At 39.0% G+C, this 124,759-nt stretch overlaps 1 protein-coding gene across 4 annotated transcripts; it reads right to left on the reverse strand.

Annotated features, from left to right (window-relative positions):
- Positions 1–354: 354 nt before the first annotated feature.
- On the reverse strand, positions 355–65,045 carry PIP5K1B (phosphatidylinositol-4-phosphate 5-kinase type 1 beta). 4 transcript variants are annotated; one of them, XM_062624077.1, is made up of 17 exons: positions 64,387–65,045; positions 63,682–63,762; positions 63,348–63,491; positions 62,991–63,059; positions 49,290–49,420; positions 39,490–39,607; positions 35,486–35,638; positions 33,418–33,717; positions 25,085–25,296; positions 22,739–22,822; positions 22,590–22,638; positions 21,955–22,039; positions 20,732–20,896; positions 17,327–17,482; positions 16,454–16,598; positions 7,552–7,672; positions 355–1,069 (listed from the first exon to the last, which is right to left on the reverse strand). In XM_062624077.1, the coding sequence occupies exons 3-17, from the start codon at positions 63,375–63,377 to the stop codon at positions 1,067–1,069; spliced, it is 1,821 nt and encodes a 606-aa protein (XP_062480061.1). In that variant the 5' UTR covers positions 63,378–63,491; positions 63,682–63,762; positions 64,387–65,045; the 3' UTR covers positions 355–1,066. The 4 variants fall into 4 exon arrangements, with proteins under 4 accessions (XP_062480061.1, XP_062480062.1, XP_062480063.1 ...); XM_062624078.1 differs by lacking the exons at positions 63,348–63,491; positions 64,387–65,045; XM_062624079.1 differs by lacking the exons at positions 20,732–20,896; positions 64,387–65,045.
- Between the last annotated feature and the right edge of the window lie 59,714 nt (positions 65,046–124,759).

Here is a 124,759-nt window from a genome sequence, read left to right on the forward strand (position 1 = left end):
CCTTTGATTGATGGTCACTGGTGTGTGGGGTCATACCTCTGCTGCTAGGGAAATAAAGGAACCAGAACAGTTTCTCAAGTTACCTTAAAATGACTGCCCATACTGAAAAACCTGAAAAACCTGAAATGCTTTTATGAAGCAATGCCTGTTGATTCTGTTCTGCTGCTTTTTCTGCTCTAATTCCAAGATTCCCCTCTTCATTATAGAGCTGGTAGCAGACAAAGATAAAAAGAGATGCCATTTTATAGGGTGGTTCTCGTACCTCTTGAGATACCTCTCAAGACTGTCTCATAAAGTTAGAGAAATACCAAACAGTAAGTCCTGTACAGATCAAGAACAGGTTGACAACTGTGATAGTTTTGAGAACAAAATATTTTATTCATCAGTAAAACTATAGTTTACAGTAGTATTTGCTAAATAAATTATATAATTTCTCTTTTACAAGAAATAAACTAAAATCAAAAATACTTCAAAGACAATATATACACAACATAAGGCCTTTTTATAAATAACTTTTTTTTCCCTCCTTTTCACCAGCAGTGAAAGTATCTTTAGAGACTCATTTCATATAGTATGTGTGGAGATTTACCCTAACCCTTGTATGACATCAATTCCAATTTCCATTAATGTGGACCTAGGTGATTAGAACTGAAGGATCAAAACTAATTAAATTAATTTTATTAATCACTGTGCTTATTCTTAAATAGGTAAAGCAGACAATAGATTTTGCTTGTGCATAGTTACAGAATGCATGCAAATAAAACCACTAGAGAGCTGATAAGAAAAATATCACTTCCAAGTCCATAAAAGGTGATTGGCAATATAGTAGAAAGCAGCCTGAATACAGAGTTCTTCACAGTTCAGCAAGCAACAGCAGATGATAGCAGAGTGGAATGTTTCAAGTCATTTTTGCCAAGTCAATCAATCCTTTCAGAGATCCTGACACTTAGAATAAATCCAGTTGACTATTACTCTTCATCTGTTAGGCTCAGAAAATTCCTCCTTCTTAAATTAGGAGTGCAGAAAGTGCTCTTCATTAACCTTGGTACTCTCTGTGTATTCTTTGTTACTGGAAATACAGAAATTACAAGCAAAGTCAAGAGTTGTGTTTGTTTTCTTACAGAATTATGAACAGATAACGTGATTCTTCCCCTGATCAGACTGCAGCACAGTTTGGCAGTGATTCTTTTCTTACCTTGCCCTCTAATCAAAGGCATTGGGTGTCTCTTCTTGTACAACAGGTTACTCCCATGGCTTTACAGACATTGCAGTACACTTACATTACATGAAATTGAACTAACTACTTGCTGCTGCAAAGTGCTGAACACACTGGACATCAGAGAAGACAGTTCAAACTGAGAGCACCCAGCAGTTCACAACCGCTTTTATTACCTTGTAGAATTGACTGGGGCCTTTGTAACTTCAAAGCATTAGGGGAAAACAGCAGTCTTTCTAGATCATGTATGGAAGTCCTGTTAGCTTCCGCATGATGCCCTTCCCTAATTGAATATCATACCTATCTAAAACCTTTCAGGCACAACCAATGTTCTAGTCAAGGTCATTCTATTTCACAAAGAAATCACATAATAATGTTAATGAATCAGAGTTTTCCACACTATCTCCTACAGAGGCAGTTGTTATGCAGTACAAATAGTTGATCACTTCTTGGCAGTGATAGGATGAGGGGGAATGGCTTTAAACTGAAAGAGGGTAGATTTAAATTAGATACTAGGAGAAAAATTCTTCACTGTGAGGGTGGTGAGGCACTGGCACAGGTTGCCCAGAGAAGCTGTGGCTGCCACATCCCTGGCAGTGTTCAAGCCCAGGTTGGACAGGGCTTGGAGCAACCCCGTCTGGTGGAAGGTGTCTCTGCCCGTGGCAGGGGTTTTGGGACAAGATGAGCTTTAAGGTCCCTTCCAACCCAAATTATTCCAAGATGCTATGATTCTTAGCATCTCTATGGAGTCAGAGATGAAATAAAGAGAAACTGTTCTTCGCTGAACACCTTATTACTACAACTCAAATTAAGGGTAAACTGACAGCTGAACAAAATACTGCAGTAAACTGAATGCATCTCGGCTAATATATCCAACATGGAGCATCAAATCAAAGACATCTGCAATGAACTTTTTTACTACAAAACCTTATGAAAAATACAATGAAGATGTAAGTTCCCATTTATTAAACAGACTTTTAAGGTCACCTTTAAATTGTGCTTTTTGATACAAGCATTTAACTAACCTTTAAATAGTTCAACAGCAATCTAATCTTGACTATGAACAGCAAAAGAATCTGCAAAGGCATTTTTAAAACTTATCTCAGAGAAAGGTTACTAGTAGATTTAAATCAATATTTTAGTTAACGACTTCTAGCAGTAGACCTTCAACCTTGAAGAACAATATTTCAGTATCATTCTGTGGCAACCTTTAAACCTATTACTGTATCGTGCACCAGTGTTAGGGTGTTCATAATCACTGATGGTAGTGAGCACAGTGCTGATTTCTTAAAGGACGTTCTCTCTCTAGGTAGCTGTGGTCTGGCAGTGAAAGTCTATCTACTACTATGTTAGCACCTGAACATGCTAACAGAGTAAAGTAGTATATACTTGCAGGACAGAGAACAATTTAATATACAAAGTGAAACTGATGAATGAGTAAAATTGAAGTAATATTTTAGAAAGAATATGACATAAGGCTAAGAAAGATTAAAAAAATTAATTAGTCAGTTTGCCAAAAAAAAAAAAAAAGGAAAAAAGAAAAATGCTAGTACCAATAAACAAAATAATGTTTTATGAAGTCAAGATATATGAGTCAAAATTTACACTAGCACCATCTAGTTTCTGCCTGAAAACTCAGATCAGAATAGCTGCAGTTCAGTTTTTCACAGACTTAATGGTCATTCAGCGCAACTTCAGATCCTCTGCCTTCATTACTACTTTTTACTCTCAAAGGAGACCAGCAGTATTGCTGATGCTAGCTTGGTACTATTCCACAAATTACATAATGCAATTATGAGCAGTTTATTCTTGATGTCTTTCTTCTGATCCTTCCAGAGCATTTCAGAGGGATCAGTGATGGAAAAAGTATCATCAAAATTTGCTGATGTTAGAGAAAACAGACCTGACAGAAACTTGTAGCAGCTGCTGTGTGTCACAGAAACATAGTTCATGGTACTGATGCCATTTTAAGGAGGTTGGATTTTCAGATGTTCAACTTCGTGTCAGGTACGGTCCAGTTCTGTGCATATGATTCTGGAAAAAGCCCACCTATTTCAAGGTGCAGGACATGGTCCTCTAAGCGACTCTGTAACTACTGCACATCTTTGGGATTATTTTCGTTGCAGATATAAGAAACATTATTTTGTGCTAAAGACTGAGTTTGGCTGTATAATTTGGTCCAAAATGATAAATAATGGACAAACGACACTACAGGATGCATTTCTGTAATCACTGTCTGTCTCACACTGGGTATGTAACACATTTACAGTGTTTAAGCCTACTGGAGGCTTGTTGTATCAGAGCATTCTTGTGCTCCATTTCTCTTTTCATGGGTATATTTTTGATGTGATCGATTTCCTCATATGCTACATTAAAAGCCTTGGGCATTAGAACATGTAGTTATGGTGGAAGTGCAATCCCCTAGCCAAAGTTATATCTGATGTTGAATACGAACTAGGAAATGCTCAAAGAGACAGGCTTTAATAAAGAACTACAGGAGTGAGAACAGAAGAAAAGATGAAGAGCACTGAAAAATAAGTTTTTTTCAGATAGTTTGACAGTTTCTGAACAGTATTTTATAGACCAGTATTTGTAAATCTGCTTATCTGTTTTAGGACTTCAGAATCCATAATAAAATTTGTATTTGGACATAAACCACAACACTAAGTAATTTTAAATGTAATAATATCATCTATGCAATTCATATGACACAAATCATAGCTACACTAACCAGACTCCAAATATGCTGGGATTGCACATCGCTATGGTTATTCCATTCTTTTATTTCACTGAAGTCCTTATCTATCATTTGCAGCCATATTTTCAGTAGTATTGACTTCTGAATTATATACAAATTTTGTGAGCCCTTTGTTCAGTAACAGGAGGCAATGCTGTACTTCTATATAACAATTTCTGTATGAAATCAGAATCTTCCCTTACAGTTAAATATACAGAAGTATTCGTCAAGCAAAATAGTAGTTTTTTAAAGAAATCCTACAGGCAAGGCATATATTTATTTATTTTAATCCTATGTTTATCACCAGATGACTTGAGGTGTGCAGCATCACAATGTTTATCATTATGCTATTTATATGCATATTCTTGTTCCACTGTAATTGTAAAGGAAATTAAGCCTATTTGCTTAACAAAGTAATTCTTAAGCCTTACTACGCTGATTTTACTGGTATTGTAATTTGCCAGAATAATATGTCAGTTACCTTTATAAGTAATTTGATGGACAGGCTAAGCAAACACAGTGGAGTAGTTCATAATTGCACATGTTGCTCTTTCAGGGACAGAAAGCTCAGTAAAAGAATTTGGGGCTTCACTGCAGAACAGAAGGAACAAGGTGACTTTAAGTTATTCCTTACTTCCCAAGTGAAATTACCACTTCTAAGTTCTTCCATTTTGGGTATCAGTCCTTAATAACAGTGGACTTAAGTCTTCAGGATCAGCTGCACTTGCTGATGTCTGTTAAAAAACTTTTGCAGGACTGGATTTATATTTCCTACTAATCAAGTTCCATAGAACACAGTAGACTTTTGTGTTCAACAGTGGTTGCTGATATTTCATGCTTTTCTGCTTATATATCAGCCGATGATGCTAATAAACTTTGTTTCCAGAGGAAGAAGGAAATTTTAGTTTACTCTGTCTTTTTTTGTGATGTTTTGGTTTTCAGGGTTTTGGGTTGGTTTTTTTTTGGTTGTTTTTTTTTTTTTTTGGGGGGGTGGCTTTTTGTTTTTTTGGTTTTTTTTTTGTATGTGTTTGTTGCAGGGGATTGTATGTTTGGTTTTTTTTTTGTGGATTTCTACATGAAAATGCTAAATACTAATCAGAAGAACATTACCTTCTCTATTGCTGGCTTACATACAGGACACTTTACCTCAGATTACATCTTTTACTCTAAGTACCTCATCTATCATTGTATTACACAGTCATAAACGAAGAACCCTTTAATGTTTTCATTCTCTGCAGAGCAACACTGCAAATTTCCAACTACTTTACGTATCTGCTTCTATCTTGCTGCATTTTTTAATTAAAAATGAAAAGTATTTTTATGGAATATTCAATTTTTGTTTCTCATTGTATGGTGCTAGAATATTTGGGAATAATTTAGATTGGCTTATACTTAGTGCTCAGTGCAGATCATGGTTAGTCATATTTTATTGATAAAAGCTAGATTTCTTAAGTTATTATTTGGGTTAAAAGATTGATGAGAAAATAAACCAATGGAATCTTAAAGTAAACTTGGATTTGAGGATGTTCCTAACAGTGCTACTTAGAGTGGCAGGTTCACAAAATGCTGGTTTGCCGAACCTGGTCTTTGTTCAGAACTGAGAAACTCTGGGCCCAGACCACCCCTGCAGTTGCAAACTCAAGATGTCTCTGGACCGGTGTCCTGGAACAAAAATTACTGCTATTACCAGGTAAAATCTCAAATTTGACATTAGCTGCACAGTGTGACTTTGCACAGTGTTCCCTTGTTGCGGTTTAAGCCCAGCCAGTAAATCAGAACCACGCAGCTGCTAGCTCACTTCCCCCCTCTTCCTCCCCCAGCTCCTGGAGGGATGGGGAGGAGAATCAAAAGAACGTAAGTCCCATGGGTTGAGATAAGAACAGTCCAGTAACTAAGGTATAACACAAACCACTACTGCTGCCACCAATAATGATAATGATAAGGGAAGTAACAAGGGAAGAGAATACAACCGCTCACCACCTGCCGACCAATATCCAGCCCGACCGAGCAGCGATCTAGCCCTTCCAGGTAACTGCCCCCAGTTTGTATACTGGGCATGACGTGCTGTGGTGTGGAATACCTCTTTAGTTAGTTTGGGTCAGGTGTCCTGTCCCTGCTTCCTTCCGTCTTCCCCTCCTCCCTGACAGAGCATGAGACTCAGAAGGTCCTTGGTCAGAGTAAACATTACTGAGCAACAACTAAAAATATTGGTGTTATCAGCATTGTTCCCAGGCTGAAAGTCAAAACCACAGCACTGCACCAGCTACAAAGAAGGAGAAAAATGACTGCTGCTGCTGAACCCAGGACATCCCTTAATGTAACACCCCGAACCCAATGCTCTTTCTTACCTGTTAGAACTACTTTTTACAGTCTCTGCTCCACCCTACCTTACTTGATTGTCTGAATTTCAACCCAGCACTCTTCAAAAAAAAAAAAAAAAAAAATCCATTTTTCTTCTTTTTTTTTTTTTTTCTTAATAGTAAGTTAACTTACTTACTTAACACTGCTATTTTACTACATGGTTTGGGATTTTTTTCATTCATTCATGGGATCAAAAATTCATAGCTCTTAATTTACTAGAGGACTAAAATTTGTCCAACAAGCAGGAGGCAAGGACATCAAAGGATTAGTGAAGTGATTGAAAATACGCAAGTTACTTTTCATTATATAACCAGGCCTGCACAAAACATTTATCATTAACCTAATGAACAGACTTTCCTTTTTGACCCTTCCTCTCTAGTACAGTTCTTGCCACAAAAGTCACAGACATCTATTTATGAAAATAGAGGGAAAATATTACTAGGATTATATCAGAATGTTCAATTTGTGCTTTAGGAAACCAAACCTTCATGAAAACACCTTAACATCTCTCCCTCCCATATTTATTGAGATTTTCAAAATGGCCTAAAAAGGTCAGATGCACAAAACTTCCCTCAACTGGAACGCAAGTTGGGTGCCTACATCCTTAGTACCTGTGGAATGTGAACTGTAGATACTAAGGGAATTTATAAAACATGGGTGATATAAAGACAAACAAAGATGTAGACTTATCTTTCAGCAGTCACATAAACTGCTCACTAGAAACCAAACCATAAAATATACATTTTTAATCATATTCCAGCTACCACAACTGGACAACCCTTCACAGCAGAAAGGGGAGCCATTAATGTACTTCATACTGAGCTCTACTTCACTGGCTTTAAAATCAGGGATATAAACACAGAACTTCACTCTCTGAAAAAAATTAATTTCTACATTGTGGAATATTGGAATATTCAACATGGAAAGATTTTTCTTTTCTTTGTTTCCTTTTTATTTTTTTTCCCTGTCCTATGTAAAACAAGTAACAGGAAAAAAAATCCTACCACTAAAGAAAAACTGAAGGGCATTTTGGCATACTTCATTATTAACACAATTAATAGGCACATAGATTCTTTAGGATTTGCTTTGGCAAGGTACTCAGGCATATGTCCCATTTAATAAATACCTCAATGAAACCTTGCATCTTGAAGTGAAGCATGTACTGTAGTCACCTGCTGAGCTACAGTCAAAGGAATTACAGGGAAAAAAGCTCATTAGAAACAGTTTGACAACTTACTAAGTAGACATCCAGAACTGAAGCATTATCATTTTCCGTTTCCAGTGTGCTCTGTTCTGAAGTCAAACAGATGGCACTGTCTTCTAAAGTGAACGTTGAACTCGAAGGCAAAGAGCCCTTACTGCAAAGAAAAGGGAGACTATAGTGAACCAAAATACAAGTTACAGAGAGCTCAGTCATAGCTGAAAATTTTAAATTAAGTTTCTCTCAAAAGTAAAAGCTTTGAATACTTGAAAAGAAAGAATGTAAATGGACAAGTATGGATATGTTGACAATGGCTAGATAATTGGCAGCTCATATTTGATTAACATACACAAGCCACAGTTTCTATCTTTTCATTAACTAAAGTTTTACCAGGAAGCAATGCTGTTCCTGAACTCTGATACTTATTTAAAGAACGAAATCATGTCACAGTAAATGTGGGATAATTTCATTAATTCCAAAATAAGTTACTTCTGCATTACACATTATCTAAATTCTGGCAACATTTCTTAATACAAAATAGGGGGAAAAACTCAGTAATTAGCAGAGTAGCATTGGACTTTCTCATGCAGATATGGTATCATTAGCATACAACAGTTCTAAAGGGAAAGTGGGAGAAGAATGGGAGTGTACTGTAATTACTACAGCTCTGCAAGGAAGTAGTGTTTACAGAGCAGGTGCGCTGTATTATTTCATTCATAGATTTGATTGTTATCTGCTATCCAGAAAGAATGTGAAAGGGCACAGGAATCTTGCTTTATTTTGTAAACACACCTGGAATCACAAAGCTGTGTTTTAATAGATTGAGGTGCCTGTTACCCCTTGTCCTCACTAGCTGCCAGAAACTAACAGACTCCAGGCTGCCTTGAAAACTCAGCTGTAATTTTTGCAGATAGATTTTCTTACCTATTTACACACAAGGTGAAAAGCAAACAATTCTGCAGTATAACTGGGTACGAAAACATAGTTACAGCCATCAGTCCAGAAATGACTGATTTCCCCCTCCCTTTGCAATGCTTTGTAGTTTATGTTTTAGCTGGGGTATAATTTCAGAAAGGGCAAAGCTAGTATTCAAAGTAGAAAAATTCAAATACTCAACAAAATAATGAATCATCAGTCACCCTCATGTCATATTACCTTTGCCACATTACAGTGTTCTTTTTAATATATAGTGTGTTAGGCATCTTTTCAGTTGTAAGACTATTGCTTTTGTCCCGAGGGTGACTCAGGTATCATTAACTTGGTCTTATTTTTCTCACATTCATTACTAATATCCTATTAAGTAACTTTTCAGTCACATCAGTTTTTTTGCCAATGCTTTGTTTTACTGAAGGGGAGAGGACAGACAGGAAGGGAATAAATGCGCTGTTGCTATAGTGAGACTATGTTTTATCACAAAATAAGCTCTGTCACCAAAGATACTACTCCTGGCAAAAGGGGAGGGTGAGGGGAGGAGAGTCACTTCTGCTTGCGGAATTTTGATCTTTGCTGTTGCACAGTTCAGGCCTCTGAATGTGCAAAGGCCTGTATATGAAAACAACATGACACAAATGTGCAGTGAGCAGACACTACTGCTATAAAAACATGCAAACCAGTGATTAGCCCTTCCTTGTGGAAAACAGTGCTCTGCACTACTAACTGTAAAGCAAGTTGAGCAGGCTGTGATGTATACCTGGCTTTCGTTTCTGTATCAAGTTTAGTTTAGAAGCAAAAAATATTGAAATAGTTATTCCTTTCAGATACATATCCAGCCACATCACTGTCACCTTTACTGCTGTTATAGATAACTTCTTTCACATCCAGAAAACCTCTGGAACCTGTACTCAAGACGAGGTGAGGATCCTTCAGTTAACACTAGTGGCATTTTAAGTTTTATATCCTGCTCGTATCCGAAGAGTAAGACCTAGTCCTTCTATTATTATTTACTTTTCTTTCTCTCTTCTCTACTTTTCCATTAGAAGGCACTGTGCTTCTTTTTGCTCTTAGTTTGTTAAATTATAATCTGTGTTGTTTCACAGCCTGTTGTGGATAGCAAACAATAGCAATGTGAACTCAGCACTTGGTTTTGGGATTCTTAAACTACTGGTTTTTAGTTATAACATAGGATAAAGAAAGTTATCATCTCCCCTTTGCAATATGACGCTTTTTTCTCCCCTCAACTGTTACAGAAATACAATATACAGTCAGGCAGAAAATGAGGGTTGAAACAAATCCACCATGTTAATAGAAGTCAAAGAGAAGCTCCTATAAATATCACAATTTGGCTATTTACTAATAAACTTCCTAACGAAGAGATTAATAAATAGAAACAAATAATATATAAAAAATGTATATTAACATACAGAAATAAATGGGAGAAAGGGGACAAAAGAAAGTACAAAGGTATATTAATCTTACATATAGAAAACCAGCAGTGGCTAAAGTGCCTTGAACAACAGTAGGGAGGAAAGAAAAGAATGAAACAAAACAGGTATCAATCCACCTTTTTTCTTACAGTCAAAGATCCACAACTTATTTGCAGATAGCAATCTCCTTGCTGCTGTGACTTTCACACTGAATAATTAGGGATGAATTCTGCAAGTAAGGAAGACTCATCTGCATGAAGAATTATTAAAAGGAAAACTGTAAGAAAACTGTTGCAAGACAGAGCTTTCTTACATACTGAACCTTAAGCTCAGTAACAGCATAGTTTTTCTCTATTTAAAAGAAAACTGTCCACTTTGGGAAGTGTTTTCTCCATGGAAAAACAAATATGCCTCATCCTAATGTGTCTACTTGCGAGGCAGCCTGCAGGACAGGTAGAACACTTCAGTCTCCTTTCCAAGTCATTGCACAGCCTTTGAAGAACGGCAGAAACAGTGCCAAGTAGTAACAACTGACCGATGCAGAAGTTTGATGTGTGTTTTGGATTTAGTTGTTCATTGTGGGCTGTTTTGTGGGCTTGGTTTGGTTTGTTTTTTTGTTTTTTTTCTTCCCCTCCTGCAGTGTGAAGAACAGCTCTTGCAGAATATAATTATCAGCTGTTTTTTCAGAGAGTGCCAAAATACAACAGCCATGAATTAGAATAAGCCACTGTGTCTCCCTGGTTGTGAAGAGTTGCAATAAAAACAGGCTTTGATGTCTAACTTTCGATGTCAAATATGCTCTCCTACAGCATATCCCGTAGAATATTTATCCCCTAAAGAGCAGCACATTTGCAAAGTCCAGTGTCTTTGAAAACTCTTATATAAACTTTTGAAAGAAATTATCAGCTCATTGCATCATGAGTTTTGATCTTTGAAATCTCTCCATATAGAAGTCAGAAAAATGTCTTTCAGGACAAATGAGCAGTAAAACTATTGTTCTAAGGTACAATTCAATATCAACTGTTGCAGAAAATTTGTTCTGCATACATGAAAATGTGAACAGGGAGAACAGGTATTAATGGACCTTTTGAACTAAATGCATTAGTCCATTGTTTACAATGTTGAAGTATTATGACTTCTAAAGCATTTCATAAGTTATATATGTCTAAAAGAAAAAAAAAATAGGTCAAACATAGTAAAACTCCCTTGTAATATTTCACTAACACTGTTGAGAAACATTAAAACCACAGGCCTGAGAGAACAGATACGTCTCATCTTCTAAATGCTGCTTCAATTGAAGGAGTCTGACAGTGAATCTGTGCTACTACATTCCCTGTAATGGAAAACCATGACACGTGAATCAGTAAGGATCACAGTAAGCACGTCAATTTTACCATGACCAACAGTCATGACTCAGTGGGCTGAGTTCTCATCCTTAATTTTTAGACTGAAAAAGAAAAAAAAGCTAAGAAAAAAAAAGATCACCCACAATGAATATGCTCAACTGTGCTGTTGCCCTCCTCTTGCTGAAGCAGTCTATTTTATCTTACCTTGGTCCTTAATTAAAAAAGTAGAAAGGATGCAAAAGTAATTCCATCATAGAAGAACTGTGAAAGCCTTGTTTTTCTTTAAGCCACAACTACAGGTTACTTCAATCACAGTAAAATCTTCTTTCCCCATGGGGACTTCCCCAGTGCCTCAGTGTATCTGCTAGCATGAGAGCATTCAAGTCCTCTCCCTAGCTGTTTATTTTCATGAAGCTTGCATGAATTTAATCCAATTTTATCCATATTTTAATCCACTTTGAATCATGTTCAGACAAATTTGTCTAAGTTTCATAAGCTAAGGGTGGTGGTGGTAGATAGGCAGAGACGTTTAAGCTTGACACAAAAAATTTTGTGGAAAACCAGACTGGCAAGAGGTGTGATTAAGTATTCCTTACAACAGAAAAACTAATACCTACAAATCCCTTCTACTGAGAAAAAGAGCACAAATTTTTATGTGTATTTTCTAAGCTGTCTTTGAAAAGTTTGTTTGATAGAACGCAAGTCACGGGACATTTCAGTTCAAAGTCTGGGCATTTCAGGAAGTTTTGTCTGTGTAAGAGAAAAAAAAAAAACAACTCAAAGCCTTCCAAAGTTGCAAGTGATATCCGCTGAAAAACAGCAGTGCAAAGGAGTGTGGGGGGAAAAAGGCGGGGGAGTGAACGAGCGGCTGCGTGGCTCTGGGTTGCCTGCTGGGCTTAAACGACGACAGTATGGCAACAAATAATTAAAAAATATACAGAAAAGCAGAAAGAATAGGAAAGAGAAAGCAGAAGTCTGTAACGTCTTACAGAATGGAGATAAACAGTACATAAACAAGAATCAGATTTCATAAATATTATTTTCCTAGGCTTAAATGTATCAGAAGAACTCATCAGTCCCCTTTCTATAACCCGCACTGGTTACTCTAAAGATAGAGAAGTGAACTACCCCTTTATGCATCATGGGATTTTGTTTGGATTTGTGACTGGAAGCCATGAGACCTGCTGAAAGATATATTGGAGAGAGACTTCTGTTGAATCTTGAAACTCTAGTTTAAAACATTTCCAGATGCACCTGTAAAGCATTCACCTCCTTCAGCTCTTTGCAATTGTAAAAGCAATGTCAGCTGAGACAACAGGCATACTGCTCAGGACATTCAGATCTGTCATCTTTAATTCATGAGTACTTACTAGAAAAACTTTACCCCGAGAGGGTAAAAATCTGTTATCACTGCTGCTATAAAAATAATCCCTGATGTATCAACCCTCCCTGCGTGATACAGCCTCAGGAACTGTCTCTGACTCAGCAACACCTCTGTCTGCTTAACCATGTTGGTAGCAGTTCCTTGCTTCATACCACAAGCGCAGAGCACTCTCAAGGAGAGATGGTGCTGAGCTCTTTTCTCTCATAAAATGCCATTTCCCCCTCCTTGAAGCATGGTTACCTTCATGGTTGGTAGAAACAGAGGGTAATTGCAAAAAAAAAACCCAAAGTTAAACATAATGCATCTGCTTAAAAGTACCCAAAAGTATTATTGTTCTCTTTTTAACAAGTCCTCTCACTGGCATATGCACACACAGCTCATTAACATTAATAGGAATCAAGGAGCTGTGCAGATACTGTATTATTACTTTGCATGCAGGATTATCTTCCTTTAGTACCCTAAGCCAGAGGTTTCTGACTGGTTACAAGAAATTTGTATACTCTCTACCTTATGCCAGGAGACTTTGAAAGAGAAGAAAAAGCCCAATGAAGATTATGCCAAACTAATTCTATTAAATAACTTGAAGCAGAATGTCATAGTTAATTACGTATTTAAAGACTGAAAGCGGGCTCACATTTGTGAACAAATAATTTATTCATGCTTTGTTTCAAAGACTCCTCCCGGCTTTCTGTTCATCAGAGACAAATGGCAAAGTGATGAGTCCTGCATCGCAGTATTTGTAATACTCAAAAGCAAAATTCCAGTAAGAAAAATCTAAGATGGTTCAGAGGTTTTTTAGCATTTTTATTTCCCTACCAACTTTTCTCATGGGAGGACTGAAGTTTCTCCAATGTACCATAAAAACATAAATAAAACTTCAGCTGGATATATTATTTAGTGTCATGAAGAGGGAAGAACCATGTTGTACTGATGCAGAAGCAGAGGTGGGTACAAAACTGCAAACATCCAGAATAATCTTTGGGAAATTATTTAAATACTGAGCATGCTTAGCAGCTTTCTCAAATCCTAAATGAAAGCCATTAACTATGACAGGGAAGGTAATCTTCATGACTCGTACATACCGATATTGTGACACAAACCAGTACTTGGTAAGAAGAAAAGCTGAAGAGGATACACCTAGACAAGCAAGGATGTTAGTTGGTCAACCCCCGTGGCAGAATTCCTGATTACTAAAGGTCTTTTTTTTTCACACAAGACACAGAAAGAGCCACCTGTATGGTGGACATATGCATTAAAGGAGCGTGACCAGCAGATTGAAGGAGGTAATTTTCTCCCTCTGCTCTTGTGAGACCTCCACATGCAGTACTGCATTCAGCTCCAGGGCGCCCAACACAAGGACGATAAGGACCTGCTCCAGTGAGTCCAGAAGAGAGTCATGAAGATGATCAGGAGGCTGGAGCACCTGTCCTATGAAGACAGGCTGAGAGAATTGGGTTTGTTCAGCCTGGAGAACAGAAGGCTCCAGGGAGACCTTAGAGCAGCTTCCAGTACTTAAAAGAGGGCCTAAAAGAAAGCTGGAGAGGGACTTTTTACAAGGGCATGTAGTGACAGGATGAGGGGGAATGGTTTTAAACTGAAAGAGGGGAGGACGTGGATTAGATACCGGGAAAAAAAATCTTCACTGTGACAGTGGTGAGATACTGGCACAGGTTGCCCAGAGAAGTTGTGGATGACATTTAAGGTCCATTCTAAAGCTAAGCTATGACTCCACGATCTATGAATGCTGGTGCAAGGTCTGCTGTGTTAGAGCACGTGTCCTGTTTTACTGATTAATTTCCAGTATGCAAACCTGGACTGCAGACAATACAGGTACAATCTGATTTTTGTAAGATAAGGATGTGCAGGGTTAATTGCGTAACTGAAAATGCATACTACATTTTAGGTTATTTCATTGACTGAACCACAGCTGGAAAGTGAGTCTAAACATACAACCAAAATACAGATCTACAAAAAAACCTTATTAATTTTAGAATTATTTTTTAATAATTTTACAGGAAAATATAATAGAGTACTTGAAATGTTTTATTTGCAGTAAATCTGAACTCTACCCAGACAACTCCACAGTTCTCCTTTGCTGACAGTGCTAATACAAAGTAGTTCTGTAATTCTGTTTGGTGCTCAAAGCAAATAAAAAAACCCAGTACTCTATAACTACTTCTAGTGAAGCTAAAAGTTGGTAAAAGACCATAGAATACTGAAGTCCTGCAGCTAACTTTGCCACAAACTGGACAAGACTGACAGAAGCTGAATTGAAGGAGCTGTATTTCTACTTATGTATATTCATTAGTAATTTTATTACCTAAAGCCTATATAGATGCGTTTTGGAACAACTTGTGATGGTTGTGTAATTAAAACTTCATTACACCCCAAACCATACCTCATTCCAAATTTTTATAGCAAAACATCAGACCTATGGAAGATGCCACATAAGTGAGACTCATTTCAACTTAATGAAACTGGAAGCTGCAAATATTACTTTGATCAAGCAACTCTACAAGTCAATTTACCTCTTATAAAAATGCAGATGGTCAAATTTAAACATAAGGTAAAATACTACTGCCTCAAGACTGCTTTTAAAGCAACTTGATGATTTTGGACAACATGCAGTTTACAGTAAAGAACTCAGCACATGGGTAAGTCCATCAAATTTATATACACACTGTGTAGTTTAGGATTCCAGATTATTTAAAACAAAATTCAAGGTACTTGAGTTCACAATGGTTTCCTTCTTGACAAAAACACACAAAGAAATGGCTGTCCAGCAGCCATGGTCTCTTTACCAACATGGTAAAGAGATCTGCAAGCAGGCAAGATGACACGACACAGCACATTTCAGGTGTGCACGGTAAAGTACAGGCATACACCCAGACAATCTCCCAGCGAGACTTACTGGTATAAGCATGGTTTTGGACTGTCATGGCTAAAGTATATTCAAACACAAGTCAAATTGTAGTCGTCTAGTTCATAAGCATCTGCACAACTTGTGTTGAGATTTTCTTGGGTTTAATCTTCCCAGATCAAAATCAGACAGGCGCTAATCACACCGATGAGTGAAGTTTCATAGAATGGTTTGGGTTGGAAGAGACCTTAAAGCTCATCTAGTTCCAACTCCCTGCCATGGGCAGGGACGTCTTCCACTAGACCATGCTGCCCAAGGCCCTGTCCACCACTGTCAGGACTAGAGCACACACAAGTTCCCTGGGCAATCTGTTCCAGTGCCTCACCAACCTTATTGCAAAGAATTTTTTTCCTAATATCTAATCTCCCCTCTGTCAGTGTAAAGCCATTCCTCCTTGTCCTGTCACTACATGGCCATGTTTCATAGAAATTCATTTTAGAAAATGGTCATTTTGAAATAACTTAAAGCAGAGCATTCAGCACTATACATTCAGAATAAAGATCAACTTGAAAGTAGGTCTCTTTCCCTAGCACATCATAGCTTTCTGAAGCTGTTTTCAGCTACAGACAAGTTACAGTAAGTATTTCCTACTCTGATCTTAATGTCTCGTTTGGTTTGTGGCACAGACTAAGCAAGTTTTTAGTACCCAGATTAGCTTTGGAACATGACAAAAAATATGAAGCATACTATTAACATTTTCTGTTGTGCTTATGTTTTCAAATCTGTGACCTCAGTCATAACGCATAACAAATACATAACAAATCCCATGGGCTTATACAACCCTTCCTTCACTGGAGAGGTTCAAGAATGAGCTACAGAGGCACTTGACCCTTCTGCTTTTTCTTTCACAGAGCCTCTACCATTACACACATGGTCAGACTTAGCAAAATAGTGGTGAATCAACTACCACATATACAGCCTTTACCTGCTACAATGGAGCATAGGTTGATCATGTTGACAATGCTCATCTACGTTCAAGGAAGAAGAAGAAATTGTGGTTGCCAGGGAAGTCGCTTCAAACAGAGATTGAGCGCTTGGCACCAGATCTGGCCGGCGGTGCGAACCTAGTACTGCACACACAAAAATAAAGAACAGCATTAAAAACTTCATTTCAAATTGAATCCAAGAATCTTTATGCAAGTGTGTGGCATCTCGTAGTCTCAAGCTGTCTCAACAGCTTTCTGGAGCGTCTTATAATGTTTAAACTGATGCGATTGTAATATTCATATGGCCACACCCACAGTCTTTTAGCCAGTACATTCAGCAGGATACAGAGCAACCCCAAGGTCAAATATTAAAAGTATTAAAGTAGTGTGAATATCTGATGAAATCTAGGTTCTGTGATTGGTTTCACACTACCAGGGCCCAGTTCTCAGATGGGGTTATGCAGCTGGCTCTCCTTTGAGCCTGGCTGCAGATGAGCTCTGAAAGTTCAAAGACTGTATCTCCTCAAAAAGACTCTAGGAACAATGACCTCAGCTTCAAAACATTTCACATGATGTGCTTGTTTAAAAGCTAATGAGAAGAATAGCACTGGCTCTGGCCTTAATCTGCTAACCTAGGGTGGATAAATTCTTTTAGGATCCCCCAAAAGATTAACATCATGCTATAACCTTGATTCTGACCTCTTCTTGCTCCTGAAGGTCCACTCTGCCATATGACTTAACAACTGTCTTCATGAGAATAACCTGACTGAAGTTTTGAAAGATGAGCTGGATTGGAAGCTTACAGGGCTTCTACAGTTTATACAAAATTCCTTTAAAAACATTGGTTAGGCCGTTGATTTGAAACACATTACCTTCTTCATCAAGGCTGGCATAGCTTTGTCCTTCAGCAAGAATGCCATGCTTTTCATCCTTCCACTCCTGGCTAACTGCACACACTATTTCTTGTGATGTTGCCTTCAGAGCCATGATGGAATTGCACCGCTTCTTTGAAGGTGAAGACTTTAAAGCTACATTACCAAATGAACATCTTTAACACCTTATAGAAAAGCAAGCCATCTATAAAGCTAGACTTTTTGAATACACACGAAGAACACATCCTGATAGAAACCAAATTATTCAACATTATATTAAAACAAGAGCCAAAGGCATTATGTCATCTGTGAGTGAAGTATTTTTGTCTTTCTGGGGTTCCTTACTGCTAACAGAAAAAAAAAAAGAAAAAAAAAAAAGGAGAAAAAAAAAATCATGTCAGTTAACTGCCTTTGCTAATCACCGAGTTACAAAGCTGTGAAGTATCAACCCAGAGACAGAATGATACATAAAAAAAACCTGAAAAGACATTTGGAGTATTCTGAGACGTTATAATCATTTTCTTAAGCTGCAAACAACTGCTATTATAATGATGTATGTGTTACTGCAGAATTTCTACTTCAGTGACATGGCAAACATCTTTGGGTACAATAAACACTTCTAAAATGTTGATGGCTTGTACACTCATGTATGGGCATCCCCTTTATAATTCTTATCAATGCCTACCTACTTACAATGGCATTTTGGGTGAAACTTTAGGATCTGACCATTTCTACTACTAATGAACCATGACCCCCATTTGTAGTAGTTCTTACAGATGCCAGCCAGTTCATTTAGTGTTTTCCAGTTGCCAGCTGCTGACCTCCATGCATTGGCTGCAAAGTTACTTCAAATGCACTGCAGTAGTACATACTGTGCTCTATTACAGAATTCAAACTAAAAGCATCAAAGCTACTTGGCTAAAGACTGAAGAAGAGAATCAGATGCATAGCTCCAGGATAATGTTAAAAAATAACATAGTAGATAGCGGCTGACCTAGCCTCTGCCCAAGGCTGAATCTGATTATTATGTTTTTATTGTTATTTATGGAGGCTTGTTCTGTGCACAGGGGGAAGAAGCACAGATTCAGAACAGGGCTTAAGAGTTTAAACTGAAATATCTAATTGAAATTTAGAACCAGGAAGACTTCCAATTCTTTATTTCACAAAAAAAATTATAATGCATTTGAACCTTTAATATAGCTATATTGAAGTAGATTAACAGCCTTGTATGCAGAGCAGATCAGTAAGAGTGAGGTATTATGGCAGATTAATATCCTGGAAAAATGAGACAGACAAATTAAGATTAGAGAGAAAATGAGGCATGATGTTCTTAATTGCACATTGTGCTTTCAAATATAAGATAAATTGTGTCTTGTGACATAAATCTAGCAGTCAAAATTAGAAAGAATTGAAAAAAGACTCAAATGTTTAGCAAGGATATATGGCTGCATGAGACATTTATTTTGTCCAACAGATGGAAGTATCAGGTTGTCTGCTCCTTGCTCTCTATCTGTGCAGAGGACTTTCTTTGAATATTGTCTCAGACAGCACAGCTCCCGCTAAATTTGTTCAAGGGTTCAAAGACACCTGAGTCTCAAGAGGTGCCTTCCTCCTTTTAGCTGAATTTTGCTTCATATTACATCAGACGCTGACTTCCAGTGGTCGAAATTTTAATGAAAATAAAACCTGATCCGAACTTTTGATGGAAGAAGCCTGTAAGAAGATGGGTCTCTAATCTTCTGATTTTTATTTTCTTTTGATTTTGTAATAAGAATATACTTATCACACCTGGAGGAACTATAATTCAAAGTAGATATGAACATGAGCTTATTTCAAGATGTGAATTCCTGAATGATAGCTTATTTCCCCTGTTCATTTTCAAAGTCAGGCTAAATGCAGCAAGTCCAAAAATAAATCTGTTCCTTAATACTTGCAAATTCTGTTGTTTTGCTTCACAGCTGTACCCATATTATGAAAATATCTATACTGCTTACTCCATTGGACTAAGGCAACATTAATTTGTTCTTTTCAGTTTGGAATCAAGAAACAAAATGCGATTGCTATTTCTCAAATGTTTTTGCTGAAATCTGACTTCTTACGCAACTTCATACATGGTTGTTATGCTGTGTTTGGACACTTTGGAATGTACACAGCACTCGCTTTGGCTGGGATAAAGCTGATTTTCTTCATAGTAGCTCTATGGTGCTGTGTTTTAGATTCGTGACCAAAACAGCATTGGTAGCACAGAAAAGTTTAGTTATTGCTGCCCAGTGCTTAGACAGCACCAAGGCCTTCTCACAGTAAGCTGCCAGTGAGGAGGGCTAGGGATGCAGGAGGAGTTGGGAGGGGATACAGCTGGGACAGCTGACCCCAACTGACCAGAGGGATATCTCCCACACCGTATGGCATCATGCAGTGCAATAAAAGATGGGATGAACAGGAGCAAAGAGGAAACATTCATGGTTATGGCATTTGTCTTTGTGGGCAACCATTACATGTGAGAGAGCCCTGCTTTCTTGGATATGGCTGAACAGCTGTCAGCTGATGGGTAGTGGATGAATTCCTTACTTTGCTTTGCTTGCAACACGCAACTTTTGCTTTCCCTATTAAACTCTCTTTATCTCAATCCAAGAGACTGAGATAATCACATTTACCCTCCTCATTCTCTTCACCATCCAATTGGGGTGGGAGTGAGTGATTGTCTGTGTAGGGCTTAGTTGCTCACTGGTGTTAAACCACAACATACAAGAAAAACTCACCTATGTAGGATCAATTCACCCTCTGTCCCCGATGTCTTAAGATGATCTACATTTTTCAGTTACAGAAATAAATTCATTTTATTTGAGAGAAACAACAATCAATAGTTAAATTATTGCTGCAAGACTTGAACTTAATCCTTTCGTAGAGATATCCCTCTGTAGTGAGGGTGGGTTTCTCTTGGCTTTTTTTCCTTCCCCTGTGTTGGGAAAGGGTTTGTGTGGCAAGGTTTTGGTAGCAGGGTAGCTCCAGGTGTGGCTTCTGTGAGAAGCTGCTAGAAGCCTCCCCCATGTCCAACAGAGCCAATGTCAGACAGTTTCAGGGTGGACTCACTGCTGACCAAGGCTGAGTTCATCAGCTCAGACTCACCAGCACCTCGGGAGTAACAGATCTGAGAAGGGGAAAGTGCTGCACAACAGCAGCCAGAAGAGAGGAGTGAGAATATGTGAGAGAAGCAGCCCTGTAGACACCAAGATCCATGAAGGAGGAGGGGGAAGAGGAAAGCACCAGAGCAGAGATCCCCCTGCAGCACGTGGTGCCGACCATGGTGAGGCAGGCTGTGCCCCCGCAGCCCATGGAAGTCCACGGTGAAGCAGATATCCACCTACAGCCCACAAAAGGACCCCATCGCAGAGCAATTGGATGTACCCTGAAGAAGGCTGTGACCCTGTGGATAGTCCATTCTGGAGCAAGCTCCTGGCACAACCTGTGGCTCTGTGGAGAGAGGAGCCAACGCTGTAGCAGGTTTGCTGCAGGACTTGTGTTCGCATGGGAGACCCACACTGGAGCAGTCTATTCCTGAAGGACTGCACCCTGTGGAAAGGACACATGCTGGAGAAGTTAATGAAGAAGAGGGAAGGATCTGTACTGGAGAAGCTCATGGAGGACTGTCTCCCATGGGTGGGACACCATGTTGGAGCACAGAAAGAGAGTGAGGAGGAAGGAGCTGCAGAGACAATGTGTGACGAACTGACTGCAACCCCCATTCCCTGTACCCCTGCACTGCCCAGGGGGTGGAGGTAGAGAATTCATGAGTGAAGTTGAGTCCAGGACAAAGAGAGAAGTAGGGGGAAAATGTTTGAAGACATGGTTTCCTTTCTTATTTCCCTACTCTCATTTGATTGGTAATAAACTAATTTTCCTGAGTTAAGTCTCTTTTCCCTATGACGGTAATTGGTGAGCAATCACCTTGTCCTTATCAAAACCCATGAGCTTTTTGTTGTATTTTTCTCCCACCATCCAGTTGAGGAGGGGGTGTGATAGAGTGGCTTTGGTGAGCACCTGCCATCCAGACAAGGGCAAGTCACCATACCGTGTAAGTAGCTAACAGCGATATGTAGCTTACCCTTGAAAATTAATTAGAAATTAAGAACGGAGAAAAGGAGGGGAAGGCTAGAAACACGCGAGTGTGAAAAAGACAAAGGACTTTATATTAATATCCAACTTCTGATATTTTCCTTGACAAAGCACATAAGAAATCCATATCAAAGGGAAGAATACCTATCTTCTCAAACATGCTTTTCAAACATTGTATGTAATAATCTTCTGCAAATTAAAGATACTAAAATCAATTTCCCATGAATAAGATGCAAGACTGGACATAGCATTAGATCATTAAATTTATCTTTATATCAATGCTAATATACAGGAACCTGTTTTACCTTCAGATGCCTGTAATGTGATAAAAAATAAATAGCAAATAATTCTCTGTAATTTTACTATTGAGTACAATCCCATTAGCTCCACTGAAGAAACTCACCTTCTGGCAATGTGACTGCTAGATGACATTGAAGAAAGGATTCTTCTATTGCCAGGACAGGAGCATTATAAAGTAATGATTATATAAATATATAAACAAGTAAAAGTCTTACCTTGAACTTTCTTAAAAACTCTTGTACTCATAAACTTTAAAAATCTGTCTGCATAAAAGCTTGGTCTGTGAACTGAAACAGTATCCTGTAAGATTGAAAAAGGTCTCAGTCACATTTTCCATAAGTACATGACACATGAATTGTCAGGAAAGAAGTTGGACATCTCAGATAAACTGTATCATACATTTCATGCATACTCAAAAGAAGTGAAACTCAACACATTTTTTCCTTTTTAAAGGTTAATTGTTCAAGAACTTTAGATATTTCATTTATGAAATTGTGAGTTATGAATTGCAGAGCGATAGTCTGCAAAATCGTCCTAGCATCTGAAATGCTTTTTTCACATTATATATACATTTTTCCATTACAGATTCATCAATGCCCTGCTAAGTGGCCATTGTCTTTATAAGTTAGAAGGACAAAACGATCATTTGGTTGCTTTTTTAAAGATCAACAGATAAAATCAGAGCATGCATTGAGAAACGGACTTAAAAGATTTCAGCAACAGGCCAAACCATGCAGTGACGGTAGACTACAAATACACAGAAGCTAGCTCTTTCCTGGTCAATGTAAGTCAAAGTTCCATTAGCTAAAATATCAGCAATTAAAAAAAAAAAAAAAGAAAACCTACTTACCCCATCATAAACAAGAGCTTTCCATGAATGTTCCAGCTTCTTCATTAATCTAATCATATAAACACAAAATCAGAATTGCTTTGTAAGATTTCCCCATTGGTATGTAATTTCAGAATAGCTTATACACTAAAACCTGAAATTCATCTTACCTGTAAGACTGGAGAATATCTATAATGCCCATAAATAGAAGCAGCTTTTCTTCTTTATGGCTTTTAGCTGGAATACCTCCCATTCTGAGAGAAACAACAGAAACATAGGTTATCTTTTAAGGTATCTCTGGATCATCATTTAGTACGTGAACTGTACCCAGGTGAAAACCTAAAAAAAACAGGCACAACATTAAACCTAGATGCTACAGTATGAAGTCAGACAGATGTAGGTCATTTAGTATACAACTGATTTTAAACATCAAACCAAAAGTATCTCAGATCCAATGGTAAATGTCTATTGTAAACTCTTCCTGCTCCATCATCTAGAAAAAAGGGACCATTGTTTTAGGAACAAAAAATTAAATCCAATTTTTGGTTTGGCAGCTTTTGTTGACATTGATGGATCCACTACGAAACTAGAATGGAGACAGAAGACACAACACATGCAATACCTCCAAATCTTTTTTAACAGTTTGAGAAACAAATAATACACACCTGAAACAGCTACCAAAGAGGTGAGAGCTCCCCACTCTGCCATTAACACACAGCAGTCCCTTCCCCTGACAAAACAGGCCTACCATCTTTTCAATCTTTTGGGGGGGGGGGGGGGGGGGGGAAAAACATATAAAGGGGGTAAATGGTTTTCATTATTCTAAGCACAAAGGAAATCATGTAAATGCAAAGGGAGTTTAAATTACTGTAAAATCTCACTACCATGAACTCCAGCTCAGTTAACTGGTCAGACATTCAGAAGTGTTAAGTGGTTTACGAAACTATATTCTGTCAGCCTTTCCTGGAAGCTATGACTATAAATTCAATCCAATACAAGCAGCAGTTATTGCTGCTGAGTATCCATTCTCATCCTCATACTTGTATGGCCCAGTGTCTGGTTTAGGCCCAGCTGGCAACTGAGTAACAGACAGCTCCTCTCCCTGGGCAGGATGGGGAGGAGAATCAGAAGAAAGTAAAATGCATGGGTTGAGATAAGGACAATTTAAGTGAAATATAATAATAACAGCAGCAATCAGCACGTGCTGGCCAAGTCCCCCCAGTTTACATACTGGGCATGACATGCTGTGGTATGGAATACCCCTTCGGCTAGTTCAGGTCAGGTGTCCTGTCTCTGCTTGCCCCTGGCTCCTTGTGCCCCTCCTCACTGGCAGAGCATGAGAGACTGAAAACTCCTTGGTAAGGGTAAGCACTACTGAGCGCTACTGAGCAACAATTAAAACATCGGTGTGTTATCAGCATTGTTCTCAGACTAAAGCCAAAACACAGCACTGTCCCAGCTACTAGGAAGGAGAAAAATTACTATCCCAGCTGAAACCAGGACACAATGACCTATATAATCAGGTTTGGCTTTCCGTTAAAAAACCGGACCAAAACCAAAACCCAACACCCACAAAACTGCCTGTGCAACACCTCTGCCACCATACAAGAGCATTCTTCTGTGTGAAAGTGAGTGATGCTGAAAAAAACGAGTGAAATTCAGCTCGAGTTTATATTCTAGGGCTCTTAACATCTGGAAACTCTCTACAAATGCTAAATATCAAAATTCTCCTATTTGTTAGCTGTAGATTTAAGCACGTGTTTCTATATCATTAGTTGTATTTACCTAGACAGCTCACTTGAGAACCAGAAGAGGAAATCCTTAATTTGAAATTAAACCCGTATTACAACAAATGACTGAATACATAGAATGAGAATGGTGAACATAACGCTCTAACACTGAATGTATTCCAGAGGAAACAATACAAAACCTACTGTTCTATATACTTAAATTCCTACTGCAACTTTTGATAGGTAGAAAAACAAGAGGAAAGCAGCAGTTCTTAGGAAGTATCCACTGTACATGGATATGACCGCACTTCAGTGATGGATGACAGAATTCTACTTATCATGTATAATAATTTGAGATGAAAACAACCACTGTAGGAATTTCCATTTCAATATTGATAAATAGTATGGCTCATCAGACTGTTTCCAGTTAAAATCAGATTATACCTGAGATTCTTGTAATAGCTGTCTCATAATACCTCTTTCATAAGCAAATGCCCTTGTTCATACATAAGTCACTCTGAATTAACCAAATTTGTCATTGTGTATTTAAAGCTGAACAAGCTACTAATCAACACTTTAATTTCCTCTGCAGCAGATCATGAGGGTCCAGCTTTTTTTCTTGAGGGTAGGGGGTGTGGAAGGAATGGGGAGGGAGGCTTACTCTTTCAATTTCTGAAATGCAGTGTACTCTTGAATGTTTTGCCTTTTAATACCAAGTGTCACAGACTGAAGAAACAGAACATGCAAGTTTTAATAGTAACCTTAAGCGCACATTCTGGCACTTACGTGTTTGTTGTCCCTGTGGTGAAAGAGTCTCCCGTCTTTCCAGGGCCCTGTATAGACTCCATGGCTGTGGAATAGAGAACTTTCTGCCCCCCGGGCCGCTTTGCATCCGATGCACTCTGGGAACTCTCTCCCTCTTTTTCCTTCATGTTACTGTTCAGTATGTGGATTCCCAGTAGCAGACTGTAATCCATGATCTTAAAACTTTCTAGAACCTATCAACAAAGAAGAAACGGCTGTACTAAAACAAGTGAAGACCACATACAGTACGAATTACACAGCATTATTTTGAAAACTTCAGTAGCAGTCCTTCAAAGCACAAATTTATCTTGTTAGCAAAATGTTTTAAAATTATAATTAAAACTATATTAATATATATTATCATACATTAATATAAACAAAACCTCCACATAAGTCAAAGTGCTAGTTACCAAATTAGCTCAATGCTCTTGTTACAAGTGGGCATGAAGGATGCACAGCTGAAAGGTAACCCAGTGTTACTTTGTAGTCAAGGAATGTATGTCCAGTGAGCACTTTTTTTATTTCTAGCAAATAATCAATTAATAGTTCCACCATATAATTATGAACTACAAACATCTTTAAAGTCACTGCTAATGCATGTTCCAGACTTTACACAGCATTTTTTCCTACACTACTCTCTACCTCTCCTCCACCTCCTATTTATAACTGAGAAAGTATACGTTGAGAATTTTCAAGTGTCAAAAAAAGCATTTGCTACCACCATCTCATTAACAGCGGATGGAATTTTGGTGCAAAAATCACACATCTTTATTAGGCAGTTTTATTTCTGAAGCATGACTTAACCAAACAGCTTTCTCTTCTAGCTCTACCAACCACTTTGCCTCTGTGAGTAGGCAAGTTCCCTTTCTTCTTGCATGCATGTGTACTATCATAAGTTTCTAGTCAGTTACATCATTATGAAGTCTGACATACTCCCATTAAAAGGAAATACAGTTCAAGTCATTATGCAAAGGTGAACTATAACAGTCTGCAATCACATCCAGCAATATAACGAAACTGTGTTCAATATTTTACATAACAGCAATGCTAAGTGAAGGAGAAAAAACGGTAGCAACCAGGAAGGACATGCTGTGCCACTTACCTCTCCTTCACCTCATGCAACTCAACAACAAACAATTCATATAATTCTTGATCAGAATCAAGAGGCAATAGTACATCTTTTTACATGAACAAGAACAAAATCTGATTTTGCAGAGAAGACAAATAAAGAGCAGTAACTGCAAGTATGTAACTTTGATGAAGACTATCAAAGTATAAATATTTTTTACATGAAACACCAAGACGGCTTGTGACCTCTGAAACACATTTTGCAAATCCAAAATGAGATTTTTTTTTTTTTTTGGCAATCACCAGGAAAAGTCTAGTGGTCTGTGAAACTGTATGAGGAAGAAAAGGGGATCTACTACTTAATACATTCCTAGAGATAATTTTAGCTCCAATGCTAAAAGTATATCAGCAGAGGTAGGAAAGCTCTGTTCCACTCCATCAATACTTCTTATGTACTCATTATGTTAAGTAGAAGCCAAATGTACAATACAGCTGAGTTCTTTTAAATCTCTGGCATTTCTCTTCCATGAAGAACATGGCATCTTAATTTTAGCATTGTTTTAAGCATCCAAAATGAAGAAACAAAACATAACACACTGTAATCTAATTATAGAAAGGCACAGCCTCATCTGGATTTCTAGACACAAGTGAGGATTTTATAAAACATCTTTAATGGAATAATCCTGCACAGAGGAGGGGTAGCTCAAATCGAGTAAGAAGGAGGCTGCTAACCTATGACCCTCAGTACTTCAGAGCATCCTCTGATAACAGAGCTGACACAGGATTTCAGGACAGGACGAAAAAGCGTATTTCTAAATCACCATACACCATGACGATGAAATGTAATCTAATTTCAATCTAATTAATGAAATGAAATATTATTTAGCATTGTGTGGGATAACACCCACTAGAATAACTTCTAGGTTTACAACTATGAATTGCAAAAATAGTGCAACTGATAGGTACAAAGGCACAGACACTGGGTGCCAAATAAGTTCTAGACTTCATTGATTGCTTATTACTATCTTTTACTCAGACTTTCTCAAAAAGAAATTACTATATAATGTGTTCATTAGAAGTGTGTAATCAGTGGATGTCAGCCACCAAATACTGAGAGTAGATTCTAGGTAGACTGAAAAAAAAAAAAAAGCTAAAAAACAAAAAACCCCACACCAATTCATCATCTGCAAAAATACCTACCTTAATGGTGCCATATAGGATGCCATAATAGTATCTACCCCTCTGTCTGCCTACTGGTTTGATATACGGTTCTGATTATCTCCCCTTAGAAATTTGATAAACAAATCAACCAGTCCTTATGCAAATACACACCTTTTGACCAAATCTAAGCATGTTTTACTCCACTATTTGTTTCTAAGAAAAAATCTCACACAAAATAATTAACCTGAATAACAAGGAAGAATATCAGACATCAGCATTCAACAAAAACATACTTCATGTCAAACTCTTTAGTCTGTATTAAGACAAATTTTATTTCAGACAGTGGAATTTCTAGCTGAATATATCTGAAAGGTCCTCACATATGTATAGAATCATAGAACAGTTTGGGTTGGAAAGGACCTTCATCAAAGATCATCAACATTAATATTTAAGACTGGAAACCATGATTATTTTTAAATGTGTAAGTAACACATTTTGCACACACACAGTTGTAGAAATTGATCTGGTTTGCTAAAAAAAAAGTTACAGATGCAGCACATCAAGCTATTTCTTAACATGCAGCATTCTATGATAACACAAAAAGTCGTAAGCCTTTTCCTGGGTCAAGGGTTGCTTGCAAGTAGCTTTGATGATTTTAGATGGGACTGCTTTTGAGAAGCAGCAGCAAGTTTTTGCTAGGAAGGTAACAAAATGATATCCTAATCTAATGAAAAACAAACAAATCACAGTATTAAAGGGCTATAAATTCATGGCAAACTGAGAAAGTCCTGCAGAACATCTGATGTTAAAGCCCTTTCCAACCCTAACTATTCTATGATTCTATGATTCTGTCATCCATGTGAGATCACATGAGGAATGGGTTCGAGACCAGTTGAGCAATCTGGACATCCATAAATCCATGGGTCCAGATGGGATGCACCCGCGGGTGCTGAGGGAACTGGCGGAAGTCATTGCTAGACCACTCTCCATCATCTTTACCAAGTCTTGGGAAACAGGAGGGGTGCCTGAGGACTGGAGGAAAGCAAATGTCACTCCAGTCTTCAAAAAGGGCAAGAAGGAGGACCCGGGTAACTATAGACCGGTCAGCCTCACCTCCATCCCTGGGAAAGTGATGGAACACCTCATCCTTCGTCCTATCTTAAGGCATATCAAGGATAAGAGGGTTATGAGGGGCAGTCAACATGGCTTCACCAAGGGGAAGTCATGCTTGACCAATCTCATAGCCTTTTATGAGGAAATAACACGGTGGATGGATGATGGCAGAGCGGTGGATGTGGTCTACCTTGACTTCAGCAAAGCATCTGACACAGTCTCCCACAGCATCCTCACAGCTAAATTGAGGAAGTGTGGTCTGGATGATCAGGTAGTGAGGTGGACTGTGAACTGGCTGAAGGAGAGAAGCCAGAGTGTTATAGTCTATGGGGGGGAGTCTAGTTGGAGGCCTGTAACTAGTGGAGTGCCTCAAGGGTCAGTACTGGGACCCGTATTGTTTAATATATTCATCAATGATTTAGATGAGGGAATTGAGTGTACTATCAGCAAGTTTGATGATGACACTAAGCTGGGAGGAATGGCTGACACGCCAGAAGGCTGTGCTGCCATCCAGCGAGACCTGCACAGGCTGGAGAGTTGAGCAGGGAATAACTTGATGAAATACAACAAGGGAAAGTGTAGAGTCCTGCATTTGGGCAGGAACAACCCCAGGTTCCAGTATAGGTTGGGGAACGACCTGTTAGAGAGCAGTGTAGGGGAGAGGGACCTGGGGGTCCTAGTGGACGACAGGATGACCATGAGCCAACACTGTGCCCTTGTGGCCAAGAAGGCCAATGGCATCCTGGGGTGTATTAGAAGGGGGGTGGTTAGTAGGTCGAGAGAGGTCCTCCTTCCCCTCTACTCTGCCCTGGTGAGACCGCATCTGGAATATTGTGTCCAGTTCTGGGCCCCTCAGGTCAAGAAGGACAGGGACCTGCTGGAGAGAGTCCAACGCAGGGCAACTAAGATGATTAAGGGAGTGGAGCATCTCCCTTATGAGGAAGGCCTGAGGGAGCTGGGTCTCTATAGTTTGGAGAAGAGGAGACTGAGGGGTGACCTTATAAGTGTCTATAAATATATAAAGGGGGAGTGTCACGAGGATGGAGCCAGGCTCTACTCAGTGGCAAACAATGATAGGACAAGGGGTAATGGGTACAAACTGGAACACAAGAGGTTCCATTTAAACTTGAGAAGAAACTTCTTCTCAGTGAGGGTGACGGAACACTGGAACAGGCTGCCCAGGGAGGTTGTGGAGTCTCCTTCCCTGGAGACATTCAAAACCCGCCTGGACACATTCCTGTGTAACATTATCCCCCCTGCGGCAGGGGGATTGGACTAGATGATCTTTTGAGGTCCCTTCCAATCTCTAGCATACTGTGATACTGTGATACTGTGATCACTAGAAATTCATGTTAGGTCCCAGAAATACACTCCTTGTATAGTAAAAGTGAGAGAAATCCAATCTTCACCCATATAACTGCTCTGAAATGCACCTTGCTAGCAAAAAGGCATTGGAAGATTCCAGCAAGAATATTCTTATTTTTTAGCATGATTAAGTGTTTTATTCAATAATGACAACTAAACATTCAATTAATAACAATAAATTGTTCATCTAATCTGTATTTCTGTATTTCACTAGCTACACAGATTCTGGCAGCACAATGTTTCCACTTGGTCACCAAGTACTGCTTACAAGGCTAGCTTTGGCTGCTTTGACAACTTTCAGACGGCAAGTGTCACTTTCCCCTTCTAGCCTTAAGCACTATTTTGCTTTTGTACCACATAAAACCCACAGTGAAATGGAATCACAAAATACATTGTTTCAAAATATGGAAAAATAATTCCCTGAATCAGTTTTTCAATGTGAGCTAATCAGATATTAAAGCATTCTGTGAATCATCTTTGATGGGGCTACATTCAGCTATCTCAGCCACTAATAGAGCAGAGCATGTATTTCTGCCATGGAATTTTTATTTCAGATGCAGCCAGCCTAAGCTGTGTATGTCTGTTAGAGAAATCTACATTCACGTTGCAAAACATGCAAACATCCTCAAGTCAGCAGGTCATTTTCTTAACATAATTAAGGAAAATGCTACTAAAAAAAATATCATTTCAGAAGCTTATGAAATACAAAAAACCCTAACAGGTTAACCATGCATGCGAGTATTTCTTCTTCTACAAGCATTTTGGAAATGGAACACAGAAACTGACATAAAGAAGATTGATTCTACACTGAATCAATAATTACTCTCCAACATAAGGAAATATATTAAAAAATCCCACAAAATAAAGCACTATTTGCATAATAAGCTTTTTTTTCTGGAACAATTGTGCAAATGTCAAACGCCTAGCAACGGGTCTGGTTTAGAAACAATCTATCCTGTGAAAATGAATCACCAACCCCTCCAAAGCATGTGGAGTCACTTCTCATTTCTACAGAATTCTTAAAACATGTTGTTAACTATACTGTTAACTCCTAAAAACTACAATCTTGTTTCTGATTTCCAAAGTAGAAATGAAGAGAAATTTGAATTTAAATTGATACTACAGGAGCGATAATACCTAAAGATACAAGAGATCGGCAGTATCACTACATATCCACTTTCCTCAAACTACCATTTTTGACAAAGAGGGCCTTCATCTAAGAGTAGCACATTCTTTACTTCCATGACATGCCATTTATTATTTCTGCTCTGTAGTGAAAATTCAATACTCCTTCAAGTTGCGCCAACACTACTGTTTGTAGTACTGGTAAGCTCATTTCCTTTCTTTAATGAATTTTTAATTCCGGTGTCTACACTAACTTTCTTACTTTGGAATAAAATGAGAGATGGCAAGTTTTGAAGGTCTAAAAAATCTAGGTGAGTTATCACTTATGCTAAGTAGCCATCCCTATACCATAAAGGTGGAAAGATTTAGCTGGACCTTTAAGAACTCCAGACTAATTTGCGAGCTCTTAATCTACGATTAACACACTGCGAAACATGATGGTTAGTTCAGCACTCAAGTAATATGTAGCAAGAACTTACTGGTACTTTCAAAGAATCAGTAAGAGTACGCTGTCTGTGTAACAATGAAACAATTGATTCTTGTTTTCACTTTTTAGCCCAGTTCCCTCTTTTAGATTCCATGTATTATTTTCTATATAATAGACCCCCCTGGCTTTGATTGGGTAACCTTTGACAAGTGGGAGGATGCACAAAAGGGCATACAGACCCCCAGATGTGACATACTGATGCATTTTGCATTATCACACATGGCAGGAGCTCAGGGAACACCCACTGCAACAGGCTACAGAAAGAACAATGCGTGGTGTTGGATAAATGCTTCACCCTGCACATGCAGCTGAACATGAGATCACCCAGCTTTACAAACCAAGCACAAGACATTGCAGACTTCTGTGATAATTAAACAAGAAGTACTATTCATGTGCAAAAACAACGCTTTCCATCTTGCACCACAGGTGGCAGCAAACAACAAACTGATGTTCAGGATGCCTCTTCTATGTGATGAGTTGTTTTATTATGCAACACTCAGGATTCCTCTCAGACAAAGCCTATCTTCTCTTTCCACAACTGTGAACCTTATGAAACTCTGAGACCTGGATAACTCCCCTCTTACCTACTTCATATTTTCTTACCTTTGAACAGAAAAAAAAAATCCATTTTACAGCAATTTCCCCTGTCCACAATAGTCACTGAGTCCATTCACTAAGGTCCTCTCAAAGGACAATGGCAAGTAAGTATCCTTCTCTTGCCTTGAAAATGTTATGTAGACACTAAGCACTACCTTTCACTGAGGAAGAAATTACTTTGCTCCAGAAATAAGACCTCTGCCACTAGACACACACACACACACCCTTCAGTTTCCTAGTTCTTGTTAATTTACAGACTTACTGAAGCAGTACTGAGCTTGCAGTTCTACAAGCTTGCTATCATGTGTTAAAAACTCTCTTATCATATGTTACAAGATCTGTTATCATATGTTACAAGCTCTGTTATCATATGTAACAACAGTACCACAGGGCTAATTGTGCCTCAGAAAAAAATAATTAAAATCTCCAAATCAGTGGAAAACAAGAACTAGAATATAGAAAGCCTCTACTGGACTACTTCCCTACAGTAATTTGATCCACAGACGGATCAGTGAAATCCTGGATGTACAGACAAATAGGGAGACAGCCTACAGAAAGGGATTGTGAGGTTTTGCTGGATGATAAAAGTCAGTGAGTTGGCAATGTGCCCTGGCATGCAAAATGGCCAACCTTAACATGGGGTGCATTAAGCACAGCATAGCCAACTGGCTGAAAGATTGTTCGAGAACAGTCAGCATTGGTGCTGCCTCACCTCAAGTATTGTATGCAGTTTTGGGCTTCACAGAATAAAAGCAATATAAGAACATTAGCATTTGTCCGAAGGAGGGCAACAAAGCTGGCGAAAGCACTAGAGGACTTAACTTGTGAGGAACCGATGAGGAGATTAGATTTGTTCAGCTTAGAGAACATGAGACTGAGGGGTGACCTCATTGCTGTTTACCACTTCCTCACAAGGGGAGCAGAAAGGCTGGTGCTGATCTCTGGTGCCTGGTGACAGGATGTGAGGGAATGGCTTAAAGCTGCTCAGGGAACTTCAGATTGGATACTAGAAAAAAGTTCTCCAGTGAGAGGGAGGTCAAGCACTAGAACTAGTTCCCCAGGGAAGTGATCACGGCCCCAAGCCTGTTGGTGTTTAAGAAGTACTTGCACAACAGTATTAGATATACTGTTTAATTTTCAGGTTGTCCTGCGGGCATCAGGAGTTGGACTTGATGACTGTTGTGGATCCCTTCCAACTCCTGTCCAATTCCATGACCTCAGATCCCAGCTGCTTAACTAAAATACAAGCTTCATCAGTGCTTTGACATTCACAGGTTTTCCTAAAACTCCATAGAAAGGAATGGAGGTTAAACTTACAAAGCCACATCCCACTCTGTTTTGCTGAGGTAAATATAGAACAGATAAAAACACAGAAGTTGAAACAGTATTTTTTACTTACTCGACAATCCCGCTGTAGTGTTTTCATTAGTGCACTGTGTGTTTCAGAGTCAAAATACAACCCTTCATGCATATCTTGCAAGAAATCCAAGTCTTTGAATGTAGGGTTGGACTTCTCCCTCTCTTTTCTTGATGCTCTCCGTTTGTATGTGGAGCCTTTCAAGTCATACGTGAAATGCATTTTCAAGGCTCGTGGCAAAACGTTGTTCATTACAACGATTCTAATATTAATGCCTCCAGACTGAACACAGTACAGCCCATAAAACTTGGGTAGAAGAGTCCTTGGATTCTGGTTCAGATTCTAAAACAAAAGAGATTGTTAAATGTATCTATTTTCAATACCAAAGGACATTAACAGACATCAAAAAAACTACATTTTCTTATCCAATACTGTTTCTTTGACCAATTAATTTTCTTTGTGAGACTGTATTTGAGACAGCTAGCATAAACACTCCTTTTTGCCAGGAACATAGATAGGCCAAGAGCTAAGCAGTAACTGCATGTATGCCAGATTTGTCTTTCTCACATTCCATGAAAGAGCAGACTAGAAGACAAAAAGAACAGACTAAAGCATCCCTGTGCTTGTTTCGGCTGAGGTAGAGTTAATTTGCTTTCTAGTAGATGGTACAGTTTAAACCACAACACTCCCAAAGATTTAGTTTATTTATTCTGACTTGAACAACCTTGCATTCTACCTGATGGAAGGAGTTTTGGTCAAATGTAGTTCTCATTACCTTGACTTGGATTCTGAAAAACAGAACCCCTGTGTCCACAAGGCTTTCCACATTGTTAGTGCCAAATGACTAAGCTGTCTCCACAGGTGTGTAAGGTCGTAACAGAACCACAACTGATCATCAGAAAAGTGTGACATAATCCAAATTCCACAACAGGCAAAAAACCCCACAAACAACTAGGAGAGGATAAAAGAGATGCGAGCAAAAATCCTCCTTCTGAAACTACTCTCAGTTTTTGGCATGAAAAGTAAGATGGGAAAACCAACTTCACATCTTACAAGCTTAATAAGTCACAACATACAACTATGGGAAGAAAGTGCTTTCAAAGGAAATAATCACAGTGATCAAAGTTTTATCCTTTAGAAACTGTTGCATATGGTAGCAGTGAGAATAAAGTTCTCAGGAACAAAGCAAAGTGGCCTTACATTCACTTGCACTAACTCAAACTTACACTAAGCTGATTATCAAGATTAGAAACAACAACAGAAAAAGTACCAGCCACCGTTGCTCTTTTTGATGCTGACAGTGCATTTTTTTTTTTAACAAACAGTGAATCCATGTATTTCAGTGTAATAATGATAATATTCCTCATTTTAGTACAAGTGAGAGAGTAACTCTGCTAATGTCTGCTTAAGAAACCAAAGGAAGAGGAGTAAGGAAGAATCTTTGTTCGTATGTATAGAACCATAGAATAGCTTGGGTTTGAAGGGACCTTCAAAGGTCATATGGTCATATATGAGTGGCTTTTGTTTAAAAAGAAAAGGAGAATTAAGTTATATTTACTTTGGTTCAATGGTTTCCCTTTCTGATGATGGACACACATAAAACAATACAACTTAGAATCTGCCCTCAAAAAGCTCAGTTTAAAAATAAAGTTTTGAACAGATTATATGTATAAATATATTTTTACATTACTGTTTTAACACACAAGAAATGGAAATTATAACTAATCCAGAAACAAAAGTGAAACTGACCAGTCTAGTTTCTTTGTCCACTGAGTGAAATGCGAAGGATCAGCAAACACAAAATGGAGAAAAAAAGTAAAATTAGAAACTTAGAAACCTTTTTTTGTCACTAACTTACTATAAGCAAAGTTTGGTATCAAATGAGAAGATGACATTCAGCTTCATTTTGAATGCTAAAATAGCAGCTATTATTATCTTCAGTATATTCTTGATTTATATTTATTCATTCCCTTAGGGGTAAAAAATGACAAAAATATTAAGAAACATGGATAAAGCCAATGAAGGATTAAAAACCAAATGAAACTAAATCTTCAGAAGTGTGACATGAAACAGGAATGCCACAGGTAAAATACAGACTTAAATTACTTACCATATAATAACCTGGCAAGAGCTTCTGAAGAAACTCAGCCTCTTTGTGTTGAACTGTTTTGATGATGAACTCGTCATCGCTAGTTACAAAAAATAAGGACCCACTGGCACCTGGGTTGGATAATTCAATTAAAGGCTCACTGCAGAGGGAGTACTGAAAGAAACAAAAATTGGTTTTCACTGCCAATGCATGCTTTATTCAAACACATTTTTAAAACAAAGAACTGCAGGTTCAGATAGGCACAAGAGAATCATGGAGCTTATTCTTCAGTCTTCAACCACAGAAATCCTAAATTTACAGCAGTATAAATTTACAGTGAAAATTCCAGGCCAATATTTTAAGGCTTCATCTTTAAAAGAAAGAAAATTACACAGGATGTGAATTGTGAGTAGCATAGGCACCAGGGAATTATTCTTAGCAGTACAGTATGTCTTCTAGTTTTCTCAGAGCAAAAGGATTTAATGGTTTTAGTAACAAATATCTGGTTTATTGTGTATTGCTGAAGATGAGTTGAGCAACTCCACAAGAAAAACCAGTTTTGTTTCTTGAAAACAGCTTTCATTAAATTCAACTGGAGTCTTGCCACTGATTTCAGAAACTGGTGATAGCAAAGAAAAGTGATACAATCTAATAAGTATGTTCTTTTGTGAAAACCTGAACTAAAGAAGCATGCTTCCTATGGACTCTAAGCACTACTTTAATGCATTTTCTTACCCTGGCTCTAATTGAGGCTTTTCCCATGATCACAGTTTTTAAGAGAGTTTTGCAAGCTATAAAAATGTTTTCTTTTTCTACCTCATTCTCCAAGTTCACTCAGTTCCAGTTAATACAGAGTCCTTTCTTATTAATCCTGCAGTTGCCCTTGTCTACTGATAGAACAATACTGGTGTGTAATAACAGACATTCTGCACAAATCAGTAGTTGTATTGCAACCCCTGTGTTTTTCTTGCCAAAATACATAAAGCTTCATGAGTAATTCTTATTGTTGTAAGCATTTGAAACCAATTATCTTAAACATTAAAGCTCAATAAAACAGTATAGCGTAAGCACAAGTTATTAACCTAAACTGTGTCATTTTTCAGTTGAATTCATTCCTGTAAAATATGTCTACCCAGCAACTGCTGCTATATAAAGAGCCCAGCTAGTTTTGACTGAATGCTTGTGAAAGCCAAATCAAAACTAAGAAGTAAGAAAATCCTCAAGTCCCTGGCAATTAAGTACTTTATGACCAAGAAGTTTCCCTGCAAACTACCAGTACCCCGTGAGGTGACAATTAATTCTACCAGCTGCTCAAATATGTTCACCCTTGTTATCGAGCCTGACTCCTACAGCACATTACTGCTTAACCTCCTTGGAAAAGGTGAAACTATAAATCTTTGGGCTTTTTTCATTACAAAACAACAGTGACAACTCACATATGCTTGCTGTAATTTTCTCCTCTTTTTATTTTACTTTTCCCTTCAACCACAATTGGACCAACACTTGGCATATTGTTATAATAGCGTATTTTACATACTGAATTGGAACTTCACTCACAACATGACAGATCCACATTTCATGGAAACAAGGGAGTCTGTTCAGCCAGAATTCTGACACGTACTATTGTGAATAAACTCTTAAACAGATGTTTTTGTTCATGACCAATTTGGAAAAGCGGCCCAAACTAAAACTAGTTTTGTTTTATAATCATAGTACCCCCTCTGATCACATCTGCCTCTGGACCTCAAGGGACTGCAGCTTCCTCTGATTGTGAAGTGTTGCCCATTTAGAATCAGAAACAACAGAAATAGATCCCGACCTGCTAACCCTAACAGATGCATACATCAGTTACCACAACACACACTAAAATTCTGACTGTATTTCAGAAAAATATCTGTTTGTTGAAGGCAATCTGTTTTGGCATTTTCCAGAAAAGAAGGTGCACTTATTCTTGAAGCTAGCTTCTCTACTTGCCCCCTTTTCTTGGAAACATACCACTAGAGTCTTTTGCTGTGCCAAGAAGAAAAAGAATCTGCAATAAGCTGACTTTACTAGAAATTTCCCTCAGACATTTTGTAGTTGAACAGTGTCACAAATATCATAACAGCAGCAAGCAGTCATTCTATAATCTTTAATTGATGCTACTGCAAATGCTTCCTTGGAATATAAGTTGCAGGTAACAATAGCTTTACTCTATGAAGTGCAGTCTTTTTAGCAGCTAACAACACTGCCCGCATACTTCATTTTTTTGCCAAATCCATAAGCAACTTATTACATAATGACACATCTGTCCCTCACAACATCCTCGTCTCCTAACTGGAGAGGCATGGATTTTATGGACGGACCACTCAGTGAATAATGACTTGGCTGGAAGTTTGCACTTAAAGACTTGCAGTCAATGGCTCAATGTTCAAGCGGGGACCAGTGATGAGTGGTGTTCCTCAGGAGTTGGTATTAGGACTGGTGCTGTTCAATATCTTTGTTGTTGGCATGGACAATGAGATTGATGTGCCCTCAGCAAGTTTGCTGGTGACACCAAGCTGTGTGGTGCATTTGACACACTGCAGGGAAGAGATGTCATGCAGAGGGACCTTGACAAGCTCAAGAAAGTGGAGTCTCCTTCCCTGGAGACATCCAAAACTCGCCTGGACACATTCCTGTGTAACATTATCTAGGTGTTCCTGCTCCAGCAGGGGGATTGGACTAGATGATCTTTTAAGGTCCCTTCCAATCTCTAGCATACTGTGATACTGTGAAGAAGTGGGCCCATGGGAAGGAACCTCATGAGGTTCAACAAAGCCAAGTGCAAGGTCCTCCATGTGGTTCAGGGCAATCCCCAGTATCAATACAGGCTGGGGGATGAAAGGATTGAGAGTACCCCTGAGGAGAAAGACTTGGTGGTGTTAGCTGACGTAAAGCTCAACATGAACCGGCAGTGTGTGCTCGTAGCCCAGAAAGCCAACCATATGCTGGGCTGCATCAAAAGAAGCATAACCAGCAGGTTGAGTGAGGTGATTCTCCCCCTCTGCTCTCATGATACTCCATCTGCAGTACTGCGCTCAGCTCTGGGGGCAACTATACAAGAGGGACCTTGGACTGCTTGAGTCCCGAAGAGGGCCACAAAGATTATCAGAGGGCTGGAGCAACTCTCCTATGAAGACAAGTTGGGAGAGTTGGGTTTGTTCAGCCTGGAGAAGAGAAGGCTCTGGGAAGACCTTACAGCAGCCTTCAACTAACTAAAGGGGGCCTACAAGAAACCTGGAGAGGAGCTTCTTACAAGGACATGCAGGGATAGGACAAGGAAGAATAGCTTTAAAATGGAAAAGAATGAGTTAACATAAAACTCTGACATATAAAAGCGCTAATTTGCACTGGGACTCTGATTTGTTGGGTGGACTGCCATGAGACAAACTGGCCACGAGGCAAACACCTAGAAAATTTAGCTCCGTAACACTACCCTTCCAAAAGCAGAACTACTGGTTAAATAAAATAGTGGATCCTTGTTCCCGGCAGCACACAAAGTGGTTTTACCAAGTAAAGGCTGCTTTTATGATAGCAGCAAATACAACTTTCTCACTTAAACAGCTCAATACTGAGGAGGAGTAAGTCTTCAAACTATAAAAGAAAGAGAACAAAGCACTTCTTTTCTGGCCTGTCACCCACTTTTCTCAGGGCTACATGGGAAGATCTGCAGACAAACACTTATTTAATGAAGTGAATGTAAATAATACAAGAGCACTTTATTAGAACTGAATTGGTAGAAGTCACACAGCTACTGATTATAGCTTCTCTAGAACCAAAACCTGAATGACTCAAGTCCATTAATACTAGTCAATTAGCAAGGCAGGTTTAAGATGCAGAATTAATTTTTTTGTAAAACACTAAAAGTATTCACTAGTTATGAACTACTTCATGAATAAAATTTACTACCCATTTGGGCACCATTAAAGCATCCTTTTCTTTCACTATGAAACTAGTACATATTATAATAATTTGTAACTCAAAAGAAAACTGCAGTATCTTACCAAGTAATCACCAGGCTTGATACCAAAAAGTTCTCTGAAATAGCGGAAGGCAAGAGGTGCATACGTCTTAAATCTGAAGTCAGGGTAATGATGAGCAGGGGTGAGATTGCTCCCTTCACTGAAAACAAAAACAAAAATAAACCAAACCCAATTATTTTTGAGCATTTTTTAGCAACTTCCTTCTTGCAGCTAGTTTTACTGTAAAGTTGCTTAACTCAACCATTGGCCTTCCGAGACAAAAGTCACAAATGCAGATAAACCTCCCTATCACCATTAGTCAGTGTAATAGAAATGTCTGAGAGACATATAATACAATACAGACAGCAAATTCCTTTTTCGCTCCTTAAAGGGAATGACTGTTTTCACCACCCATATCCCTTTACATAAATATCGGGTTTTAACTAATGCTACAATTTCTCATAGCCCTCCAAAGTAAGCCAGCCTAATAGTTTACTGACACAGGAAGGCTCACCGCCACCTCATGAATGTTCTTGCAAAAATTCTGGAAGTCAGTGCAGCAAAACAACTTCATACTTGCTTGGTGACCTGAACTGGTTTGCAGGGAACTCAGATGGATACTAAGGACAGCACAGCACTGAGGGCAGAATCATGCAGCCAGAGCAATGGGGAGGATGCAGGACTACATACATATTTTAATGGCAGCAAACATTGATTGGCTCTGCCTTATTTATGAAACAGCATTCTCAGCATTAGTCTCTGATTTCAAAGTGGTTTTCTATTTGTCTTCCTGTCAAGTCATATATTTTACCTCACTTCAGTCTAAACCAGCACTAGCTTACATGCTCAGTTGGTTAAATAGGAACACAAGGTACAGACCCTTAGGGGAATTCTGCAGAACGGTATGCAGTTATGTGCAAGCTACAGATTCAAACTAGAAGAGGCACAAAGACTACTAGGGTGACCAGCCTACAAGTCAGCTGAAGGAAGAGGTCAGCAGCAAATTCTGCCAGAAGAAAACAAACAAACCAAAAGCACCACCACCACCCTCACCCTACTTGCTTGTGGTTTCATTTATGATGGAACCAAAAGAAGGCTTTTAAGTAGAAGTGTTCTATGCTATGATTTCAACACAAACAAGAGCAGTTTTAAGACAAAGTTTGGTCAGTCTCTGAATGGTTTGATAAATGAGCACAAAATCCATGGCTTGACACAGTGGATGAAATCAGCTCTTCCAGTACTTGTTTAGTCATTTACCCTAACTAAATTATTCAGAAATGCAGCATGTACCTCTATGACTGGCAAGAAGAATATCCAAAGTAAGTAATATCCAAAAAGAAAAAGAAAAAAAGCTATGAATTCACACAGCTATGAAAAGGAATAAACTCTAAGCAACATTCCTGCAAAGGCTAAATTAAGCATCATGAAAATATTTAAGAGCTTTGATCTTGTACAATTAATGCTTGTCGTAAGAATTTGTCACCTTCCATCAATAACCATTTGATGACAATTCTACACAACCCACCTTAGCTGCCCCTGCATACGTACCACCAAAATCCAACAGAACTGAACTGCTAATTAAGCAGTGTGAACAAGCTTTCTCAGGCTCTAGACTGATAATGCATATACTCTAACTCTTAAATAGGAGACAAAAGGAGGGGGGGAAAAAAGCCCTGATTTTTATTTGGGAATTACATTTGGGATGTGGAAAACCAAGAACGAATACAAAAACATTAGAAAACTACTACTTCTTGGAGTTCTAAACCATACAGTTAACAGTTAGTAAAGGCTATCTAGTCCTAATGAACTCATCTGATCACTTTATAATCTACTGTATCACAATTTCAAGGCATTAAAATAAAATCCACATGCATTTTGTTGTTCCACTATATAGTAAATAATGAAAACCAGTAGAATGCTAGGCTGAAGTTGGTAGTTTTTCTTTTCAGTTAAGACTGGTGAATGCTTTTTCTTATAAGGTCTTTCAGCTGATCAGAACACTGACAGTTTCATCTGAATTAAGTTTCATATACCTAGATGCATTTCACTGAATATTTGTGCAATATGAGGATGCCACAGGGGTAACATAGCTACACTGGGGACCTGGAGGCATACTTGTAAATACATGTAACTGTTGTAAGAAGCCGAGAGTTAAGATGCAGAACAGATGAACCACCACATCACTGTCAGGTAAGATTAATCCTCTAAACTTTATGCAAAAGTCCTGTCTTTCAGTACATAACTACCTTTATAAATCTGCTTCCTGCAATCGTAACTTAAAAGCTTTTTTTTGTGAAAGTGTGGCAATAAATAGATTCCCTGTCTTTACTATACCAGAATATGTACCATGTTTGGAACTTCACCAGGCTGAATTTAAGATAGGTTTGCTATGAAAATACCATGAGTCTAAACCTTTTAGTAACTTTATATGGTGTAAAATGATCAATTCTGGGTCTACAGATGGACAGCAATGCATAGTAACTGGAGATTTATTCCAGACTAATTGCAAACAGCAGTTATTTTGGAACAGCATTGACAGAGAGGCAATTTATGTATTTAGAGCATGTGAGCTTGATTTACAAGTGTGTAACAGTCAATTTCACTACGCAGACAAGTTTCTTTGTAAAATAATATTTAAAAATCCCTTTTAGTAAAGGTCTTCTGTTAAACATACTAATTCATTTCAGCTTCACTGCCTAATAGAATAGTTTACAGGATCCCAACAGTAAGCTCTTGTGTGATGCAAGAATCAAGCCTGACACAAATGTATGATTTACTGGTAACTCCTCTGGAAGAAAGTTTGTAAGATTTTTTTGTTGCTACTTGTAACAGAAAAAGTAGCCTTGTCTCCAGTAATTTCTTACAGCAATGGAAAACTTCAAATTCCTTGTGGCTGAGTATGTCCTTATTCTTGCCTGAAAAGGACAGTTTCTACTGTACAGAATGCTTGAAGTAAATACACCTCTACCTTATTTAGACATGAAATTACTCACCTTCTACTTTATTAGCTCTTGAGAATTGTGGTTTTTTCCCCACATTTTCTTGGCACATTTTACAGGGTGTTTCATTCTTGCTGGATAAAGTATATGCACAAAGCACCACATATAACAATTTTTAATCAGGTTAGGGAGTTTCATGGGGACAATTATGTCTTTGAAGTTGAAGAAGAAAAATACCTGTGATCTGATGACAAAAAAATCTACCTGCAAAACAGAGCTCTGGATATAACAGAAATGTACTCTATCATAAAAAAAGAGGTAATCATTTATTTTTTCCTGTCAGATAGTTTAGGAAAGGAAAAATAAAGGCTTTTAATACCAGCTTTGGTTCTGGCAATCTTGAGGAATTCAAGTCTCTGTGTACAAGCTACCACAAGCAATACAGCTGGAAAGATTAGGAAGCAATTGTAACTTATGAGGTATTTTAATAACCTTGGCTGTAAGACCACACAAAAGAAAAGCTTGGCAGGTAGAACAATAAAAAGACATATGAAACTTACTGTGAGAGTTCTATTTAATACTTCAATTTTAGATTTTTTTTTTAAATCAAGCACACCTAGAAATGACAGTATGTTCATTTTGACCTGTTTTTTACTAAATGTTTATAGTTGATTTAAAGCATAGACTGTGCAATATCAAACTAAAAATGAACTATATTTGTAATGGACAGGCTTGAGAGAAATTTGCTAACCAAGAGACCCAGATACGTTTGTTGGCAGCTTTTTTTACTGTGGCCTCACCCTAGTAGGACATACTTAGGAGACAGCACACCTATGTGAAGTGGCAGAGAAGGCCAACTGCATCTCTTGGTAGCAAACTTGCATTGCAGAGCAATGTTAATAGGCTCTGATGTAGCTGTTAACAAAAGAAATAATCACACTGTAGTTGTGGGCCCATGTACACCCTTCTTGTATGTACTGTAAAAAGAGCGAGGAGGAGGAACACCTCAGTTCTCTTTTTAAAAAGCAGCTCTTTTTAAAATCTTAAAATCAAAATAAAACACCTAAAGTTAAAGGTTCCCAATATTAAAAACTAAAAGTATGCAATCTTAGTTTCCCTGTTCTTGGATAAAGGTGCTCTTTCACAATCAAAATGTGTTTAAGTTTTACAAACTGTACCCAATAAATACCTACTGACAGACTGGGTAGTGCTTTGGCGTATTTATTTTCTATATATCATTTCAGGAAAGCAATTATTTCCTACATGATGCAAATGAATATTATGGTTACCTGTACAAATGGGTGTGTGTTGGTTTTCTTCATACTGTGGGATAAAGTCCAGTAGTAACATCCTTGTTTCCCACCATATATTCTCCTATACTTTTGGTTACTATGCTATCCTAAGCAGCTGCCCTCAAGGCAGCTTTGAAATATACCTGTGAATAGTAAATATCTTCAAAACAAGCAAAGTCAATATTTATGTAACAGCTGAATACATAGACATTTTCTTACAATGATAATGTCTATTTCACAACCAACTAGAAATGCCCTTTAAGCAAAGGGTATCAGAGTACTGTAGAAATAGTTTGTCTACATAATCACACAAGTACTCAGGTTATCACAGGTTTACCTAGAATTTGACAGCATAATAGAATCATAGGACTTTCCAACCTAGCTGACTTTTTAAGATCATGAAATCCAACTTTTACCACAGGACTGCCACGTCCACCACTAAACCATGTCACTAAGGGCCTCATCTACATGTTTTCTGAACTCTTCCAGGTATGCTGACTCAACCACTTCTACGGAAAAAGAAGTAGCTAAGACCAGTAATTTTTAATAAATGTCTTTTTGTTTTTGTTGCCACACTAACCCCATTTCACATACTATTTGTTTTGCAAACAGAAATTACTCTCTCCTCTCTGTGTATCTCTCTACTGACAAACTATAAGAAGTGTGTCGGAACTTGCGTCATCCTGTGTATCTCTGCAACTGAAGCACCAAAGAAGAGCAGCAGTGCTTTATCAAAGGCTTCAGGCCACTTTCTTATCTGTCTTGTGAAGCCGCCCAACTGGAAACATAGGCAGCTAAGCATCAGTGTGAACATTTGAGTATCATTCACATTGAGCCTGCAGAGCACTCTATACTTCTTTAATTACAAAGACACTACTTAGCCCATTAGGAAACCTAATGTATAGGTTTGGTACAAATATACTTCCAAGGCCAAGTGTCAGTTTTCCTCATTTTTCTAAATCAGTCCACAAAAACATACAAGAAAACAGTACACTTCAGTTTTAGACATAGGGTAAAACCCAGAGTGGTCCTTTTTTCTTCTGACTACTTCTGTGTTCTGTCATCCAAATGCTTTCGTAATACAATACTGAGCTTTTGACATTAAATAGCAGAAAGCACTGAATAATATTTCATTAGCATCACAAGAAAGCAATATGCAATTGAGCCATTTTGCTATACAGATGACTGTAGCTGTAGAGTGCTTACAGGTCAACAGCATCTAACAGACCTACTAGTTAAATTAGAAACCATAGCAAGTATCTCAATATGAAGGGTGTAGACCCTAAAAATAAAGCATATTAGCAAGGGAAGTGCATAATACTGATGACCACCTTGCTGCAAAAAAGGTCAGACTCACAGGTGTGCTTAGCAGCAGCCTCCACCTAAGAAAACAAGGAGATGGAGTTTGAAACATACCGGTCTGTTCCAAATACTCTGCATTTCTGAAGCTGCATATGACTCATTAGCCAAAGTTAGCTGACAGAATGGAGCAGCTTCTGTTTGGCTTGTCAAGCACTGCTTTTGGAAAACCAGCCTATTTAGCTAGTATGTGTCTGCTGGAAGAGCTTAGGAAGCTGCCCACACTGCCGACTGACAGGCAGCTTCATGGCCCCATACCCCAATGACCAGCTTGAGCAATCACTGTCTTATACAAATAACCTTATTAGCTCAGCAATGAGTCTTTCTGATGGTGGCCACCTTACTTTAAGCCAGCTCTACACTTGAACCAAACAGCTCTGAAAACACTGCTGTGACCACACTGCAGAAATGACTAGTTTGGAGACAAAATGTGCCACCAAGAAATGAACTGGCTCCAACCAAGGAAGTCAGGGGTATAGAGCATAATGCAGGAAGGGGAGAATATGCCCCACACAGCTGGGTGACAGGACAGGGCACAGAGAGCACAGGCAGGACGCACAACCTTCCCACTGAACCCTCCAGCCACTGCTGCAGCACAGATTTCCACAGCAGTGTTTAAAAGCCAAAAGAAAAGCTACCTGGGAGTAGTTCCTCCTGTGTTCTCACCCTATTCAGGGAGGTGGGGGAGACTTCAGACACTGCCTCCAGAATCAACTAGGTCACTGTAGGCTGCCTTTTCTTCTCAGTCCAAATGGCACATTTACACAGTACCATTTAAACTGGATGGTAGTTCTCAATTAATCTTTTATAGCAGCCCCTAGTAATACCTACCTTAGTTCCCAAAAGCCGCATGTTATCAACTCCTGGGCAGCCCAAAGAGAAAGGGACAAAGGAGGCGCCACAATGTGAAGCAGAAAACAACAGAGGCACTTTTCCACCCCCTCCAACACTACAATGTACAAATGAAAGCAAGCACCTCTGCAATTCCAATCCACCCACTGTACAGAACTACCTGTACTTCCCAAAAAGTCACTTCCAGAAACAAACACTTAAATGAATCTGGACTAAACTCTGACCAATTTAACCCAGTTACAAAGTAACTCAGGACCCGGCATATCTTGTAGCCTATGGAGTTACTTCTGAATTATTTCAGTGGCTTCCACAATAAGCAGAGCAGTTACATTCAGGTCTGAATGACTACTTTTTAGCCCTAGCATTTTTCTCTCTCCTTCATGACTCCTGAACACCACTGGAACTGTTTTGCTGTGGTTACTAAAGCTGAGGTACGGGCAATGCTGAGGTTTACTGCAGGGGCTGAGAAAGACTCAGAGCCTTTTTATCTTCTGCAACTGGTAAAATTTATAAACAGCTGTTGACTAACAGTAAAAGGGCACAGAGAACAGTGTTTTGCTCACTGGAGCACAGGCTGCTGTTTCATTGCATTTCTACTACCCCAGGTCTATTTTGTCACTGCGACCATAATAGCCTCCTGTTGTCAGTGCAGCAGGTGTGCCTGTGACTCTGCAAAACAGCTGTTCTCTCAGGTCATTGCCACACCCGAGTGAAACAAGGGGGACACAAGGGAAAACATGGGAGGAAGGCGGAGTAGCACAGCTGTTGTTATGAGCTGGCCACAGTGAAGGGCAAGCTCATCTAATAGCCTGCCTGGAGCTGCAGCTGAATTATGAGTACACAAAGCAAGTGGAAAAATCTGTTCCTTGCTTGGTAAGCACCTGCTTTCAGCACCACCCTTGCTGTACTGTCAGGTTCTCCTCCAGCTGTGGACATTGGCAAAAAGTTTACTTAACCTCAGCTTGCTCCAGGGGTGCTTCCAGGTAAAAGTAAGCCCACTAGACCAGCAGGTGTAACTCATTGCTTTCAACCCAGACCAATCCAAAGGGGGAGGCAAAACAAAAACTCTAAAGCAATGACTTTTAATAATACTCCTTCACATATAGGTACCATCCTAGGAAAAAGTGAAGAGCACCTGACATGGGAGTATTTGCTAAAAATGTGCAACCCTCTGTCTAGGGGTAACAAAGCTACCTGTAAATGTGTCTTGGGTGATCAACATCATACCACCATGAAAGACTCAACATTCCAATGCCCTTAACCAGCAAGAAAGCAAGCCTGTATTGTATGTAATCCTAAATTATTGCAATTTATGAAAACTATGAAAACTAGTATCACTTTGTACTGAAACCATTTTAGATGAATGTTCATGTTACATTGAGACACAGGAAGGACTTGAAACTTAACATTTCTGTGCATTAGCATAAGAAATCACGTGTCATGGTTTTAAGAGATCGCTGTGGATAGCCAATTTTTATTTATAGAGAATGTTACCAGCAAGTGCTCCTTATAAGAGAAGCTCTTAGTTACAGTCAGGATGACTCACTATGTTATATACTCCTGCTTACTAGAGAGCTATGAAAAACAAAACAAGAACAACTATGCTGCTCTGGCTATTACTTTCATTTGTCTAAGTTTCCTCATATGAGTTATTTGTTTATTTATAGGAAACTGTTCAGAAAGATGCTACTAAAACTTTCATAATACATTTTATGTTAGAGCGAACAGGCTATTCCTGATGCCTTTGTTTTCTTTTTAACCCAGAAGGGATCTTTCCCACCTTTCCCTTAAAAACAACACAAAACATGGAAATATGATTTCTGAGTGTACATGTATGGAAGTTTCACAGAAAACATATACAACGCTATGGATTACAAACCATTTTAGTTTACTTGTTGCTTTAGAATAATGTTAAAAAAGATATAATTATTTTTTTCCAAAATTGTTCCATGTAATTAAACAATTTTAGCATGTATACTTCAATTAATTTCCATGAACAAAGCTGTTACTGCAGCCAAACCAAGTACAAAAGCCTGCATCATTGTCAGTCACACATTTCACAAGTATGATGGCTCACTTCCTCTCACTCCATTTTTCAAACCAATAAAAACTGGTATGATACACACATCTCTCAACTGTAATTTGGATTTTTTTTAAACAAACTATTGTGACTATGATGTATGAAAACACATGCATATAGTTAACTTCTCTATATTTACCCAATATAGAAGAGAAAGACTACAAAACTGCACAAACCTTAGAGTTAACACCAGAACAAGTATACGAATACTATTACTAGAAACTAAGGAATGTAATGTAAAAGCTTTATTTCATGTAAGAAATAAATTTTCTTCTCCTTAAATGACACTTCAGCTCAGAGGAAAGCAGGAGTTGTATCAAGCAAATTCATGTGAGGAGAGAACAACTTTCATGAGCCAGCAATTATTTTGTACATTGTCAGTTTTTTGTTTTAGCAACATTGGTAATTTTTTATGATTGTAAATTATTAGAAAACATTTACAAAATAGCAATCAAACTGCACATGAACAAAACTTATAAAAATTCCTAGAAAGCCTTCAAAAATTCAAGGAATACTGCACACATCACATGTCCTTACAGAAATGTTGAGCATTATTGGAACTCAGCACTTTCAAGGACCCAGATAATACTGAACAAAGCAAGTCAGACTGGTTTTATTTTTCCTAATTTTTGTTATCCATTCATAAAATATGTAACTTGAAAAAGTTACACAGCCCTATACTTCAGCTTCTGAATCCTCCAGATGAGTACAGATGTCTTTTTCCCTCATCAGCAGTACTGATTATAGCATCAACTTGGCAGTGATACAAACTGGGGTGGACAAATGCAAAGCAGTAATTGTGCACAACCTGTAGACAGCTAGTAACAGCTGAATCACAAGCTGAAGTCCTGGCTATAATGTTATAATGTAGTGTAAATTCTTATATTACTCTTAACACTGCAGGACTTGAATTTTCATAAATTTTGACAACACCTCAGCAAAATAGTATTATTCTCAGTTTTTAGAAACTAAATGGAAATTAAACAAACATGTGACTGCTGGACATAATACTTAATTGCGTATAGATCCACAAATCACTTCCAATTGTAATTAACAGCTCCTTAATTGAAAGTGTCACAATTGCTTTCCTTCTCCAGAAGTGACAAGTCTCAAATCTTCAGTTGAAGTGTCATATTCCCAGTTTTCTACCTGCCTTCATTTTCAATGATGACATGAATAGGATAATGTTCAATTTATAATACATGGATTTTACTCTAACCCCATTTCATTAGAACTGGAAAATAACACTTGTTTGAAATATTTGGTTAGAGTTTCCTTATGAAATTCTATTGAAAATAAATTTAATAGGCTTGTTCTTACCTTGGTAGAAAGACACTTTCTACTACATAGAAGTCTTGCATAAGAACATCTCTGTCTGGTTTTGATGTAAGGTTTCCCACTGTGTATCCTATTCCCAGCTGGATAGCACCTTTAATAGCTGAGGATGCAGTCTGTACAAAAAGTAAGAATTCAGGGATGAGTTTGCTAAAAATAGATTTATTAGTAACATTGTAACTCTTAATAATTTTTGTAATAATAATGGAGTGTCATCTTTACCTCTTAGACCTCAGAGGGATGACTGCTCTTCAATTAAAAATATACAGGAAGCACTATGTTTTAGCAGAAGCTTCAAAAATCAATTATTTGGTTGTACAGACTCTGACTTTTCAAACTGCCCAAAAAATGTAGACAGTGGGTTGTAACATCAGAGAATCACAAAATACCAGGTTAGAAGGAACCTCAAGGATCATCTCATGCAACATTTCTTGGCAAAGCTACAGGCCAGCAAAGTATCTCAGCAGCCTGTCCAGATGAGTCTTCAAAGTATACAATTTTGGGGAACCCACCAGTTCCCTGGAGAGACCTTCCCAATGGCTGACTGTTCTTACAGTGAAAATTTCTCCCCTTGTGTCCCAGTGGAATCTTCCCAGGAATAACTTGTACCCATGACTCCTCATCTTTTCCATGTGACTCCATGTAAAAAGGCAGCCTTCATCTTCTTTGTAGCCACGTTTTAAATACTGAAACATGGTGATCAAGTCTCACCTGAGCCGCCTTTTTCTCAAAGCTAAACAAATCCAGCTCTCTCAGCCCTTCCTCACATGACAGGTTTCCCAGTCCTTTGACCACCTTTGTGGCCCTTCTCCGGATAACCTAGAGCTTGCCCACATCTTTTCTATATAGTGGAAACCAAAACTGAACAAAGTATTACAGGTGTGGAATAATTCCTGACAAGCATGGAATAAAGACTCCTTTATCTCTGATGGTGATGCCCTTGCATCAACCTGGATTTTTGATCCCAAGGCCTGAGACTCAACAGTACTGGTAAAGACAGAGGTGAAGTGTTGAGAACATCTGCCTTTTCAGTGTTCATTACTGATTTACCTCTCCTGTTTAACACTGGGACAATATTTTCATCTGTTTCTACTTGTTTTAACCCTTTCTTGTAGGTCAGGTTTTGTAGGCCATTCTCTAGCCAATTTCAGTTCAAGCTTTTGCTTTTCTAACTGCATCCCTGCACAACCTGGCAATGCCCTTCTAGTTCTTCATGCTTATTTGTTCACTTTTCCATCGTCAGTATGCTTCCATAAGAGTGACTTGACATGATCTGACGCTTACATCAGAGTGAAGTGACTTAAATTCAACAAATAAGGCTTGAAAGGGAGAAAAGGGTTCAAAAGTACAGCACAAAACTCGGATAAATGTATGTACATAAATTGAGACTATCTCTGAAACTTTCTCACACTGACTACACAGTCCTACTTGATGGATTAAAAATTATGGCAGAACTGAGTAAAAATAAGAAATTGGTAAAGAAAGGAATCCTTTTGAAAAAATTGAAGGAGTGAATATAGAAAACCATTGGGAAGGGAAAGAAGGCTATCAGTATCTTCCCTTGGTATGGTGTATTTTCACCAGTCTGAAGATGCTATTTTGGTGTCCTTTTTCAGGTTTTAACTCCCACTCACCAAACAAGGAAGAGACTGTAACAGAGGAAGCAGACAACACCAGAAGTTTCATGATCAGAACTACTTCAGCACTCCAACAAAAACATTTCAGGAGTGAGAATTACATAAGAAAGGGTTCAAGAATACGAAACTACCCTTGTTATAGTTCTTGGAACAGCATATACTAGAGTGAGTGCTTCACTTTAGAAAATAGAAGACAGAGATGTGTAGCTCCTAAATAATTAAGACTGCACACCAAGCAGAACTTGCACTTGCGTAACAGTTTAGAACAGGCAATTTGGTGGGAACAAACACCACCACCATTCTGAGACTACTACTTTGACTACTAAAAAGATTTGGGTTTGTGTCATAATAAGATTCACATTTTTCTTTCCTTGAAAGGCCTCTATTCATGAATGATTAATGCCCAACAAAAGCAGTACTTATGTAACTTCGATCAAACCAATACTCATACAAATAGTTTCTGCTTCATAGCTGGATGCCCATCTTGTTCAGTGCCACAGCAAGGGACTATGTCTGAAATAGCACAGTACTGCATTTTATTAATGAGAGAGGATAAGCTATGCCAAAAAAAAAAAAAAAAAAAAAAAGCCACCCCCCCCCGAAACCAAAAAACCCCAAACCAAACCAAAACACACACACTCCCTCCTCAAACCAAGGCAAATAGCCTGGCAATGTGATTTCAAGGGGAGAATTCTGGATCACGTTTCAAGTTCATGAACAATTTCTGTAGAATTTCTGAAAATTCAAAAGAAGACCTACAGTCCTTTGAGGGGCAGACTGTCTACCAGTATGGTGTAGACCTTACCCACAAGGATATCTTCTTGTTAATTTCCACTCCTATTGAAAAGTGCCATTAGTAGTCACCCATCATTTCTGGAGCAGTGACAGCAACAGCTTTAACAGAAAAGCAATGTTATGAAATCATTCAGGATACTTTAACAACTGTTTTGAAACAAACTGATAGCAATTACAGGATGCTGAAGGCAAGTGCTGGCCCAAAGTCCAGTCTTTGTGAATCACTGTTACAAATTAACCCTAACAAAAACTGGTCATCCAATATCCCCTTATCAAATGCCAAGTTTCTGTTTTCAGAAGCCTTTAAATGAAAACAAAACAAACCTTGAAATTTGTCTCAATGCAAACACTTGTCTTGGTTTATTATTATTTTGTGATTAAGAAAGGAATCCAAGGATAAGAAAAAACTGCCTTTCAAGCCTTAGAGGAAATGTTCTTGATTAATGAATTTTACTACTATGAAAATGTATTTACTGGAATCTACAAATGCAAATGGAAAAATGTACTCTCTCACTCATTTTTCCTTACTCAGGCATCTCTTTTAATGCTCCTGAAAGCAGCAAAATGTGGTTTTAAACCTAAGCACCTTACTTCTTTGATTTTTTTTTTATTACTCTCCTGCTTTAGAACGAGAAATAACATTCAGCAACTTTCTGTAACAGTTCTCTCATTTAGAGACTGAAATAATTTTTCCTTCCTATGAGCCTTATGAAGAGGTTTAGAAAGTGGCCTTCAGTCTATATATCAGCTGTAACTGTATGTGACAGGGGACACTAATTGTACAGTGACTTTTTTACTTAACAGCTTCTGAAGCTCTAAGAAACAAAAGGATGAGAATAAGCAGCAGGATAAACAACTTCAGTTGATGAAGTTTAGACTATGAGACTAAATGGATTTGTAGCAAATGGTGCACACTGTGACAACTGTCTTTGCTATCTAAAGAGGCACAACAAAGGAAAGATTTTACTACCCTCCTCCTTTTGCTGACTAGAGTACTACTGTCTACTGCACAGGTACTTTGGTGCTTTTTGTACCAACAATGAAAAGAGAAACCCATAAAAATGTTGGCAGTTTCACATTAAACTACCTTTTACTGGCTTTGATACTGTGGATCCTAACATGCTAGGCCAGAATCTGTCCTTGGCAACATATAACAGCATAAACTTGAATGGGCACACAACCTCAGACCAACCAAGGTCTTACTGACTTATATTAATCTTCACTTGTGGTGCTGTGAAAAGGACAGACCTGTTCTTTACTTTGCAGCCCCCCAAACCTATGCATCGGTACTCTTCCCGCTGTGCCAGCAAGTTTCTCTGTGTCCAGCCACACTGGTTACAAAAGAGCTGACAGAGGTTTTCAGTGGTACCAGTTTCCCAATTCATGTAAGCACCAATATCAGCCACCCAGCTGAATAAAAAAAAAATACACCACCTCACATCCTCACAGAATAAACCAAACTGGATAGGGCTTATGTTTGTCTTTCTACTGGCTGCAGGAGGACAATTTGGAACCAGCAAAAAGCCTACTTCCTCAAAATTAATGTGTCATCACCTCCTGAACATATCTCAAGGGACACTGAATTGATACTATCTCTGTTTTGTGCCATATAGCCAGCCAGCACATGCTTATCTTGATAGTGGGACCTCTATGTTTCTCATCAATCCATAATCAGAATCAGGTACAGCTTCTCTCAACTCTAGGTTTTCAACAAAAGTTAGTTCAGGAGAGAAAACAGAGTTTCACACAAATTCATGTTAAACTGTGCCTTACATAGATACTGAGAAGTAAAGCATGAAATTATACAATTAAGTACAATGTAAATTACAATTCCTGCAGCCATGCAAACTGAGAAATTGCCCATTCCCTGCCTGTACTCTTGCCCCAGAGTGCCAGTATTTCAAAGCAGGTAGTGACGCTTCTCTCCCACCTAACACCAGTTGCCTATTAAATGGAAGCAGTTCGGCAAAGGGAAAAGAGCTGGATTTCAGGAATAGATGTACTGGGGTTAAAGTGCATCAGGAGAATTTCTAAACTGTTGAGACAAAAAGTGCTTCCACAGTTTTATCTCTACATAAAAGCTTAAGTTCTTTTAATTCTGACGAAGCCTACCTTTGCCCCTTTTTTCAAAAGTAACTATATACTTTCCTGTATTTGCCACATGGCATTGGTAGAAGGCCTGTAGAGATGGAAAACTGTATGCGCAGTCATAAATCATAACAACTTACAGGATGAAAACAGAATATAACACAGAACATGGACAGGTATATGGAATATTTGCATCACTGATAAAAAATCTAGCACTAAATATGCTATCTCATGAATTACTGTTCTCTGCAGATGCGTCTTTCACTCACTGTACACCACTTCAATCTGAAATCCTTTTTCAGAATAACAAAATAAATGAGAACTTAAATCCTTTCAAAATCAGGTATTGAGTGTGCATAATCCCACAGATGTACTAAGCAGGATTTTAACATTGCTTTTCCTACAGATAATTGCTTTCAGGATAGTTCTGTAAAATTTACATTTGTTATTTTCATAAGAGAAAGGTGTTAATCAGACACACAAATGTATGTAAAGGCAATTAACCTTCAGATAACAGAAAAAAATAAATTAATGAAGTTATTTAACAACTGTGCAAGTTAGGGCAAGTCTATTGAAAAGACTGAAAAAAATCTCTCCTTTAGGAAAAGAAAAAATAAAAATCCAGGGATGACAAAAATATATGTATAATAGTTCCAGAAAATACACATTACTCAATAAATATTTCCATGTGAGTGTGCAGGTTGTAAATGGCTGGCAAACCTAGCCAACCACTGATACAATGTAAAGGATTGGTACCAAGTACATGATACACAAAGACTTCAGATATGGCAAATAATTTTCCTTTAAACCAGCTTTCTTCTCTTCTCTCCATATTAGTATGGGACTATTACTGACAGAAAACAAACCATTTAACAAACCATGAGCAGAGAGGAACTAAGTAGAATACAGGCTTCATTTAATTTAACAGAAGTTCCCCTCTACTCTCACTCACAAAATTATTCTCGCATTCTTCTTTCAACTATAAATTGTTCTTGCTAGGTCTTTATGCATTCCCCACAAGCAGCTCATGAAAAACGTAACTAACATTCTGGCCTTCTTTGGAAGCAGAATCCTAGTGACATCATTTAGGACTGCGTGGATGTAAACTTTGTCCTTGTTTATCTGTTCTCCCTGCTTATAACTCATTTTATCACAGCTGAAGTTTCAGTTTTAACACAAGTGAAGTTTGGCCTATGAACTTTCTGGAGCAAAGATGGTGATTCTTTCAGACCACATCTGGCCTTATTGCAGGTGCTATAAAGCAACGAGAAAAAAAAAAAAACAAAAACAAAAACCAAACAACTCTGTCCCCAGCAACTCCACCTCCTTATCACCCTGGAAGGCAAGATCATGATTCCTTTCTTTCACCCTTAGTACTACTGTCATTCACACATGTTTAAAATCTGACTAATGAAACAGTAGAGATACCCAGTTACTGAAGTTCTCTGTAACAGATGGGAAGAAAAAGGCATCTGCACAGGAGCCACCTCCGATCAGCACTGTTCTGCAGCCATGCTTCCCGCAGTGTAGCTTCCATTAGTTCGCTTCTGTCTACTATCTGTGAGGAAGCCTGCTCTCATGTCCCACACTAGCCCACTCTGCTGCTTGGTGGGGTTTAATGAACTGGACTAATGTAGAACAGCTGCCTTGTTTTAGGCAACATTCTCTAGTGAAGTTCAAAAAACCAAAAAAAAACATTAAATTAAATCAACAGGATCTCACTTGGTCAAAGTGCTTTAAACCAAATGGGTTAGGCCAGATACGAATTTTCTGCTACAAGTAATCATTTGTTCTTCAGTTATACTAGCTGCCGTAAGAAAGAGGAACCCATGCACATATTCACTCCCATGCAAACACAGTTTATCTTTCTCAGACTCCTGAAAAGATACTAAGCTTCCACAAATTGTGTAAATCCTTCAGCCAAAGCACCTGAGGAGAATGCCTATTGAAAACCAGCACATCTTCTTCAAGCAAGATTTAAAATAAGCTCTCTCTGAACATTATGAAGTTGCAATTAGTTTCAAGATGTATGTGTGGTTATTGTCTAGCCCGTTCCTTCTGCACTAGAGCTCTTTTGGCTTTGAGCACCTGCTGTGCTTACAGTCCCACAGAACAGCACCTCCTGCAGCTGTTTCTGCTGAAGCTGCTGGACACAGCTACCCCATCTCAGCATGCTCCCTTCAGCTGCTACATTTGAGCTAAATCTCCTTACACATGATAACACAAACAGGGAAATTAAAATAGTTATTAGGAAATGCCACTGACTGTACTAGTTTTACTGTTTCTAACTGGAACCACAGGTCACTACAGCCATGGTACTCGTTCACTCTTCCTTCAGTTCCATGCTGTTTTTATCAAGTATTTGCCCAGCTGCTACAGGTCACACTTCATGAACCTGGGCTACTATCCACCATCCTCACCTCTGGGTCTTGCTCTGGGGTGGGGAGGTTTGGGGGGGTTGTGAATGGCTAGTATTAAGTTGCTCTTTCTTCCTACAGAACAAAATTACTTCAGTACTGCTAGCCTGCTTTGCAAGAAACAGCTGTGACCTCCAAAGGAAAACTCCAGTCAATATTTTTCTTTATAATAAGGCAATCTTTAATTCAAAACAACCAGGAAGATAAGACAGGTATTTACTTGTACAATGCAGATGTAATTACAAATGGTCACATACACCCAGAAAAGTAAAGGCCTGCAGCAGAGCTGAAATATCCAGGGTGTACCTATTTCACAATGCTGAAATTACACTAGTCTATGCTATCTTCTTTTGTCATTCTTTCTCTTTGCATCCTTGAGAGATGCCTCAGCACAAACTAATCCGCATTACATGCTGCACAATACAGTGTTGACTGTGCTTTCTAAATTATACATATCAATAGATGTGTTATTAAAATATAAACAGTAGACCATACCTTTTTCTGGCATACTATGCTGAATGCCATCATAAATGCTAGCTGACTAAACAAGTGCATCTGCTAATACTGTATCTTTTTTTAACCTCTTTATAGAAGGTTATGATGTTCAAAGTTGTTGAAAATGGTTTTCTTGTAGTTCTACCAATAATTTTAACAACTTTGTCAGGATGCTCTCCCAGGAAATTGTTAAGACATCTACACATTAAATTTTTCCAGGTCAACTGCTATCAGAATGATTTTCTGACCCAACCTGTACCTGATCTCCCTTCATTTTCCAAAATAGAATTCACTGACTCCATGTCTTTCAATTAACTTTTCCTCTATTTCAAAACATAAATGCTGAAATTTCAGACAGCCATGAATCCAAGTACTTTGGATCTTCTCTCTGCCTCTCTGAGGAAAAAAAATTTGAGACCTGCAAGTTTGGTAGTAGCCGTTGATCCAGGTAAAGCCACCAAATACAGTCATTTTTTTATCTTTCGCAGATGCACAAAGTGCTCAAACATCTGCCACTGAAAACACAGGTCCCAGTGTATCAAAAACTCCAGTAGCAAAGTTTCAGTGTGCAAGAATAAGTTCCCTATATGCAGACATTAGACACAGGGCATAAGCCAGTACCAAACGTGATGCAGCAATGCTGCTTGTACATGTCTGCCAGCTCTAACAATAGGTAGCTGGTTTCCTTTATTGAGGCAAATTGCCTTTGCTCCTGGCAAAGTGACTCACACTTCTGACACAAATTTTCAAATAGGTTACCTAAAGTGCTTGTAATATGCTAAGCAGAAGAGCTTCAAGCTACGTAGTAACTAGAAACAAAGCATAACTGTATTTATGTGTGGCAGCCTTCAGATTTGATAGACGGCTGTGCCACATTCTTGCCACACCCCTGCTATTAAGCATCAGGATGCTACTGAAATCTGTTTTGTCAGGAAGCAGATTTTGGGACTACTGTGTGATTGATGACATTACAGTGCAAAAGCTGCATGTGTGTCAGCAGCTTCTCACAACAGTCTGCAGAATATTGAGAGGAAATGGGGAAAAAAAAAAGAAATGGCTATTCCATGCTCCAGATTTCAGCGATGGATAGACTGAAAAGGATAGACTGTGATGGATACCTAGAAGAAGCTAGTCTGATGACTGCATTTTGTTACCAGGCTCCCTTGCTACTTTCCGTCTTCCAGCATGATACAGAACAAATAATCAGAGCCCACTCCTACTCCTCTTTCCTTCCGCTTCTCCCCCATTTATCTCTTTCTGAAAAAACACCTCAGAACACCTCTGAAAACCTCCACCCTCAAACAGCTGGCCACAGTTTGCATAATTTAAGATTTCTTTGATCTCAAAGTTACTAGAATCCTCCATTCTAAAAGCTACATGGAATATGTATCTGTGAAATTTCTCTTTCATTAACCAAGTTCTCTGATTAGAGTGACTGAAACTTTTTAGGTGATATTCATACTGTAAACTTAGCAACTTCTTGAAGTTTACAGATACAGAGAAAACCCAGGAGGAGTTACAGAGATTATAATGCTTATAGCAAATGACTGCAGCTGAACAGCCCAGAGACCCACCTTAAATAACTCTGCTTTAAAGAGAGAATATGCAAGGGAAGGTTGTGGTTTTCAGAATAAAAGAAAACAAACAAACAAAACCAAACCAAACCCAAAACCAGAAAATTACATTCCATCATCTCTCAAGGACTTTGACTAAGTCATATTAGATAATTAAAAGCCCTAAGAGCATTAATGTCAGATTGCATTGTCAGAAAACACAAAAGTTAGAACACACACACAAAAAAAAAAACACACCAACAAAACCCCCAAAAAACCCAGCTGAATGAAGAAGCCTGATCCATACTAGAAACTGTGCCACTATCTTGGTCTAGTTATGCATTTCAGAGTCTGAAAGGATGTTGCAGCAATGCTCATGCAAAACCTCACACAAGGATTTAGTAAAGACATTTACTTAGAGCTCCAAGTTGTTCATATTCATGCAGCTGGCAAGTCGAATTTAGTTCTGCCAGGGAAATGGGCCAAAACTTGAGTATTGTTTGAATACATGAAATTGAAGAAATGAAGACTTAATTCATTCAGGAGCATATTGCTATTGCATAGCAAAGATACCAGAGGTCAGAAATAAAATTTTCTGTTAGTAACAAGATTCCTTTTTCACCAAGGATGAACAAGCAAGTAATCCCTTTTGGAACTCTCCCACAGCCAAACTGTGCTAAAGTTACAGCAGGCCAAAACACACTCATGCACAAAGGACAAGCATGCTTTGAGGATTGCCCATATTCATCAGTGAATGATTCAGATGCTTTTTCTATGCACTGAGCTACAAACTAATTTATTACAGCTAACTAGTCCTCAGAGTTGAGGTGCACTAGAGAAGAACATCCTCTCAACAATGCACACACTCTGACAGTATGAAAAGTGTGCAAAAGGCAGAACTACAGAATGAAGAGGGAACAACATTAGAGGGAGCAGATTTAGGAGTCTTTAGTTCCCGCACATTCTCCATCTGCTGCAGCAACTGAGTCCCACATCACTAGATGCAACTGCAGTGGTATGTCCTTTCCACATTAGTCAGTACAGTCCAGCTGCTACTAAAAGCATAAACTACATCATCTACTCTGGAGTCTTCAGAAGTAAAGGGGAGTGAACCACAAGGAAAAGAATGTGAAGGTTTTCTACGTGCCCCAGCAACAATTTGTTTTTCTTCAAACAGCCATTAGAAACAATTTGTTTTCTGGTGGAAATGGGTTTTAGTAAGCCATCATTCATCTCTTTATGAATGGGAGAGATGGTATTGGCTAAGGTAACCAGTTTCATTTGCACTAGTAAATTTACACTGAGGGAAACAGAAAATCAAGTATTCGCAGTTATTTTCTCTAATTTTCTGCAGGGTTTCTCTTACAGGTCACTGGATTTTACATAACAAAGCAGCTGTTTTCCATGCATCACTTTTTCTGCTGGTATGTATTTATAGATATAGATATATATATATATATACACAACTAAAGCTGCACAAATATAATTTCTGCATGCTATTGTTAAAGATGGACATGGTACACTTAAGCTAAATGGAAAAATGTTGAAAGAAAAGGCTGTTTTGCTTTTTAGATCAGATTGAGGATTGTTCTCTCTCACCTCCCACCCCACACAAGGAAAATGTAACCATTCAGCAGGGCAGTATCAGTGCTCCTCTTATCCCTAGAGATTTGATTTTATTTTAGGCATTATAGATACTCTAGCATGTGCCTGAGCATCATACGCTTTTTGCCACATGACTGCAAATCCTGAATCAGCAAGTGCCTCTGCAACTGATGTGAGGGGACAGAGGCACTGTGAGAAGATGAAGATCTCAAGGAAGACTTTGAAGTTAAGACCAAACCTCACACAGCTCAAGACAGAGTTACTGTCATGGAGTCCTCATATTGAAACAGAGGGTCCTACAATAGAGGCTGACAGCAGGATAACATTAACTCTTCCTTCACTAATCAATCTGCTTTGCAACGGTGACCTTTTACGTGGGGTGGGGTTGAGACTGAAACTGTCACATTTCAGGATGATTATCTCCAAGAATTATTGCAGAAACCCCTTAAATTACCCACATAAAACCTGACATTGCAAAACTCTTCTATTGTCTGTATTTCTGAACTATGTGCTAGTTATCCCTTCTGCTTCCAGCTATACTATTGCTCTGACACAACTTCTTTGGGTACCAGATCTTTTCAGGACAGCACATCACTGAAAAGAATATTCCAGATCAAAGATACACACCAGTACCACAGGTCCCAAGTCACACAGTCCTTTATAAGCTTACTCAGTCCCACCTCAACAGCAGTTACTCTGCTATACATTAGAGGTCAGAGCAGAGTAAAAACCAGAATTGCCTCAGTTCAAGCCAACCTACTGTCCTTTGCTTTTCTAAGGCGAACAGGACAACTTCCTCACTTTTATAATGTTGGTTTTGGTGGTTTTTTGGTTTGTTTTTGTGGTCTTATTTTAAAGGAGGAAGTGAAGCCCCTGAACAATGAGAAGGAGTTAGCAAGCATGGTCTTACTTCAGAACTATGTATCTTGCCTAAGTGTTTCCACTGCAATCAAAGGCAGTGGTAAATGGGAAAAGGAACTGCCTGAGTAGCTGAAAAAGCACCAGCTGAGGAAACAAGCTCTTCCTCAACCCAGATTTCTGGAGGAAGCGGCAGACGAAGTCACGAGAAAAAACTGCAAGTATTCTCCAGCAAAACAAACCAAGTGCAAATGCACATGACTGGAGAACTATAAATGCAATACCTGTATAAAAGAGTGAAGAAATGTGATGTGGGTCATAAAGGACAGGAGAGACGTAACTGTAAACCAGACTTAAAAACAGAGCAGTATCTCCTTGAGAAAGTTAACTAAAAATAGGGAATTAAATGGGAAATGACATAAAATGCCTCTGTCAAATACAGGTTCTGCCAGGCTTACCCTGTAACAAACTTTCTAGACATACATGGATGATTCCTCTGGACTTCTGTAAAAAGTATGAAACAGTGCTACATGGAGCATCTGAAGGTGAGAATTAACAGAAAGTGAAAGGTTTGTAAGGAGTTTAGCTTAAGAAGAGAGGTACATTGTTAAAAGTGAAAGGTCAGGCAAAGCCATGCAACCAGTAACCCCTGTATGGATAAATTGTGGGGTCAAGATTATTTATTTTTTTTTAATTAACATTATCATAAAAAGCAGGAGCATAATGGTAATACTTGCTGATAACACTAAACTATGGGGCATATGGAACACAGGAACTTGAACATGGAACAACTGAGGGTATAAAAAAGGGAATTAAACTGGCATTAAGATACAAGTACAGACAACTAGTGATTCAGGGAAAAAGGCAGAATTTGGAAATGATTGTCACTGTGATCTCTCAGTGTGATGTGGTTGTGAATCCTAGGTTTTGTCAGAGAAGTATTTTCAATAAATACGCAACAGTAGCTTGTGTCATGGTGAGAAATCTTCCTCTGGAATATTATGAATTTAGAGTTGAACAGGAACAGAGGAGAACATGTAAGACAACTGCAGGAATGGAATTCACCTGTGCTGGGACCTCCATGAATTGTCTAGCAATATAAAACTGCAAAAGTGTCCACATCATGCACTGAACTTTTCTTACTTTCTGGTACTAAATGTCAAGAACAATTTAGACTTAAAAAAAAAACTAAAACAACAAAACAAAAAAACAAAAAACAAAAAACAAACAAAAAAAACAAACAACAAAGCCCCCACAAAAAACACCAAAAACCCAACCCAAAAACCAAAAAAAACAAACATATCTTTTTTCTCAAGCATTACTTCCTTTCATTTTTAAGAAAATTATCTGAAACATGAAGGCCACCCAGATACTGAAAATGTAGTTGCTAACAAAGGAGGTGGGGAAAAAAAAATAGTAGCTTATTATTCTCCTTGACTTACCAGCACTGCTGTAGGCAACACTCAGAAATTAAAAACCCTAATCCATGATACGTACTGTAGGATCATGAGGATGTCTGCTAGATTACAGAAATTAAGTTAAAAAAAAATAAATCACTTTTTTGTGTCAGTACGATGATCAAATCCAGCAACTAACAATTTGGTTGTGTAAATATGTATAGGAATATGTGCATTTGTAGCTCCCCTTAGTTAACAGCAGTGTTAGGTGGACCCAAATAATGCTGGTCTCAGAAAGCAAGTGACAGAAAAGCAGGTATCAGCTACTCTTACAACACCTAAATAGCCCTATGCTGCTACCCTTGATGCATGCTACTATATTAAATATGTCTTCTCTTAATCAACATTTCTTTTTTAAAAAGCAAAGCAAACAAAAAGTGTACTATTTTGCAACGCATGGAGGAGGTGGTAGGGTAGGTCTGTAGCCCACATACGTTGCATAAACATTCGAAGCATTTGGGAACTTACCGTACTAAATTTCTGACAACAGTATTTACGCCCAGAGGTGTATCTGTTGCTAAGAGCAAAGAATTTCCATCAGTCTAGCATGACTGTATACTTTAAAGCTGTACTGAACAAGCTTTTAAGTAGTCAGCCTTGCAGTGAGTAGAAATGCCGTATGATTTCACAGAAGGAATTTTGTACTTAGAAAAGCTCTATGGAACATTTTTTGTTTGTTCTTGTATTTAGCCAGTTCTGAAATATATTTCACTTATGGCAGCTTTTAATTACCAATATGAAGAGAAAAACATGCAATGAGAAGATCATAAGTCTTGTTTACCTTTTTGTATGTTTTCTCCTCATTTGGCTTTCCAGCAGTAACATCTCCATTTTCAGTAACAGATGACATCTAACAACAGAAGCTTAAGTTATAAACAAAGTACTTGCTTTAGAAAAGTAACTGTTTGTCATACAATTCATCATACAATTGATGAATCATACAATTCATTATTGGGTTTTTGCTAAATTCAAACCTTTTAGGGGACAGGAAGTCTCCAAGATCAGTGACATATCTAGGATATTTCTAAAAGGATTTTTCAGGCAGACTAAAAGGACATGTCCAGCATATGACTAATTCTACACAGCCCTCTACTTCTTTTTCCCCACACCGGTATGTAGGTCTACAAAAAGAACTCACAGTGAAATCTTGCTCCTCAGCAGACTGCATGAGATGATCTTGAAAAGTACAATGATGAGCAAAACTATGAAGCTTGTGAGCCAGATTTTCAGTGGCAAGTCTCAGAGGTCCAAGGCCTTTGGCTGTATTGACACACTGTATCTCCTTAAAGGAGCAATGAGATATTTGACATTGCATCTTATCATGGCTCTAAAGCAATGCTAGATCAAGAATAAACCACTAAGTGACAGACCACTTGTGTCAGTCACTATAAATGTTTAAAACAATAGACTACAAGGACATTTTAAAATCATTCTAGATCTTGCCAACACTTTCACAATGGAACTACACATACCCTTACAAACAGTAGGACAAGTCATCTGGAGCTGAGATTTAAGATCAACCCATTCACTGGTGGTGGTAATGTTTTCCAGACCTATTGGAAGAAAAATCTATTAAAATTATGCCATCATAAACTTACATCTTGCAGAGCAGCTTTAGATTTCCTTTTTCTAATATTTTTCAGCTCAAGCAAAAATCCAGCTACAAGTGACGCTTTTCAAGAATCATCTCAAATAACTTGGTTACTAATGGGTCATTTAATGTACTTAGAAACTAGCAGTATTACACAGGAGAGAATCAGTTCAGTCTAATTTCCCTCTGCCATTGATATTTCACTACTGCAGCACAAGAAACCATGCAATAAAACATTTATGTAGAGCAGCAGACATACATGCTGTGGAGTGTTGTGTAACTACATGCTCTCTTCCATGAGGACTTTAATAATAAAGTACTAATCCTTATATCTCCACTCACCTGGGATAGCCCATATTTTAATTCCACAAAACCCCAAAAGATAAACAGTAAGAGTAATGGTTTGGAAGACTGCACTCTGAATAGTCATACATAACAGATAAACTCATTTTGGAAGTTTTCCACAATGGTAGTTACTATCAGCATAATGTCTGCAAGTAGTCTTGTCAAGGTAAGCTATTTTATAGTTAACATGGTTTGACTAAAACTATGAGAAAATATAATGTAATCAGATATTATTTGATACCTATTTGGAATTAGCTCTCCCTCCTATCTTCTTCATCTGTTTTAAGCCACATCAGTAGAGCTATTCTTAAAATTAATTTCTCAACCACACTGGAAGGAAAAAATCTGATTTGCCTTTAATCACTACAAATAGCATCTTATATATAACTAAAAATTGATTAGAAAGAAATATTCCTAGGCCTCATTCACTGAATTTAATTCTCCTGTAATCTGAAAGGTATATGTAACACCACTACGAAACCTAGTCAGAAAAGGCGTCAGAACAGTATTTTCCTCCTCTTCAGAGAAGCAGACTATTAATTGCACGCGAGACAAAAACCCAAAACCCAAGCAACACTCCCTAACCCCCAACAAATAGAAACCTGGATTTTTGATTTTCTGAGAACACTTTTCCTTTCAAAAGCCCCTTCTAATGTTACATAACAGTATATTTCTACTGCAGCCAGCTAGTCTTCTTTGTAGCTTTCATGCAATTAATGTATCTTAATCAGTTAATTCCTTTACTTGGATGTGCATTAGCATTATTCTACATATCAAATTCCTACTTAAAGGCAACAACTCAGTTCTGGTAGCTTTTAAAACTGAGTGTAGTTTATTTAGCTTACCTATACTCACACATTCTGTATTAATTCATATCAATCTATACTTGTAACTCTGTCAGTGCATGAACACGTGCATCAAGAACTTTTGTTAAAACAGTTTTTCTAGGAAAATAAATATAATTTTAATCACCGGTAGGAAGATGACTGCTTAAACTTACACCTGGATAAAAAAATAAACCCACCACCAAACCCCCCCAAACTGTTATTCTCCACACACCCTCAAGACTATTGGTAGAATAAGACATTCTACTACTCCCAAAGCTTTCTAAAATCTGATTCTGCATTTTCAGCAAAAGCCAAAGATGAATGTAACATGCAAACCCTCTTTAAGTAAGAAGTTAGCTGAAGAAAACACTCATGCCAAACAGGGAAGAAAAGCCTGTTTGTTCCTTGTTCTTTATTCAGGAACACTTCATTCATGTGAAAATACACCCCTGTAATACTGCCAAGGATAGGAAAACAGACAGTGAGATCCCAAGTTCAGTAATTACAGAGTACAAAACCTGAAAAAAAAACCCATAGAAGGTAATTTTTTTTCCTATCTATGGTGGTTTATTTCAGTCCTAGAGACATCTAAAATAGAATTATTTCAGCTTCTAATTGTCTGAGAAATACCTGTGCTTACCTGGGGTTGTGTTAAACATCTTTTCAAGATCTCTGCTGTGACAACTGTCTCCTATTGCATGGTTCCAATTTATTTTGAAAGCAATTATGACTTTATGTATTTTCACCTTCTCTGCAGCAACCAGAATGGTACAGGGTACCTTATCACATGCTTAATAATATGCATAGCAAGAATGACTTACCCAGTTCTACTGAAGTTTAACAATGATAATACAGGTCACAGCTTAGTCACTGACCCACTTCCAAGCTAAGCTACAACTATTTACTTATTTATTTATTAAAATAGCAGGCAGCTGTTATTAACATTGGGTCTCTCCATGTATCTGACAAAGGGCAGGCTCACAATAAAGTAACGCTGCTGTGGAGGGTGTAGTGGAGGAGAACATTTAGTCTCAAAAACACTCTAGGTATTCAGTCAAAGACTGGGCTATAGATCTCCTCTTTAGCTTCTTAGATGCCACACATCCTACCTGATGACAAAAAAAGGGAAACATTGAAGTCCAGTAGAATTTACAGAGTACTTTTCCCCAATGCTCTTGAAGAGTCAACGTTTTGGCCATGAGTCTTATTCACTGCAAAAACTAGCATGACATGTTCAGCTCCCCAGCCTACAGTCTTGAATTCCATAACATCTCCTTGCCCTAAATGCAGACTTACAAGAATCACACCTAGTCAATATGCGCTGCAACCTTTAAACAAAAAAAAAAATCTGCATTTTACAGTTCAGTTTCTCACCCTAAAAACTATTAAATTGTATGCTTCTTAAACAGTGTCTTTTTAATTCCTCTGCCTAGCTAGAAGCCTACTGCCCTGCCCACCACGCAGCAAAGTTTTGGTAACTGAGGTGACAGCAAATGCGAGCTTCGTACTCGGCTCCTCTTTGTTTGTTCTGGAATTTTTAACTGCATTTTCTTTATATATCAGAAATTCACCTGTTACTGACAACATAAGGCATTCATTTTGCAGATACGCAACTATCTGTTTTAATACAACCTTAATCGCTTATGCCCAGCCCACAGGAACAGATACTGACACTTGAATGGCCTTTCAGCTCAATTTCAAGCAAATTTTATAATTCTCACCAACTTCAATGAAAGCCAGTATCCATGACAAATGCTGTCTCTAGGTACCTACAGGCCTCATGCATTAATGCATCAAACCAAAAATTAGTTCTGCCTTCTGTCCGTTATAAAAAAAGACAGTATTTGTTTAAAGAATGCATTTCTCAGCATCTTTAATTAATTTTCTTAGATAAATCATTTTTCAAAAGCATTGATAAAACATACTATTTAGAAACCACATTCCAAATATGAGCCATATAGCTTCTCACTACAACTCCTGCCTTGTCCTGGATGACAGTTAAAATACGTATTTTGTTTTCCTAGCTTTGAAGACAGACTTCTCCCCAGGTGTACTGCTGGCACTTCTACAATGGTGAGTACATTCAGAAAGAGAAACATCATTTGAAAGAAAATGTATTGCTATCTCTTCAACTGACATAATCTATCACTTTAAATATGAGGAGGCAAAACCAAACAAAAAATAAACCAAAATGGCAATTAAAATTTTCCAGTGGGCACAGAAAGAATACCAGAAGTTAAAGAATACAAGAAGAAATTATGCCTGTTTAAGACCATTAACATATGAATAAAATAGACTGCTTGGTGCACATGTGCAAATTTTTCATCCTTAAGAGCCTGAAACACTCCATGGATTCTCAGGAAAAACTTTTTTTTTTTTTTTTGGCACTGGGATGGAATGCAGAAATTTTGGAACTAACCCAGAAAATTGTTTCTTACACTTCCCTACATTTCATACAACCTATTTATTAGAGATAGCCATTTTCTAATCCTTAAACAGTTCTTCTTCCACAAAGGCACAAAACCCCCAGAATCTTATATTAAATTCATATTAAGGATGTTAACTGAGCAGCAGATAAAAAAAATGGAGATGTAACTGGAAGTTTACAACACAAGACTGCATTCCATTTAAAAGAGTCATCAAGTTAAGTTCCTTTGTAGCCCTTGTCACTCCTCTATTATGACTTCAAAGCAGCATCTTTTAATACAACTATGAAAATCACAGCCACTTCTTTCACTGCATAAGTCACCTTTAATGGTAAGATTTGATGGTCATACTTTTCCTTGTGCTAGCTGTGAAAGTAGCTTGACTAGTCAGTGACTCAATGCACTAAAAGGACTTAGACATCTATATGGCAATATGCTTTCACCAAACCACTTGGGGTACAATCATACACTAGCAGATTTCAGCTCCAGTGTTGTTCTGCTAACAAGCAGGGTAAGCCATAAAATAACTACATTGAGCTGTATAATATGCACAGTTAATTAAACAAGCACACTGAAGTGAATATGCACACTAAAGCAAATAAGCACACTAATGTGAATCAGGTATGTATCTCTATATATAGTGAATAAATACAATAAAGCAAATTAGAGATATATATATCCATATAAGTAAAGTATGGAGAAAATTAGGAATGCATCAAATCATTGCTGCATAGAGAGAACAGATTAAGAAGAAATATATTACCGGCTACCACTGAAACATCATCCAGGCTCAGACTTCAAGCTGGGAAGCTGCTGATGCCAGGAGTCTCAGGTAATTGGGAAAATTCCTGTGTGGTGCATACACCCATAGGTAAGGCTTTGGATTCGGCTACAAGAGGGTCCTGCTTTTATACCCTCAGAAAGCCAACCGGCTTTATGCCAGTAATTGTTTATTTGTGCGGCCGTGCAGTTTCTCATGATCTCACTGTTGTCGAGGCTAAGAGTGTTGGCCAGGCGCCCCGGTGCGGTCAAGTATGAAGGTCATAGAACAACTGCACACCTGCATTTTCCTGCATTTTTCCAACAGTCACAATGAACATAAATATATATACTCCACGGAATACACTTTGGAAAAAAGCATACTTTGTTATGTCTCTCAGTCATGAGAGGTAATCAACTCTCAAGCATGGTTCCCATCCACAAGTGTGAAACTGAAAATCTTTGTTAAACAGTGATGCTGGAATGGCAAAAACTTCTAAACCCAAAAATGCTTTACAGTAGGAAGAAATCCATTAACACATATCCATTAATGAAAAATTATTAAGTACTTGTCCTCTTCCAATCCCCATCCCATGTGCCCCAAAACTATTCATGGTATTCTTGGAGCTACAGGGGAGTAGCTTCAAGCTGAAAATACATTAGTAGAGCTAACTCCCTTACTTGCTTGTGATGATCTAGACAAGCTCACTCCTTTTTAGTCACTTAACAAACTTCTCTCACAGATGATGCATTTGTAAAGTGCCCCTCCTGTCTGGATTCTCTGCCACCTAATACGAGACATACATCAGCACCAGTTTTCCCAATCAGATTATCATCTCACCTTGTCTATTTTTCCATGAAACTTGGTGGTATTCTGGACTAGGGTCAAATATATTTGACTAATTCAGGTCCCAAAACTGACAATAGCTTTCCCCTTCTCCCTCCAGTAGAATTTGTTTGTAGGACTATTTACAAGATTATGTGCAAAGGAAGGGGTTCAGGACACACTAAAGTCCTCCAACACACATACAAATTGCATACATACATGTTTCCACAAGAAATCAAGTTAAAAGAATCAGCATACTTCTGGGTGTCCCTGGGAACAGGAACTGGAGAAGGAGCCTCAGAGGTCTTTTGCACTGCATTATTTTCAGCATCATAGAATGGTTTTGACAAGAGAGGACTTGTTTTACTGATTGTTAGCTGAAGCAAACTGCCAAGCTGGACCTTAACTAAACAAAGCCATACATATGTCAAAAAGGAACAAGACGAAGGGAAAAGAACATTCTTTGCCTATTCAGCTCATTGAACTGGGAACCATTCCTCATGAAGGAAAAACTTGTAAGAAATTTGTAAGAACTGACATGCACGCTAGGTGAAAGTATCCCCCATGCATCTTGTGCCACAATCAATAATGCGTGCTTCTTAATGCTACATTGGTATTAAGGATTTTTATTCCCCAGATTTTCAGTGACAGAAAGCTCAGGAGCCAGCTGAATTGTTAGTATAAGGTGCAAACTGTGACCTAAAATGTTTTTATTACAGTTTAGCTTCTTTTCAGAACTTTTCTTTATGCTTTAAAACAATGCTGACTGTAATTTTCATGACTTAACTGCCTTCATTTTGAGGTGGTCAGACAATGCAGAGTGGAGTTTAAAGAAAAAAGGCAATACATTAAATATTCTACAGGTTTCTCACCAGTCATCACAACTCAACCTCCTCTCCAAAAAACTCGTGTCATTTAATGTGGTTTTGGTTGTTTTTTTTTCGTTTGGTTTTTTTTCTTAGATTTTAAATAATATACCAAACACTGGTCTGTGGAATGGATTCACTTCTTTGAGGCAGAATTCATGTAGCCATCTAAGATCAAACATACCTGAAACATCCAAGCAGTAAGCTAGTATGTATTTTTAAACCAATATATCCTGAAAATGAAGTAAATGTTTACATATTACAATTCACTGAACAAGAATTAGAAATTCTGAAAGATTAAAATCTGAACTCTTTTTTCCTCCATAAATTTTCCAAATTCAGAACTTCAATCTCAGAGTTTTTAATCTATCTTGTAATGCCTGCTAGCCTATTTGACCTCTACTGTCAACTGTTATGACTGCTGCTCTTCCCAGAAGCACTGAAGGACTTCTTAAGTGTTTCCAGACACCAACTGTGAAAGCAGAGCAATTTTTGTACTGCATCATAGATACCACCAATTCATACTGCTAAATAAATAAATAAATTAATAATAATATCTCTTCTGCAGAAAAAACAAACTGCATGAATTTTAATGGAGAATGGGGGAAAACTGAAGGAAAAAAAAATGGTTAGGTCTGTTACCTTGGCAAGTTATTATTCCTAAGACAATCCTGCTCACTTTGTCCAGTTTCAAACCCCAATTAGCTTATAAATATAATTAGTTTTTTGGCTTGTGTTTCTTTGTTTTGTTTTTTTGTTTTTTTTTTTAATTTTCTTTTAAATTAGCCTCAAAAATAATAGGGAGATGTACATCAGAAGTAGTATCTAAAGTCATTAAACTCACATATAAAGTAAAATGGAAAAAGTCTCGTCCTCCTTCTCATGGTCTTCATAGCATCAGGACAGCACAAAGACTACAGAGAAAGCAGCTAGCAAAAAGCATTACAAAATTGCCACTCGGACTGTTCATCAAATCTAAGTCATTTCAGCTGTTCATACCACCTTTATTTAGCTTAATAACACACATTAGTTTCAGTGCCCTGCCAGATCTTTTAGGCTCCCAGTAACCAAGCAGAGTACAAGGCTAAGATCCTGATGGTGGTTGATTTCTACAGTGATCCCTATTTCCAGGAATACAGCACAGTATTTGAACAAAAAAAAATATTGGTAATAGAGTACCACCTATTTTTAATTTGCAGCTTGAATTTGAAAAGTAATTTACCAGTATTATTTATAGTAAAAACTATATATGCTTATATTGTAATGCTTTGATTTACTGCAGGTGTCAGATCACCTACACTTCTTTAGCTTTCAGAAAGGGAAACCAAATAAAAAGGTAGAACTTCAGCAAGTACTGCTTCCACCAAAGTTTACAAATACTCAGAATACAGTTTAATTACCCAGGAGATTTGACAACTTAGAAGAGTCCTGCCCTCTCCTATTTAAAATGCTACTCCCTGAGGCAAAACAGACTACAGCTGTAATATCCAGTCATAGTAACAGCCACAACAATAGCACAAGCTATAGCTACATATTTTATTTTCTGTTACAATCACATTCTTTGTTTTGAAAATAATCTCTGATTTTTCAGATGGAAACTTGCTTACAACAATGCAAATAAAACTGCAAATTTATTAAATGAATCAAAGTTTAGAAGTCCTTGGAAACATAGCATACTGTGTTCCTCCAGCAAAACACATAGTTTTCCATTTGTAACCTCTATAATTTTAAGTTCTGCATCTCACAGACAACTTGAGGAAAAAGTGGGGCTTTTTTCCCTCCATGAATTTCCAGATTTAGAGGTTCATTCTGAGAGTCTTAAATCTATCTTACTCCTCTACCGTCTATTAGAACTATTTAACTTCTGTTGTCAACTGCTGTGTTTTCTGCTTGTCCCAGAAGCACTGAGGGATCTCTTGTGTACTCCCAGAAACCAATTGTGAAAGCAGAGAAAACTTTCTATTGTATAGTAGATGGTGTTCATGTACTAAGAACTATGGGACTATACCAAATCACTGATCCCAGACCAGCAGCAGAAAGAACAAACATCTGGTCCCTGACATAACTGATGTCACATTGTGTGTTTTGCAGAAACTGGTAATAGGCCTTCCTTTCACAAAGTTAAATGACCTCATTAATTTCTCATTATTTTGTAACAGACTGAAAGCATATGAAGTAGAAAGGCATATTTGTACATAACCAGATTTCCCCATTGCTCCTTATGTCTTTGTAATTGAGATTTTATGTGCCAACAGTAGCTTTTAGAAGGCAAGCAATCTTTCTGTAAAGTCAACTGAAGTTACAAATTAATAAAAACAGTCAAGATCTTATGTTTTTTTTTCTTTTTTATAAACAAGTACAAGAAGGAAACATCTGCAAAACATATACACCTGTACGCATTAGAAGAGCAGTATCACAGCGAAGGGCACAGGCAAAAAGACACTGCAGAGTCCAGTATCAGAGCTCTGCTCTTCTACCCTGGCAACTTCGACACAGTAATGGTTGTAATGTTACTAACACATACCAGACATGGTATTTCAGGATAACACTGACACACAATATATGCTGCCTGATAAAATACTGCAGCGTGTTAGGACAAATGGCTGATTAAGAAAGCAAAAAGCACAATTAGAGAGAAAATTCTACATTTGCCTTTGACAGTACATGCATAACGGAATGCCAGGAATCCCTTAACACTGTGGTCATGATTTTTGGAGGGAAAGTGAGGCAAGCTGCATCACTTGTGTAATCAGTAGATACGATCCAAGGGGAATAAAATCTCAGACAAGGAGAAAAAGAGGCCAGTGGAAGTGTTACTTATTTTCTAAAGGAATAACATAGAGGAATTAGGTCAAACACCAGCAACTTTAGCGATCTAAAAAGAACTCCAAAAAGAATCCTAATAAAAATAAATAAATAAATAAAGGAAGAAAATAGGTCAAACAGATAAGGCTAAGTATAAAAAGCATAAAGTGAACACAAAAGATCAAAGGCAGAAAAGCACAGAGCAAATTAGTCTGATGAGAAACACCTATGAAACAAGAACCTCACAATAGTTGTAATGCTCTTTGAGACCTTTCTTTTCTCTATTCATCTGCTTTTCTCCACCTCAGCAAAAAGTCAGCTGTAGTGCATTTTAATTCAGCAACTCAAAATTGCTATGCAAACATAACTTAAACATATCATGAAGAAAAATAATAGGAACTATTTGCTTAGAACAACATTTCAAAAAAAAAGATTGTTGAGTGGACAACACACAATCTGTGGTTAAAATAATTCCCATGAACTAAAACAGATGGCATAATTTGTTCATCAGTTCTCCACAGCAAATTGTAAGTGAAACACTACAGGGAATTATTCAGTCCATTAGTATATTAGCATGTAATCAATCACAAAGTTTGCAGAAGGATGTGCTGTAGAAACACTTAGCTCAGTGCTGAAGTGGGCTATCATGATCTTCAAGTTATCTATGCTTTCTTACCCTGGGTCCCACAAGTTCAAATTTAATACATAGCGCTATTACTGAACAGCAGCTAAGTTAAGTTTCTCATAACAGCAGCCACATTATCTAAGAAATTCAAGTCTTCAAAATCCTATTTCTGTCTCCACTTGAGGGCACTGCCATACAGGTACAAAAAGCCTACGAATGGAACAGACTACCGTGGAAGATCTGACAGGCAATACTGGAGTTTTTTTCTCAGATTAGACACCTGTTTTAAATGTAGTTGGTACTGTCTCAAAGGAAGGGAAAGGTCTGGGTACCCTGTGATGATTTCTCATGGTTTCCACAGTATCACCATGTACTACTCAGGCTGTATACCTGCAACAATTTCACCTGAACCAAGCTGGTGCTGCCATGGTCCTGCCTTCCAAGCATGCATTCACTAGCATCCTTATTATGCCACCAGTGCTCCTTCAGCCCCAGGAGAATTCACCCAGACAATTAAACTAACATACCAAAGAATACTAATCATAATGGAGCTCTTTACATGGACTCCCCTGAGAAAATGCAAAGGCTTGTAAGGAGATGAGGAAAGTGATGCAACACATAAGACATCAGGCCCATGCTGAAATGAGAGATCAACTGTCCCAGCTGCTTCAATCGCTAACACTTTCACATAACCTCAGAGTTTAAAGTCCACTTGTGACAAAACCAGGAAGCTAGAAGTGTCAGCCCAACAGGCTGGGCAACAGCACCAGAGCTAAACTCAAGACTAGCTTGGGGGAAATATCTACAGTAACACACATCTAAGGTTATGTTTCCAAATGCATATTTAAACAGCAACTTGTTTTTCAGGTGCCTAGCTTTTGTGAAAAATAAGGTCATGCAGGAATGCATGTAACAGACTGATGTAAACAGCAAATCTGAAAGTTATTTCTAAATTCAGATGAAAGACAATTTAAGGTACTGCACTGAATAATAAAATTTATTATGACTTATTAAAAAAAACCCCACTATTTTCCTTCAGGAAAGTTAAGCTGCAATAAGAATTTTTCCTTGGACCCCTCCAATTTAATTTTAGTGACAGTTTAACAGAAAGCTCACTTTATTCTTGAGAATGATTTAAAAAAAAAAAATCATTTTCAGCATTCTCACTTAAAAAAAGAATAAAAAAATCATTCTCATTAAAAAAAAATAAAAGTAAAAATCATTCTCAGCACAGAACAACTCCTACATCATCAAAATTCCTTTTCTTAGATTAAGAGGTCTTAGTTCCCTATAGGGCAGAAGTTCCTCAGAGACCTTTTCCAAATCATTTGCAAAGCTATGGAAAGGGAGACCATCAGCCCATTTTTACAAAATGCCCTATAAAGCACAAAAGCTGGAGCATTCTTGGTTTAGGCAAGATTTCTAACTTGCTTCTTTTTAAACTACAGAGAAAGCTTCAAGGAAGAGAAAAAAAAAATAAATCAGAAGCTGCATTAGACAAGATTAGTTCAAAATCCAAGAGTAATACAATAAAATGAAATTCTGAAAACGATTAAGGAAAGAACTGCTCATCATATGAAGACATAGCTGCTATTTGTCATTGCTGTTGTCCAGTTGTCATCAAACTTAAACAGCCATTTTACAGCCACTAGACTAGAACTGCACCACTAACTGCACCAAAAGAACTCCTAGTATTTTAAAAAAGTTAATTGTACTCTCTCACCATGTGGCTGCTTACATGTAAAGGTTTACATGTAAGGTTTACTGCCTTTACAAGGAACTGTGTGCTTCTGTTCTGCAAGTTGGAAGACTTGGATGGGCAGAACAGAATGAGCAACCTACCACCTTTGTCACCTGACAGTATGCTTAATTTGGTACTCATCTAAGATTATGAATATACTTGTAGTACTTTCAGAAACAAAACCACATCATCATACCTATCCTATTGACATTAAGGAATGTGAGGTGTACCTTGGGATATGTACAGATATTCTAAGGTATAGAAACATAGCCACAGAATTTTTAAATGGTGAAAAAAATGCTTTCAAATAAACATTTTAAAGTAAATTTTTACAGTCCAATAATGTAAGTGAACTGTTTTCCAACAGTCTTCCATTTGCCAAACCAAATTGAAAAACCTATCCCTGAATATTTTTGGCTGGAAGAAAGTAAAATTAATTCATTATTATTTTTTGCCAGTGTGAAACACTCCATTAGACATGGTTTATACTCCACATTAATTGCACCAATATGAACATTTTTGTATATCTATTAAAAAAGCAAGTCTCTAAATAATATATAAGCACTACAGTCGTCCTCCCCAGGGAGTTCTCTGTAAACAGCTAGCTGTTTGGGTTTTTTAATAACATAGGTTGAAATACTATGGGTACATTAATAATCTTGAGTTATCGCTATAAGCAATGGATACATCTTCACATGAATTAGCTTTCTCAATTAAAAAAAATAAATATAGTGAACACAATGAGAAAGGGACTTAAAACTAAAAGAAGACAGCTCTCCACCAGCAGCAAGAGCAAACACTGGGTGAGCACTTTGCAGCAGAACTATACACAGCCGGACATCACTGAATTTTAAAGAGAACAGACCAGAACCTGTCAGCCCTTCCAGGGAATATGAGTGGGAGATTTACCACAAATGAAAGAGGTCTCTGAATTCTTGAGAAGCCTGAATAAGAATCTCCTTCCTTCACACAGGAGCTCTCTGAAACACTGTCTACACTTCTCAATGCATCATTATAACCAGGTTAGAAGAATCATTATAAGTAGGTTAGAAGAGGCATACTGTATTATCTGTAAGTCAGTTAATGGCTCACACCATGGTTTTCAAAAGGTAAAAATACAGCTTTCAGCATTTAGAAAGGAAAGGCAAAAAAAAAAACAACCAAACAGACCAAAAAACCCACCCAAACCATTAATCACACTTTTTTGTCTAATGCATACTGGCCTATGAATCATTAACTAGAAAGAGAATAAAATTCCAACAAGATAAAATATAGTCAGTGGCTATGAACATTATAAAGTTTTCATAAACTAAAGTGAAAAAAAAAATCAGTTAAATCAGTATGTTCTCACAGGAACAGAGTGTTATAATTTAAATTTTACAATGCTATACACTTTCTGATATGCCTTACTTGGCATTAATCAGCTGGAATTAATAAATAAGATGATTAAATAAATTAAATACCTTTTTCAGCCTATGATTTTACCAGTTGCTCAATTAGGGTTTTTTACTCCAAGGTGACTAAAAAAAAAAAATCAGTATGCTGAACAGCACGTATGTTGAAATGTTTTTATCAAAAACTGCTTTTCAATATTTGACAGTGTGCCCATTACACCCTGAACTACTCAGCTGTGTGTCTAGTTCAGCAGACTGAGAAGTAGCTAGGTAAGAGAAAATATTAAATAATTAGGAAAAAAAAATACTATGTTGGACTAGGTAGCTATGCTTTTACTTTAAAGCAAATACAGAGACTGGTCTTTAGTTTTGCCTGAAATACAATACCATTGGTAAGAGCACTGAACTGCAGCCCTGTACTAGTTACTACAGATCACCAAATAAAGGGCAAGAAAATAGTGAGACAATTAAGAGCTAACCAGACCACCCTGCATGCTTACCCCTCCTTATTATTCTAGCAGCAAGGACAGCCACAGGACAGAGAGATGGGCCCTTCATTGCAGCAGCAGGTGCAGCAGAAAGTCACAAAAATGGTGATGGTGGTGTGAACAGCTTCTTGCAGAGCAATGTATTATCCAAATGCTTTTAAGAGAAGGCCATTAGTCTGAGAAGCAGATTAGGAGATCAGCTAAAAAACTTTACTGAAATGCTCTGGTACATGCAAGAGTGACAGGAGAGGGAGGCTAGACACTGTAAGATGTCTCACAAAGCCAGGCTGAATGTGCTGTACCACATCAAAAAATGTTGTTAACTAGCAGTGACTAACACTGGACGGGCATAAAAGCCAGAAAAACTGGACACTGTGTATCTCCCTTCAAAGCAAATGTCTTTCAGCAGAAAGTACTGGTTTGGCGATACAGGTTTAAGCTTGCATTTTCACTCCAGAGGATGAAGCAGTTGCTAGGATGATTCAAAGTGAGGCTGTGATGTGGAAAGATACACAGGCTTAACCCTGCAGCTCACAGTAAGCCACTCTCCCCTAAGTAAAGGAGAGGTCCTGCAAGGCTTTTTGGTCAACACTTCACTTGGGAGCTTCTCCAGATCATAGAAGTAATAATGAGAGTTTCTAATTAACTACACTTTGATTATTTGCACTACAAAACAATTTGCCCATGTTGGTACATCTGTCTCTGAACAGCCTCTTGCATCAATGGGCCCAGCAGGTCCTAAACTCAGAGTGGTCTCTGCACAGTGTTGGAAGAATCTCTTTCCATACCACTGAGTTTAAGGTAGCACAAGTACTGTGCATCATGCATACAGCTTTCAAGGGCTGACGTGTTTCAGGGTGGAAGAGCATAGAAGAGGAATCTATAGAGGTATTTCACACCTGCATGTCATGTCTTGCCTTAAGGGGTGCACCCTTCTTTGCTCAGAAAGTTGCCAAGGGTATTGAAATTCTGTCTCTCTGGGCTAGCCTTCATTTTGCTTTGTGGTGTTTCTGTCTCACTGCAGGATGAAAACTAAAACTAGCTGAAAAATGACTGTGACTTTCACACACAGAACAGATAGGAAGGGTGCAAGTGAACAAAACTGGCAGTTTGAGATGGTTAACAGAGTAGAAAAAGAGAAAGACAAGAAAGGGAGGGAGAGTCAGCAACAGGTTGTGCACAGTTGCATGGGGAGGAAAGTGAAGCAGTAGTGGAGTAAAAGTAGAAGGGAAATATTTATTAATAGGTAATACATGGATAGAAAAGGCTTTCTGCTTTGGTCTACTAAAGACGGGCATTCAATGCCATTAACTTTGAATAGTCAAAAGGATACTCAAGGGAGGAAAAAATAAAAAAAAGTCAATAAAGAGCTGATAGTATAAAGTTTTGTTGTAGGGAAGAGAGCAAAGAAAAGAGATTTGATTTTTATCTCCAGGACAATATAGGTGTCCTGACACACATAAAGGTCAGTTCACTGTGAAGCACAGATATATACATTTGTCTCAAAGACAGGGTTTGAGATACTCAGTCCTGTCCTGTTTGTTTGCTACTATCTAAACAAAATGGCATCAATCCATGGTCAAGATTGAGGAGACAGATCAAAACAAACCAGCCAGCAGAACTCAAAGCGCAGTAGAGCTTTTATCAGCCAAGGACCACTGGAGGGGCCTATGCAAACAAAGAACTGGCTCATGCAGAAGCCAGTCTGATACAGGTCAGAAGACTTGAGCAGCTTGTTACAGTAAATCACATTCGCTTTTATCAAGCTACTGTGAAATGAAAACGTTGTCCTGTCTTGGCTTCATTGCTCTCAGATACTTACCACAAACTATTATCAAGTGGACCACAAACTACAGACAAAAGTTCAGTGAAAAATTATACGTATACATACACAGACGCACTTTTTTTCATATTCTCCTCTACTACTTGGTAACAACCTGCAGCTAGTTTACCTGTGTGAGATGATTTTTATTATCCTTAACTGTAGATATCACCATATCACACTGTGATCCCAAACTCTTAAACAGAATTTTTAGTTACACTTCATGTAGGCAGTGCTGTTGTGGAAAACAGTTGCAATTTTAGCCAGAACAGAGAACAATCAGGGACCTACAGACCTCTCAGAAAGTTTGCAGTCTTTATTAATTCTTCACACTTGTACTATCAAGCCTCCTAATGTTCTTTCAGCAGGCAGTTGAGTATCATTGGCTTGAAGACAATCATATCTTTTTTCTGCTGTCATTTCTTTAATGAAGAACAAAAATCCCAAATGCACCACTGCATATGACTCTTTTAGCTGCTGCATAGTTTGATGCATCTCTGTGAGGAATACATCAATACTTGCATATGGATCAATCTAAACTATTACCCATTTGCATAATTTTGGCTAAAAGAAATGCTATTATACAAAGAATTCTGGTGCTAAGAAATCAGAGCAAAAGGAGTTATCAGTTCTATACCTTAATAACCAGATGAAACCTCTAAAAAAGCAAACAAATATACTGAAGAATTCAGCAAGGTATTAAACACTACTCCTGTGTTTTACAGTACGTTCTACCAATACTGGAAAATAACCTCCTGCACAGTTATTTCAAACATACTGATCTTTAGTAGGAGATGCTGGTAAAGCATATTTTAAAACCCTGTGAAGCAACTAAGCTTGAATTACTGTCCACATTCCTGATGAGCATCCAAATGGTGTTTTACTATTCAAAACAGACAGAATTGGGAGTCTAGGTGCACAATGTTCTGTAGCAGACAGTAATATTTGCATACAGAAAAGAGTTTTTGTTTGCATATCCTCTGTGTGGGATAATTTGATCATTACAGGAAGAACCAATGAGCTAACGGAAGCAGCTGAAGGAGCAAAATGTGAACCTGTACTTATTTTCCAAGAATTCTGTGTTACGCTGTTCTTGCAAACTGAATAAAGACTTAGAGCTCCTTCCCCACCTCTGTTATCAGAGGCCAAAATTAGCCTCACAGGCATGAGAAGTACAATCACAATAAACTGGAAAAGGCTTAAATGAGTGGTTACTTCTGCAACATGTTTTGCGATAACAGAGAGCCTTTACCACAGACATCTAGGCCTTGTCTGTGCTTTCTTTTCCTCTGTCATTATACTATGTAAAATAGATCACAGATTAAAGGAACAGAGAACATAAAGGCTGCATACAGAGTATTTTTCTTCTAGTCATAGAATTTTATCTGTAGGCCCTGAGAGAGAAATACAGCAAATAACTAGTGTGATTTACCTGCATTTATATCTCATGGCTATGATTTCAAATAGCATTCGTGTGTGAATTTTAGTTTAGCAGTCTATAACCACAGAAGGAGCCTACCTCTTGTATTTTTGCACAGCCCTCAGTCACACGCTGTCTGTTGCAAGGCCAGAACATGAACTACCGCACTCAACATGCAATTCCTGAGGTCTCTGTTCCCCATCTCACAGAAAAGGAGACACTATGAAGAAGCCTGAATTTTTCTCACAGTGCATGATCCCGCACACAATGACATAATTCGTACCTACAAAAAGGTTATGTATCCGGTTTGTTCTCTCAGCTACTCGTTGAAATTGTTAAGATGTGATTTTTCAGAGTGCTGTTTCTTACTGAACATCTGAACCACCTAGTCATTTCAACTGATCCACACTCCTACTAGACAATTTCTACCTTAACCTCCAAATTCCACCACTAAACTATACTAATGCTCTCAGGATAACTTGAAACTCATTTGTTTTTCCCATTTTGCAGCTCATTCTTATATAATTCTTACCAGAAAAACACATTTGATAACAAGGAAAAAAATACAGCGTGATTTTCCCCTAACCCCCAATATTCCATGTCAAATTAAATTTGTCAGTATTTTTGAACATGAAGATAGTCCATAAAGACATTCTGAATAGGCTTTCTGCAGAATGCACCATTTTATCAGTGTCAAATTTGAGCTATAAGTCCAAGAACTGCCTTTGCAGCTCATTAAATCAACATTATTTTGACTGTATGCTGCAGTATGTGTGATTCTTATGAGCAAGCTTCACCACTGCATTCTTACACTCCAATTTTGTCACTGCACGCTTTTCCCAATACAGTTTTCTCCTGTCACTTGGCACCATGCATGATTATTTCCATGGGCCTGTAACTATGGCAAAAATGCAATATTGCCAAGACTAAGTGAACAATGAACAGTCCACATTCACTCCGTTAAGTTTTTTTTCTGGATAACATTTATAATATAATTAGGAACAAGTTAAAAGCATCACAAGAGATGGCTCAAAAACAAGAGAAGCATATTGTTTCTGAAGAAATGTGTCTTCCTTGCTTCCTGCACCACTATGGCCTAAGTAAAATTACTCTGGTGCCTAGCAGCTTGCAGAACCAGACTCTGTTTAAAAAAGTAAGTGGGCGTACCTAGGTCACAAACTGAACAAAACTCTCACCTTTACTGCAACAGCTGCAGAGGTATCCACATAGAATAGCAACAGCAAAACTAATCCTGAGGAAACAATGAATATAAAAACTATTTGAATACTTTTGTTACTTTAAATAGAAGACTGGTTTACATGTGAAACTTCCCTCTAATGAGAAATTCTCATATACTACGTCATCAAAATCTTCATCTTCAGGTAATAAATAGGTCTATCGCTTACTGGAAAACAATCCGTATTTTAATTAGCTAGCCAACAACCTGGAGCCCACAAGACGATACGTCTAATCATGGGAGTACAGTGTCTCAAACATTCTTATTCCCTTAACAAAAGCATGTCATAACACTCCTGCCATTCTCCTTGTTCCTCACCCCTACGCCCCCTGAAAATTCTGCACATTTTCACGTTATAAAGGGGTACACTACACTTTCTCACACTTAGCTGGCAAGAGACCTGAGAAACACCTTCTGTCTCAATTCATTTTTCCCCCTATCATAAACTCTTGGTGGAGCAACTTAAAGCTTAAGCATCAGTGTTTGCGAGCATCTGGGGTACAGCTTTGCCCACTTTGCTTCATAGCTAAGGACACTTGAAAAGACAATGCTTACTGGTTTCACCACTGCACAGCAAATTTTTATTAATGCTTCAACAGTGTGACATTTAAGAGCATTTTTCAATTCCAAGTACGTAAGAATTCTAACTTGCTTACAAGAAGCTCTCTTGCATTACAACTTCAAGAAATCCCTATGCACCTTATAAGACATCCTCTGAACTTCCTTCTAGCAGTGGGACAAGTGGCAGAGGCAACTACCCATGTGGAGGGCAGTACAGACTTCTACAGCCTAAGCAACCTGTGAAATTTCTATAGTCAGAACAATGAAATCATTCAACATGTGTTCAAGTTCCTAAAGAGTCAAAATAAGACTGGGGGAGGGGAGGAAAACTCCTTAATTGTTCCCACATTTTCAAAAAAGAGCTCCTTTGCAGCTCTTTTCCCCTCCATAATGTAATTCAGGACAGGAAAAAAACCTACACTAAGTATTCACAAACTTACTGGAAATAAATCTGAGAACACTGGTATTTAGAGCCGGTTTTTGAAACATAGGAAAAGAGCATATGCTTTTCATCTCTGTAAAAGCATACATTTAAGCCATAGGTAGGTATATTGAGCGAAAAGAAAATACACAAAATCTAAGCCCTACCTGAGTCCAGAAAGGCCCTTCAAAAGAAAGCTGAAGAATGCTTTTATGCACACATATACAGTTGATATAAAGGGAAAAGTAATTAATTCCCGTATAACTCTTTTACACTAAAAAAGATAGATTTTTACTGAAAAGTAGTATCTAAACTGTTAGAAAACTTAACTTTTTACTACATCATTGTTGTGGTTTAAGCCCAGATGGTAATTTGGAACCATGCAGCCACTTGCTTACTCCCCTCCCTTCTTCTCCCCTTCGGGAGCGGGGAGAAGAATCGAAAGAATGTAACTCCCACAGGTTGAGATAAGAAGAGTCCAGTAATTAAGGTACAATATAAAACCACGGCTGCTACCACCAGATATAATAATGATAAGGGAAGTAACAAACAGTCAATCTGCCAGTCCTCCCCATATTTGTACTTCAGCCATTGTCCTTCATACCGGAGAGGCTTTAACCACTTGGCTTAATTGCAGCACGTTTCACAATCATGAATAACAATGGACACTATTGCCCAGGTTCAGTCCTCCCCTGGATCACAAGCCCATCTGTATGTTGCATCTCTGCATAGATGGTCTGAGGTGCCATGAGCCCACCAGGCTAAAAATAGTTCACCCTTGTGTTCCCAATCTAAATCCATCTGAGCCACTTCAATTTTAGCAGCTTTATCCACTTGTTGGTTGTCGTGATGTTGCTCAGCGGCCTGACTCTTGGGTACATGAGCATCTACACGGCGTACCTTCACCACCAGGCTCTAAAGAGAGGGTTTACAATCAGACTGTAATTTGGGATGTGCGTTCTCCAGAACCCCACAACACCTAAGAAAGATATATTCCTACATATGAGAAGATATGTTCTTATAATATATGAAATACAAAGAATATCAAAACAAATGTATTACTATATTTATTAAAATCATTACAGAATATGAATTATGAATCAGTAACAGGTCACCTCACCAATACTTTAGCTGATGTCGGAAGTCTGTGACTTTTCATAAAAAGGGATTGGTTTTAACTTAGTTTTACACATATTCAAAATCATTTACAGTATTTGCAACACAGTATCAGATCTGAGTGACTCGAGGCTTTCAAATCTCTGTATCTTTATCATAGCAAGTAAACAGACAAATTACTCTCTGTTGCATTTGTTTAAGTCTTGCTTAGCTAAACTTGCTGTTGATTACTGGCATTCTTAGGCTGTATTGCTACACAAAAAAGAAAAAAATCCTTGTCAATAGGAGGTAAAGGAAGTGCAGTGCCAACAACATTTCATGGACCACATCCAAATCACTGCAGTTCTGGCTGAGCAGGAATAGGAACTTCTCTTCCCAGCGAAGTCCAGATACCTGGGGATACATTTTGCTTCTGTACACAGATTTTTAACAGAAGGCTGTATTAATCATCCTTGGTGCTAACTGAACAGGACGAACATAGCAAAGATAAAAGAATCCCTCACATATCATTCCCAGGCTTCCTAGAATACTATTCCTTACAAGCTCACTTTTGTTGCTGTCACCTGCCTTTGTTATCTGATGTGAGCACAACAAAGCTAAAACCAGAACAAATGGTGTGATTTTCCCCCCTCTACACATAATAGCCATTGCACATATCTGAAATGATAGTTCACTGTCTGAGGATTTAGTTCACTGAAATGTTTGCCTTTGCTGCAGAGAGCCTCATTCTCTTGAAAATAAGGTAAATGAACAGATGAAAGGGTCAAGAACAACATTATAACTTCTCAAAGTCACTGCTGGATTTTCTACCTATTCAGTGAATGCCAGGTCCCATCCTCACACTGTCCAATTTTCACATGCATACAATGCTATAGGTCAACAGAACACATATGGCTTAGTAGAATATATTCCAATAATTTACAGGCACAGATAAAAAGTCACTTAATGGAATATACAACATGAAATACATTGTCAAGATCTATTAAATAACATAGATGCTTCACTGTGACAAAATCGACTCAGTGTGCTGCTGGAGTTTCTTAGAAACCTTAGAGCACATGCAGGTCCATGGCCAGCATTTGTTTACCGTGCATACAGACAAGTAACAGGCTGAGTACACTGTTCTACTGTGATACAATGACAAAAGCAAACACACAATGTGGGCAGCAGCCCTCATCATAAGACATTACCCTTTCCTATGCTAAGTATACTGTATTCCTGGTTTTTCAGTTAGCCCTTAAAAGTAAAGCACTTGCTACTTTTTTTGTTCTTAACAGTCTCTCATATAAAGGGCTGACAGTTTGTATTCCTCACTTCTGCCAGAAGGAACTGCCGTGACTCAAAAGTTCTCAGGGTCTAAGACATAATTTTCTCGTCATATCCCAGGTTTTAAGTGACAGGTTGTTTCAGAGCACTAAGTTGAACTTGACAACCTAAGTCCAAGTTTTTAATTAAAAAAACTTCTTTAGCCTAGGCTTTATATGCTGAACTTATCTTTCTACCTCCAATGTCTTATACAGAAAACCTACACAATCACAGAATTTATGTTTGCAGCTTTACATTTCATTTTAATGGCAAAGACACAGTATCCAGCAAACTTCATGGAAGTTACAAGACACCCACTGAAAAATTTTATTTCTCCCCCTTCCGAGACATCCTCACAGACAAGCTCAGGAAGTACAGGCTGGATGAGTGGAAGGTGACTTGAGAACTGACTGAATGGCAGGTGTCAAGGGTTGTGATCAGTGGCACAGAGTCTGGTTGGAGACCTGTAACTAGCAGGGTCCCCCAAAGGCCAATACTGGGTCCAGCGTTGTTTAACTTACTCCATCAAGGACTTGGCTGAGGGACCCCAGGGAGCTGTGTTGTCATTCAGAAAGATCTAGACAGGCGTGAGAGAGGCAGGTGAGAACCTTTCGAAACACAACAAAGGCAAGCGCAGGGTCCTGCACCTGGGGAGGAATAACCCCATGCACCAGTACATGTTAGGGGTTGACCTGCTGGAAAGCAGCTCTGTGGAGATCTGTGGAGTCCTGGTGGACAACACACTGTCCACAAGCCAGCATCAATGTGCCCTCATAGCCAGGGTGGCAAGTGGCATCCTGAGTTGCATTTGGAAGAGCACTGACAGTAGGTTGAGGGAGGTGATCTTCCCTCTACTCAGTCTTGGTGGGGCCTCACCTGGATCACTGTGTCCACTTCTGAGCTTCCCAGTATGAGAGAGACAAGGAGCTCCTGAGGCAAGTCTAGCAAATTGTACTAGAATGACTTAGCGTCTGGAGCATCTCTCATACAAGGAAATGAGCTGGGTCTATTCAGCCTGTCAAAGAAGAGGCTCGGGGGATATCTGATCAATGTGTCTGAAGGGAGAGTGTCAAGAGGATGAAGCCAGACTCTTTGCAGTGGTTCCAGGCAACAGGATGAGAGGCAATGGATATAAACTAAACTACAGGAAGTTTATCCCTAACATGAGGAAGAAATTCTTTACTGTGAAGGTGACTGAGCACTGGAACAGGTTGCCAAAGAGGTTGTGGAGTCTCCTTCCCTGGAGATATTCAAGAGCTGTCTGGACACAAATCTGAGCTGTGTGCTCTAGGTACTCTCTAGCAGGGAGGTTGGACTAGATGATGCCTGGTGGTCCCTTTCAGCCTTAACCATCCCGTGATTCTGGGAAGCTTGGGTGTGCTTCTGCAAATCCCACCTTCCAGTATATTACCAACATACTACCATTCTCACTTTGTAGATACATATTATACAGTATTTTTCAGAGTTTGCAAAGCACTTTGTAAATATACTTTACAGTTGATAGGTAGAAGCAACAAATTCACAGAATCAATGTTTATATTGAATATCTTTGAGGTTCCACAGAAAGTTTGACCCTCCATCTCCCTATGTCAACAGCTGCTGCTTCTTTCAATTAGCAGAAGTACAACCAAAAACACGTAAGTCAAAAATTGTTTTTTCCCAACCTTTTCAGCCTCAGCTTTGCTGCCTCTAAATGTAATAGTCCCCACTGTTTTAAACATGTTCTGCACAAAAACATAAGATAAACAACACTAAATGAGCAAATCAAAGTGTTTAATGTGGTTGCTACTGCAACAAAATTCTAACCCAAGCAGTTACTAAATTCCAGTCAGAGGTTCATCACTAATACCCCACAGATTACTGCAAATAGAAAAATAAAGTCTCATTTTTGATTATGCCTACTTAATTACCTTAAGCTACTTCATCACACAAACATACATATTTCTAATAGTTTTCATATAATTTGAGATGCTTTAGCATAATGTTACAGTGTGCAAATACTGAGAAAAATGTTTACATTTCAGCAAACAAGTTAAAATTCTGAAAGAAACTTACTGTTCTTGTAATTAAACCTAACATTTTAAGCTAAATTCCTTCTGCTTAGAAAGTGTATGTAAAAATGAAGACATTTCTCAATAGCAGCCAACTAAAATATCCTAAGGCATCTTTTGTTTTTAACTCACTTATCATGCACTTCAGCATCATTTGCAGGTGTAGCTGAGCAAGCCTAAATTCTTCTATGAAAGAATGCTGTGACCAAAAAAAACCCCAAGCAACAAAACCAAGCAAACAACTTACAAATTACTTCCTACTAGAGTCTGTTACTACACATCTAGCTTCTACTGAAGTCAGCTGAAATTGCCAGTGGCACTTTAACCTCCAAGTTTCACCATTTCAAACAGACAATGTACTTGTGTGCTTTCCTATTTGCTATAGTTAATGATGTTATCCTGATATTGCACATTAAATCAGACATATACCAGACATAAAAAAAAGATAGACAAGGTTTGCATGGAAAAAATAAATAAATTAGAAGACTGGGGGAATTTCAGATCATATTTGTTAGTTGCATAAATTCAACTCAAAGATCTGTAGTATCTGTATGAACAACACAATATGTATGAACAATGAACAGAAAGGTAAATTCAGACTAAAATAAAGTGAATGTGGTGGTTTAGATTCAAGCTCTTACCTGAGCTCCTCCCCACCAAAGGAAAATCTGCTTTAGTTTCACAACGAGCTATGAACTGCCTAACACTACTGTCTCCCACCGACTTTCAAGGCTTCTCTAATCACAAAATCAACCTGGAACAGCAATGCAGTCATAAATAGGGAAGATTCAGCTCAAATAAGAGCTCAAATAAATTACTGCAAATAAGAGCTGCAATAATGCCATACATGGAAAAAGTTTAAAGAGATTTTATCTTAATTGATGTGATGTATATTTCTGAAATAAACCACTTCAGTTCTGTGGTAGCCTGTTTCAGGTTGAGGGGATAAAAAAACAACCCCAAACCCTCGGTCTACAGTATCCTTCTCTTGAAAGGCAAATATACAATCCAAGTTAGATTATGACTTGGCAATAAGTGTTATTATTTAAAACAACTAATTTAAGCAACCTAGCTTCCAATACACTATTAGTAGAGATGCTTTTTTCATTACTACAATTCTCACTAGATGCCTTAATTTAATAAAAAGATGTTTATTAGCCTTTTTTTTCAGATTTTTTTTTTTTTACTCAAACATAACATGATGCAAGAAGAATGAAACATATAAAGCTACAGTTACTGTATTATATCATGTCATGACCAAAGAGATCAGGCAGTCCTTCAAACACAGATGACATTTGCAACTTATTTTTAAATTAAACATAGACCCAAGCCTGCCAGACATTATGTACATGGATCAGTTCTTTATGGCAGTATGTTACATACAGTCATAGAACCAGCTAGGTTGAAAAACACCTCCAAGATCATCAAGTCCAACCATTAGTTCAGGACTGCCAAGACCACCACTAAACCATATCACTAAGGGACTCAGACCCCTTAAAGACCCATAGAGAGAGACCCCATAGAGCCCCACAGAGCCCCATGCACCCACCATGTTTTTTTGAACACTTCCAGGGACAGTGATTCCACCACTTCCCTGAACAGCCTGCTCCAATGCCTGACCACCCTTTTGGTGAAGAATTTTTTTGTAATATCCAACCTAAGCCTCCCCTGGTGCAGCTGGAGGCCATTACCTCTTGTCCTATCATTTGTTACTTGGGAGAAGAGATACGTACCCCAGATGCACAGCTCCTTATGAGTCAGCTGCATCAACACTGCATTGATGTCTCCCCTCTGTCAGCTGTGTTTTAGGACACATCTGCCCAGATCCTTGTGCCACAAGGCTGATTTAGGGTATCAGCAAGGCTGCCATTGCGAAGACTGCTAGTAAAGGCCAGAGGGGTCTTTACCCACGTAAAAGAAACACAGGCAAGTACAGACTAGCTGCGGGCAGGCAGAAGCCCTTTTCAATCTTTGCATCAGGGTACACACCTACCCCTAGCAGGAACTTCCCTTGCTTTTACATGTGTCAGAGGGAGAGCTGTGGATGAGAAGCCTGTGCAGCAAACTAACAAAGGGAACACAAACAGTGGGACTGCATGAAAGTGTCTTGATTAGGTTTCAACATTGTGTGGTTGCAGATTGTCACTTCATACCAAACTTGAACCACGATTCAAGTGGTGAGATGCAAAGGGCAATTCTGAATGACAGGTAGTCTCGGCAATGTCTGGGAGGAGTCAATGTGAGTGCTAAAGGTAACTGCACTTAGTAATTGTGCAGATGTTCATGGCTGCTTACTAGTTAATGATTAACCTCCACATAAGGTAAGACAACTGTTAAATTATCATTCTTACATCACAGATAAGTAAATTCAAGCACCAAAAATACGAGGTTAGCATACTCCTATGATGCATAACTGCTTTGGCACTGCAACATCACAGTCTGATCACAAATGCACTTAAACTACAGTGATCTTTACTGAGCAGGTAAAAAGATCAGCTCTGCAGCACACAACTACTATAGGGATCCTTACACAAGTTTTTCTCTGGAGAAGCTAAAGGAGAAAGGGTGCTGCTCTCTGACAGTCAGCTTGAAATGTCAACCTCAAATTCATTTTCCACCCTATATAGTTCTTTGCCTGCTCTGTAACATATGGGACGTGAAGCAGAAAGAAGCTGGGTATGTTTAAACACTGAAAAGACTTGTCAAAATAAACTTGGAGGTCAGTAACATGCAAGACAGGCTCTGTTTGGGCTTTACTACAACAGAGTTCAGATCCCAAAGAAATCCAGCTAAACCTAGAAACTGAAGCCCCCAAAGACAGAGCAGGCTCTTCTTGCCTTTCTAAACAACATTTCTAACCATTCATATAGTAATAAAATGTTGTTAGTGTACATTGCTGAAACACACACATAATTTCCCTTCTTGTTGCAATGTACATTGAACTTACAACACTATCAGCTCTTCCACAGTAAGCGTAGCACCTTTTTAAAACTGAGAGACAGAAGTGCATGTTACAGACCCCCCTTTACAACCAATCTTATACAGAAAAGGAAAAAAGTGAAAGCAATAATTAGCAAAGGAATAATCAGTTCAATGACTAACTGGATTGCTACTGGAAAGAGCAAGTTAATTGATCAGTTCAACTGCTAATAGAAGGAAATAATGTCAACCTGAAAATCAGTATTTCCAAAGAGTAGCTCCGAATGTGTTCCTTCTTTTACCCTGAAGCTTTGTATATTTGCTCTTGGCTAACTACAGCACAACAGGAAGGCTTGTGCACACATCATAATAACAACCTAGTCTGCTGAAATGAGGACGCATACATGATGGAAACACTGTCTTCACGGCAGGCTGTAGAGGCTGCAGGTGACACAAAGTATTCATAGCTGATCAAAACCTCCGGTTTTGCTACTCTACTACAAACAGCTAGTCAAATACCAAAGATGGTCCTAGGTGGAGTCTGTTTGTCTGCTTCAACACTTCAGACTGCAAGGTCAGTGTATGCAAAGCACCTGACCAAAGTCACACCTAGGTATATACACCAACACACAACAAAAACTGACATGATCTCTGAGGAAAGAGAAGCAACCTTGTAAACCCTAAACAAAGTCATGGGATAGCCTTACAAAATATCCAGTCTAGGTAGGAACTGGTATGTTTCTTGACTATTTTGCATGAGAAATGCAGACAAGTTAAAATATGTCTTCACAGACAGGTCAGAATTAGCTGCCCAAGTTCTACATAATTCCAGACAGAGAGTTTGGGGGTGAGCAAAGATGGCAGTTTACAATACTCCAAGACTTAATTAAAGTTCTTGACAGCTTACAAATAGGACTCTACTCTGACTGTTGGAATTTCTCTGTTCAAACCCTCTGGCCCTGTCTTGCCAAGGGGGTTGGACTAGATGAGCTCCAGAGGTCCCTTCCAACCCTAATGATTCTATGAATAAAACATCCTTCTGAACACATCTCAGATGTGAAGCAGTGCATGAACCATTGTAACCTAAATATTCATAGTTACAAGCTGTTAATTCTTTACTCCTGCCTCTTAAACAGTTATTTTAACAGTGAACATTTTAGCAAATATTTCTATATGAATGAAACAAAAGCAATTTGCCATTCACATTGCCATTTAAGAGGTCCTTCTGAATTACTATAGATTATTTTACTGAAGAGCTCTGAAACTCTTCCTTCTCTGAATTAGTATCTCTAAAACTTTTTCCTAAATTGTTTCATCTAGTTACGGCAAAATTAAAAGAAGTACCTTAAAATTACACAGGTATATGTGTTTTAAATTTAGGTACTTTTAATACCTTGTACTTGGATTCCATTATTTGCACACCAAGCAATAATATTCTATGTATGTTTTTCTCCTTCAAAATCAGACGTCAAACTGCCTCTTCTACAACGTCATCTCTGCTTTCTGCATACACTAAGAATCACCATATGGCATGACTGAAGATTAAAGTAGTCCCAGGACCACAACCACACATTTCAGCAGGAGTCTAACAATCAAGAGAAAAGATGATCATGAAAGACTATGATCCTTACCCACTTACATACCCAGTATTTTCGAAGTATTTCTGGTGTGAAGACTGGTGAAACCTCAGAGTAAAGTTCCAATTTACATTTTTATTGGTATTCAGAAGTACATAATAGAATCCTAGGATCATAGAACAGTTAGCATTGGAGAGGACCTTAAGATCATCTAGTTTCAACCCCCCTGCCATGGGCAGGGATGCCTCACACTAGACCATGTCACCCAACACTCTGTCCAGACTGGCCTTGAACACTGCCAGGGATGAAGCATTTACCACTTCTTTGGGCAACCTGCTCCAGTGCCTCACCACCCTCACAGTGGAGAACTTCTTCCTTATATCTAACCTGAACTTCCCTGTTTAAGTTTAAACTCATTACCTCTGCCCTATAACTATTATGATGTTCTTTCCATTTGCAATACTTCAGTGTCCTACTATAGTGATCTGTGAATAGCTGGCAAAAGGTTTATAGTGTAAACAAAACCTAGTAACATGAAATGTACAAGTATCATTATTTAACGAAATGACTTGTTACATCATCATGCTTGTATTAAAAACAAAACCAGAAGCTGCAGACTCCCAAGAAAACGTTTTCTGTTTCCTAGCCAAAAACCTCATCATAATACTTTGTTTCCATGCTTAAAGTGACTGAACATGGTGGGATATCTCTCCTTCCTTCCAGGAGCTTCCACTACCACTCTGAATGTGAAAGTTTCTTTTCCTCAAAGTGTGTTCAAGGTCAGTAGGGAATAAAGGACTAAAAGACCAGTTCCTCTGCCACTGCACTGAAACATCGCCGTTAGCCAAGAAGGTAAATTTTCACCCCTCTATCCTCAGATAAACATCTCCTATGTCCAGCAGACATACTGGAGAAAGAAGGTTGAACAGGATTGTTTATTACCTTTTTTTTTTTTTAGAATTCTGCATTAAAAAATATTTGTATATTCAAACAAATCATTACACAAGCCCTCTCAAGTTTGTAAGACATTGGAACAAGAGAAGCACACACTAAAGACAAAGGTCCATGACACATCTGACAGATCACTTACTGGAGCTCTGAATGTCAAAGCTGATACTGAAGCAACTTTGAAGTGATCAAAAACCCTTAACTCAGCACTACTGAAAATAAAGTTCTGTGTTCTTATCTGAGATAGTTTGGGCTCTTTTCCAGAGGTTAAAAAAAGGCACTGTCCTACTGTTATAAATGATTGGCAGACAAGCTAACCACATGCTACTGCATGTGCACACCTTTCTACTGAGAAGGAAGCATCAACAAGCCCTGTAGTGCTAACTGCCACACTGTAAACCTGGGCATGGCCTCATTCAAACGCTGCATTGCTCTCAGGCAAAAAGCCTTGATTCATGACACATTAAACCAAGAGTTTAAATAGGTACAAAGGGAAGAATATCTGCAGAAACTTTCAGGGTAGAAAGTCATCTTTGCAATACCCAGGGAATCCCATAATCTTTCCATTTAGTTCAATTATCCTCTGAAGATTTTCATATGTAGTTGTAACAGGAAGCTCATGAATTTCTGAACTCTTTTCAATAGTCCTACAATTTTACAGCTTGGATTAGGGAAGGTACGAACCACCAAGACTGCTATCTTGACCCCAGAGAAATATTTTCATTAATCTTCTAATTGAAGACAAGGCAGCAGTGGTGGCTGCAATGGACTTTTACACTACTCAAATAAAAACTTGGCTGCTTCCCATTTGTCTGTGTCTTGAGCACTCAGAATGGCTTACCAACAACTGAGTTGAAAGAAACCAAACAACAAAACAAAAACCCCAAACACACACACACAAAAAAAACAAACAAAAAATAAAAAGCCACTAAACCCCAAACTCAAAGAAAACATATTTCCCAAATTTCATAAACCAACAGATTACAAATTGTCCTCCTGTTCTGGGTTCATCTGTAGCAGTAATTTTTCTCCTTCTTGGTGGAGTGCTGTGTTTTCTACTTTAGCCCGAGAACAGCGCTGGTAACACACTGTTTTTAGTTGCTCAAAGGCTTGTCGTTGCTGAGGGCCTCATTTGAAATCACCCTTCTGGGTCACATGATAAATACAAGACAGTAACAATGAAATAAATAGCTGTTGACACTAGTGGGATACCCTAGTGGGATAAGAAAGGAACACAATCATTCTTAGGTGTTGTGGGATTCTAGAGAATGCACATCCCAAATTACAGTCTGATTGTAAGCCCACTCTAGTAGAACTTGGTGGTCAAGGTACACCATGTAGATAGATGTTCATATACCCAAGAGTCAGGCCACTGAGCAACATCAGAACACATGACTTTATTCTCAGCTAGATGGCCATATCCACCATTCTGAGTTTTGAAAAGAAGATATGTGCTGTTATCATCATCAGCAGAGAATAAAGTCATGCCATGACACCTCAGGCCATCAAGGCAGAGATGCAACATATAGATGAGCTTGCAATTGAGGGGTGGACTTAACAATGGACACTATTGCCCAGGTTATGGAACAGGAGCAAGCTCCAGCACACCGTCTCTCCTGCCCTGAAAGACTGTTACAAGAGGTGGAACCTGACGTAATTGACTGAGTGAATCTAAAGTAGAAAACACAGCACTGAACCAACTACTAAGGAGGAGAAAAATGACTGCTACTGCTGAATGAAGGACACCTCCAAATCACTGAGACCAGCTTAAACCTTTGGTAAGCTTAAGAAAAAAAACAAACAAACAAACAAACAAACAAACAAAACAAAAACCCCAACAAAACAAAAACCAACCAACCAAAACCAAAGCACTTGACACACAGATTTTGACACTACTGTTTCCTCAAAAATCATCAGTAATAAACAAACCACAGTTTAAGACATTCTATCTCATGCAGACAATCCTCTTCATGAACTGGGAAAAAAAAATAAAAATCATCAACCTGAGATTTGGGGAAGAAACAACAGTTTGTAATGAATCCAAGAGAAAACGCTTACTGGCTGTCATGGTCTTGTGGCTAATGGCAGGAGACCTCACAAGAGTTTATGTAACTGTAAACTGTAAAAAGAGTTTACAAAAACGAAGTGGGAGTGCCATTCCAGCACCTTTCAAAACACTACCGTCAGCAAAAGCAGCAAACTAACAGGACAGAAGCTCCAGCACAGTTCTGGGCTCCCATCAGCTTGCCACTCTTGGTACCTCCCTGCTCCCCAAGTTGCTGCTGCTGCAATGAGCTATGTTGAGACTTGGAAACTGACAGGCAAACAGTCAGGCTACAATCAAGCTATCACTTGGCTACATGGATGTATCCCCTGACATTACAGTGACTCACACTGATACCCAGGGCAAGAAATTCCTGTGAAAACAAACTCAGCAGGACAAAAACACAAATTACTTTCCCAGAGTGACAGAGGTGGGAAGTTCTGGGTACAAAACAGCACAAGGAGAATATAGCCCGTTCACTCCTTAGCCGACACAAGTCTCAGCATAGTCTTTTCTAAGCTATAGCTCGCAGCAGCAAGAAAAAAAGACCAAATGGGCAAAGGAAGTGATATTAGACTATGATGCAGACTGGGGACATGGTGGGGGCAAAAGCTGTTGCAGCCAAGCAAGTTTCTCTCTCAACTAGATTATAGGAATTCTGACAGCAATCTCACGTATGTTCTCACAGGCAAAAGAAACTAACAGGTCTCACCCTACTAATTCCACTTCTTTCCACCTCTCCACTGCTGTTTACACATCCCCACACATAACCCCACAAATGGTTGTACCAGCAAATTGCACCAGTTAAAGCCAGTTGAAAAATAGCTGCCCTCCACACAAATTTCTTTTGTTCTTGTGAAGTTATTTTTAACCTAGATCTGTTCAGTCATCCGATGTTATCACCAACACTCACCAATAACTTGGTAACCACAGCCAAAATAGTGGCAAACTACCGTAACAGTTATAGTATTTTTAAGTCGGCTTTGGTGATGAAGGCAACATCCCATTAAAATACACTGCTCATCAAGCTATAAACTTCAATGTTAGAAGTTTCCTTCAGTTCAAATGGCATGTTTCTGGAGTTATGAAGAAGATTTAATAACTGCATTTGTAAACTACAGCAATATTTCTAGTACCTAATGGTATTCAACTTTTAAAGTACTTGTGTACCTGAACTATCTTTGTATTTGTACCTGTTCGACTTAATATAATTCTGATCATAAAATATTAGCTCTAGTCATAGGAAATCAAGACAGGTTTTCAAATTTATATATTCATATGCCAGGAAACTGCCAACTCAGTAACTCTGGACAGAGACAAAATGAGCCAAGCAGAACCCAATTCCAGATCCCTCACACCTTTTTCCATAGGATGAGCTTTATTATTCACAGCGAATTGGTCTCCACTAAGAGAGGATAAAAAATAATCTTAACATTGGGACATGACCTGCAGACACACACTTCTTACACAGCACAGGATGAATCTTTCAGCCTCTGCGTCTTAGCTCCAGGGTGTGTAATAGGGGTGTTCCCCGGCCTTTGTGAGACATTTTAAAAGGAACTATTTATAGTTTCCTGCAGTAACAAGCATCACATAAAAACCAAAGTGTATCAAACACAGAGGGCTTGCCAGGTGGCATGCAGTCACAAAATACATGAATCTTGAGCTGAAACACCTAGCAATAAAAATGAGCACAGTTAATCAAATGGCCATCATTCAGCACCTGCTTTACCAGACAGAAACATCCTATGACTGTGCACATACACAGCACCACACAGAATTTTACAAGTAACTTACTTCTTGACTATGATGAAGATCATAGCCTTGACATGCTGAAGAAACTAATGTTAGCTTACTACTAGTTATTCAAAATCTCATACTTCAAAATACACAACATAAGCACATCTGGACAATGGTGAAAATATAAAAGGCACCTGCAACACCTATAACTGCCCCCTACTTTGCTACACTTGATCTATTTAAGGAAAATAAAATTCAGAGTATCAGTGGTGTGGGGCCACAACAAGCAGGTACAGTACAAAATGGATTCAAACACAAATTACACCTAGAAGATGAGGAATGGTCCAAGCTGTACCTAACACTCGATGGCAGAGATGATGACTTCCCAATCCCTGCCTAGCACTGTTAATAAAACTTCATTTAAAAAAGCATTTAAGTGCGTTTAACTTGTGCAGAGTTTGCTGTTCAGTGCTAAACAATATCGTAGTTTGAATATTACAACACAGAACAAACTGCTTATGCATATATGTATATATATGCTTCTAAGTGCACATTTTGCCTGATTAGTAAAGTTTGGTTTTTAGCTTCTACAATATAGAAATTTCAACTATAGTGTCATATAATTACCAGCAGTAGAACCAAAAAATTACAGAATAGTTTAGGTTGGAAAAAACCTTTGAGATCATGGAGTCCTGCCATTAACCTAGCACTACCAAGTCCACCATTACACCATGTCCTTAAGTGCCACATCTACACATCTTTCAAGTATCTCCAGGGATGCTGACTCAATCACTTTCCTGTGCAGCCAGTTCCAGTGCTTCACAACCCCTTCAGCAAAGAAATTTTTCATAATATCCAACGTAAACCTCCCCTTACCCAACTTGAGGCCATTTCCTTTTGTTCTATAACTTATTTCTCGGGAGGACAGACACCCCACCTTGCTGCAATCTCCTTTCAGGCAGTTGTAGAGAACAATAAGGTCTCCCCTGAATCTCCTTTTCTCTAGACTAAACAACCCCACTTCCTTCAGCTGCTCCTCATAAGATTTGTGCTCTAGACCCTTCACCAGCTTCGCTGCCCTTCTTTGTATGCACTCCAGCACCTCAATACCTTTCCTGTAGCGACAGGCCCAAAACTGAACACAGTATTCAAGGCGTCGTACAGTGCCAAGTACAGAGGGATGATCACTTCCCTGGCCCTGCTGGCCACATTATATTGATACAAGCCAGGATGCTGTTGGACCGAAGTGCAGGACTCAGCACTGAGCCTTGCTGAACCTCATACAACTGGCCACAGTCCATCGATCCAGCCTGTCCAGATCCCTCTGCAGAGCATTCATATCCTCCAGCATATCAACACTCCCAGCCAACTTGGTGTCATCTGTAAATTACTGAGGGTGCACTTGATCCCCTTGTCCAGATCACTGATAAAGACATTAAACAGAACTGGGTCCAGTACTGAGCCCTGGGGAACACCAGCTGTGACTGTCTGCCAACTGGATTTAAGTCCATTCATTGTCATTCTTTGGGCTCAGCCATCCAGGCAGTTTTTAACCCAGCAGAGCACGCTTGTCCAAGCCATGAGTAGCCAGTCTCCCCAGAAGAATGCTGTGGGAAACAGCATCAAAGGCTTTACTCAAGTCCTGGTAAATAACATCCACAGCCTTTCCCTCATCCACTAAACAGATCACCTTGTCATAGGACGAAATCAAGTAACCAAAGTAACCATACTGCAACACCAACAAGCATACATTCTGTGATCACTGTGTACAACAAATGTTTAGGCAGGCTCTCAGCAATTGTTAGCACAGCATAGTATCCTGCGGGGTGCTGAAAACTGCACAGAAGCTGTTCCAGCTCTTATCTCCCCTTAAAATGAAAAAGGAGCTGGAGGGAAAAGGGCAGGCAGTGCCTCACGAACAGCTTCCCAGGCCCTAAGAAAAGCCTGTTACCAGCTTCCAAGCTGAAGTGGCCAGGAACACCAACACACTTAACGTGTCTTAGTTACACAGGCCATAAACAGAGTGGACACTGTACACACGGAGCTGCAACAATCACTAAGCACATTTTCAGCCTCAGAGAAAGTCTGTTTTTTTATGGTTTCCAGACCATTCTGCTTACGCCAAAATGAAAAAAGAAATCCTATCTACAGGATAGGCGAGAAACAAAACTGAGACAAAAAAAAATAAAAAAATCAAGGCCATTCCACAAACACACTATTACAGCCAACCATGTAAGCATATGCTTATTCTTAGGCATGTATTTCGATTCTCCTGATATCAAGAAGACCTAAATAAATAACTAAAGATTATTAATAGCCCTAAACTAGCACCAGTTAACTTAATGAAAGAAACCTCCTGCTGTTTCTAATCGTTTAAGGATCAGTTCCTAAACTTGGAACATGACTTTCCACTCCGTTTTATCTAGTGGGGGAGGGAAGAATCCAAGAAAGAGATTAAATACAGTGAAATAGAGTGAAGGGGAACATTCATGCAATCATGTTTTATTTTCTCCTCAATATATTAATTATCAGAAATTGACCTTTAAAAGCAAAACAGCTTTTAGTATTTGTGTTCAATTTTGGACTTCATGAATCAATTCTGAGATGGCTACAAGGCAAAAAAGTACATTAAGGATGGGAGAAAGCATCTGGGTGGAGGAAGAGATGTGTCAAATTAAGACTTATGTAGGTTTTTTTTAGGTTCTGGAAGAGTCAGAGTAACAGCTACATTAGGCATTCATCAGACTATGTATTCTCTGCTTTGAAGATCAAAGAACTTTGAGTGACCATTTAATGAAGTTTATTAAAAAGCACCTCTACCATAATAAACCATGGGATAAACATCCTATAAATTTACATGGAGACATTCAAAGGCCAGTGCCTGCTACAATATACATTTACTAATTCCCAGACTGAAAATGCTCCTTATGTTAGGTTCATTTTAATTTCTGTGGTATAAATTTTGATCCGAGCCCTCCTCCACCTTACATTATCCAAATGTTAGCTCAACACGTTTACATGAATATGTACCCTCTAACAAAGTCGAAGGAACAAAACCACTGTTTCTTCACCTTAAGCAAGATCCTTTTAGAAGCAACATGAAACAAGTGTATTTACATTTCCTTTGGGAGACTTAACGTAACATCCGCACAAAGTTTTCCTAAAGCAACAGCGTGTACCATAGCTCTGTTTTAAAGAAGCAGCATTCAAAATAAAAGGGGGTGCTGGGGGAATGCGGGGGAAAAACCCAACTGAAAAAAAACCGAACCAAACCAAACTACAAATCAAAAGCTCTCTGATCACCTAAGCAGTATATCAGAAACACTGCTACTCTTGGAAAGCCACTGTATGGTACCAAGAGGCAAGTTTCCCATTTAAATTGTACTTCTGTCGGACACTGTTCCGGAAGATGCTCATTCTGGAAAACAGCGCCTCAGCCCACACCTGCCTCCCACAGGCATCAGCGGCGGCACCAGCCAGGGGTCGCCCCACGGCGCCCAGCCAGACCTCCACGGGGACGGGCTGCGCGCACCTGAATAAACTCCTTCAGTCAAAACAGAGTTTAATCCCAGAATATCCAGCGCCTAAGCCATTAAGGCATGCAGAAAACTACCCCTCACACGCTGTTGCTCTTTTCTCCCCGTTCCCGCTCCCCCTTAAAAAGCGAAAATCCCACAATTAAAGAGGCTTGAAAGTCCGTGGAAGTTCACAGAAAGACCTCCCCAAACCACCCAGAAGCCCCCCAGAACCAAGACGCGTTTCCCGTCAGTCCTTCATGCTGCAGCCGGCTCGGCCTCCTCCGTCGCAGGCGGAGCTCCTCAGCGGGGACAGGCACCGGGCCCCGGGCGTCCCCTGCCCAGCCACAAGTCGCGCCTCCCGGTCCCCCGCAGACCTGCGCCCAAGGGGCTCCACAGGTCTGAAAATGCAACCTGGCTAAAACTGACCAAATCCGCCGAAGCCCCCCACGCCCGCGGCGAAGATGCCCACCCCACAGCGGGGAAAGCCCGGCCGGTGAGCACGGAGGCACTGCGCTTCGGGAGGTACCCGCCGCACCCGGCACAGCCCGCGGCCAGCTTGTGACGGCCTCCAGCGAGGCGCCTCCAGCCCGCCGGAGGCCTCCCCCCTCCTGCGCCACTCTGCTCGAGTCCCCTGAGACCAGAGCAGGGGACCCCGCTGAAAGCACCTCTGCCCCCGGCCCGCCCGAACTGCAGCACCGCAACTCTCTCACCTCCAGCGCTGGTGTGTGGCGGCGGGAAGCGGAGCGGCGCGGCTCGAAGGGCCGCGGTTCAGGCCCCGCCCGCGGGCCGGCTCCTCCCGCCCACCCTGGGGGCCGAGGCGGTCCAGTGGGCGCTCTGCGCGTTCAACCGGGTGGCATGCGGTTGCTTTCCCGCGTTTGGCGCTCCTTGTCCTCTGTGAACGCAGGAAGTGGTTCAGGGCACGGCGGGGGACGGTGGATGAGCGGCTGGTAGCTGGGGGTCCCGGGTCCGCAGGATACGCGGCTGTGGCTGGTCATGGAGGACTGCGTGCTGCTTTGATGAGCGAGGCCGTGGTGGTGCACTGAAATGTGACAGCACATGTTGGCCCATATTTGGCAGGAGGTACTTTGCCTCTACGGCCAGCTGGCCACCGGGGCCAGCTCTGGCAGCCTGGACCGAAGGGCCACTGTGTGGTGTGTGCTTCCATGCTTCATGTTTTGCTTCTCCAGGATTGCGCTCGTTCATCACATGTGAACTCCAAGTACTGCTTGTCACATAAAACTCTTTTGTGCTGGCCACCAAGAGACACATACACCCTGAGTGGGACCACACAAGCACTATTACTGCAGCTTCCACCCAGGCATCCCCATCAACACTGAGGCGGCCAAAAGTCCAAGTTGTTAATTCCCCCAACATCATGTACTTTCCATGTTTATGTTTCTTAGGCCTCAGGAAAGTACTGAGGAAAAGGGCAGTGAGGAAGACTATAATCAAGTGTAGATCTATGAATGTGGAAAGGAAGCTGGGAGAAAGGACATACAAAGATCTAGTGCTCAAAAAAGTGGGGGTTGGGAAGACCTCATCTGCAACACTCCTGCCTTCAAGGGAACATCTCCAGGGGCCTGAGCTCTTCTTCTCAGGGAGCAGAGTGCTAGGGCCGTATCCCTGCTGCATGACCCAAGACTGGGTCATGACAGGTGGCTGTGTCTGCTCTCTGCTCTGGAATGGTTACAAACCTTTAGTGTCTACTCTGTGCCTTTTTGTTCATGGTAGAATAGACTACTCCCAAGCTACACAAGATGAGTATGTAATAGCTGTTCATTTATAGCTGTAATTACTTAGATAGCTGACTCATGCACATTGAATTCCAAGTGTAGAAGGAACTACTGCATGTGTGCATGTGTTAAAGTAATTGCATTGCATTTCAACATGCTACTTCCATTTTGTTTCATTTTATTCAAAGTCCTTACTTTGCTCTGCTTTTTTATCTGCCATGGTATTTATAACAAATGATAGCAGAGCAACTGCATCATATGTTTACTCAGATCAATGTGCAATAGTCACACCACATAAATGGTGATGACTTTCTTAGGTCAGAGCTGGAAGATAAATCTCTGGTAAACTATCTTCTGCTCTTATCCCCTGGTGCTTCAATTTCTGCTTTTCACACCAGTAGTAGTACAGTGGCTCATATACACTGCAGTCAGTGCCATCTGACTTAGCTCTCGATCTTTAGAGTGAATGATACTTTCTGAATGTATTCAAAATCTGCAGCATTAACTAGTTTGTGGTAATACAAGTATTTGAAAGATAACAGAGGATAATCTAATACTGTCTGGGCTTTTCAAAATCTCCTTTCAGATCTTTAAGGTGGACTGCTTCACCTTAGGTTTCACCTCAACTGGCAAGACTGTTATGCCTTACATAACTCTTGCAAAGGAAGTTTTAAAAACTGCAGATAGCAGTGATACTGTTACATGTGGCAAACCGTCAACACCAAGTCCCAGACCCAAGAAGAGCAGACAGAACCTGATTCCTTTTCCTCAGAAAAGCGTCCTAATGTAGGAGAGTTTTTTCCTTCTTTCTTCTTTGTGCTGAACTAAGCAGGTGCCTGAATGATTTTTCCCACTCATGCATGCATTCAGTGCTATGTGATGGAAGAAAACCGTCAGTAAGTGACACATTATGAATTTCAGTGACCAGTTTCTTCTCCTCACACTGCCAGGCTGGTAGCTAGTTGCCCTGGGGTCTACAAGCCACAGCCTGGACAGATAGACAAAAACCAGCCTGATAAGAGTTGCTGCTAGCTATGATGATAGTTTGTTGCTTATGATCTAATTTTCTGCAATTGTCATTTTAGCTGATCACCCTACATGACATTCCATGCTAACATTTTATGCAGATTACATCATATGAGCTAGCAAAGTAGCTGCAGGAAATCTGGAGCTGTAAGTGGCAGTCCAACACATTTTTCAGATTTGTACAATTATGCTTTGAAGGGATTGAAGGTGATGTTTATGTCAAGGACATTTACGCTATGGTTTCAAAATATTAAACATCTCACAGCCTGTTTATTTCTGCCACAAAATATCTGAGATGGGAGGAATACTATTATTTAGTTTTATAAAATGAAGACAGGTATTGACAATGCACTTAAGTCAGTTTTAAGACTCGTAATTCCAGATCAAAAGCACTGCAGCAGAGTATGAGTATATACTCATTTTGCTGGTTCAGACTCCTTCACACAGTTTATATGAATTAGCTTCATGCTGATGAGTTTTTTATCTTTCCTCTCTCAAGAGCTTACATTCTTGATTGTGTGGTGAGAAGTGTAATTGTGTTCCATGCCTTAGCCAGAACAAGTATATGCTACTGGGAGAGCCAGTGGTGCACAGGTCCAGGATGAATTATGCTGAAACCATCAGTGCAGACATTTAACTTTAGCACACAGAGTCCAGTATCATGCATAGTTAGTATTTTAGGCCTCTATTAATAATTTTATTTATATGTTCCTTTGTTTTTACATACCCAGTTACCATGGACCAATTTTTGAAGGAGAGTTGCACATGGGATGACTTACTTTCTTCAACATTAAAAAAAAATGGGAAAGGAAAGGAAGGAAGGAAGGAAGGAAAGTGCAGGGGAGACTAAGAAAGAATTTATAGAAATCTAAAAATTTAGTAAGGGGGCCTGCTGAGTAGTAATGGGTAATAAAGTTTTTTGCATCAAAATCCTGCCTCTAGATCATTACTTATGCAGGAATTAAAACTCAACACACTGTTTCAAGACTGACAGTTCTGTGATATGTTAATTTGGAGATTTTTTTTTTTTCCCCAAGAAAGGTACAGAACTACAAAGAGTTCTATTTCTTATCTTAATTAAAATAAGTAATTTTATTCCCTCTCCTATGTTCCTCTCCCACCATGTCTCCGAAGAGTATGCAAGGTTATTAAAAAAAAAAAAAAAAACAAAACAAAACAAACCGTTTTCCAGTTCTACCAATTTGATAAACTTCTCAAAATAATAAAAATTGATATATATTAAAATAATATTAAGCAAGCTTATTAATAATGCACTTTACAGGAAATAAAAACGTATTGGTCTCTTATATTTTGACAGAATATTAAAGGACAGTTTCTCCTTTCTGTCTAGTAATTGCAGATATCATAAGCTTCGTATGTTCTTACTGCCATGCAAATGTGAGCTATGGCATGCCAGCATGTCAACACAGCCTGAATCTGGATTTTGTTTGCTGAAAACAAGGGCAAGGGAGAAGGCCTCCTAAGAGGACCCTGTTTTTAAGAAAGCAGACCTTTTTCAGTAGGGTTTACCTGGATTTCTGATGACTGCTTTCAGAAGAGCAAAAGTCTCTGATATCTAAGAACTGGTTGCTCGTTTTCCCCTTTGTATTTTTTGCTTTTCCACAAGCAATGGAGATAGCTGAGTAGAACTAGTCACTCAGCTATGCTCTAGAAATGAGACAGTTCTTCATACAGATACTCACATGACCCATGGCAATTCAGGTATTTGTCTACATGTTGGCAAATCAGTCATCTTTATCCCTTCCTTTGAACAAAACTGTGGTCTTTGTACCATTGATATTGTTACTCTGAACAGAACAGGTGCACTTTTCTGGAATCAATGAAATATGGTAAACTGCCTCCTCCTTGAGTCACTTGCAAAAGTGCAGCCAAGTTTACGAATAAATTCAGTCTTTCTGCATTCCTCATCCGTGACTAGGTTCCTTTAGCCACCCACCTATCCTTGCATTTGTCCTAAGTAGTGAACAGTTCTGCAATAAGCTGGGTTTCTTTGTTTTTGTAATTGGGAGGGTGCAGAGCATATTCATATGGTGGTGAAAACATGTGTATAGAGTTTCCAGTCTGAAAGTTGCAATTATTTCTCTTTTTTTTTTGAAGACAATTATATACTCTAAGTGAAATCCACAGGGGAAATTGCATTTTATAAAAAGAAGTGGTAAAAACTTTTCTAATGGCAAAAGAGGGAGAAGCATCTGTGTAAGTTAAAATGCCAGCACTGCCACCCAGAATGCATGCAAAGTTCTGGCAGTTAACTAATGAAATTAAGTTTTCCACATGTTCACTTGAAAACTCAGCAGTGTTGAGCTCTCCTAGCTGTTAAAAACTAGATGACATTTATTCTGTTTCCCAGTTTAGGACGTGTACCTGTAATGATATAATCGCTAGGAAGAAAAGCCACAGGGAAATTCTAAACCAGTATTTTCTTTTCCTGTTGACTGTACTACTTAGATGATGTAGATGCAAACTAGTGGAAAATCTTCAGAGGAGGGAAAGAAATCAGTAAAATGTTGAGAACAAATGTTCTCTGAAGGTTTTTATTGACTAGTGTTGCTGACTCAAGTCTTTTTTTAAAATAACATTGCAATGACTGTAGTAATGTCATTTTAGGTAAAAGGATGGTTTGCACTCACCCTTCTAAAGAAGCATCAGATTTAAAGTGACACTTTATTTATAAAGATTATACATGTTCACTAATGATACACTCATTAATTTACAATAAGTTGTGTTATTGGCATGTAAGAATTCTGCTTCATATCTGAAGAAACCTGGAAAATGAAAATTCCATTTGAACTCAAACTAGTATGAATGTTTGCATCTTTAAATTCTGCAAAACCAGTAATTACTCAAAGCAAATGAAAATGCAGGTACTAGCCCATAGTATGAATCCTGCAGGCTTCTACTGGCTTTTGTGGCTTTCTCCTAAAAGCTATGCCTTCTCTTTGAGACAGTCAATCAAAGTACACTTTGTGCTGAGGGCATGCATCAGGTTTCTCTGACAATTGAGTATAAAACTCCCAGTTGATTGTCTGGCAGCACAGAATTGTCTTGCAGGAAAATCTAATGCCAGTGCAACATCTTCTATGTAGAGAGATGTCTTCTCCCAGGCTTGGGATTCTGCCCCCTCAAGAATCATTTGTTAAGTCTTCCAGTGCTGTTTTGTGGTTTTCCTTTCAGAGAAAATCTCAGCTTTAGAGGGAAAGTACTCAGGATTCACAGCAAGGAATTTAACCATGAGGTGCAGTGCATTTTCAATGATTTTGGTGCTATTTTACTGATAAAATCTTGTGCTTTAGGTGTTGTGCACATGGACGCATAGCTGTGCTCACATACATCATTTGAGAAAATTCGGTCTCTAAGACTTTTCAGTTAGTTATGTGCAAGTTTTATTGCATTCATTTCAGAAATCTGATTTTCAAAGTGTTGGTCATGAGCAGTTAGCAACAGGTCAAGAAAACATAGTTATTATATCCTAGTTAAACAGGAGCTCTAAACCCTGAGAAACCTCCTCTGCTGGATGGTAGAAACCAAGCCCACATGGTTTTCCCAGACACTTTCCTTTATAACTGTACAGGAACATGATTCCAGTGTATTTCTCTATTATAGTATCACATCATCGTATAGAAAAGCAAATGCTAGTACGTACTATTGCTGGTACATACTGGGGCTAGCTCCTGTAGCCTGTCTGCATGGCACAGTGCAGTGCTGTGCAGACATACTAAAGGGAACTCTGGTGCTAGACACAGTAGAATTGCATTAGCAACTTAATTGGCCCAGACAAAGAGCATTATGAACACTGTTACACAGTTAGGGCTCCAAAAGCAGTGTCTTTCAGCACTATCTCTAAATGGTGATAATTAGGTAGACCTGCCTGACCAATTTGGTGGCCTTCTATGATGGAGCTACAGAACTGATGGACAGGGGTAGAGCAGTTGATGTCATCTACCTGGACTTGTGTAAAGCGTTCGACACGACATCCTTGTCTCTAAATTGGAGAGACATCAATTTGATGGATGGACCACTCGGTGGATAAAGAACTGGCTAGATGGCCACACACAAAGAGTTGTGCTCAATGACTCAATGTCCGGCTGGAGACCAGTAACGAGTGGCATCCCTCAGGGATCGTTGTTGGGACTGGTCTTGTTTAACATCTTCATTTCTGACATGGACAGTGGGATTGAGTGCGCCCTCAGCAAGTTTGCCGATGACACCAAGCTGTGTGGTTCGGTTGATACGCTGGAGGGAAGGAATGCTATGCAGAGGGACCTTGACACGCTTGTGAGGTGGGCTGATGCCAACCTCATGAAGTTTAACCATGACAAGTGCAAGGTCCTACACCTGGGTAAGAGCAATCCCAGACATAGCTACAGGTTGGGCAAAGAAGAGATTCAGAGCAGCCCTGCGGAGAAAGACTTGGGGGTGTTGATTGATGAGAAAATGAACATGGGCCGGCAGTGTGCACTTGCAGCCCAGAAAGCCAACTGTATCCTGGGCTGCATCAAAAGGAGCGTGACCAGCAGGTCGAAGGAGGTGATCCTGCCCCTCTACTCTGCTCTTGTGAGACCTCACTTGGAGTATTGTGTGCAGTTCTGGGGTCCTCAACATAAAAAGGACATGGAACTATTGGAGCAAATCCAGAGGAGGACCACGAGGATGATCAGGGGACTGGAGCACCTCCCATATGAAGACAGGCTGAGAAGGTTGGGGCTGTTCAGCCTGAAGAAGAGAAGGCTGCATGGAGACCTCATAGCAGCCTTCCAGTATCTGCAGGGGGGCTGGGGAGGGACTGTTCATTAGGGACTGTAGTGATAGGAGAAGGGGTAATGGGTTAAAACTTAAACAGGGGAAGTTTAGATTGGATATAAGGAAGAAGTTCTTTCCTGTTAGGGTGGTGAGCCACTGGAATAGATTGCCCAGGGAAGCTGTGAACGCTCCATCCCTGGCGGTGTTCAAAGCCAGGTTGGACAGAGCCTTGGGTTGATATGTTTTAGTGTGAGGTGTCCTCGCCCATGGCAGGGGGTTGGAATGAGAATATCTTAAGGTCCTTTCGAACCCTAACTATTCTATGATTGTATGATTCTATTTGCACTGAAATCCACACAGAGAACTTCTTGTCCACAGCTGTAAAGTTAAGTTGCAATGATGCAGCATGCCTATTCTTCCCAGAGGCAAAGAGAACCTGCAGTGCTTTTGTACTTTAAACATAATGACATGAAGTTCAACGGTGTGCAGCTTTCCCATACACAGGGTTGCTAAAGCTGTAATATTACATTACATAGCTGTTATATATATATATGTACATATACATATACATATACATATACATATACATATACATAGAATCACAGAATCATAGAATAGGCAGGGACACCTCGCACTAAACCATGTCACCCAAGGATATGTCCAACCTGGGCTTAAACACTGCTAGGGGTGGGGATATAATCAATGAATTGTATACCCAAGTGCACCACGTGAAATCATAGAATCATAGAATAGTTAGGGTTGGAAAGGACCTTAAGATCATCAAGTTCCAACCCCCCTGCCATGGGCAGGGACACCTCACACTAAACCATATCACCCAAGGCCTCGGCCAACCTGGTCTTGAACACTGCCAGGGATGGAGCATTCACTACCTCCCTGGGCAACCTATTCCAGTGCCTCACCACCCTCACAGGAAAGAATTTCCTCCTTATATCCAATCTAAACTTCCCCTAAGAAAACCGTAAGATTATTTTAAACCCATGCTTTTAGTCAACAAAGGTGCTTGCCAAGCAATGAAAAACAGGGCTTGAAATTGTTGTATTTTTTTTGTGGTTTCTTGTTGTTGTTGTTGTTGTTGTTTGGGTGGGAGGGGGGGGATTAATTATTATTTTTTTTTCTGAAGTTATAAGTTAGTTTACTTTTTTAGGTCAGTCTTCCCATAGACTGAAATTCCACATTTACTTACCATTAAGTTACTAGCCATTTAACCTGATGACTGATTAATTCAATCTGATCTTTTCAGGCAAGGGATGAGGTATTTCACTCTCAGTTCTTTATTGACAAAGACAACAATTTAGTCTTTTTTGTTGTTTACTAATTTACTACACTGTGTATTTCTAAGCATCAATTTCTTTTAATGTATTTTCAGACTATTACAAATTATCATTTACATTTATGTCTCTTAAGATAGCACTGCCCCTGCTGCTATGATAGTATCATGCCTGGCAGTCAGTAGATGATATGCATTCCCATGACAAATGAAAAAATAGAAAGAGTTATATAAACCATATTTATTATCATGACATACCGTCAATTCTTCCCACTGTAAATAGATGTAGTAAATATTTAATCTTTTAGCATCCCCTCCAATCATGCTTAAGAAATTTATTTGATTGATTAAATATATTCCTTAAATATTTTTATGATAGTCCTTTAGCACAGGAAGTCAATAAAACCTTACTGTAAACACTCAACTGAAGGTAAAAAAAAAAAATCAGGAGTCAGAGTATTGTCATAAACTTTTATTTATAAGCATTTTGTATTTCAAAAGCAATTGCTGAAGTAAGCAGGGGCTGAAGTGGATTGTTTCTTTAACCTTGAAATTATTATTATCATTAGTAAATGTCTCTTCTTAACTGTTTGAATTGCATCACCATGTTAAATAAAAACATTACTTTATCATACCCACAGTGCAATCTGACACGTTTTGAGTCAGCAATTTGTTTTGTGGGTAGAATGTTTCCAGTGACAGTTCACATTTGGCACACTGACAAGTTCTTGGAGAGTCTGGCTCAACAAAGTCAGTGTCTTCCAAGTTTTTCAGCAAATGTTGAAAGGAGCAGGACTGGAGTGGTTACATGCCACAGTATTTATAGTATTTATTGCAAAAGAGAATGAACTTTTTTTTTTTTTTTTAAGATTAAAGAAAGATTTTGGAGAATTTAGAAGTTTATTATTCTCCTGGTGGACTCCAGGCCACTAAGGATTTGAACTTTCTCCTGTTGAAATTGATAGCAAAATCCTCTATTATTTTTATATGATCAAACCCAAGAGGAAATGGAGTTCTGTAAAGCTACTAAACTCATAATATAAATGCAGCAAATATAACCTATGATGAATTTGAGCTAGATTCTTTTTTTGTTAGTGGCTGAGCACCTTACACAAGTCTTTTTTATATATTTAAGAAAAAGCAGAGGCCCAAATGCAAAATCCAACATAAATCCTTATTACAGAATTTGTCACAGCTGAAAGTCTTGAACACAGAAATTAGGACACTGATTACTATAATTTATAAATGCATTTTCTTCCATTCCCCAATCCAGTTAAAAGATATTAGTCATCAAGTAAATCTTTGAAGGCTAAATTTGCAAAACTGCAATTTAAGCATTCAGTAAATTTCCATTTGATACAATTTCAGAAAAATGGCGGGCCAAAATTATTAATACTTGATTTTTAGAACTGAAGGTACCAGCTGGCTTTGCACTAACAGTCAGAAGTATAACTTTTTGTTTACTCAGACAAAACTGACGTGCTAGAGAGCTAGAGCACCATGTAGCAGTATGCCTCTACCTTATTGGTATCACCCTGAAGGGTTTAAGTATTGTGAGTAATGAGAGATACTGAGTTGCTGGAGCAGGTCCAGAGAAGGGCGTAGAGCGCAAATCATATGAGGAGTGACTGTGAGAACTGGGGTTGTTTAGTCTGGAGAAGAGAAGGCTCAGGAGAGACCTTATTTTGCTCTCTACAACTACCTGAAAGGAGGTTGTAGTGAGGTGGGGGTCAGTCTTTTTCCAAAGAAACAAGCGATAGGACAAGAGGAAACAACCTCAGACTGCACCAGGTGAGGTTTAGATTGGATATCAGGAAAAATTTCTTCACTGATAAGGGTGATCAAGCATTGGAACAGACTGCCCAGGGAAGTGGTAGAATCACCATCCCTGGAAATGTTCAAAACCCATTTAAATGAGGCCCTTCTTACTAATATGGTTTAGTGGTGGAGTTGGCAGTGCTGGAGTGAAGGTTGGACTTGATGATCTTAAAGGTCTTTACCAATCTAGTTGATTCTATGATTCCATGATTCTATGAATTGATCATTTAAACTGAATGAAGGACTAGAAGATTGACATACAGCATCTTCACAGAAATCATCAGAGTAAGTACCAGAATAAGTACAACTAGCATCCATTTATGTACTAATCAAAACCTATTTTTTTATTTAGGAATGGATATGAACTGCTGAGATAGAAAGAAATTATAGTCATTACTACACTCATGAACTCATTAATTACCAAGATTTCTGATCACTGGAATTAAGAGGAAAGAAGTCAAGAGAATTCCACATGAAGGGAATGTGTGTATGTTGAGGAGAGACACTTATTACAGTTACACTAAGAAAAGACCATATACACAAACATGGAGCAATATATAGAGCTGGATTTAGCATTGAGAAAGCCCTAAGAAGGTATGAAAACAGTGTCTTTAGTTTTGGGCAATTCTTTTTAATAAAATCATTCAGCTGCACAAATGAAGAAGCAGAATAATGTTTCCAACTTTTCTTTCTAAACATTTTCATATCAGTAGCCAAGTTTTGAAGAAGCAGCCTTCATGTGAGCACTCCAAGTAATCAAATGTCATATGAGTATATTTAGAAAGGTCAGAAACAGCATCTCCCCATATTGTCTCTATCAGAGTGCAGAAGTGACAGAGCACACAAGGCAAGAAGAAAACCTGTCAAGAATTTACTAGCTGCATAAGCTATTCTTTCAGAACTTCAATTTCTCTTCAGGCTAAATTCACTGTGAACTTTTAAAGGAAATTCTGAAGAATAAATGAGTACTTCTGCAGTGTGACCACATGCAGTGTCACAACCACCAAAAAAAGACTCTCAGTTGAACCTTCTTAACAGTTTCCTCCGTCCAATAAGCTTACTTTTGCCAAGTCACATCTGCACAAATTATCTAAACAATCTTTTGGAAGAAGGATGGGCCACATCCTCTCTTCATCAAGTGTCTAACTTAAGGCAACCATTCAATTCTTCTAACCCTTGTAGGTGCCTCAAGAAGCTTGCTCAGGCACCTTTCTATTCCATAAGAAGCAGAGTTCTCTGTCATATGTTCCCATCACCTATCTGCTAGTCATACATGAAAAAGTCAAGGAACTCTGGCCCTAGGACCATCTTAACAGTTCACTAAACATACAACAAATCTTTTGACAATCAACAATCTTAGGCATTTTTTAGAATGTGTGCACGTTTTATCTTTTATTGCTGCTTTTTCTTCTAGAAAGAATGTGAAAATTGGAGAGTTTTTCATGAGTTGTTTTTTAAAATAGAGTGAAACTAGCTGTTTGTCTGTGTCAGTTTTATCATGTTGCATTATTAACCCACAGTTTATAGTATTGGCTGTAACTATTAGGCTGAACTGCATTGTAAACAAAAGGGAAATTGACAGGGGAGGCAAAAACATTAGGGAAAAAAATAGGGAAGGTGAAAATGGAAGTAGAAGAAGAGACTGACAGACAGAAAGAAAAAGAATAGGTACCTTGACAAACAAAAATAAAAGCAGAAGCAGTGTATCTTTGTTCTTGCTATCCGTGGCATAAGGGCTATGCCAGGGATAAGCCATATGACTCCTCAACTGCAGCAAAGCTAGGATGATTTCAGTCTACTGTTTCATACTACTTGGCAGGTATTATTAAGTTCAAATCAACATGACAAAGGAAAGAAACTTTTATTTCTGAATGCCTAGGCCTCGCACAGGACAAATACAGTAGCTAGACAGATGCAAATAAATTAGGAAAATTAAAAAGGAACTAGAAAGGCTGGAATGATTGCTGCCAGTAATCTGATTAAAGGCTTGAACCCACTCATCTTGTACCTGTAAACTTGTACCTTGACTTAATACGAGACCTGTCTGCGTTTAGGAGCTATAGGATTACACAATTATCCAGAATCTTGATGGTACTGATGCTATGTCCTCTGAAGTACAGAGAGTTTCATTCCAGCTGCATTTTGACAGCAAGGAAGCATTCTCAACCTTGGCCTTGCAGGCAAAGAGCTGCTCTCTTCAAAACCTAGACAAAGCTCAAATCAAGTTTAAAAACCTATTTCTTTGCTAAACTGTTTGAAGGATGCGAGAAACATTTCTCCATACTTTCATGCCTTTTTTTTTTTTCCTTTCAGATACATAATTGGTCATTACTAAGTGCCAGGTGCTCACAATCGTGTGCATTTGCAGCCCTAAGTACTGTTTTCAGATGTGTAAAACCACTATCATTTCACAGTATCATATGGACTCTCCAGGGGACCACATGTGTACTAGGCAAAACAAAGAATTTTGAGATTGATTCTTCAGAAAAGGTCAGATTTTCCTGTTTGATGTCCTCATCGCACTCCCTGTGAAATAATGGGTATTTTCTGAGAACAGAACTTCAGAAAATATCTTTTTTCCTCTGCTTGCAAGTATAAACAAAATTGACTTATCTCAAATTGATGACTTTTTAATCCGAGTGGTATGTCACAGCTATGCATTGAGATAAACACATAATCTCAGGTCCGTTATTTGGAGAAGCATGTGAAAAGGGTGAAGAGAGGCTAAAATTATTGTAATCGTAATGATGCAGCTTAAAATTCACGGTATTTTGGTATCCAAAGAAACAACTCAGGACTGTAACTTGTGTCTGATTTTCTTCTCCATTCCTTCTTGTGGGGTCATAAGCTACATGCAAGCTGAAAATAAAGAGTACACACTTGAATGAGGTGGCCTTTACACCCTTCTTTTCACAGGTGCATAGGAGTACCAAGAAGGCAGTCTTGGATAAAAAATTCAAAAGTATCCAATACCATATTAATTTCCCAAAGGCTCAGCAAGTGTAATTGGCATAGAGTAACTTTACTAGTTGATACAGAGTATAGTGTTTCTGAAATACTTCATCTAACACATTTTTCAGTAAATCTCACGATTGTCAAATATTAATAAGCAGGATACTGAATGTCACAAAGGAGAGTAGCAGCTTTGCTGGCAGAGCAAAGATGTGGCAGAGAGAATAATTTGCTTAACATAATAAGTAAACATAGCTCAAAAATCAGCAGAGGAAAAATCCACTTTTACTCCCAATACAAGAATAATCCAATCTCCCTACAGAAATTTCCCCTGCAGAAATCTCCCCTGGAAAAGCAATAGACTATTATCCCAGCCATTAGGTGCAATTTATCAGCAGAGGCTGTGCTACTTGTTGAATGACATAGCTTTAGATAATTTCAAAGTATTAATCTGTCTGGGGATAATATTTCTGGAATAGTACTCATGTAGTCTGGTTACCTGAACACAGAGGGACTTCTTATGATGCCATCAAGCTAAGTTCTTTGTCGTAAGGTGTGAACTTCTGCATTTCTAAACGTGTTCCTTAAAAATAAAGTTCAAAGTCAAAACACAGTGTAATTAGCTACCACAGTCCCTGAAACAACAGCTGGGTTATGGAGGTGGTGATTGTGTAGATTTATCTAATGTAGAGTCCCTCGGCCAGTGAAACCATTAGATGTGTAGCTGCAAGCAGCATGGTCCTACACTTAAGTTCCCAGGTGCTGCTGGTCCTCCTGGTCCTTTGCAAAGTCCCTGCAGGCTGCGCTGCCTCCTTCTCTGTCTCACCTCCTGTCTTTATAGGAGGTGGCAGACTTACAGCTGCCTTGGCATTGCTCTTGTGGGCAACCCTCCCTTTAGCTCACTCAAACTGCCTGTTGTGTTATTGGGAGTGAATCTTTTAGCCATGTTGTTGGTCCAGGAGGAAGGATGGACATTTTAAAAGCCATGATACATTTAATTTTACAGTGCTTGGGTGCTTGAGGTGAAATCCGCCCACCCCGCATGGGTTCCTGAGTCTATGAGATTTGTACAATAGATTATAGGAATATATAATATATAGGAATATATAATATATACAATATGCATGGAAAATTCTGCACGGTGTGCACTGAAGTTTCACAAGCAGAACAGCAGGTGTTCTCCTGGGATGCCTATGCAAAATCCCCACAGCACTTTTGTCCTATGTAGCACTGTACAAAGAGGCAGGGGAGAAGTGTGCAGGAGAAATGAAGTGTGGAAGAAATTAGGACACCAAACATTGTGCATGTTCAGAAGATTGTTGTTGGGATCAAGAAGGCTGATAGAGGAGCATGTGAAGCTGTGACTACATGTACCCAGTATTTCTAACACAGCAGCTACCTGCTGGGGAACACAGGCAGTAGCCTAGGCTAGAAGCTGGAAAAGGGGCTGCTCAACAGCCCAAACTCCAGTGCTTTGGGACAGCGCTTTGGCAGAGCTTAAAAGGGGCAGATCAGCATGATGCTGATCACAAGCCATTACTGCTTCTGAAGACATGAGGCCTTCATGATTTAATACACAGCAGAAAAAGCTTGTCTGCAAACTGCACAAGGAGCATAAACTTGCTTCCCCAGGCAAGCCGTGACTAGTGCAGAAGGGTACGTGTTGTAGCAAAGTGTGTTTCTCAACTAGTACCACTGTACTATCAGAACTGTATGGTCACCAAGAGTCTCAGTGGCATGATAGAAATAGATGAAACATGTCAGGATTTATCAAAAGATAATCCAGCTGGCCTGCAATCAGTAAAGCAGTTATAACCCTACCCTTCCAGTTTACAATGTATTAAAAGAACATGATGCACAACCACCTCTTTCCCTTGCCAAGGAAATGTCCTTTTGCCCGAAGCAGAGAGTCATTATCCAGACGTTAAATAGTTTGTTGGAAATCATCAAGTACTTAGTAGGCTTATAAAATAGTAGGTGACTGTTAGAGCTTCCTTAGTTGCTGTTAACAGAGAGGTGTCTTGCTGCTGTAAGGTGTTTTGCAATTCCATTGAAGTGTCACTCTGTCATTAAGGATTTAATGTAGTTATCACAAAGTTAAATTCCCTGCCTTATGGAAGATCTGGTTAGATGACTGGAGTAATACCTCTGTTCTGTCTGGTAAACAGGTAACTATGTTTTTACTCACTTCCATACATGAAATATATGCTTTGGCTGTATCCTGCAGAAATCTGCTTTACACTTTGATATAGTATTGCCCCATTGTTTAAATTGTTATATTTAATCAATTATTTGATTTAAACATTGGATATTTTCCCAGTTAAGACTGTCTTGCCATATCAGGTTGACTGTTTCTTTTCCTATATGCCATATGAAATGCAGTCAAAAGAAATATAATGTTTCATTAGATGATGCCATGATCAAAACCTGAACCAAACCACTGAAAAATCATACAGATTTCAGTGACAAGTGCTATTGATGTCAAAAAAATTCCAACACTACAATCAAAGTAAAAAGCTTCACATTTTCCCCTTTCACATTGCTGAAAGTAATTCCGATTTATAGAAAGCATGCAGCTCTGAGGAGAAACAGATGGATACCTATTATTAATGAATTTGCTACAAAGCTGTAGGTTGCATTCCACAGGTTTTATCCTCCTCCAGTAGGGTTTTTTTCTTTCACTTCACCAAGCACAGGACTTAGTCCCTTGTGACGTTTTTTTCCCCTGTTTTCTGATTACTAAGCTGCCTTGCGTTGAGAAAAACAGTGCAGCTACACTATTACTCTACCTAAGTAAGCTGTGGGGATAACTGAAACAGAAACTGCTCACTAACTAATTGGTACTGCTTTCTGTTACAAAAAAAAAAAAAAAAATCTCAGATACTGTCATTGCCATCCCTGTTCTGGTTGGTCTGCTGTTCACTGTCATTGCAGGTAATTGCTGCAATGTGATTGCTGGAAAGGCACACTACAGGAAGCATGGTGGAGCAGGTTATCTGGCAGTTTTACAGCATGTTGCTGTCTTCTCTTTGACACAGAACAAGACAGTAGTAGTAGCGTTATTAGTGTTAACACAGCCATCTCCAATGAAGGAATCATACTAAGTGGTTAGCAGACCTGCTGCCCAAAGAACTTAAAATTTAAGACACACAAGCAAATAAAGCACAAGCCAGGGAGGTATCTGCGCACAGGTAGAGTACTTCCCAGAACAGATGGGTGTTCAAGACCATCTCAAGGAAGGAAATTAAACTGGCATAAGCTTTTTTTTCAGTTTCTTTTTAATTGGCATATACAGTATTTTTATGAACAGAGCTAGAGTACAAAGTAGGAACTATGCAATTTTTATTAATTTCTGACAAACGTGAATATGGAAAACGACAAATAAAATAAACAAGGAGATGCACGATGGCAAGCCACCAGGTTCCGGTGAATTCTCATGTGAATATGATTAAGCTTCAGCAGTAGCTCTGGCTCCCACACTTGTCAGTTTATTTAGCAGTCTCCTAGACTGCTCTCTGATTCCAGAATTGATGGGAAAACCAAACTATTTCACTGGCTTTAGAATGAACAAGCCAAAACTCTTTGGGATCCCTGTAAATTTGCTTCTCTAACAATCACTGATTGAGGTTCAGGGGTGTTTCTAACCACCAGTGGGTTAGAAATGGTTGTTACTTCTCCATTTACATCCTCCTAGGCAGACAAATAGTGAAACTTTTAATGGAGTTGTGAAAACAACACGTTCAGCTCAGTCATAATGAGAAAATAATTTCTCAGAGAAAAGTGGGAGCATGGGAGTTTACAGCCAATGCAACATTTAGCTTGGCGTTATCAGCTGAACACTGATTACAAGCTAGGGCACTTGTGCGCCTGCCTGCCATGGGGGCTGCAGTGCAGCTGTGCCTGTGGCATGGGTGGTGTAAGAGGTATAGCCTATGCCCTTCTTTCTTTGGCATTGTGGCAATTTCAGGAAATAGTCCATCTGCTGCCTGCACGCCCTTCTGCTTCATCACAGCATCCAGGCCTTTGAGCAAACAGCAAACAGTTCAGGAAGTGTGTTAAGTGTTTCTATTACTCTTTTTCTTAGGTGCTCCCCTAAAATATCACTAAAGTGAAGCAAGTGCAACGTATCTTTAGTACCTATTTAAGTGGAACAGAGAGTAACTCTGTACTTTATAATTTAAAATACACACCTGTTATTTTTTTATGTACAGTTACTACCTATGGATAGAAGGGTTCTCTGGGAAACCATTCCCTGCTCAACATGATGTTGCTTCTATATTTAACTTCTAGTTTATATCTGGGGAGGTGAGGATACAGAGAATGCATGGGAGAAGGGGAATGATTTTTTTATTTTTTTTTTCTTCTGTTCAATTTGTGGAAGATTTTGCACTGGCTTTTTCAAAATAACAGATTTTCATCACAAATGTGAACTATTTTAAAAAAGCTATGACTGAAGATCTTAGCCATTTTCTCAACCCCCAACATATTTAAATCACATTCATGCTGCTACTGAGTTCTACAGAACCAGTAACCAATGCTGGCTAACTGGTTAACCAGAGTAAAACTCTGTACACGGCCGTGAATATAAAGTTTTTCCACATTTCCTACTGAGACCTTATCTCATACTTATCACACAGACCAAATAAAAATGGAATTTAATTGACGTCACTTCACACTAGAATATTAATGAAGCCAGAAAATATCTGCCTAAGGAACTTGATCTTAACGACTGAGGTATCTTATCTAGGGAAGGATTTTATGCTTTCTGACATCGTAATCTGAATAACCTAAATAAGGAAATATGTCAGTTCGCAAATTCCAATTGCAATTTTGCCTCATGAAAGTTTTATGTATAAAGTAAGGGATATCAGTACACCTAAACAAATCCGTACATGAAAAGGTGGTCATACTATTTACTGCTTCTTAGTTAACCCCCTTGTTTGGCACTGTTTTTAACATATTCATATGCTAAAGTAATCAGCCTTTCCGCTGTAAAATATCTGAAACTAATTTTCAACTGTGGATGATCACATTATTCATATAAATGCATAAAATTCACTGAAAGTGTATCATTTCCTGGACAATCATTCCATTCAAGTGGCCAAGTGTACAAGCCAAAGTAAATGCACTGCCTGGCAGAAGTAGTTGACTCACTCACTTTATTTCACTTATATGTCTATTTTGGGTTTTTTTGGTGAAATAAATAAACCTGTGCTTTCTACCTGGCCTGAAACAGCGAGCTTTCCAAACTTTATCATGTTCATAAAGAACATCTTAGGATGTCTCCTATTCCTGCTACATCCTGTTAGAGATCAGGGTGTCTGGAAATGATAATAGTAGAGCCATGTAAGAGCAGATTACTGATAGTAACAAAAAGTAGCAGCACTGGTAGTGTTTCTGTGGTGTTCTGTACAGAGGTAGCTATTCATAGCCCATTAAGCTATGAATGACTTTGACATATAAAGTCTGAGTAATGCCCAACATAAGTCAATAACATACTAAAATCCATATTTTGAGAAAGAACTTTATATTGTTATTAGGTAACTTAGCTGATCCATCCTTTTCAAATACTACGGGAGTTCTCGCATGCAGAAAACCCGTCTTCCTTCACTTTCCTCTTTGACGAATTGCTACGTCGGCGGCGCTGCTCCCTGCCCTCGCCATGGGCCAGCTGAGGCAGAGGCTCATGCTCCTGGAGCTCAGGCCTGTTCCCAGGACGCAGGGTCTGCTGAGGCAACCTAGAGGCCACAAAAAAATAAAGGTACTCATTTCAAAATCAGCTTTCTGAGGAGTACCCTTGTTTAGGCTGGAAATCTATAAAAGCGTGTGTTTTGGGTAAAGACTGAGGGACAAAATACTCCTTTTAACTTGAAGAAAAGGCATCAGGCTGGTAGAGGAAACAAACCCTGGGAATGCAAGGGTTATAGTTTTACAAGCAAGCACAAGGAAAAACTCGCACTCTTGAAACTTGCACTGCTACCATAAATGAGATCATCTATTTCGGTTTCAAACTGAGCAGCTCTGTGTGTGGCTGCACGTCAAAATAACGCGAGACAACAAAAAGCACAGGAGACCCTTCCTTTTGCCGTCTTTGCTGTTTTAATGCGAACTGCCCGTTAGGTGGTGCTCCTACAGTACTGTGTGCCAGGGAAGCGGCTCCCAGGCAGGGCGCGCAGTGCTGTGCTGTGGCGTAAGAGGGAACTAATTGCGCTCTTTCACACACGACGTGAAAAAAATCATCATTTTAAACTTCCTTCTCAGAAGCCGGTCGTTGGCAAAGGCACTTGCCAGTCTTCTGCTCCAAGTACTTCTCTTTTTACCAGCTTTTTACCGTGATCAGTGGTTAGCTGATGCTTGATGTATTTTTATTGCTGCAGTACAAAGTTCTCTCCACTTCCCGCACTGCTAATGAGTAAGGGAATAGAAGTGTGGAGACAAGGAAGCTGAAGAAATAGCTCTGAGCAGTGTGATGGTGTGCATGACCCTTCTCTGAGTTCCTGGTTGACTCCTGGGATGCTGCCCTAGCTGTTTGCTGGATGGGGAGGGGAGCAGGGAGTGAGAAGGGGGTGTTTCTAAATAAATGGTAACATTTTCTGTGGAAAAAACTTGTTCTGTCATCACAATTTTCAAGCTTATCCACTTTTTGCTTTCTCACCTTCTTAATAATGAGAAATTTTCAGTTTTGAGGAAATGTGAGGAGACGTCTTGCAGTGTTCTCAATACTTCCTCATACTGCTGTTACATTACAAAAGCAGGAAATGTCACGTGTGTACACAGGGTGTAAGAATACACAGTTCTCTAATATTCTTGGGCCTGTGAGAACAATAGCATTTCTCAAGACTGACTGTGTTGCATATTACACAGGGCGTTCTTTCTCTGCTAAGTACTTGCACCGAGAGAGAATGAACTGTTTCTCAGCTGAGTGTATTTTCTTCTGGCTACAAAGATAACTGTTAGCATAGTCAATTTTTCCATCTCAGAGCAAAGCTATGGCTGATGTCACTAGAAACATGTTTCTGTCCACACGTGTTAGAGAAATAGCAGCTTTCTGGGCCAGAATGAAGCCTCAGATTACAGCTTTCCAACACAGGCAGGTCAGTAGTCCAGTTGGTGTCAGCTGCTGTTTAAGTACTGTGTTAGCTAGAGGATGTCTATTTCTCCACCAGGACTGGGCATGATTCTGTCTAAGTGTAGAAACAGCACTGGTTCTTTGCCCTTTTCGGTGCAGTTCAAGTCTGTTAAATTGCTTACATGTGCTGATCACCCTCATTTTGTCATATGCGATTCTTTGTATTTTAATAAAAGCATTTTTTAATTTTAAAATATGCCTCCTCCCTCCCTCCTTCCCTTTCCCTTTTCTCTTTTTTCTCTTTTTCTCTTTTCTCTTTTCTTTTCTTTTTTCTCTTTTCTCTTTTCTCTTTTCTTTTTTCTCTTCTTTTTTCTTTTTTCTTTTCTCTTTTCTCTTTTTTTCTTTTTTCTTTTTTTCTTTTTTCTTTTTTCTTTTTTCTTTTTTCTTTTTTCTTTTTTCTTTTTTCTTTTTTCTTTTTTTTCTTTTTTCTTCTCTTCTCTTCTCTTCTCTTCTCTTCTCTTCTCTTTTCTCTCCTCTCTCCTCCCTCTCCCTTCCCTTCCCTTCCCTTCCCTTCCCTTCCCTTCCCTTCCCTTCCCTTCCCTTCCTTTCCCTTCCCTTCCTTTTTTCTTTTCTTTTCTTTCCCTTTCCTTTCCTTTCCTTTCCTTTCCTTTCCTTTCCTTTCCTTTCCTTTCCTTTCCTTTCCTTTCCTTTCCTTTCCTTTCCTTTCCTTTCCTTTCCTTTCCTTTCCTTTCCTTCTTTCCTTTCCTTCCCTTCCCTTCCCTTCCCTTCCTTTCCCTTCCCTTCCCTTCCCTTCCCTTCCCTTCCCTTCCCTTCCCTTCCCTTCCCTTCCCTTCCCTTCCCTTCCCTTCCCTTCCCTTCCCTTCCCTTCCCTTCCCTTCCCTTCCCTTCCCTTCCCTTCCCTTCCCTTCCCTTCCCTTCCCTTCCCTTCCCTTCCCTTCCCTTCCCTTCCCTTCCCTTCCCTTCCCTTCCCTTCCCTTCCCTTCCTTTTTCTTCCTTTTTCTTTCTCTCCCTTTCTCTCTTTCTTCTCACCCCAGCACTCACAGGCATCTAAGGCACTAAATAAATCATGCTGTTTTAAACTGAATATGGTTGTTCTTTTGATTGTTTTTGCTAACAATCCACATCTAACAAACGGGGACATGCTACACGCTTATAAACAATTTCTATTGTGTCACATTTTCAGGTGGGACTAGGTCTTGCCTCTGCTTCTTTTGATTATGACAGCCACCCCTTACTGCTGGTGAGTACAAGCAGCACACTGCAGACAGCTTGGCTAGAACAAGAATTAATAATGAAATAATGAAAAGGAATTTGCCTACAGAAAGAGAAGGAATGTTTCTTAGCTTGTTTAAATTACTAGTGTAGATAAAGGGATATCTTGAAATGTCTTGTTTTCAGCTGATTTGTGATTGGAAGGAAATTCCACCTCTTTCATATTATCTAACCCTTTCCTAGGTTGTGATTCTCTTGCTCAAGTACCTCATATAAGAAGTCTTAAAAAAAAGAGCAAAGTGAGAGTGCAGTAGCCTGCGTTATAGAGCTAGCTAATGACAATAATTTCACAAGTGTGCAGCCAGAACCTTCACAGGCTCTGCACACAGGACTGAGCAACTCTCAGACCTCTCAGACAACTGGGCTTCAAGATACTGTGAAACTCTGTGAAGGAGCAACGGAAAGGGCCAAGGGGTGGGGGAAAAATCTTTATCATGGAGCTCAGTAATGAAGGAATTGCTTTGCAAAACTGCTTGTTTGCCTGTGTAGTCATTGTAGGACTCAGAACTTAATGGGGACAGAGGTTCAGATAATGAAGTCATACCACCTGTCCTGGAGCTGGAACTGCACTGTGAGGAATTCCTGGCAAACACAAGCACTAAACATTAATGTCCAGAGTAATGGTTCTACAGGCTTTCTTTTCCCCATGTACCTCTATTGAATCACTTCCTTTGCACATAGGTTGCAGGGTGATTTTTACTTTCCCTTTTTCTCTCTGAGCACAAGGAGAGAGAAAAACTTACATTTTATATGTCAGTGAGGATATGTGATACATATCCCAGCCTGTGTCTACATGAGACTATGCTAACAGTAAACCTTACTTCCTCTGTCCTCTGTGACACTCTACTTCAGGCAGGGCAGATTTTCATCTTTCTGAGCAAATCAGGTTTATTTACAACAACATGCACTTTTCAGATTTCACAGGTTCAACAGACTTTGTAGGAGTTTGCGAAGTGTAAGGACACAAGAAAAGGCAGATACAAGAGATTCAATTCTTCTTTGCACTGCAGCCACTCCATGCTGTAACTGCTACTCATTCAGTGTGTATTTGTCCTGCATACCCATGAGTTAATTGTGCAGATACTGTACAAATTGTACAAAGAAACCCCCCGCATTAAGCTTCTGGCCATCTAAGTGAAGGTGCCAAAATCAGTCTCCTTCAGCACTTATATTTCTTACCTAGAGAGAGGCATGACTTGTGGCACAATGTAAGTATACATATGTGAGTGAAACTGCTGCTGTATCAGATGGATTCCCATTTGCATGTGTATCACTGCAGTCTGCACTACAGACTGTGGCCTGTTCTACAGCAAAGGAAGGTGCAGAACAGGGAAACTACATAAAGGTGAGAAGATCCATGGAGAAAATGTGCCAAATATGTGCCAACTACTTTCACAGGCAAAACATGCAAAGCAAGCGTCCTTCAAATCATTAGTCGTGGTTGAATTTACTACATGCCAAGAAAAAATATTGCTGCCCGTGGTTCCTGACGGGAAGAGCAGCATGCTGAGGTGGCCTGTACCTTCCTCTAGGGGTCACAGAAAAATACGTCCTCAGCACATACTCACTGACAATCCAGCGTGGAGAGGAGAATCCAGATGTAGCTGACCTCAGGGGCCGTTTACTTGATAGAAACAGAAACAACAGGGATATTTTTACTATACTGAGAGTAATTGCTGGCACATTTTAACCATGCTGTAGCAAGGCAGAGACGTATTATTTTGGCAGAAGACACCACCAAGTGCTAGAGCATAGGCACTGCATGTAGGCTTCACTAAAGAAGCAGCTGTTACAAAACATACTAATTGCCATGTACAAGCTTTTTGCCATGCTAGATGTATTTTTGCTGCAATGCCAAAACAAACTAAAGGCCTTTCACATTTTAAAAATATATATTACCTTATGCAGAACGTAGTACTGATGTATTTCTACAGCTTCCAGCTGAGAAATCAGCTTGTTTCACTCAAGGTCCCCTACAACATACTATATAGTGCATGCATGTACTGTAGCTAGTGTGACTGAAAAGATAACCTACTACTTTATTTTATGCTTAGGAGGGCAGTTATTGTAACCAAATGTGTGCAATTGGAGTTCTTCATGGCACTGCAATTTTTAAAGGAATGAGGAATTTAAATGTCTTCAAATAGTTACAAGATTAAATATTGAAAAACCCTGGGCTCTTCCCGGCACCCTGAACACACTTCTGCTCCCATGGGCTGTGTTCTAGGGCAAAACCCACCTGAAGATAAATGAGGAAAAGCCACCCCATGATCACCTTGCAGGCCAGGGGGCCTGTGGTCCTGGAGCAGAAGTATTAGCACTGCTGGAAGGTGCCTTCTAAGGGGCTTGTAGGTTTCTGTCTGACCTGAAAGTCCTGAAAGCAGATGAAGAAAGGGAGACTTTGCTGAAGCATCTCATATAAATTGCTAAGTGTGAGAAGCTAGTTTTGAATCTGCTGCACCCAACAGGACTGTGTAATTGTCAGGGTTACATTCTCTCTTAATGCAAGAGTAGAAGGTGTTTACATAGTGTCTAAAATCCTAATAGCATTATCAGTTTCAACTCTTTGAAATCAAATAAATAATATTTGTTTCTAGGGCATATCATAGCCCCAGCTTGTTGGCAGCTTCACTGTCCGCCAGTTTTATCCATGTGTTGAAGAGATTGATATATACCCATTGAATTTAGCCAAAATTTACTATTTTTCAATAATAATGATTACCAATAGAAATATAATTTACCACTATTTATCAGCACCTGCATTTGCTTCTCACATAAATCACTACTAATACCTGAGTCAGATTTTCTCACAAATCTTTTACCTCTACTGAAAACCAGCGTGACTATGATGTACATTTAGCAATATCTTCAGGTTCAAAAATGTACTCGTGGGATTGTAATTATGTACTCATATACTCATGGGATTCCTGCTTTAGCCCAGCATTTAGACTACTGCAACTTATGTTGTTTTTCTGTATGTTAATACTACTTCACTCTTTTTTTTTTTTTTTTTTTTAATTACTTGCTTCCCTTTACGCATTCTCTATGTGTTGCCTTGTGATATTTCATGTGTATTGAACCAGCTCCTTGAGAACCCAGCCCACTTCAGTTACTGGGTTTGACCTGGCTGGAACTCCTGGATAAATCTGCAGTGAAGCCAAAACTCCATCATTCAGGCTTAGAAAGATTTGGCTTTTTAATTTTCTATCTTCTGTTCTGTTCCTCTTCTGACCCTGAT

This window comes from Pezoporus occidentalis, unplaced genomic scaffold, assembly GCF_034315485.1.
Source record: "Pezoporus occidentalis ecotype Australia unplaced genomic scaffold, CSIRO_AGI_Poc_V1 ctg260, whole genome shotgun sequence".
Classification (NCBI taxonomy): Eukaryota; Metazoa; Chordata; class Aves; order Psittaciformes; family Psittacidae; genus Pezoporus; species Pezoporus occidentalis.

What these genes read in the sequence shown, in the direction of transcription:
- PIP5K1B (XM_062624077.1), bottom strand. Translation starts at nt 63,377, where the DNA reads ATGCAGTCTGCTGAGGAGCAAGATTTCACT. An exon ending in CTGAGGAGCAAGATTTCACT is followed by an intron (nt 63,060 to 63,347) that starts GTGAGTTCTTTT and finishes TTCTGTTGTTAG; the next exon opens with ATGTCATCTGTTACTGAAAA. An exon ending in AAGCTCTTGTTTATGATGGG is followed by an intron (nt 22,040 to 22,589) that starts GTAAGTAGGTTT and finishes TCAATCTTACAG; the next exon opens with GATACTGTTTCAGTTCACAG.